The 144,179-nt window shown below is 46.0% G+C and overlaps 1 protein-coding gene across 1 annotated transcript; it reads right to left on the reverse strand.

The window, feature by feature from the left end:
• Positions 1 to 43,551: 43,551 nt before the first annotated feature.
• LOC134980363 (uncharacterized) lies at positions 43,552 to 89,015 on the reverse strand. Its single transcript, XM_063947160.1, has 3 exons — positions 88,883 to 89,015; positions 65,718 to 65,774; positions 43,552 to 43,885 (listed from the first exon to the last, which is right to left on the reverse strand). Exons 1-3 carry the CDS (start codon positions 88,971 to 88,973, stop codon positions 43,683 to 43,685), a joined length of 351 nt encoding a protein of 116 aa, XP_063803230.1. The 5' UTR covers positions 88,974 to 89,015; the 3' UTR covers positions 43,552 to 43,682.
• Positions 89,016 to 144,179: the final 55,164 nt, after the last annotated feature.

Genomic DNA, 144,179 nt, shown 5'->3' on the forward strand with positions numbered 1-144,179 from the left:
ATCTCATCTACATATTTACTTATGGTTTAAAAAAAAAAAAAAGGAAAAGACAACTTTGGTCTAAAATCTAAGGGTCTGTCTTCTGTTTCTGTTGTCACTTTAGTGTTTACATATTATACATCCTAGATGAATGACACTAGGTTTGACCTACTGATTATTATCATCTGCTCATATTAAAGTAGGTCAAACCTAGTGTCATTCATCTAATACCTACATAAAAGCCCTGTATAGGCAAGTATGAATAATCTGTACATCGAATTATGACGAATGATTATTGGGGATATGAAAGAGATCAATACTGCTGAAAATATATAGCACACATAGTGTGGACAGTTGCAGACTACACTATTAGTGACATCAGTACTATTATTAAGAGCTGGAGGTATGACACTTGAAGCATCAATAATGGTTATATAAGCTGAACTATACTGTCAGTCGCTAACACTATCCTAAAAGTGAGATAATCACGGCACTTGATATATTAACAAGTGGCTGAGAAGATATAGACTGGAAATGAATTGCTGATAATTTGACCAAGAATCATACTGGTTTAAAATAAGAACAAAACTATATCTAATTGGGTATTAGAATAAACACACGGACACACATTTTAATCTTTAATCACATCTATATTCTCATTGCACTTTTTGTATGTGTTGTATTCGTCACAATTTTAACCTCTATGTTTCGCTTATACTCGTAATTTGTGTGTTAGTCATTGTCACACTATTTTAATTGAATAACATTAAAAGTTACATTTTATTATTATATAGGTGGATGTGATAATTAGGTCATTTCCCCTTCTGTGCATCGACAATACAGCCTTTTTTCTTCTTCTTCTCTTGTGAATATAAATATACCCAGGCTTACCATACTGGGATGTGTGTTACAAGCTAAGCACATAAATAAATACGGATAAAAGCATTTAAGATATTAGTAATGTGAACTATAAACGATAAGTCATATAAAGCCTACATAAGAACCGTACTGATATTACCTAGCTGCTGACTACTACAATAACAGTTTGTGCCACTGATAAGGAGATGTATATGACAGCTACATAAAAGCCATACTGGGATTACTAAGTAACAGATCATGTTGTCCGCAATCGGCGGTATATAGGACAGCAATATACTATCGTTACTTATACCGATAATTTTGGTCAGAGACTGTGAACAGCAATATTATTGGGCTCCGATATCAAGCAGAAGCACATAATGGCTATATATAAGCCGCACTGAGACTACTAGGTTGCGGATTGCTACTACCAGTAGTCGGAGGCATGTAAGATAGCGGCGTTATTTAAAATAACAGCAGTATACATTACTACTGTTATTAATATTGATACTAGAGGCACATACTGTAAAGGCCATATAAAAGTTGCACTGATATTACTTAGCTGCTAAATGCCGCTGCTGGAATAGCAGTTTGTACCATTAATAAGGAGATATATGTAAACGGCTATATAAAAGCCGTGCTGGGACTATTAAGTCATACATCATGCTGTCAGCAATCCGCGGTATATAGGACAGCATTTTATAATTATCTATACTGACAACTTTGGTCAGGCTATGAGTAACAATAACATTAAGCACATAACGTCTTTAGAAAAGCTGCACCAGCACTACCAGTTTGCAGATCATCGCTGTCGGCAGTCAACAACATTTCAAATAGAAGCCTATTACTGTTACTAGCATTGATAGAATCCGTTTCAAATGTGACTCTGGGAAATATTAATTTGACGTGACAACGGTCTCTGAACATATAAACAAAAGCCATATTATAGAGGTATCCTGTACAGATAGTACAGTACCTCACTCTGAAATAATTAGGACCTAATATTAGTGCTTATGTAAATGTAAGTTGTTCTGATTTTGATTCCATTTATGATATAAATGTAAATAAAAGACTGTTCTGACTAGAGATGAGCGGTTCTGATTCAGTGGAGTCAGAACAGCTTCGAACATGCCTGGCTCGAGAGTTCACAAGCCTAGCACGCAAACATCACAACCAGCTCGGGAGAGCGCAAGAGGCCGAACGTCGTCATCCCGCGTTGGATTTCTTGCGAGACTTTGAGTCTATAAAGGCTCGATGTCGTGCGGCTCGGCGCCATTTTCCTGCACGCTTCCACGCTGCAAGGAGCTCTGCTTTGGGGTTCTATCAGTTTGTCTTTTTCAGAGCAGGCTGTCAGAGTCTCTGGGCTGTGTCAGAAGTGGAACGTCCATCACAGTGCTGTCAGTTAGTGGCCATCAGGGTCAATCAGGCTGTGTTAGTGCGTCCATCACATTGCTATCAGGGTGTGTCCGGTTCAATCAGGGCTGTCAGTCAGTGGCCATCAGGGCTAACAAAAATATTTTTTTTATTTTGCTTTTTTACATTGTTGTGTGCAAAATAAATGCACACTAGTACACCATAGTTACTTATATTTAGTACCATGTGTTAAAGTGGTCTGACTCAACGCAGTGTGGCACAATCTGCATCCCGTACAAAAAAAATAAAACAAAAATAATTTGTTTGCTCGTCTTTACATTGTTTGTTGTGTACACTGCACCCCTGATTTGTGAATTGTGATCTGTGAATTCAAAAATGAATAACAATCAGTTTACAGAACCAAATACCAGTGCTCCAGCTGCTTCCACCAGTCATGATGCCGATTTAATGTAATTTAGTACTAAAGCTGATGCTGAAGGGCATAGACCATTTACACAACTGGTAAAGAAAAAAAGACCTCAAGCAGTAAGAAAAAGTTGGTTCATGCAGAAAAACGTAAAATTGCCAACATGCCATTCACATCACGCAGTGGCAAGGAAAGACTCAGGGCTTGGCCTATATTTATGACTGATGATTCTGCAACTGTTAGCAAGGCATCTTCTGCCTCTTGTGACAATAAAAGATCTTGTCACTAAAACTTAAGAGGTATAAAAAATACTGAAAACCAGGAAGGCAGCAAAACAAACTGCGAACTTCAGAAACAGACATTTCAAATATCCCTGAGGAGAGTCCAATTGCATCTCCAAATCCTATGTGTGATCCTAAACTCTCAGAGAAGCTGCCTTCCACCATTACTGCTACCTCTGTATGTGTGGAGATGAGCAACATAAGTATTGCTGGTGACTTAGCTGTTGAAGATGCCACCGTGGAGATATAAGAGTATGAGTGGGGGATTTGTGTAACAGACGACGGCACTAATGAGGATCGTGAGGATGTTGTGTGTGTATAAGTCAGGCACAAGTGGAAGTTTCTGTTATCCATGATAAGACAGCCATTGTCATGCCTGGGCATAAGTAGAGGTAGGGACGTTAAGCATTTAGGAACCTCCACCCTATTACGTCATCTGCAGCGAGCTCATGGCAGGTGTAGGGTCTCAGAAACTGGTGAAAGAAAATAACAATAAGCAGTCCAGCAGCAAATGTCTCTCTACTAGAACCCAGCACCTACGATCTCCAACACCTTCGTACTCAACCTCAATATCCTCAGTTTTGACCCGAGATGGTCGTGAAACCAATTTGTTAATACTAGGTGAGTCCTCCCCTTTTCAGGATTCCGCAGAAGAATCCTTAAGCGCAAGGCCTGCTGATGCTGGTTCTGCTGCCCCTGGGGTGTAGTTCATCATCCCAGAAGTGGACCAAGATATCTGCTAGTACTAGTAGTATTTCCCAAAAACAATTGACTGTTCAGCAATGCTTGTCAAGGAGAAACAAGTATGTCAGGTCTCACCCAGTCGCATAGCGTATTACAGACGTAATTTCTGCTTGGATAGTAACAGATCTGCGTTCAATATCTGCCATCAATTCAGTGGGCTTTACGCAGTTAAGGGAGGCCACGTGTCCACAGTACCAAATTCCATCTCCGTTCCATTTCACCAGAAATGCCATTCCTTGGCTGTACCAGGACATTAAGAAAAACCTCATTCACGGCCTAAAAAATTCCATTGTAGCCAATGTCCACCTAACCACAGATATGTGGACAGCGGGAGTGAGAAAACTAAAGATTATAGCCCTCATTCCGAGTTGATCGCTCGCTGACGTTTTTCACAGTGCAACAATCAGGTTACTACTGCGCATGTGTATGCACCGCAATGTGCACGCACGTTGTACGGGTACAAACAGCATTGTTGCTGTGCAATGCTTCTAGCGACTAATCCATTTGCACAGCCGATTGCAAGGAGATTGACAGGAAGAGGGCATTTGTGGGTGTCAACTGACCGTTTTCTGGGAGTGGTAGGGAAAACACAGGCGTTTGAAGGGCGGGTGTCCTGACGTCAATTCCAGGCCTGGACAGGCTGAAGTGATCGCAAGGGCTGAGTAAGTTCAATCCTACTCTGAAACTACAAATTTCGTACTGCTCGGCTGCACATGCGATTGCACACTTGCAAAGTGAAAATACACTTCCCTGTGGTCGGTGACTATGCGTTTGCACAGCTGCAAAAAGTAGCTAGCGAGCAATCAACTCAGAATGAGGGCCTATATGAGTGTGAGAACCCACTGGGTGGTTGAATCACCTTTAGCAGCAGCATTACTATCTCTAGCAAACATTGCCAGCTCATTTGAAGGAAGGCTGCTCTGTGTATCACAGGCTTTACTAAGAGGCATACCTCTGACAACCTCATAGAGAAACTAAGGGATGTGATAGCGACATGGTTAAACCCACTTGGACTCTCCTCAGGATTTGTCATTTCAGATAATGCCAATAATATTGTGAAAGCATTACAGCTGGGGGAATTCCAACACATCCCCTGTTTCTGTTACGTCCTAGAGGATGCTGGGGTCCACATTAGTACCATGGGGTATAGATGGGTCCCTTGGGAGCCATGGGCACTTTAAGAGTAGAAGGAGTGGTCCACCAGCGCTGTTTGAATAAGAGTTCAATAATTCAATCAATAAATGATTTGATATAATTCCTGCTTGTCAGATGTACCTTATTAACCGACGTACAGTGAGATTTCCTCGTATAAAGGTATCTTTCTCCTAGTGTACAGACATCATAAGGTCATATGTTATTTCACTCACCAATATTGCGAGCCCTATATTCATATAAAGGTTTCTTTGTGAGTGCACCAGGCTTCTCCACACATATCCGGAGACTGCTCCTCCAAGATAATTATGACTGGACTATTAGATTTCCATAAAAAAACGTTTTATTCCAAAAAGATAAAATACATAAAAAAAACAGGGGTTACACCACTTCACTCCACAAGGACTCCAAACATTAACCAGCAGCTAAATTAGTCCCGGGAAAAAATTGAAAAAATTGGTAATTTTGAGGAAAAAAGATCTTACTCCTTATGTATGTGATAGTGGGGATCCCTGTACCTCCAAACACCAACGCGTTTCGGAAATGTTTGGAAACATTTCCGAAACGCTTTGGTGTTTGGAGGTACAGGGATCCCCACTATCACATACATAAAGAGTAAGATCTTTTTTCCTCAAACTTACCCATTTTTTCAAATTTTTCCCGTGACTAATTTGTCTGCTGGTTAATGTTTGGAGTCCTTGTGGAGTGAAGTGGTGTAACCCCTGTTTTTTTATGTATTTTATCTTTTGGAATAAAACGTTTTTTTATGGAAATCTAATGGTCCAGTCATAATTATCTTGGAGGAGCAGTCTCCGGATATGTGTGGAGAAGCCTGGTGCACTCACAAAGAAACCTTTATATGAATACAGGACTCGCAATATTGGTGAGTGAAATTTCATATGACCTTATGATGTCTGTACACTAGGAGAAAGATACTTTTATAAGAGGAAATCTCACTGTACGTCGGGTACATCTGACAAGCAGGATTTAAATCATTTATTGATTGAATGAATTATTGAACTCTTATTTAAACAGCGCTGGTGGACCATTCCTTCTGTGTTTGTGTCTCTAGAATTTGTCAAGTGTTGGTACGCTTGAGAGTTTGGACCTCAGCTGCAGTTTTTGGTTAAGGCACAAAGGAAACATCAATCTGCTTTTTTTCATTTCACTTTAAGAGTAGTGTGGGCTGGCTCCTCCCTCTATGCCCCTCCTACCAGACTCAGTTTAGAAAATGTGCCCGGTGGAGCCAGTCACAGCTAGGGGAGCTCCTAGGAGTTTCTCTGGTTTTATTGTTTTTTAAAAAAAATAGAGTTAGGTACAGGGAGGCTGCTGGCAACAGCCTCCCTGCTTCGTGGGACTTAAGGGTGGATTGGGATCCAACGCTAGAGGTTAATGGCTCCTATCTCCGCAGCAGGACACTGAGCTCCTGAGGATGACGATCGCAAGCCCACAAGGTGACCGCTCACTCCTGCAGCACGGCCGCCACCCAATAACAGCCAGAAGACAGAGTGGTGAGTATGATCTTAGTTTCCAGGTAAGCGGGTCACCGGCGTGAAATAGCGGCATAAGGGTTGGATTGTAGCCCTGCAAAGCTGCACTCCGGAGGGCTCAGTGGTATGAGGTGCGGCGCCCTGAGCTAATCCCACTGTTAGCAACCACAGTTACCTCAGGCCAGTATAATCTCATCAGCGGGAAGACGTGCCATTACAGCAGGCGAGGCTTCTTCCTCAGAGCGGATCCAGCACCATTTCTCCCTGCAAATCACACCACAGAGACGCTGACAGGGAGCGCTGTCCTTCTCTTCACTCCAAAGATATCCTCTGCGGCACCAGGGTGTATTAGACAAGGGGGGGGGGGGGGGGGTAGTGTTATTTTTCACTATTTGATCTATTTGGGTTATTCAGTCAGCGCCAGTCAATTATCATAATATATTATAAAACTCACACTAATTTCTCTAACGTCCTAAGTGGATGCTGGGGACTCCGTAAGGACCATGGGGAAGAGCGGCTCCGCAGGAGACTGGGCACATCTAAAGAAAGCTTTAGGACTATCTGGTGTGCACTGGCTCCTCCCCCTATGACCCTCCTCCAAGCCTCAGTTAGATCTCTGTGCCCGAACGAGAAGGGTGCACACTAGGGGCTCTCCTGAGCTTCTTAGTGAAAGTTTTAGATTAGGTTTTTTATTTTCAGTGAGACCTGCTGGCAACAGGCTCACTGCATCGAGGGACTAAGGGGAGAAGAAGCGAACTCACCTGCGTGCAGAGTGGATTGGGCTTCTTAGGCTACTGGACATTAGCTCCAGAGGGACGATCACAGGCCCAGCTTGGATGGGTCCCAGAGCCGCGCCGCCGGCCCCCTTACAGAGCCAGAAGGCAGAAGAGGTCCGGAAAATCGGCGGCAGAAGACGTCCTGTCTTCAACAAGGTAGCGCACAGCACTGCAGCTGTGCGCCATTGCTCTCAGCACACTTCACACTTCGGTCACTGAGGGTGCAGGGCGCTGGGGGGGGGCGCCCTGAGACGCAATAAAAACACCTTGGATGGCAAAAAATGCATCACATATAGCTCCTGGGCTATATGGATGCATTTAACCCCTGCCAGAATACATAGAAAAACGGGTGATAAGGCCGCCGATAAGGGGGCGGAGCCTATCTCCTCAGCACACTGGCGCCATTTTCCCTCACAGCTCCGTTGGAGGGAAGCTCCCTGACTCCCCTGCAGTCACTACACTACAGAAAGGGTTAAAAAAGAGAGGGGGGCACTAATTAGGCGCAGTATTAACTATACAGCAGCTATAAGGGGAAAAACACTTATATAAGGTTATCCCTGTATATATATATATAGCGCTCTGGTGTGTGCTGGCAAACTCTCCCTCTGTCTCCCCAAAGGGCTAGTGGGGTCCTGTCCTCTATCAGAGCATTCCCTGTGTGTGTGCTGTATGTCGGTACTTTTGTGTCGACATGTATGAGGAGAAAAATGATGTGGAGACGGAGCAGATTGCCTGTAATAGTGATGTCACCCCCTAGGGGGTCGACACCTGAGTGAATGAACTGTTGGAAGGAATTACGTGACAGTGTCAGCTCTGTATAAAAGACAGTGGTTGACATGAGACAGCCGGCTACTCAGCTTGTTCCTGTCCAGACGTCTCATAGGCCGTCAGGGGCTCTAAAGCGCCCGTTACCTCAGATGGCAGATATAGACGCCGACACGGATACTGACTCCAGTGTCGACGGTGAAGAGACGAATGTGACTTCCAGTAGGGCCACACGTTACATGATTGAGGCAATGAAAAATGTTTTACACATTTCTGATAATACGAGTACCACCAAAAAAGGGGTATTATGTTCGGTGAGGAAAAACTACCTGTAGTTTTCCTGAATCTGAGAAATTAAATGAGGTGTGTGATGATGCGTGGGTTTCCCCCGATAACAACGGATAATTTCTAAAATGTTATTGGCATTATATCCTTTCCCGCCAGAGGTTAGGGTGCGTTGGGAAACACCCCCTAGGGGGGATAAAGCGCTCACACGCTTGTAAGGGCTCTACCTTCGCCTGAGATGGCCGCCCTTAAGGATCCTGCTGGTAGAAAGCAGGAGGGTATCCTAAAAGGTATTTACACACATACTGGTGTTATACTGCGACCAGCAATCGCCTCAGCCTGGATGTGCAGTGCTGGGTTGGCGTGGTCGGATTCCCTGACTGAAAATATTGATACCCGAGATAGGGACAGTATATTTTTGCCTATAGAGCATTTAAAAGATGCATTTTTATATATGCGTGATGCACAGCGGAATATTTGCCGACTGGCATCAAGTCTAAGCGCGTTGTCCATTTCTACCAGTAGAGGGTTATGGACACGTCAGTGGTCAGGTGATGCGTATTCCAAACGGCATTTGGAAGTATTGCTTTATTAAGGGAGGAGTTATTTGGGGTCGGTCTTTCAGACCTCGTGGCCACGGCAACAGCTGGGAAATCCACGTTTGTACCCCAGGTCGCCTCTCAACATGAGAAGACGCCGTATTATCAGGCGCAGTCTTTTCGTGGACAAGCGGGCAAAAGGTTCCTCATTTCTGCCCCGTGACAGAGGGAGAGGAAAAAGGCTGCAGAAATCAGCCAGTTCCCAGAAACAGAAACCCTCTCCCGCCTCTGCCAAGCCCTCAGTATACGCTGGGGCTTTACAAGCAGAATCAGGCATGGTGGGGGGCCCGTCTCAATGAATTTCAGCGCGCAGTGGGCTCACTCGCAAGTAGACCCCTGGATCCTTCAGGTGATATCTCAGGGGTACAAATTAGAATTCGAGACGTCTCCCCCTCGCCGTTTCCTAAAGTCGGCTTTACCGATGTCTCCTTCTGACAGGGAGACAGTTTTGGAAGCCATTCACAAGCTGTATTCCCAGCAGGTGATAATCAAGATACCCCTCCTGCAACAGGGAACGGGGTATTATTCCACACTGTTGTGGTACCGAAGCCGGACGGCTCGGTGAGACCGATTCTAAATCTAAAATCTTTGAACACTTACATACAGAGGTTCAAATTCAAGATAGAGTCACTCAGAGCAGTGATTGCGAACCTGGAAGAAGGGGACTACATGATGTCTCGGGACATCAAGGATGCTTACCTTCATGTCAAAATTTACCCTTCTCACCAAGGGTACCTCAGGTTTATGGTACAGAACTGTCACTATCAGTTCAGACGCTGCCGTATGGATGGTACACGGCACCCCGGGTCTTTACCAAGGTAATGGCCGAAATGATGATATTCCTTCGAAGGAAGTGAATTTTAGTTATCCCTTCCTTGGACAATTCCCTGATAAGGGTAAGATCCAGGGAACAGTTGGAGGTCGGTGTAGCACTATCTCAGGTAGTGTTGCGGCAGCACGATTGGATTCTCAATATTCCAAAATCGCACCTGGTTCCGACGACTTGCCTTCTGTTCCTAGGGATGATCCTGGACACAGTCCAGAAAAAGGTGTTTCTCCCGGAGGAGAAAGCCAGGGAGTTATCCGAGCTAGTCAGGAACCTCCTAAAACCGAGCCAAGTCTCAGTGCATCAATGCACAAGGGTTCTGGGTAAAATGGTGGCTTCCTACGAAGCAATCCCATTCGGCAGATTCCACGCAAGAACTTTCCAGTGGGACCTGCTGGACAAATGGTCCGGATCGCATCTTCAGATGCATCAGCGGATAACCCTGTCACCAAGGACAAGGGTGTCCCTCCTGTGGTGGTTGCAGAGTGCTCATCTTCTAGAGGGCCGCAGATTAGGCATTCAGGACTGGGTCCTGGTGACCACTGATGCCAGCCTGCGAGGCTGGGGAGCAGTCACACAGGGAAGGAATATCCAGGGCTTATGGGCAAGCCTGGAGACATCACTTCACATAAATATCCTGAAGCTAAGGGACATTTACAATGCTCTAAGCTTAGCAAGACCTCTGCTTCAAGGTCAGCCGGTGTTGATCCAGTCGGACAACATCACGGCAGTCACCCACGTAAACAGACAGGGTGGCACAAGAAGTAGGAGGGCAATGGCAGAAACTGCAAGGATTCTTCGCTGGGCGGAAAATCATGTGATAGCACTGTCAGCAGTATTCATTCCGGGAGTGGACAACTGGGAAGCAGACTTCCTCAGCACGACCTCCACCCGGGAGAGTGGGGACTTCACCCAGAAGTCTTCCACATGATTAAAAACTTGACAGGTATTGCGCCAGGTCCAGGGACCCTCAGGCAATAAGCTGTAGACGCTCTGGTAACACCGTGGGTGTACCAGTCAGGGTATGTGTTCCCTCCTCTGCCTCTCATACCCAAGGTACTGAGATTGATAAGATGGAGAGGAGTAAGCACTATATTCGTGGTTCCGGATTGGCCAAGAAGGACTTGGTAACCGGAACTTCAAGAGATGCTCACGGAGGATCCGTGGCCTCTACCTCTAAGAAGGGACCTGCTCCAGCAAGGACCCTGTCTGTTCCAAGACTTACCGCGGCTTCGTTTGACGGCATGGCGGTTGAACGCCGGATCCTGAAGGAAAAAAGGCATTCCGGATGAAGTCATCCCTATCCTGATCAAAGCCAGGAAGGATGTAACCGCAAAAACATTATCATCGCAATTGGCGAAAATATGTTGCGTGGTGCGAGGCCAGTAAGGCCCGACGGAGGAAATTCAACTGGGTCGATTCCTACATTTCCTGCAAACAGGAGTGTCTATGGGCCTGAAATTGGGGTCCATTAAGGTTCAAATTTCGGCCCTGTCAATTTTCTTCCAAAAAGAACTAGCTTCAGTCCCTGAAGTTCAGACGTTTGTAAAAGGGGTACTGCATATACAGCCTCCTTTTGTGCCTCCAGTGGCACTTTGGGATCTCAATGTAGTTTTGGGTTCCAAAAGTCACATTGGTTTGAACCACTTAAATCTGTGGAGTTAAAATATCTCACATGGAAAGTGGTCATGCTGTTGGCCCTGGCCTGGGCCAGGCGCGTGTCAGAATTGGCGGCTTTATCCTGAAAAAGCCCTTATCTGATTTTCCATTCGGACAGGGCGGAATTGAGGACTCGTCCTCAGTTTCTCCCCAAGGTGGTTTCAGCGTCTCACCTGAACCAACCTATTGGTGGTGCCTGCGGCTACTAGGGACTTGGAGGCCTCCAAGTTGCTAGACGTTGTCAGTGCCCTGAAAATATATGTTTCCAGGACGGCTGGAGTCAGGAAATCTGACTCGCTGTTTATCCTGTGTGCACCCAACAAGCTGGGTGCTCCTGCTTCTAAGCAGACTATTGCTCGTTGGATTTGTAGTACAATTCAGCTTGCACATTCTGTGGCAGGCCTGCCACAGCCAAAAATCTGTAAATGCCCACTCCACAAGGAAGGTGGGCTCATCTTGGGCGGCTGCCCGAGGGGTCTCGGCTTTACAACTTTGCCGAGCAGCTACTTGGTCAGGAGCAAATACGTTTGTAAAATTCTACAAAATTGATATCCTGGCTGAGGAGGACCTGGAGTTCTCTCATTTGGTGCTGCAGAGTCATCCGCACTCTCCCGCCCGTTTGGGAGCTTTGGTATAATCCCCATGGTCCTTACGGAGTCTCCAGCATCCACTTAGGACGTTAGAGAAAATAAGAATTTACTTACCGATAATTCTATTTCTCATAGTCCGTAGTGGATGCTGGGCGCCCATCCCAAGTGCGGATTGTCTGCAATACTTGTACATAGTTATTGTTACAAAAATCGGGTTATTATTGTTGTGAGCCATCTTTCAGAGGCTCCTCTGTTATCATGCTGTTAACTGGGTTCAGATCACAGGTTATACGGTGTGATTGGTGTGGCTGGTATGAGTCTTACCCGGGATTCAAAATCCTTCCTTATTGTGTACGCTCGTCCGGGCACAGTATCCTAACTGAGGCTTGGAGGAGGGTCATAGGGGGAGGAGCCAGTGCACACCAGATAGTCCTAAAGCTTTCTTTAGATGTGCCCAGTCTCCTGCGGAGCCGCTATTCCCCATGGTCCTTACGGAGTCCCCAGCATCCACTACGGACTATGAGAAATAGAATTATCGGTAAGTAAATTCTTATTTTTACTTAGAGGCAATCAGGCGCACTTATTACCTACTTTAAATAACCTGGATAAGGAAGATCTACAATGCTGCTCCCAATGAATAATCTGCAATTATTCAAACCGAACAAGAAATAACAATAATGTATACATACATGTGTACACAGGGAGCGCTAAATATTCATAATTATCTCATTTATTTAGACAATAAAAAATAGAATGACGATGCACAATTTAATAATAATAAGATATATCAATAAAAAATTACAAACAATATCAAATGTCCATTTGATATGGTTTGTAATTTTTTAATTGATATATCTTATTATTAAATTGTGCATTGTCATTCTATTCTTTGTGCATTGTCATTCTATTTTTTATTGTCTAAATAAATTAGATAATTATTAATATTTAGCGCTCACTGTGTACACATGTATGTATACATTATTGTTAATTATCATAATAACTGCCTACTGGGACGCTGTGTGTGCTGGCTCCTTATACTCTGATTCTCTCTGAAGGTACTCTGTGGGGAAACTGTGTGTGTGTGTTTATATATCTCACATTACCATGTCCAGAGACTCTGGCTTGTGCTGCAGAGTGTGCATCTTCTCCTGAACAGTCTATTCCATGTACTCAGGAATGTAGTGTTCTGTCCCAGGTTTCTGAATCCGAACCCCCATGGGTGGCTTCTATCCGGGGATTGATATCCCAGATTTCATCTAGGATAGCTCATAATGAGACTGAAACACAGGTTTTAAGACAATCTGTAGAGGTTTTGTCGTATTCAGCTCCCACTGCCTCATCAAAAGCCCCTGGTATGTACCCTGAAAAGCGTGTTCTTGCCCAGATGATGCAAGTTGACAAGGATACCGACTCTGATTCAGGGGACAGTGATGGTGATGTACTGGGGGGAGGCATCCCTTGCTAAGGGGGTGCAACTCATGACTGAGGCTATTATGGATGTTTTACACATTACTGATAAGGTTCCTGAGCAAGTAGAGGAGGTTTATTCTACTGACGATAAGAAAGCCTCCCTTACCTTCCCCTCGTCTAAGGAATTAAACGCATTATTTGAGAAATCCTGGGAATACCCGGAGAAAAAATTCCTGATTCCAAAGAGGGTACTTATTGCTTTTCCTTTCCCTGAGAAGGACAGGAAAAAGTGGGAAAACCCGCCTGTAGTAGAAGCTTCTGTATCTATATTGTCTAAAAAGGTGGTTTTACCTGTCCCTGGTTCAACCGCGCTAAAAGATCCGGCTGACCGCAAGATTGAGAATGCACTCAAATCTTTATACACAGCTAATGGCGTAGCTTTAAGACCCACTATTGCTTGTGCATGGATTTCTAAGGCCATAGTAAAGTGGTCAGGCACCTTAGTAGAGGAATTAGGTTCTATGGATAGAAGTGACATTGAATTGTTTTACGTCACATACAGGATTCTGCAGGTTTCATGGTGGAGGCCATGAAGGACCTTGGACATCTGAATGTGAGGGCTTCTTCCATGGCTGTCTCGGCACGCAGGGGGCTCTGGCTGCGCCAATGGTCTGCGGATGCTGAATCCAAGAAAAGTGTGGAGAATCTACCCTTCACAGGCTCTGGGGAAGCGTTAGATGCATGGATCTCCTCGGCAAGTGTGGGTAAGTCCACTTTTCTTCCCTCTGCACCACCTATGACTAGGAAATCCTGTTCTACGACTAAAATGGAGTCCTTTCATCCCGCAAAAGTTAAAAGATCCAAAGCCCCTTCCACTTTCTTTAGAGGAGGTCGGGGGAAATCCAAGAGACCGGCACCAACAGGTTCCCAGGAACAGAAAGCTGTTTCTGCTTCCTCAAAATCCTCGGCATGATGGTGGACCTCCCAGCCTGGAGATCGGGCAGGTGGGAGCAAGACTAAGAAATTTCAGTCATGTCTGGGCGTCCTCATGTCTGGATCCCTGGGTACAGGATATTGTCACCCAGGGGTACAGACTGGAGTTTCAAGAACTCCCACCTCACAGATTCTTTAAATTGGGCTTACCAGCTTCGCTGTCAGAAAGTGCTGTCCTACAGGAAGCCATTCAAAAATTGCTAAGGTCAAATGTCATTGTTCCAGTTCCACCTCACTTAACAAACAAAGGTTATTACTAAAAACCTGTTTGTGGTACCGAAACCGGATGGTTCGGTCAGGCCAATATTGAACCTAAAGTCATTGAACCCTTATTTGAGGGAATTCAAATTTCTCTGACGTCCTAAGTGGATGCTGGGACTCCGTAAGGACCATGGGGAATAGCGGCTCCGCAGGAGACTGGGCACAACTAAAGAAAGCTTTAGGACTACCTGGTGTGCACTGGCTCCTCCCTCTATGACCCTCCTCCAGACCTCAGTTAGAATTTTGTGCCCGGCTGAGCTGGATGCAAACTAGGGGCTCTCCTGAGCTCTTAGAAAAAGAAAGTTTATTTTAGGTTTTTTATTTTCAGTGAGATCTGCTGGCAACAGACTCACTGCCACGAGGGACTAAGGGGAGAGAAGCAAACCTACCTGCTTGCAGCTAGCTTGGGCTTCTAAGGCTACTGGACACCATTAGCTCCAGAGGGATCGAACACAGGGCCCGACCTCGATCGTCCGTTCCCGGAGCTGTGCCGCCGTCCCCCTTACAGAGCCAGAAGCAAGAAGAGGGTCCTGGAAATCGGCGGCAGAAGACTTCGGTCTTCATCAAGGTAGCGCACAGCACTGCAGCTGTGCGCCATTGCTTCCCATGCACACCTCACACTCCAGTCACTGATGGGTGCAGGGCATGGGGGGGGGGGGGGCGCCCTGGGCTGCAATATTAAGTACCTTGGCTGGCAAATAACACATAATATAGTCATAGAGACTATATATGTGTAAAATACCCCTGCCAGATATACATAGAAAAAAGCGGGAGAAGTCCGCCAAAAAAGGGGCGGGGCTATCTCCCTCAGCACACTGGCGCCATTTTCCCTCACAGCTCCGCTGGAAGGATCGCTCCCAGGCTCTCCCCTGCAGTTTCCAGACTACATAGGGTAAAAAAGAGAGGGGGGGCACTAAATTTAGGCGCAATATTGTGTATACAAGCAGCTATTGGGAAAAATCACTCAGTTATAGTGTTAATCCCTGTGTTATATAGCGCTGTTTGGTGTGTGCTGGCATACTCCCTCTCTGTCTCCCCAAAGGGCTTTGTGGGGTCCTGTCCTCAGTCAGAGCATTCCGTGTGTGTGTGTGTGTGTGTGTGTGTGTGTGTGTGTGTGTGTGTGTGTGTGGTGTGTCGGTACGGCTGTGTCGACATGTTTGATGAGGAGGCTTATGTGGAGGCGGAGCAGGTGCCGATAAATGTGATGTCACCCCTTGTGGGGCCGACACCTGAGTGGATGGACTTGTGGAAGGAATTACGTAAAAGTGTCAACTCCTTACATAAAAGGTTTGACGACATATCAGATGTGGGACAGCCGGCTTCTCAGCTTGTGCCTGCCCAGCTGTCTCAAAAGCCATCAGGGGCTCTAAAACGCCCGCTACCTCAGATGGTGGACACAGATGTCGACACGGATACTGAATCCAGTGTCGACGACGATGAGACTAATGTACATTCCAATAGGGCCACACGTTACATGATTGAGGCAATGAAAAATGTGTTGCACATTTCTGATATTACCCCAGCAACCACAAAAAAGGGTATTATGTTTGGGGAGAAAAAACTACCAGTGGTTTTTCCCCCATCTGAGGAATTAAATGAAGTGTGTGAAGAAGCGTGGGCTTCCCCCGATAAGAAACTGGTAATTTCTAAAAGGTTACTAATGGCGTACCCTTTCCCGCCAGAGGATAGGTCACGTTGGGAAACATCCCCTAGGGTGGATAAAGCGCTCACACGTCTGTCAAAGAAGGTGGCACTACCGTCTCCGGACACGGCCGCCCTATAGGAGCCTGCTGATAGGAAGCAGGAGGCTATCCTGAAGTCTGTATATACACACTCAGGCATTATACTGAGACCAGCTATTGCTTCAGCATGGATGTGCAGTGCTGCAGCTGCGTGGTCAGATTCCCTGTCAGAAAATATTGATACCCTAGACAGGGACACTATATTGCTAACCATAGAGCATATAAAAGACGCAGTCTTATACATGAGAGATGCACAGAGGGATATTTGCCGGCTGGCATCTAAAATAAGTGCAATGTCCATTTCTGCCAGGAGAGGATTATGGACTCGGCAGTGGACGGGGGATGCAGATTCTAAAAGGCACATGGAAGTTTTGCATTATAAGGGTGAGGAGTTGTTTGGGGATGGTCTCTCGGACCTCGTTTCCACAGCGACAGCTGGGAAGTCAGCATTTTTACCCCATGTTCCCTCACAGCCAAAGAAAGCACCGTATTATCAGGTACAGTCCTTTCGGCCTCAGAAAGGCAAGCGGGTTAGAGGCGCGTCCTTTCTGCCCAGAGGTAGAGGAAAAAAGCTGCAGCATACAGCCAATTCCCAGGAACAAAAGTCCTCCCCAGCTTCCTCTAAGTCCACCGCATGACACTGGGGCTCCACAGGCGGAGCCAGGTACGGTGGGGGCCCGTCTCAAGAACTTCAGCAATCAGTGGGCTCGCTCACGGGTGGATCCCTGGATTATTCAAGTGGTATCTCAGGGGTACAAGCTGGAATTCGAGACGTCTCCCCCTCGCCGTTTCCTCAAATCTGCCTTGCCAACAACTCCCTCAGACAGGGAGGCAGTGCTGGAGGCAATTCACAAGCTGTATTCCCAGCAGGTGATAGTCAAGGTGCCCCTCCTTCAACAAGGACAGGGTTACTATTCCACAATGTTTGTGGTACCGAAACCGGACGGTTCGGTGAGACCCATTCTAAATTTGAAATCCTTGAACACTTATATCAAAAGATTCAAGTTCAAGATGGAATCGCTCAGGGCGGTTATTTCAAGCCTGGACGAGGGGGATTACATGGTATCACTGGACATCAAGGATGCTTACCTGCATGTCCCCATTTACCATCCTCACCAGGAGCACCTCAGATTTGTGGTACAGGATTGTCATTACCAATTCCAGACGTTGCCGTTTGGTCTGTCCACGGCACCGAGGGTATTTACCAAGGTAATGGCCGAAATGATGATACTCCTTCGAAAAAAGGGAGTTTTAATTATCCCGTACTTGGACGATCTCCTGATAAAGGCGAGGTCCAGGGAGCAGTTGTTGGTCGGGGTAGCACTATCTCGGGAGGTGCTACAACAGCACGGTTGGATTCTAAATATTCCAAAGTCACAGCTGGTCCCTACGACACGTCTACTGTTCCTGGGGATGGTTCTGGACACAGAACAGAGAAAAGTGTTTCTCCCGGAGGAGAAAGTCAGGGAGCTGTCATCTCTAGTCAGAGGCCTCCTGAAACCAAAACAGGTGTCGGTGCATCACTGCACGCGAGTCCTGGGAAAAATTGTAGCTTTATACGAAGCAATTCCATTCGGCAGGTTCCATGCAAGGACTTTTCAGTGGGACCTGTTGGACAAGTGGTCCGGATCGCATCTTCAGATGCATCGGCTGATAACCCTGTCTCCAAGGACCAGGGTGTCTCTGCAGTGGTGGCTGCAGAGTGCTCATCTTCAAGAGGGCCGCAGATTCGGCATACAGGACTGGGTCCTGGTGACCACGGATGCCAGCCTTCGAGGCTGGGGAGCAGTCACACAGGGAAGAAACTTCCAAGGACTATGGTCAAGTCAGGAGACTTCCCTACACATAAATATTCTGGAACTGAGGGCCATTTACAATGCCCTAAGTCAGGCAAGACCCCTGCTTCAAAACCAGCCGGCACTGATCCAGTCAGACAACATCACGGCAATCGCCCATGTAAACCGACAGGGCGCACAAAAAGCAGGATGGCGATGGCAGAAGCCACAAGGATTCTCCGATGAGCGGAAAATCACGTGTTAGCACTGTCAGCAGTGTTCATTCCGGGAGTGGACAACTGGGAAGCAGACTTCCTCAGCAGGCACGACCTCCACCTGGGAGAGTGGGGACTTCATCCAGAAGTCTTCCAACTGATTGTAAACCGTTGGGAACGGCCACAGGTGGACATGATGGCGTCACGCCTAAACAAAAAGCTAGAAAGATATTGCGCCTGGTCGAGAGACCATCAGGCAATAGCTGTGGACGCTCTAGTGACACCGTGGGTGTACCAGTCGGTTTATGTGTTCCCTCCTCTTCCTCTCATACCCAAGGTACTGAGAATAATAAGGAAAAGAGGAGTAAGAACTATACTCATTGTTCCGGATTGTCCAAGAAGAGCTTGGTACCCGGAACTTCAAGAAATTATCTCAGAGGACCCATGGCCTCTGCCGCTCAGACAGGACCTGCTGCAGCAGGGGCCCTGTCTGTTCCAAGACTTACCGCGGCTGCGTTTGACGGCATGGCGGTTGAACTCCGGATCCTGAAGGAAAAGGGCATTCCGGAGGAAGTCATCCCTACGCTGATAAAAGCTAGGAAAGAAGTGACCGCAAACCATTATCACCGCATGTGGCGAAAATATGTTGCGTGGTGTGAGGCCAAGAAGGCCCCAACGGAGGAATTTCAGCTGGGCCGATTTCTGCACTTCCTACAGTCAGGGGTGACTATGGGCCTAAAATTGGGTTCCATTAAGGTCCAGATTTCGGCTCTATCGATTTTCTTCCAAAAAGAACTGGCTTCCCTACCTGAAGTTCAGACTTTTGTTAAGGGAGTGCTGCATATTCAGCCCCCTTTTGTGCCTCCAGTGGCACCTTGGGATCTCAACATGGTGTTGGATTTCCTAAAGTCACATTGATTTGAGCCACTAAAAACCGTGGAATTAAAATATCTCACGTGGAAAGTGGTCATGCTGTTGGCCTTGGCTTCGGCCAGGCGTGTGTAAGAATTGGCGGCTTTGTCATGTAAAAGCCCTTATCTGATTTTCCATATGGATAGGGCAGAATTGAGGACTCGTCCCCAATTTCTCCCTAAGGTGGTATCAGCCTTTCATTTGAACCAACCTATTGTGGTGCCTGCGGCTACTAAAGACTTGGAGGATTCCAAGTTGTTGGACGTAGTCAGGGCCCTGAAAATTTATGTTTCCAGGACAGCTAGTGTCAGGAAAACTGACTCACTATTTATCCTGTATGCACCCAACAAGCTGGGTGCTCCTGCTTCGAAGCAGACTATTGCTCGCTGGATCTGTAGTACGATTCAGCTTGCACATTCTGCGGCTGGACTGCCGCATCCTAAATCAGTAAAAGCCCATTCCACAAGGAAGTGGGCTCATCTTGGGCGGCTGCCCGAGGGGTCTCGGCTTTACAACTTTGCCGAGCAGCTACTTGGTCGGGGTCAAACACATTTGCTAAATTCTACAAGTTTGATACCCTGGCTAAGGAGGACCTAGAGTTTGCTCATTCGGTGCTGCAGAGTCATCCGCACTCTCCCGCCCGTTTGGGAGCTTTGGTATAATCCCCATGGTCCTTACGGAGTCCCAGCATCCACTTAGGACGTCAGAGAAAATAAGATTTTACTCACCGGTAAATCTATTTCTCGTAGTCCGTAGTGGATGCTGGGCGCCCATCCCAAGTGCGGATTGTCTGCAATACTTGTATATAGTTATTGTTTAACTAAAGGGTTATTGTTGAGCAGAGGCGTATCTAAGGGGGGTCGAGCAGGGCATGTGCCCTGGGCGCCGTGGCACGTCCAGCAGAGGGCATCACTTGCCCCCACTACTTACATCCCGACACTCCCGCCTCTCGTTTCCCCGGAAAGTCTGCCCCAGAAAGTGCCTCCGATCCCCCTGACCCATGTTGAATCCAGGTCCCGGACCGACCTGTCCCCCTCAGCGGCCACAGCAGCAGCGGTCCCCCTCCCCTCTCAGCGGCCACAGCAGCAGCGGTCCCCCCCCCTCCCAGCGGCCACAGCAGCAGCCGTTCCCCCCTTTCCCAGCGGCAGTAGCAGCAGCGGTTCTCCTCCCCCTTCTCAGCGGCCACAGCAGTAGCGGTTCTGCCTCCCTTCCCTGCGGCAGTAGTGGTCCCCCCCCCCCCCCATCTCAGCGGCCACAGCAGCAGCGGTTCGCCCTCCCTTCCCAGCGGCAAGCGGCAGTAGCGATTCTTCTTCCTCTCTCCCCTCCCCTCTCTCAGCGGCTGCAGCAGCAGCGGTTCTCCCATCCCCTCTCTCTCTCAGCGGTAGCAGCGCTTTACTCCCCCCCCCACCCCCTCGGCGGCAGAAGAAGCAGTTCTCCTCTCCCCCTCCCCTCTTCCCGCCCCTGCACATTTGAAGCAGCGGGCACTGAGATATCTGCGAAGGGGGACTCGGGAGTGATAGAAGAACGGGCCAGGCAAAGAAAGCTCTGGCAGGAAGATTGAACTTGGAGGTGGATGGAGGAGGAGTATCTGGTCCCAAGGTGAGTGTGTGTGTGTAACCCTACCTCTCTTGGCGTGCCTCCACCCAAGCTTTTACACCCAGGCTTGCTTGGGAAAACCGTCCCGAAGTTGGGTAGTGGGTGTCGATAGTTATAAATACAAGAGTCTTACTACTGTGGAGGTTGAATGTTAGTATTGGACCCGGGGTTAACCTCCTCACCTTGTTAAACCCAGGATCCTTTGGTTAATGATGTCTTCCTTATTATTTTCCAGGACTCCTGGATATACAGAACCCACTATAACAGGTAAGTAAGTTTATTGGTAACAGACTTTATAAGCAACCTCCTTCCAGCGATTCATGAAATTTATACACATTAAACACTGTCGGAAGTAATACTCAGTTTAAGCCTCTATCACAAGAAATATGCATGCAACACAAAAAAAAAATCATAACCCACAGTCAGTAGGACTATGGACCCGGGGTTTTACAGTTTACCTTATACCTTCTGCACAGTTTACATTTCTATACCACTCTCAGTGATCACTGTTTATAGTTTAGTCAGTAAAGATTACCCCTGGGTTTTTCTTTCTTTCTCCGAGTCTGTGGTATCATTTGGTGACGTCCAACTCGAACAAGAGAGGGAGGGGAGGTGATGTGCAATCTTCTTCCCTCTCTGTGTGAGGATATCCTATCTAGGAGTTGTTGTGCTTCAGCACCCTTTAGCCTCCTGCAATTGCAGGACTTCCATAGGGAATGTATGTCCTTAACTCCAATTGTGACTCTTAGCTGCAATATGTAGCCGTACCGCTTTCAATCAATACCCCTGGGGCCGGAGTTTTGGGTAATTACTAAACTGCCTGTCCAGATATGGTTAAAGCGCTTAACACTGCTTTCTTATACAGTTCAGCTAAGGATAGATAAAGTTTGTGTTAACTAACTTACATTCCATTTGGAGAGAGAGAGATAACATTATTACCACTATGAGCTCATTAATGGTTTATGAAAAGGGGTCATATATTACCCCAAATATGTAGCCAGTTCTTCAAACACTTCGTTCCGAACGGTATGTATTATATACTGATAATATTTATTTCTTGGCAGAAACTATATTTGGATAATGCAGGAGATCCCGGACTTCTTCCAGGTGAGTTGAAAAATCAAGTGTGGAGAATAACATCAGTGGGATAGGAGACACTGTATCAAATCACCCTTGCAAATTTACCAATAAGTCTGAGTAATGCTGACTTCTCGGGATTCCTTCCTATAATAATAGACCTTGCGGGGTGGCTTATCGCATAAATAAGTTCTGCATTTAGTGCACAAACTTGAGTGAATTACTAGTTATAAAAAATTGCATCAGTCTTCCCCTTGCACAGCTTCTCTCCCTCTCTCAGTTATGCCTCGGCTATTATCCGAATTTACTATTCCAGCCCCCTTTTCAATATATTGGTTTATTGCAATTTTGCTGAAGGAGACAGTCAGATGCCTCCCTCTAGGCGGGGTTTCACTCAGCACTACCCCGTTCAGTCCCAAAACTGGTCTTGTCACCTGCACCACCACGCCTCTCTCTCTCTAGTAGCAGCCCTTTATCTCTCCGTCACTCTCAGCTGGAGCCGCCCCACCGGGATGTAGCTGCGACTCATCAGCCGGGCCCAGTCTCCGCCTAGGACCTTCCGCTCCGATCCCCGCCTCCGGGAGTCACTCTCACCGATCGCCGCTCCTGCACTGCCGGGTTCGGCCACGGTACTTGTAATTGGCATCTAGGATTTTTTTACACCGTCCGTCTGCGCTGCTCACACACCTTCCTCCCCCTGCTGTGCCGCGTCTCTCCCTCAGTCCTCCTCCGTCACCTTCAACCCCCCCACTCGCGCGCTCTCTCCAGAACCTTCCTTCATCTAGCGCGGGCCGCTGCCTCCAGCCTCCAGAACAACCTTTCTCCATCTAGTGCGAGCCCTGCGCTCCCCCATGGTCTCTCCTTGACACTCAACAATATAAGCAATGCTATACTATACAATATATATATATATCAAATGATCATTAGTTATTCTATATTTATAATTAATCACATTGTATTATTTCTTTACCACATTACATGGCCCTTACTAGCCCTTTTTTCTTCAAAGGGCTACATGTGCATAGTCTGGAATTTTGCCCCTGTGTAACTGTAGGCTGGCAATCACCCATGTATGTGTGTGTGTATAGGGTGGCCCTGACCTGTGTGTGTGTAGGATGGCGATGGTGTGCTGAGTGATGACACGGGATAGGTCATGGCATGCTGAGTGACTGACGACACAGGGGGTAGGTAATGGTGTGCTGAGTGACGACACAGGATAGGTCATGGTGTGCTGAGTGACGACACGGGATAGGTGAAGGTGTGCTGAGAGACGAGACAGGTCGAGGTGATGGTGTGCTGAATGATGACGCAGGGGGAGGTGATGGTGTGCTGAGTGACGACACTGGGGGTATGTGATGGTGTGCTGAGTGACAACACGGGATAGGTGATCGTGTGCTGAGTGATGACACGGGATAGGTGATGGTGTGCTGAGTGACGACACAGGGGGTATGTGATGGTGTGCTGAGTGACAACACGGGATAGGTGATGGTGTGCTGAGTGACGACACGGGATAGGTGATGGTGTGCTGAGTGATGACACGGGATAGGTGATGGTGTGCTGAGTGACGACACGGGATAGGTGAAGGTGTGCTGAGTGACGACACGGGGTATGTGATGATGTGCTGAGTGACGACACAGGGGGTAGGTGATGGTGTGCTGAGTGACGACACAGGGGGTAGGTGATGATGTGCTGAGTGACGACACGGGATAGGTGATGGTATGCTGAGTGATGACACGGGATAGGTGATGGTGTGCTGAGTGACGACACGGGATAGGTGATGGTGTGCTGAGTGACGACACAGGGGGTAGGTGATGGTGTGCTGAGTGACAACACGAGATTGGTGATGGTGTGGCTGAGAGATGCAGGGGGAAGGATGTGAGTCTTGTTGAACCGCTGTTGTATGATGGTGACCTTGTTAATATTCCTACACAAACAGGCATCTTCTGGACGATGGGATCTCCTACATGAATAGTGAATAACGACTGAAGACGCCGTCTGCCTCACAGAATAAATTTCTTCAGAGGTTCCACATTGCGAGAAACCATCATACAGGTAAAGTGCATGTGCAATTGAAAATAATGTTTCCATTTGTGACGCAAAACAGGTGGCGTGTCATGTCAGCACTCCCCATTTTAAGCGGCCGTGACCACGCCCCCTCTAGTGCGTGATACCACCCACGCGCGCACATTGTTTGCTTTAAGGCTTTTTTTGGGGGGGGGGGGGGGCGCCATCCATAATCTTGCCCTGGGCTCCAAATACCCTTGTTACGCCTTTGTTGTTGAGCCATCCGTTGAGAGGTTCAGTTATATTTCATACTGTTAACTGGGTGTAGTATCACGAGTTATACGGTGTGGCTGGTACGAGTCTTACCCGGGATTCAAAATCCTTCCTTATTGTGTCAGCTCTTCCGGGCACAGTATCCTAACTGAGGTCTGGAGGATGGTCATAGAGGGAGGAGCCAGTGCACACCAGGTAGTCCTAAAGCTTTCTTTAGTTGTGCCCAGTCTCCTGCGGAGCCGCTATTCCCCATGGTCCTTACGGAGTCCCAGCATCCACTACGGACTACGAGAAATAGATTTACCGGTGAGTAAAATCTTATTTTAAGATGGAGTCTCTGAGAGTGGTGATCTCAGGCCTGGAGAAGGGGGAATTTCTGGTATCCCTAGATATCAAGGATGCGTACCTTCACATTCCGATCTGGCCGCCTCATCGGGCTTATCTAAGATTTGCGCTGCTGGACTGTCCCTATCCATTCCAGGTGCTGCCGTTTGGCCTCTCCATGGCACCGTGGGTGTTCACCAAGGTCATGGCGGAAATTATGCTACTCCTCTGCAAGCAGGGTGTGAACATAATTCCTTGTCTGGACGATCTGATAAAAGTGTCGTCCAGGGAAAAGTTGTTACAGAACATTGCTCTCTCGACTCAACTACTACAGGATCATGGATGGATCCTGAATCTTCCAAAGTCGCATTTGGAGCCGACAAGGAGACACTCCTTCCTGGGGATGATCCTCGACATGGAAGTACAGAGGGTGTTTCTACCAGAAGAGAAATCGTTGGTGATTCAAACAATGGTCCGGGATGTCCTGAAGCCTGCCCAGGTGTCGGTTCATCATGGCATTCGCCTACTGGGGAAGATGGTGGCCTCTTATGAGGCACTACAGTATGGAAGATTTCATGCACGATCCTTCCAACTGGATCTCCTGGACAAGTGGGCAGGATCTCATCTTCACATGCACCAGAGGATATGTCTGTCACCGAGAGCCAGAATCTCGCTCCTCTGGTGGCTGCAAACTTCTCATTTGCTGGAGGGCTGCAGGTTCGGGATTCAGAATTGAATACTTTTAACCACAGATGCGAGTCTCCGAGGTTGGGGAGCAGTCACCGAAGGGGAAAACTTCCAAGGAAGGTGGTCGAATCTTCTACAAGTGGCACATTTCCTTAAAGATCAGGCCATTCAGGTTCAGTCGGACAATGTAACGATGTGGCTTACATAAACTGAAAAGACGGAACGAAGAGTAGAGCGGCAATGTTGGAGGTAACAAGGATCATCCTCTGGGCAGAAAAGCGCGTGGTGGCACTGTCAGCAATCTTCATTTCTGGGAGTGGACAACTGGGAAGCGGACTTCCTCAGCAGACACGATCTCCATCCAGGAGAGTGGGGCCTACACCCGGAGGTGTTTGCGGAGGTGACAGGTCTTTGGAGTGTACCTCAAATAGACATGATGGCCTCCCGCCTCAACAAGAAGCTTCGGAGGTACTGTTAGAGGCCGAGAGACCCACAGGCAATGGCGGTGGACGCCCTGGTAACTCCGTCGGTGTTCAAATCAGTGGATGTGTTCCCTCCACTTCCACTCATCCCATGGATTCTCAAACTAATAAAGAGAACAAGAGTTCCAGTGATCATCATTGCTCCAGACTGGCCAAGAAGGGCTTGGTACACGGATCTTATAGAGTTACTGCTGGAAGATTCAAGGCCTCTTCCTCTTCGTGAGGACCTGCTGCAACAGGGGCCATTCGCTTATCAAGACTTACAACGGCTACGTTTGACGGCATGGAGGTTGAATGCCAGATCTTAGCCCAATAGGGCATTTCGGGCAACGTTATTCCTACCCTGATACAGGCTAGGAAGGGAGTAATGTCTAAACATTACTATTGTATTTGGAAAAAGTATGTGTCTTGGTGTGAATCCAAGAAGTTTCCTATGGTGGAGTTTCAACTAGGATGGTTTCTCCTCTTTCTGCAAGCAGGTGTGGATGTGGGCCTGCGTTTGGACTCCATAAAAGTTCAGATTTCGGCCTTGTCCATTTTCTTCCAGAAACAATTGGCTGCCCTCCCTGAGGTTCAGACTTTCTTGAAAGGGGTTTTGCACATCCAGCCTCCCTTTGTGCCTTCTACGGCTCTTTGGGATCTTAATTTGGTGCTGCAGTTCCTGCAGTCGGATTGGTTTGAGCGGTCACACTGTTGGCATTAGCATATGCACGACATGTGTCAGAATTGGGGGCTTTGTCCTGCAAGAGCCCATACTTGATTTTCCATGAAGATAGAGCTGAGCTCAGGACGCGTCAGCAATTTCTTCCGAAGGTTGTGTCTGCTTTTCATATCAACCAACCTATTGTGCCAGTGGCTACTGACTCCTCAATTACCTCAAAGCCCTTGGATGTTGTGAGGGCTTTGAAGATTTATGTGAAGAGAACTTCTCATCACAGAAAGTTGAACGCTGTTTGTCCTTTATGATCCCCACAAAGTTGGGTGGCCTGCTTCTAAGCAGACGATTTCTCGCTGAATCAGGTGTACTATCAAGCATGCTTATTCTACAGCAGGTTTGCCGTGTCCAAAATCTGTTAAGGCCTACTCTACTCGTAAAATGGGTTCTTCCTGGGCGACTGTCCCGGGTGTCTCGGCTTTACAACTTTGTTGAGCAGCAACTTGGTCAGGGTCGAACACGTTTGCTAAGTTCTACAAGTTCAATACTTTTGCCTCCGAGGACCTAAAGTTTGGTCAATCGGTTCTGCAAGAGCCTCCGCACTCTCCCTCCTGTACTGGGAGCTTTGGTACATCCCCATGGTACTAATGTTGACCCCAGAATCCTCTATGACGTAAAAGAGAAAATAGGTTTTTAATTACCTACTGGTAAATCCTTTTCTCGTAGTCCGTAGAGGATGCTGGGCGCCTGCCCAGTGCTTTGTTTTACTCCATTTGTTACTTCGTTAAGTACTGCGGTGTTACTTGGTTAAGTACTGCATTGTTACTTGGTGAAGTACTGTTGTTCAGCCGTTGCTGAATTGTTTCAAACTGGTTAGCTTGGATTTCTGTTATGTGTGAGCTGGTGTGAATCTCACCCATACCTGTGTATTTCCTTCTCTCGAAGTATGTCCGTCTCCTTGGGCACAGTTTCTAGACTGAGTCTGGTAGGAGGGGCATAGAGAAAGGAGCCAGCCCACACTATTAAACTCTTAAAGTGCCCATGGCTCCCAAGGGACCCTATGGTACTGATGTAGACCCCAGCATCCTCTACGGACTACGAGAAAAGGATTTACCGTTGGGTAATTTAAAATCCTATTTTTGCTCACACGATAAACCTGGTGGTTCAGCGTTTTTTTTTTTTAAATGACAGGGCGTGCAAGAGATGCTTGGCCCGAAAGATTTCAATGCATTTTCGGCATTCCGCAACAGCTTGCAGGAGATTGCATCAGCTGCAAGAACAGTTGAATCTGCCCTTCCATCAACTGAAGCAAGAGGTGGTGACAAGGTGGAACTCCACCCTTCATGTGCTTCAGCGGATGGAGGAGCAACAGAAAGCCATTCATAGCTATACAACAAGCCATGACTCGGAGAGGAGGGGGTGGTATGTACCTTAGCCCAGCATACTGGAAATTACTTTCTGTCTTGTGCAAAGTGCTCAAACCCTTCGAAGTAGCCACCGGTGAAGTCCGTTCTGACACTGCTAGTTTAAGCCAGGTGGTTCCCCTAATTAGGCTTTTGGAAAAACTGGAGAAATTGGAGGAGATAAAACAAGGCAAATCTGCAAAATATGCCGGACTTGTAGATCAAGCCCTTTTTTTGCTAAGCAAGGATACAAGGGTTGACAATATCTTGAAATCGGATCACTACATTTTGGCAACCGTGCTTGGGTGGTCATTCCGAGTTCGCTCACTAGCAGTTTTTAGCAGCCGTGCAAACGCTATGCCGCCTCCCACTGGGAGTGTATTTTAGCTTAGCAGAAGTGCAAATGAAAGGATCGCAGAGCGGCTACAACGTTTTTTTTGTGCAGTTTCTGAGTTGCTTCAGACCTACTCAGTACTTGCGATCACTTCAGACTATTCAGTTCCTGTTTTGACATCACAAACACGCCCTGCGTTCGCCCAGCCATGCCTGCGTTTTATCGAACACTCCCTGAAAACGGTCAGTTGACACCCAGAAAACGCCCTCTTCCTGTCAATTACTCTGCGGCCAGCAGTGCGACTGAAAAGCTTCGCTAGACCTTGTGTGAAACTACTTCGTTCGTTGTAATAGTACGACGCGTTTGTGCAGTGCGCCGTATACGCATGCACAGAAGCGCTGTTTTTTTTGCCTGATCGTTGCGCAGCGAAAGAAAGCAGCTAGCGATCAACTCGGAATGACCCCCTTGATCCTAGGTTCAAGTCGTATGCGTTGTCTTTCTTTCCAAATGACACAGATCTTAAGAGATGTAAAGAGCTCCGGGTGAGCAAGTTGGCAGCTGAAGTGATTTCTCCAATTTCTTCTGAAACAGCCAGGAAAAAACTATGTTTTCCCAAAAGACCTAGTGGGGATGCAGAGCAGTCCTAGGGATGAGCGGGTTCGGTTCTCTAAGAACCGAACCCAACTGAACTTTGAGATCCGAGCTCGGTGTTGTGCGCCTAACTGAAAATGAGGCAAAACGTCATCATCCCACTGTCTGATCTTGCTGATTTTGGATCGATGCCATTTTCACTCCGGACTTGGAGAGTGCACAGTAAGGGTGTGGTCCTTCTGTGCTGTAATCGGATAGGCAGGTTAGGGAAGGGGGGCAGGAGCGAACAGAGGGAGAGTTGAGTTAACCAGGGGTGCTGCTTGTGTAGGTGTGCTGTAACTGTCACTGTGTTAGGGCTCTGCATAGTGGACAGTCCACTGCATATTGTATACTGTGGCTGTGTATAAGACCAGGTGTTGTTCTCTGTCTATAAGGGGCTGTGTACTTCCAAACACTACTGCTATATCCTCTCTGTGTAATCCGAAGCAAAAAATATACTGGTGTGTCACTCTGACTACTAGTGCTGCGGTTGCCATGCACTACTGCTATATATCTGTGTGTGATCTAAAGCAAGAAATATATTTCTATTGATGCGTCCCTCAGTGACGACTACTAGTTCTGCCATATACTACTGCTATATATCTATGTGTGATCCAGAGCAAAAAATATATTTCTATTTGTGCATCACTCTGACTACTAGTACTGTGGCTTCTGTACACTACTGCTATATATCCTCTGTGTGTGATCCAGAGCAAAACATATATTTCTATTGGTGCATCACTCAGTGACGTCTACCAGTACTGCCGTACACTACTGCTATATAGCTGTGTGTGATCCAAAGCAACAAATAATAATAATAATCATTTTATTTATATAGCGCTCTTTCTCCAATAGGACTCAAGGCGCTTAACAGATACATAGCATAATATAGTACAGAAAATAATGAAGTACATTTTCATAAAATACAGAAGCATGAAGATACTAAAAGGGACATTATGGAAATGCTTGAGTAAACAGAAAAGTCTTGAGTCTACTTTTGAAGGATTCTATAGTTGGGGCCTCTCGCACTGTGCGGGGAAGTGAGTTCCATAGAGTCGGAGCCGCATGACTAAAAGCTCGACCCCCAGATGAATTACGGTAGATTCTAGGTACTGCTAAAAGTCCTTCATCTACAGATCGCAGTAATCAAGTGGGGCAGTATGGGGTCAGCATTTTTTTCTGGTACATTGGGCCTTGGTCATGTAATGCTTTGGAACTCAGTAAGCCAATCTTGAAGATGATTCGCCATCGTACAGGCAGCCAGTGAAGGGAGTAGAGGATGGGTGTTATGTGGCTAGAACGGGGCTGGTTGGTTAATAGCCTGGCAGCTATGTTTTGCACCAGCTGTAAGCGCTGCAATTCTTTTGCTGGTAGACCAAGGTAGAGGGCATTACAGTAGTCTAAACGAGATGATACAAATGCATGTATGACGTTTGGCATATCATCTGAGGGAATTAAGTGCTTGATTATGGCTATGTTCCTCAGGTGAAAGAATGAGGATTTGATTGTGGCTGATATCTGATGTTTAAGTGTCAAGCCACCATCCAGGACAATGCCAAGATTCCGCACATGATCACTGGTCTGTAATTCTGAATCCCTGAGTGTAAGTCCAGTTGGTTGGCTATGCTGCAGTCTTGTCCTTTGATGTTGCGGTCGTATCATAAGGACCTCTGTTTTATCCGGGTTTAGTCGCAGCCAACTGGCGCTCATCCACTCCTGTAGTTCAGCTAGACAGCCATTTAGGGTTGCTATTGGGTTATCAGTGCCCGGAGCAAAGGACAAGTACAGTTGTGTATCATCTGCATTGCAGTGGTAGACCAGGCCATGGCGCCTGATTATTTCGCCCAATGGAAGCATGTATACTGCAAAAAGCATGGGGGATAGTATAGAACCTTGTGGGACACCACATGGCAATGGCACTAGTGGTGATGAGTATAATCCAGATGATACTCTCTGTGACCTGCCTGTGAGAAATTATTTGAACCAGTTTAGGACTGTGCCATCCAGACCACAGAAATGTATCAGTCGCTCAATCAAAAGCCCATGGTCCACGGTATCAAATGCTGCCGAGAGATCCAGAAGGATTAATATTGAACAGTCACCTCTGTCTTTTGCCATCAGAAGATCATTTAACACACACACCAGGGCTGTTTCAGTGCTATGTCTTCTCCTAAATCCTGATTGAAATGGATCATAAATATCATGGGTTGTCAGGCGGGTTTCCAGTTGATTTGCAATGACTTTCTCAATAACCTTTCCTAGGAAAGGAAGGTTTGATACCGGTCTGTAGTTGGTCATGCAGTCGGGATCTAAATTAGGTTTTTTAAGAAGCGGTCTAACAATTGCTTCCTTTAGGGGTTCAGGAAAAATGCCTGTCTGCAAAGAGCATTGAACAATTTTTGTAAAGTCAGGACCAATTATATCCATACAACCTATTAGAAGCTTGGTTGGGGCTGGGTCCAGATCACAAGTGGTGGGACGCAAAATCCGAGCAATTTCAGCAGTGTCCTTTACATCCACTGGATCAAAGCTGGTCCATGAAGGCATGTAGCTTATATTGGCAGGCTTTGTAGTTTGGCACGCCTTTGATGGCCGTGTGGAGATTCCAGCCCGGATGGTGGATATTTTATCTGCAAAGAAATTTGCAAACTCGTTGCATCTTTCCTGGGAGAGGGTCTTATCAGTCTGCAGGCATGCTGGCTTGCAAAGCATCTCCACTGTGTGGAATAGTTGAGCTGGCCTATTGTTTGCTGCTGTGATCTCATTTGACAGGAACTGTGCTTTCTTACGAGTGATTGTCGATTGATATTCTTCGTTAGTCTTCCTCCATCATCTTTCCAGTCTACGCCCCCTTTTCTTGAGCTCACTAACACTGTTGTCGAACCATGGAGCTTGACGTTGTGGTTTACGAGGTCTTAAACGCACAGGGGCGATAATATCAATTGCAGCCATAACATGCATCACTCTGACTACTAGTACTGTGGCTGCCATACACCAAAGCAAATAATAATAAAATATATTTCTATTGGCGTAGCACTCAGTGACTACTACTACTGCGGCTGCTGTACACTACTGCTATACATGATATATCCTCTGTGTGTGATCCAGAGCAAAAATATATTTCTGACTCATTTGTGCAACACTGTTGCTATACCATATGAAGCATATGTATGCTGTCACCATTCAAAGAATGGTTGCTGATTATTTCAGTGATAACATCCAAATATGCATGTCAGACAGTCCATTTCAATACTGGATGGAAAAAGAGGCAGTTTGGAGGCCCTTGCACAAACTGGCTTTGTTTTATTTAAGTTGCCCACCCTCCAGTGTGTACTCAGAAAGAGTTTTTAGCGCAGTTGGGAATCCTGTCAGCTACTTCCCCAAAGTGTGGAAAAGATGATGTTCATCAAAATGAATTACAAATTAGACGAGGAAGACCTTTACCAGCAATTACCTCCAAAAAATACAGAGGGACCTGTGATGGTGTATTCCAGCGGAGACAAATTAATAGTCTGTGAAGATGAGGATGTGCACACTGATGGGGGTGAGGAATCAGAGGATGATGACGACGACATCTTGCTTCTGTAGGGCCAGTTTGTGCAGGTAGAGATCAATTGCTTCTTTTTTTGTGGGGGCCCAAATAAACCAATGATATGTGTGGCAGTGCCTGTCGCTGAAATGATTGGTTTGTTAAAGTGTGCATGTCTTGTTTATACAACATAAGGGTGGGTGGGAGGGCCCAAGGACAATTCCATCTTGCACCTCTTTTCTTTGCATTATGTGCTCTTTGGAGCCTTTTTTGGGCATAGTCTGTAAAAGTGCTATCCTGTCTGCCACTGCAGTGCCACGTGTTTGTGCCGCCCACTTCTGTCATTTAGCTTACTCATCCAGCTACCTCGTTGCAACCTTTTGACCTAAAAACAATATTGTGAGGTGTTCAAAAATAGACTGGAAATGAATGTTGTTGAGGTTAATAATACTGTAGGAACAAAAACACCCCCAAATTCTGCTGTTTTGGTGATTTTTTTGTATAAATACAGATATACAAAACAACCGCAAGGGTTGTTTTGGTAAAACCAATCCAGATCCAAAACCCGATAAATGGCCCAGTGCACACCCCTAGTATAAATATATACTTGGGTCGTTTTATGGGATTTAAAAAAAAAAAAGTGTAAACAGACTGACTACTCCCACCTGCAAGCTTAAAAACACTTGTACCACTCATAAAGCACCCCAATAAACCTATCCTATACCTTAAACCCCAAATTCCATCACTTTGCACGTTTTCACCCCAAAACTGACATGTATTTATTGGTCAATTAAAAATAATTAAAAACTTCAAAGTGCCTAATTAGTCATTAGGGGGGTGGGGAGTGGGGGGACCCAGGGGTTCTAAACCAAATTCTGCTATTTTTTTTACCTTAAATTAAGGATTTTACCCAAGTTTTTACCTAGGTGTAGGTGAAGTGGAGTCTCTGTAAAATTATTTTGGGAAAAGTTGTCTCTGCTAATTGTATAGGGGTTTTCGCAAATTCGTGGTAAAAGTCCAGTTTTTCAAGTAAAAACGGGTTATCACAGCTAATAGGATACCCCTTATGTCAGTCTGTTTTTACTGTTTTTATTCTATTACTGTTGTTCCAGTTGTAAAACGCAACAGAATATGCTGCTCTATATAAGAAACTGTTAATAAATATTAAATATTTCGGAGAGCTTTCTTAGGAGACTAATACATATCGACACTCACAGCAAATAGATCAATGAGGATTTACTGACATCAGTGCTTTGTAGATGATTACTGCAGACGCTCTTCTTGGCAAGCTGTCCACAAGTTACTAGACAACAGCAGTCGGTATGTTTCGGTAACTTTCTTAAGTACATAACCAACTGCAACACCGAAGTAGGTTGAGCTGGTCTAGAATGCATCCATCGCTCCAATTCATCCCAGAGGTTCTCAATGGGGTTAAGATCTAGACTTTGAGCTGGCCAGTCCATCCGAGTTACCAAATTTTCTGTATACAAGACAGTCCAGCGTTGCCTTGGAAACATGACATTGCGCAGCCTACAATGATCCCATTTTCAAATAGTTAGATCCTTCGGGTAAGCAAATGATCTAATCAGTGCCCCTTTACCCATTTTATACCTTCATGAACATGTGTCTGCTGCAGGAGCACACCATTTTTCTTGTGTGGGGGAGGTGTCCAATCACTTTTGTCTATATAGTGTATTTCTATATCACTCTCCGTACTGGCAGCATAATGCATCCATTACTTGTGTCCAGGGCTGTAACTATGGCCCTCATTCCGAGTTGTTCGCTCGCAAGCTGCTTTTAGCAGCATTGCACACGCGAAGCCGCCGCCTACTGGGAGTGAATCTTAGCTTTGCAGAATTGCAAACGAAAGATTAGCAGAATTGCGAATAGAAATTTCTAAGCAGTTTCTGAGTAGCTCGACACTTACTCTGCCACTGCGATCAGTTCAGTCAGTTTCGTTCCTGGTTTGACGTCCCAAACACACCCAGCGTTCGCCCAGACACTCCCCCATTTCTCCAGCCACTCCCGCGTTTTTCCCGGAAACGGCAGAGTTTTTTCACACACACCCATAAAACGGCCAGTTTCCGCCCAAAAACACCCACTTCCTGTCAATCACACTTCGATCACCAGAACGAAGAATAAACCTCGTAATGCCGTGAGTAAAATACCAAACGTCTTAGCAAATTTACTTGACGCAGCCGCAGTGCGAACATTGCGCATGCGCAGTTTGCGGAAAATCACTGCGATGCGATGAAAAATAACGAGCTAACAACTCGGAATGAGGGCCTATGTGTGTGCCAGCGGTGCGTTGCGCACAGTGCATCTGCACTCTGGGCGCATCCGCTGGCACACACGTGACATACATTGGCATGCACTGCTAGTCCCTCCATCAAAGTACTATCGCGGTCGGCTTCTCCCCCCCCCCCCCCCCCCCCAGTTAGAGGACAATGGAGACGGACTACTCCCCCTCCTTGCTCCTGCCATCAGAGTACTACTGCAGCCGGCTTCTCTCCCCGTCAGAGGACAATGCAGACTGACTTCTCCCCCACCTTGCTCCTGCCATCAGGGTACTACCGCGACCGGCTTCTCACCCCCCCCCCCCCCTGTCAGAGGACAATGGAGAATGACCTCCCCCCGCCTCCTTGCTCCTGCCATCAGAGTACTACCAAAGCCGGCTTCGCTCCTCTCCTTGCTTCCTCTGTCAGTGGACTACGGTGGCTGGCTGTGGATCCCAGTCACCCGGCAGGGGAGGGATGCACAAGCTGTCCAGGGAGGACTCTGATCAGTCATAAGGGGACAACACTGCCTGTCTGACTGCAGCTTTGAATCAAGTTCCTAAACAGCTTGTGTACCTCGAGGCTCCTCCTCCCCTGTAGCCAAGTGACCGGGATCCGCAGCCAGCCACAGAAGTCAGTGACAGGAAACAAGGAGGGGGGAGAAGCCGGCCGCATAGTACTCTGATTAAGGTAGCAAGTAGGGGTAAGAAGCTGGTGCTGGTTCTCGATGTCGTCTGACAGTGTGTAGAAGCCGGCCACTATAGTCCTCTGACAGTGGGTAGAAGCCGGCCAGGATATTCCTCTGATGGGGAAGTGGGGTAGGCGGGAGAAGCCAGCCATTGCAGTCCTGATGGGGGAGGGGACGGGGGAACTGGCTGCTCTGTGGATGGAGGGTTTGTACCGGCTTGCTGCTGTCTACTGTAGGGGAAGGGGAGGTAGGATAAGAATACTGATCACTGAGAGAGTGTGATGGTGGGAGCCGGTGTCTGCACGCTCCCTATACTGCCCATTGCCCTCATAATAAATATATACTATGCCCCAATAGCGGATTTACCGATATGTGACCAAAGTGGTCGCTTAGGACCCAGTCGCTCCCAGGAGCCGGGGCTGTCAACAGAGCTGTTTAATGACATGTATTTTTACATCCAGGTGGCAGACTGTCAGCACATTGATTTAAGTGTGACAGCTGCCAGGTGCCTGCTCCACCATGTTGTGAATTCATGGCTGCGTCTGACTTCTCACATAAGATGCCCGGCACACAGCAAAAGGAGTCAAATAGATGCTGAGGTGCACTGCCCGCTGCTGTCCCACTCTCTAGTCCCGACAGTATACAAGATCCATGGTATGTTGATTTATGAACCCATCGTACACAGGTTGCAGGGACATCTACAACCCATCGCATCTAAAAGAGCTCTGTCGGCAGTTTATAGAGGAGTGAAAAGCGCGAACATGCAAAACCTGCACTTCCACTCTGTATCTCACCAATGGAGACTGGTGGGGAGTGCTGGTATACCCACCTCCCTACAGACACCAAAAGATGGAAGCACCAGCCACAGCATCATACCAGGGGACGGAGTGGGAAGCACCTGCATACCTCTGCAGTGTGCCCGTCCACCACACTGCATGACCTGGAAACCCATTGAGATGACAAACAACAACCATTCAAGGTAGGCCCATAACATGCCTGGAAGCATGGGCAACAAAATGGAGAATGAGATTCAACACAGACAAGTGTAAGGTAATGCACTGTGGGGGCAAAACCAAAAATAACACCTACATACTAAATGGGGTAATATTATGGGATTCTATACTGGAAAAAGACTTAGGGGTTCACATAGATAACAAATTAAGCAGCGGTACCCAAAGTAGGAGTGTGGCAAAGAAGGCTAATAAGATATTAGCATGCATAAAACAGGGAATTGATGCAAGGGACGAGAGTATTATACTCCCATTATATAAATCACTAGTGAGGCCTCATCTTGAATACTGTGTGCAATTTTGGGCACCATATTACAAAAAGGATATCCTGGAGCTAAAAAAGGTTCAGAGGCGGGCGACCAAACTAATCAAGGGCATGAGACGCTGGAATATGAGGAAAAGCTTGTAAGGCTAGGTATGTTTACATTGGAAAAGAGGAGACTAAGAGGGGACATGATCAACATCTATAAATATATAAGGGGTCAATACACAGAGCTTGGGAGGGTCCTGTTTTCTATAAGATCAGCACAGAGAACACGTGGTCACTCGCTTAGGTTAGAGGAGAGGAGTTTCCGCACATTGAGGCGAAAAGGTTTTTTCACAGTAAGGACAATACGTGTTTGGAATTCCCTGCCTGAGATAGTAGTAACTGCGGACTCAGTCAACACCTTTAAGAATGGGTTAGATAAATTCCTACTGGATAAAGATATTCAGGGTTATGGTGCATAGACACTCATTATAGTTTATATAACTAGTCCTAACATAAAAATAACTAGTCCTATAATAAGACTGCATAGGAGACCACAAATAGGTCGAACTCGATGGACAATTGTCTTTTTTCAACCTTAGTTACTATGGAGGTCATTCCGAGTTGTTCGCTCGCAAGCGGATTTTAGCAGATTTGCTCATGCTAAGCCGCCGCCTACTGGGAGTGAATCTAAGCATCTTAAAATTGCGAACGATGTATTCGCAATATTGCGATTACACACCTCGTAGCAGTTTCTGAGTAGCTCCAGACTTACTCGGCATCTGCGATCAGTTCAGTGCTTGTCGTTCCTGGTTTGACGTCACAAACACACCCAGCGTTCGCCCAGACACTCCTCCGTTTCTCCGGCCACTCCTGCGTTTTTTCCGGAAACTGTAGCGTTTTTTCCCACACGCCCATAAAACGGCCTGTTTCCGCCCAGTAACACCCATTTCCTGTCAATCACATTACGATCGCCAGAACGATGAAAAAGCCGTGAGTAAAATTACTAAGTGCATAGCAAATTTACTTGGCGCAGTCGCAGTGCGAACATTGCGCATGCGCATTAAGCGGAAAATCGCTGCGATGCGAAGATTTTTACCGAGCGAACAACTCGGAATGAGGGCCCATGTTACTATATGAAAGGGAGGCTGATGCAGTATGGGGCATTAGCAGTTCTAAGGGGCTCTACCTGACGCAGTGTATCTAAGGGGCTCTACCTAATGTAAAGTGCCTAAGGGGCTCTACCTGGTGCAATGCGTACAAGTGGCACTACTTTGTGGTGTATTGTGAATTGGTATTTTCTCTATCGTCCTAGTGGATGCTGGGGTTCCTGAAAGGACCATGGGGAATAGCGGCTCCGCAGGAGACAGGGCACAAAAGTAAAGCTTTCCGATCAGGTGGTGTGCACTGGCTCCTCCCCCTATGACCCTCCTCCAAGCCAGTTAGATTTTTGTGCCCGGCCGAGAAGGGTGCAATCTAGGTGGCTCTCCTAAAGAGCTGCTTAGAAAAGTTTAGCTTAGGTTTTTTATTTTACAGTGAGTCCTGCTGGCAACAGGATCACTGCAACGAGGGACTTAGGGGAGAAGAAGTGAACTCACCTGCGTGCAGGATGGATTGGCTTCTTGGCTACTGGACATCAGCTCCAGAGGGACGATCACAGGTACAGCCTGGATGGTCACCGGAGCCTTGCCGCCGGCCCCCTTGCAGATGCTGAAGTAAGAAGAGGTCCAGAATCGGCGGCAGAAGACTCCTCAGTCTTCTAAAGGTAGCGCACAGCACTGCAGCTGTGCGCCATTTTCCTCTCAGCACACTTCGCACGGCAGTCACTGAGGGTGCAGGGCGCTGGGAGGGGGGCGCCCTGGGAGGCAAATGAATACCTATTTTGGCTAAAAATACCTCACATATAGCCTCCGGAGGCTATATGGAGATATTTAACCCCTGCCAGAATCCGTTAAGAGCGGGAGACGAGGCCGCCGAAAAAGGGGCGGGGCCTATCTCCTCCGCACACAGCGCCATTTTCCCTCACAGAAAGGCTGGAGGGAAGGCTCCCAGGCTCTCCCCTGCACTGCACTACAGAAACAGGGTTAAAACAGAGAGGGGGGGCACTAATTTGGCGCTAGAAATATATAAAAAAGATGCTATAAGGGAAAACACTTATATAAGGTTGTCCCTATATAATTATAGCGTTTTTGGTGTGTGCTGGCAAACTCTCCCTCTGTCTCTCCAAAGGGCTAGTGGGTCCTGTCCTCTATCAGAGCATTCCCTGTGTGTGTGCTGTGTGTCGGTACGTGTGTGTCGACATGTAGGAGGACGATGTTGGTGAGGAGGCTGAGCAATTGCCTGTAATGGTGATGTCACTCTCTAGGGAGTCGACACCGGAATGGATGGCTTATTTAGGGAATTACGTGATAATGTCAACACGCTGCAAGGTCGGTTGACGACATGAGACGGCCGACAAACAATTAGTACCGGTCCAGACGTCTCAAAAACACCGTCAGGGGTTTTAAAACGCCCGTTTACTTTAGTCGGTCGACACAGACACAGACAGGGACACTGAATCCAGTGTCGACGGTGAATAAACAAACGTATTCCTTATTAGGGCCACACGTTAAAGGCAATGAAGGAGGTGTTACATATTTCTGATACTACAAGTACCACAAAAGAGGGTATTATGTGGGATGTGAAAAAACTACCATAGTTTTTCCTGAATCAGATAAATTAAATAAAGTGTGTGATGATGCGTGGGTTCCCCCCGATAGAAAATTATGGGCGGTATACCCTTTCCCGCCAGAAGTTAGGGCGCGTTGGGAAACACCCCTTAGGGTGGATAAGGCGCTCACACGCTTATCAAAACAAGTGGCGGTACCGTCTATAGATAGGGCCGTCCTCAAGGACCAGCTGACAGGAGGCTGGAAAATATCATAAAATGTATATACACACATACTGGTGTTATACTGCGACCAGCGATCGCCTCAGCCTGGATGTGCAGAGCTGGGGTGGCTTGGTCGGATTCCCTGACTAAAAATATTGATACCCTTGACAGGGACAGTATTTTATTGACTATAGAGCATTTAAAGGATGCATTTCTATATATGCGAGATGCACAGAGGGATATTTGCACTCTGGCATCATGAGTAAATGCGATGTCCATAACTGCCAGAAGATGTTATGGACACGACAGTGGTCAGGTGATGCAGATTCCAAACGGCACAAAGGTGTATTGCCGTATAAAGGAAGAGGAGTTATTTGGGGTCGGTCCATCGGACCTGGTGGCCACGGCAACTGCTGGAAAATCCACCGTTTTTTACCCTAAGTCACATCTCTGCAGAAAAAGACACCGTCTTTTCAGCCTCAGTCTTTTCGTCCCTATAAGATCATATCTGCCCAGGGATAGAGGAAAGGGAAGAAGACTGCAGCAGGCAGCCCATTCCCAGGAACAGAAGCGTTCCACCGCTTCTGACAAGTTCTCAGCATGGCGCTGAGACCGTACAGGACCCCTGGATCCTACAAGTAGTATCCCAGGGGTACAGATTGGAATGTCGAGACGTTTCCCCTTCGCAGGCTCCTGAAGTCTGCTTTACCAAGGTCTCCCTCCGACAAGGAGGCAGTATGGGAAAAAATTCACAAGCTGTATTCCCAGCAGGTGATAATTAAATTACCCCTCCTACTACAAGAAAAGGGGTATTATTCCACACTATATTGTGGTACTGAAGCCAGAAGGCTAGGTGAGACTTATTCTAAAAAAATTTTTTTGAACACTTACAAAGGTTCAAATCAAGATGGAGTCACTCAGAGCAGTGATAACGAACCAGGAAGAAGGGGACTATATAGTGTCCCGGGACATCAGGGATGCTTACCTCTATGTCCCAAATTTGCCCTTCTCACTAAGGGTACCTCAGGTTCGTGGTGCAGAACTGTCACTATCAGTTTCAGACGCTGCCGTTTGGATTGTCCACGGCACCCCGGGTCTTTACCAAGGTAATGGCCGAAATGATGATTCTTCTTCGAAGAAAAGGCGTCTTCATTATCCCTTACTTGGACGATCTCCTGATAAGGGCATAGTCCAGAGAACAGTTGGAGGTCGGAGTAGCACTATCTCGGATACTGCTACAACAGCACGGGTGGATTCTAAATATTCCAAAATCGCAGCTGATCCCGACGACACGTCTGCTGTGCCTAGGGATGATTCTGGACACAGTCCAGAAAAAGGTGTTTCTCCCGGAAGAGAAAGCCAGGGAGTTATCCGAGCTAGTCAGGAACCTCCTAAAAACAGTGCATCATTGCACAAGGGTCCTGGTAAAAATGGTGGCTTCCTACGAAGCAATTCCATTCGGCAGATTTCACGCAAGAACTTTTCAGTGGGATCTGCTGGACAAATGGTCCGGATCGCATCTTCAGATGCATCAGCGGATAACCCTATATCCAAGGACAAGGGTGTCTCTCCTGTGGTGGTTATAGAGTGCTCATCTTCTAGAGGGCCGCAGATTCGGCATTCAGGATTGGATGCTGGTGACCACGGAGCCCAGCCCGAGAGGCTGGGGAGCAGTCACACAAGGAAAAAATTTCCAGGGAGTGTGATCAAGTCTGGAGACTTTTCTCCACATAAATATACTGGAGCTAAGGGTAAATTTATAATGCTCTAAGCTTAGCAAGACCTCTGCTTCAAGGTCAGCCGGTATTGATCCAGTGGGAAAAACATCACGGCAGTCGCCCACGTAAACAGACAGGGCGACACAAGAAGCAGGAGGGCAATGGCAAAAACTGCAAGGACTTTTCGCTGGGCGGAAAATCATGTGATAGCACTGTCAGCAGTGTTTCATCCCGGAAATGGAAACTGGGAAGCAGACTTCCTCAGCAGGCACGACCTCCACCCGGGAGAGTGGAAACTTCATCGGGAAGTTTTTTCCACATGATTGTAAACCGTTGGGAAATACCAAAGGTGGACATGATGGCGTCCCGTCTGAACAAAAAACGGGACAGGTATTGCGCCAGGTCAAGAGACCCTCAGGCAATAGCTGTGGACGTTCTGGTAACACCGTGGGTGTACCAGTCGGTGTATGTGTTCCCTCCTCTGCTTCTCATACCTAAGGTGCTGAGAATTATAAGACGTAGAGGAGTAAGAACTATACTCATGGCTCCGGATTGGCCAAGAAGGACTTGGTACCCGGAACTTCAAGAGATGCTTACAGAGGTCTTATGGCCTCTGCCGCTAAGAAGGGACTTGCTTCAGCAAGTACCATGTCTGTTCCAAGACTTACCGCAGCTGCGTTTGTCGGCATGGCGGTGGAAAGCCGGATCCTAAAGGAAAAAGGCATTCCGGAAGAGGTCATTCCTACCCTGGTCAAAGCCAGAAAGGAGGTGACCGCACAACATTATCACCACATGTGGCGAAAATATGTTGCGTGGTGTGAGGCCAGGAAGGCCCCACAAAGAAATTTCAACTCGGTCGTTTCCTGCATTTCCTGCAAACAGGAGTGTCTATGGGCCTCAAATTGGGGTCCATTAAGGTTCAAATTTCGGCCCTGTCGATTTTCTTCCAGAAAGAATTGGCTTCAGTTCCTGAAGTCCAGAAGTTTGTCAAGGGAGTATTGCATATACAACCCCCTTTTGTGCCTCCAGTGGCACTGTGGGATCTCAACGTAGTTCTGGGATTCCTCAAATCACATTGGTTTAAAACCAGTCAAATCTGTGGATTTGAAGCATCTCACATGAAAAGTGACCATGCTCTTGGCCCTGGCCTGGACCAGGCGAGTGTCAAATTGGTGGTTTTTTCTCAAAAAAGCCCATATCTGTTTGTCCATTCGGACAGGGCAGAGCTGCGGACTCGTCCCCAGTTCTCTCCCTAAGGTGGTGTCAGTGTTTCACCTGAACCAGCTTATTGTGGTGCCTTGCACCTACTAGGGACTTGGAGGACTCCAAGTTGCTAGATGTTGTCAGGGCCCTGAAAATATGTTCCAGGACGGCTGGAGTCAGGAAAACTGACTTGCTGTTATCCTGTATGCACCCAACAAACTGGGTGCTCTTGCTTCTAAGCAGACTATTGCTAGTTGGATGTGTAATACAATTCAGCTTGCACATTCTGTGGCAGGCCTGCCACAGCCAAAATATGTAAATGCCCATTCCACAAGGAAGGTGGGCTCATCTTGGGCGGCTGCCCGAGGGGTCTCGGCTTTACAACTTTGCCGAGCAGCTACTTGGTCAGGGGCAAACACGTTTGCTAAATTCTACAAATTTGATACTCTGGCTAAGGAGGACCTGGAGTTCTCTCATTCGGTGCTGCAGAGTCATCCGCACTCTCCCGCCCGTTTGGGAGCTTTGGTATAATCCCCATGGTCCTTTCAGGAACCCCAGCATCCACTAGGACGATAGAGAAAATAAGAATTTACTTACCGATAATTCTATTTCTCGGAGTCCGTAGTGGATGCTGGGCGCCCATCCCAAGTGCGGATTATCTGCAATACTTGTACATAGTTACAAAAATCGGGTTATTATTGTTGTGAGCCATCTTTTCAGAGGCTCCGCTGTTATCATACTGTTAACTGGGTTTAGATCACAAGTTGTACGGTGTGATTGGTGTGGCTGGTATGAGTCTTACCCGGGATTCAAAATTCCTCCCTTATTGTGTACGCTCGTCCGGGCACAGTACCTAACTGGCTTGGAGGAGGGTCATAGGGGGAGGAGCCAGTGCACACCACCTGATCGGAAAGCTTTACTTTTGTGCCCTGTCTCCTGCGGAGCCGCTATTCCCCATGGTCCTTTCAGGAACCCCAGCATCCACTACGGACTCCGAGAAATAGAATTATCGGTAAGTAAATTCTTATTATTTTGTGGTCACGCCCCTTCCCCATGAAGCCACACTCCTATATTTTGGTGTGCGCCTACGGCGCGCACTGGCTTTGTTTTATATATGGTGGGCGGGGGAGAGCTGATGCTGTTTATTGCACACAGCACTAAAATGTCTAGTTAGTCCGTACTATGACAGTTGTAGTGCAGATTGCGCAAATTCAGTTTGTCTAATCTGCAGAGTAGGCCCCTGATTTTAACTAACTTTGCTGGATTGTACAGTTCATAGCAGGATGAATAGTATTTTACTTCATGAGAAACTTATGCTGTTCTTTCAATAAGCCCTGGTTTAATTCAATTTGCAACAGATGTTTCATAGTAGATAGTGTGTAATGTACACATGCAGAGCAGCAAAATTCTGTTTTTAAGTAAACAAGGAACACAAACAGAAAATGTCAAAGGACACTGTCATTACATTTATTGTCAATTTACAAAGACCTATTTTGACAGTACATATCTTTTTATATTGTTCTTTGGTTTGGTCAACAATATAACAAAATCTTTAAGAAGAAATCCAGAATATATTGTGGGTTTAGTTGAAATAATCTTCTCTACCATAAGCAAAGGGGTTTACATCAGCCATATAATTTAAAGGATCTAAAGGCACAACTGGTATTGGAGGTAAATCAGGTTGAGGAGGGTAATATGGAGGTCTAAAATCAGGATAATCTGGGAAAGGTTTAGCTGGGGGAAGAATTGGTCCAAAGTGCGGAGATTCTTTGACAATAGGACGATCTGGAAAAGAAAAAATCAGACAAGGTCAGTATTTATTGTATATTTTATGGAATACAGCTGTGGTCAGTATAGATTATGGAAGAGTTCTGCAAAATGATTATTACTCCAAAGTTAGGGGAGACATATTCAATTTCTATTCTGCATTAAATGTGTACTAGGCTCCATAACATAACATGTAAAAGTTTAAAAATACCAAGATATGCTAAATATATTTGTACAAGACCTTTAATGTGGCAAATAAAAAAAAACATCCTTATCTTTAGTATATTTTTGAACACACTGAAGATGAGGTATTGTTTGTTCTTTGGTGCTCATGTAGAGTCCGTACTATGACAGTTGTAGTGCAGATTGCGCAAATTCAGTTTGTGTATGCTCAAAACTGTGTGCTGATGTATATGTAGACATGCAACAAATGCTCAGCTTTTACAGATGCTCACAAGCAAATGTCAGATCATGGTGGAAGCATTCTGGCATAGGTTTTGTACGTTAAGGTCATGTAATACACTCACCTGCAGAGCTAAAAAAAAATACGATAACACGCCTGGAACAGATGGATCATTTGCGGGTGCTCAGGGGTTGGTTCAAATACCAGATGACAGTGATCATCTAGTGAATGACTTGTGACTGGCCGCTGGTGAATGCCCAACTCACACTGATTGGAGCTCCCTTCATTTCACAGGAACATTTAATTTTTCTGTTTTCCTCATGTACGTAAAACAGGGGGCTACTTCTCTTGTATGTCAGGGGAGCTTAGCGTGTAAAATGATACTGTATGATACCATAGTAGAAATTAATTTGTTATACGCAAGAGAAGCAGTATGAGACATGGTGGGCATTTTCCTGCCATAAAGTTGGCATGTTTTCTACCCATGCAGAAAGGACTGCACGTTAGTCACAACTGGAACTCAGTATATGTGCGAAAATGCACTCATTATGCATGTGCTTTTAGGTGTAACTTACACCCGTTGAGCATACAGTATCAGCCCCTTTAATGCATTTATTGTAACTCAGAAGTAGAGGAATAATGTGGTGAAGTAAATAAGCAAGAAGTCATAAAGCAATTGCTATGTAAGGAATACATGCCATCCTAAGGCTCAGAGCTGCAACTGAAACCAGAGCTCCAGTATATGAGTCTCTTAATGCATAGTAGTAATAACTTCTGCAGGCAAGTCAGTATGTGGTGCTTTTTTATTGATCAAATATTTATAGGAGGTCTTAAGGTCGGTACACACGGCACGATGTGTCACTATACGACACCATCATGCCCGGCGGGGGGGGGGGGGGGGGGTGGCATCGGCAAGTGCATACACACTTGCCAATACAGACAGCGACGAACAGCAGCGGGGACCATTCCGCAGCACGGCATCGCTAGCGACAGCCTCCTCAGATCTTTTTGAATGTACAAAAAAATCGGAGACTGTCACTAGCGACCCACGGGTGCGAGTTTCGGCATTGTCATTGCTCATACACGTGGACCGATTTGAATGATTGGTCGTTCCCATCGATCGGAAATGCCCACATCGTTTGTCAAATCTATCCATGTGTATGTGTCAGGTCTGTAGTTTTAAAACAAAAAAGAAATAATAGAGGTGGATGGTTGCGCTGTAAGGATTTGTGCAAGCCTGGGGGTAGTCTGGAAGTTCCCTGCAAACTCCAAACAGTAAAAATGCACTAAAAATGGTACAGCCTTGAAAAAGGGACTTTGATGTCCCGAAACGCGTCGGAACCTGCTTTCCAGTACTTTCCTGTGCTTCTGGACATCCTTGACTGTGAAAGGGACCACTGGGGAACACGCCTGATGGAGCCACATGCAGGGTATTGTTCCCGGGAAATACCTTGCATTCATAACACCTGCGGCTCCGATTATCATCTTGGTAGGACTCTACAACTCCAAGAAATGAAGCGCTGTCCAGATCAGTACATTTTTAAAACATACAACATTTATTACACATTACATACAAACATTAATCACACCGGCCGTGTGATTAATGTTTGTATATAATGTGTAATAAATGTTGTATGTTTTAAAAATGTACTGATCTGGACAGCGCTTCATTTCTTGGAGTTGTGGATTTCTTGCTTTTTTGGGGTTGGCAGTGACCTCTTAAGTGAAGCAGCAGCCCTTGATCAGTTTTAATTAATATCCCAGAATATTTTGTTTGTCAGCGCCCAGGTATTTCTCCTTATTCTTGTATTGGTAGGACTCTGTTTCCCATGTTGGGTTCTGTTTTTGTCTCACTTTTAATCATTGTGTAGTATTAAATTTATATTTTATTCACATCAAGCCGGTACATTACATTTTATTGAGAAAATAGAAGTTCCTGCAAAAAGTGTAGCATTGGATTAGCGCCAAAGTGGGAGTAGTCACTTTACCATTTTTAGGTCTGTAGTTTTGTCTGTACCCGGAGGGGGCACTAGTGGGTCAGTGTAGGTGTGATACAGGAAATGGGGAGACTGAAGAAAAGTCTGCGCATGTGCGCTTGATATTTATTATCACACAGGGATAACACAGCAACTGAATAAACTGGTAACTGATGATTGAAAAACAAATGATGATAGACTTGGAAGTCAGCAACAACAGAAATGATGTATGAATAGTAAACTGGTACAACTGATGACAGGAATATTGAGTAATAACTTAATCCAATGAAATTAATATTCAAAAGTCACTGGTAACAAATGAGAAATAACAATGAAGTTGAGGATTGCTATAAACAGTAATAATAATGTTGAAATCAGATGAAGCAAACAAAACTCCGGTATATAATGAAGAGCAAATAAAAAGCACACCGTCTGAGTCTCATACTGATAAAGAGGGCCGCTTTCTTATATTGGTGGGGAAACTAAATAATAAGCTATGTACGTTGGTTAACATATATGCCCCAAATCAATGTCAAGACCAATTTTTCTCCAAACTAGACACTCTCATATCCCGATTTCGACAAGGAGAACTCATTCTCGCGGGGGATTTTAACTCTGTTCTAAATTCCACACTGGACCGCTCGGCCTCTGTACCCTCAACCCCCTCCTCGGACTCCTTCAACTCTAGGTCTCTCCTCCGTCTCATGAAGTCCCAACTCCTCTACGATTCCTGGAGGATGAAGGAGCCGTCTGCTCGAGACTATACGTTTTATTCTTCACCCCACAATTCATACTCCCGCATCGATATGATCCTGCTCAGTCATGAATTTGCTCTGAATCTTCAATCTGCCCATATCCACCCACTTATTTGGTCTGATCATGCTCCTATCTCCTGTGATATTTCAGGCTTACTCTCTCGCCCTCGTCCAATGACTTGGCGCCTTAACGATTCTCTACTCCACAACCCTGAGGCCCTGTCCCATCTTCGCGACCAGCTCTCCGATTATTTTGCCCTCAACGACTCCCCAGATGTTTCTAGATCTACTCTTTGGTTGGCCCATAAGGCGGTTTTGCGGGGGCATCTGATCAGCATGGCTTCCAAGAATAAAAAACAATCCCTCACCCAGATTAACGCACTTTCCCTTAAACTCCATGACCTAGAATCCCAGCATAAAGCGTCTCCTGACCCGACTATTTTATCTGAACTTCGTACAGTCAAGGCGGAACTTGACCTCCTTCTTTCTAGGCAAGTGGCTACACATCTTAAATGGCTTCGCCAAACGTTCTATGAGAAGGGGGACAAGGCAGACAGGATCCTGGCTTCACGACTGCGATCTACTAGGGCACGAAACAATATCATATCGATTAGAGACCCCCACAACCATCTGACTCATGACCCTGTTGCCATTAGAGCGGCTTTTCAAGCCTACTATACTGACCTTTATAACCTCCCCTCTCCTTCCCTCCTCTCCGACCCACGCCGACTTGATCTCTGGCTTCCTTTCCGAAGCTAAGCTCCCCAAAATATCCCACGACGCTTTGGAACATTTGAACGCTGAGATCTCTGCGGAGGAAATTGCTCAGACTATAACGATTCAAAAAACGGGCAAATCTCCTGGTCCAGATGGCTTTACAGCCTTGTACTACAAAAAGTTCTCTACCCTCCTCGTCCCCCACCTCCAGTCCCTTTTTAATCAGGTACTCCATGGAGACCCTTTTCCCTCTGAGATGCTAGAAGCCAGAATTGTGGTGATCCCTAAGGAAGGTAAAGATCCACTTCACTGTGCTAGCTACCGTCCTATTTCCCTCCTGAACCTAGATCTGAAGATATTTGCTAAGATTCTGGCAAACCGTTTGAACCCGTATCTCACATCCCTGATCCACTATGATCAAGTGGGGTTTATTCCAGGTCGCCAAGCGAGGGACAATACCAGACGTGCTGTCGATCTTATTCATATCTCAAACTCCAGGGGATCCCCTACTATTGTCCTCTCTTTAGATGCTGAAAAAGCTTTTGACAGGATCTCCTGGAGTTTCCTCAAATCTGCTCTCGCAGCCTATGGCCTGTCTGGTGACTTCCTCACTGGCCTCCTGGCACTATACTCGACCCCCTCCGCGACAGTATTGATTAATGGCGTCCCATCTGCCCCGGTCCATATCTCTAACGGCACACGACAAGGATGTCCCCTATCTCGTTGATTTTTGCCCTTTTAATTGAACCGCTTGCCTCCCAAATTAGATCCCATCCTGATATACATGGCGTTCAAGTGGGCCATACCGACTCCAAAATCTCTCTTTTCGCGGATGACATTCTCCTCTCCCTGACGCAACCTGCAATATCCCTCCCGAACTTATTCTCGGTCCTCCGATCTTATGGTGTGGTGTCGGGCTATAAGATTAATTACTCCAAGTCGGAGGCCATGCTGCTCCATGTTCCCCCCCGAGAAGCCGACTCCCTCGACAAATTTTACCTTCAAATGGCAAACCAAAAGGATCAAATATCTGGGGATATATCTCACTTCCCATTATGACTCTCTCTTCCGTGAAAATTTCCTACCTCTGTTTTCCAAGATGCAGTCTGACCTCTCATCTTGGAATAGTCTTATTATCTCATGGCTGGGCAGGATTATCGCCGTCAAAATGAATATAGTCCCCAAATGGCTTTATCTCTTTCAGACTCTTCCTGTGGCCGTCCCTGCCTCCTTCCTTCGCAATATTCAGAAAGCCCTTATCCATTTTATTTGGAACCACAGGCCCCCGCGTATTGCTGCAAACACCTTGAAAAGACCAGTCTCTGCCGGTGGCAGGGGTCTTCCTGAAATTAAACTCTACTATCTCGCCTCTCATCTCTCCCATATTATAGCCTCCTATGCTCCCCCTGGATCAGTTTCCTGGCTTGATATTGAATCGGCTTACATCTCCCTCCCGGATCTGACCCCCATATGGGACCTAACTTCCACATCCCGACCCCTTACATCCAAATTACTTCCTACCATCAAATTTAATCTTAAAATCTGGGACGGTTGTCCTGTAAAGCTGAATTTTACTACCCTCCTCTCCCCCCTGACCCCTATTTGGCAGAACCCTCTATTTCCTCCGGGATCCTCGATTCCGAGATTCCGTACATGGACTCAACTGGGGATTCAATTCCCAGCTGATTTTGCCAATCGGGGCCAATGGCTATCCCTGTCTGATCTCCAGCAGAAGAACCCCTCACAAACTTTTAACCCTTTTGAATTCCTACAAATTCGCCACTTTTTATGATCTCTGCCCCCGCTCACGATACTTCGTCCCCTTACCCCCTTTGAAACGTTATGTAAAAACTCCCCCCTTTCCAAAGGATTAATCTCCCAGCTCTATGCCCTCCTATTAGACACCACCCTTCCCCCTTCCAGACCCCATGAAACTGCCTGGGAACGAGATCTTGGACCTCCCCCAACAGCCGAGGAGTGGGACGACATGAGACTGGGGATTGCGAGGAGCTCAATTGCAACCAATATTACAGAAACCTCATACAAGGTTTATTATCGCTGGTATTACACTCCTGACAGACTCAATAAGATCTACCCATCTACTTCTCCTAATTGCTGGAGAGGTTGTGGCTGTAAAGGTACTATGCTCCACATATGGTGGACCTGTCCGATAATAACCCCCTTTTGGGACTTAGTTCATGCTCTCTTCAACTCCCTCCTCGAGACCCCTCTGCTGAAAGACCCTTGGGTCTTTTTACTTTGTTATCCCCCCCCAGCCCTTGATAAATTAAAAAAAAAACTAGCGACACACATCTTAATAGCGGCAAAATCGCTGATAGCTCTTAATTGGAAAAAACCCTCTCCCCCTCCTCTCGCTGCCCTCAAAGCCAAAATCTGGCACATTGCAGCAATGGAGAAGATCACCTACTACCTCCATGACCTAGGATATACTTTTGACCAGGTTTGGGCTCCTTGCAGAAGGTAGGTCGTCTCTTCCCTCTTTGCATTGTTAAGTTTTCCCGCGGGCCCGTGGGCGACGACTGATGTCCACCCCTTCTACTAGCTCTCACTCTCCATCCTTTGCCTGACCTCTTTACGCTCCTATGCTTCTCCCCCCCCCCCCCCCCCCCGTACCCTACATACCATAATGCGATATATACTTGTTGTTGTAAGATTGTATCGTGGTTTCCCTCCTCCCCCCCCTACCACCATTCTTCTTCTCCCCCCCCCGCCCCCCGCCCCCCGCCCCCCTTCCCTCCACTATATTCATTCGATACTGATTTCATTCTGGTTTTTGCTCTATATTACTCTTTAAAATTACTATGGTCATCATTGTAATGCTTTTGGGCTCTGTTTGCCCGTTTACTACTACTATTTGTACTGTTCTACCTTACCTGACCATACAAAATAAAGAATTAAAAAAAAAAAAAAAAAGCACACAGTCTCTGTAGAAGCGCACGTTCATAAAGCCAGCAAGGCCCAAGCAGGAGACGACTCTAACACAGCAAGTTGTAATATTAAGTGCTAAATGCAATGCAAATTTCTGATTGCTAGTAATTAGGTGCACAGGCTGAGTAATGCAGAAACACCTGGAGAAAGTCTCTTACTGCAAGTTGTTTAGTGGCTGACTGTGGCTGGAGTTCGTAGCAAGCTGAAAGACTGAAGACTGGAAACTGCTGGGACCTGTAGTTCCACAGGAATACTGGAACCAGCAAATCCCTTGGTGATGCCAGAAATAGGAGATCGCTGAAAACAGGAGAATGAAGACTGGAGATTGGAACTGGAGATTGGAAACTGCTGGGACCTGTAGTTCCACAGGACTGATACACAAGGGAATCTCTGAAGACTGAAGCCAGGAGACACTTGTTCACAGAATGTGATGCGTTGTTCAAGGCAATGATACTGAGCAGGAACTCTGAGTATACACCCCCTAGTCAGCAGGGATTGGAGAATCAAGTCATGTGAGCGCCCAATGCTCAGGAGGGGATAGCACCAAGTCAGCTGACTGCAGATGTAATGGCGGCGCCCATACTCTGGAGATGGTGGGAATACATCGGGGTACATGCTGTATGGCTAGCGGGGTACACACTGGAGAGAGTCTCTGGGTATTGCAGCCAATCATAGAATACGCTGCCAGGCTGAGGATGTGACCTCCGGAGGCCAGTACATCAGAGCACTGGTAAGTGACGTGATGCAAAATGCAGATTCCTGACAGTACCCCCCCTTTTATGGGTGGGCACCGAACACCCACGCTGGAACTTGGAGGATCCTTGAAGAAGAATTTAGGAATACACAAAAGCAGAGGTCCTCAAAAGTCTTCCCAACTTTCATCTTCAGAAGAAAGACTTTTGTCATCAGAACAAATAGACCATTCATGGTCATTTGAGACCGAATTTACTTCCTGGGAGAAGACATAGCTGGGAAGGATAGAACCTCCCATAACGTAACTTGAGTCATCATCAACAAACTCACTTTCAGAGTCAGATCTAGTGTGGTCATGGGAGACTTTTGTTTAGGAACAACAATATCTGAGTCAACCTGTGGTCCAGTAAGTTTGAAACTATGTGAGACACCAGGAATGGAGTTAACGGAAGCGTAGCCAACTCTTACATCATCAGATGGTAAACTTTGAACTGGTTTTGAAGTTCTCCAATTCCTGTAATTCTTAAAATCTGTGGTGCATTGATTCAACAAAGCCTGATTATGCTTGGAAAGAGGTGGACTGAAGAACTGAGAACTGGAAGACTGATCAGAAGACTGAGTAGATGCTGAACCCGAGGAGTCAATACTCTCATACGTGTTGCTGTAAGATGGAGACACGGAAGTATATGCAACTTTAAAATCCAAAGTCCGAGATGCCTGTTTTAACTTTGCAATGTTACCTTTCTTCGCGGCTTGGAAATCTTTGATAGCTTGGTCTAATGAAGCCTGATCTTGCACAGACAGAGATGCTGGAGAGGACTTAGCAGTAGGCAGACTGTTGACAAATTGGGCAGAATGCCCAGATGGCTTCAAATGGACTAACTTTGGAGCAAACTCCTGGTTTTACTGCTTTGAGGAAAGCGGGAAGATCATTCAGTAGCGGATCTTTAGATTCAATGAGAGGATTTGCCCAATCCAGTGCTTTACCTTTGAAGAACAGTAGAACATATCTGATTGCATTGACTGGAGTAATACTCATTGAAGATCCCGACTCAGTAAAAGCTTGGTATTGGCTTGCTAATGCACGAACTGAGCATAATCACCATCAAAGTAAATTGGAGCTTGAGTATCAAGTGGACACTTGGAAAGCTGAATGTCAATTGAAGTCTCAGAAGACAATGTAGGACACTTGAGAGTAGAAGACTGGAATAAACATACAGAAGTAGAAGTAGAATCAACTTGAGATGCTCTAGGGTAGAGAGAGGACGTCATCTCCAGAACTGACTGACAGAAGTTCCCAGCTGAAGTTGACTGAACACTAGAAGCTTCATCTTGGGGTGAGATGTTTAGAGCCTCCATCTGAGTTGAGGCAACTGCAATATCTGCAAGAACTGTGAACTCTGGACATATTAACAGGAATTCATTACTTGAAACACTAGTGAGAACCGGATCGGGTTCGGAGGAACTGGTATCGGTAGGAACTGAAGGCGACTTTGGACAGACGGATGGAACCGGGATTTGTCCAGGACTACTTGAATGGACTTGAACCGAAGGAGGCTGATCCGGACAGATGGATGGGACCGGATTGGGTCCGGAAGAGCTTGAACCGGCTGGAACCGGAGGAGTCTTTGGATTGACAGATAGGACCGGATTAGATCCGAAGATGCTGGAATCAGCTGGAACCGAAGGAGGCTGATCCGGACAGACGGATGGGACCGGATTTGGTCCGGAAAAGCTTGAACCAGCTGGAACCAGAGGAGTCTTTGGATTGACGGCTAGGACCGGATTAGATCCGAAGAGGCTGGAATCGGCTGGAACCGAAGGAGGTAGCTCATCATTGGAAACAGAGCTACTCGGGCTGGCTGCAACCAATGGAGTCTCTGGACTGACGGCTGGAACCGGGTTAGGTCCATTGATACTTGACTCTTTATAAACAGAATCTGGATGTTCAGATGATCCATCTTGGAGCTGTACAGAGCTGGTAGCTCTCTCAGAAGTTGACAAACAAAAGTCATGTCTGTATCTGTGGCTTTAAGAATTCCTCCTGGTATCTTGGCCCTGGATACTTCTCTTGAGGCTGAAACTCCAAAGACCCCTCCTGGGGTTAATAGATCAGACACACTTCTTTTAGCTGCATGCCCGGATGCCACTTCTGGAATCTGAACATCAGATACCCCTTCTGGGGTCACAACATCAGATGCCCCACCTGGGGCTGTAGAAACAGAAACTTCTTTAGTTATGAGTAATATAACCAGTCTCTTTTGATTTCTGAACTTGTAATTGGGCCTTTTTGTCACAGGACCCCAATCGTAGACTTTTTGGACACTCCTGTCCGGAATAGAGGAACCTGGAACTGTAGACGATACACAGGAAGGTTTGCAGGTGAGAACTCTGCGATGTTGGGACCTGTCACCAACTTTTGACTTGTGGAGAGAACAGTCTCTAATGAGGTGACAAGAACTCCCACAGTAGAAACAGAGGTGAAGCTGCTTGCTATACCGGCGTTCAGCTTCTGTGAGTTTGGAGCGAGGGTGGCTCTGGAATCTTCCCTCTCTTTACACAGGAGACACTTTAGTTTTAAGGAAGTCTGACACCGTGGTTGCATTAGTCTCAATAGGATGAGCAGGACTTCTTACTGTGTTTAAAGCACCTCCTAGGATTTCAGGTATTATTGGAATAATTCTTGATAGAAGACTTTTAAGTTGTTCCAACAGATGACAGAGTCCTCATTGGTTCAAGTTTCACAGCAGAAGAATTAGCTTTAAAGGGAGTGCCATAGGGTTAACTTGAACGATGTCCAACCATAGGAACTGATTGTGCAGGAGAAGCTGGAATTCCTGGAACTGGAGCAGGAGTGACTAGAACAGGAACAAAGGGAGAAATGGAACTTGGAAGGGATTGCTGCAAAGTATCCAAGCTATACCTCCCAACATGACCCTCTCCAGGAGGGACAGAATGCTCTATTCCTGGACTTCCCTCTTAATGTATGCTTGCCATCACCTGTGGTGAAACACCTTTCTTATTCATTAACCTGTTCAGCACATGTGATGGCAATCATAAATTAAGAGAAAAGTCCAGAAGCAGAGCATTTTGTCCCTCCTGGAGAGGGTCATGTTGGGAGGTATGTCCAAGCAGGTAGACATTCCCTGTAGAAACAGGATCACTTGCTGTTGCGCAGCCTCTTGACCAGCGAGTCGCGATGCAAAACCTTGGAGGGCCCCTGACCCCACACTCTGACCACCGTCCGAGTCCATGGGCCTTGAACAAACTGTCAGGTCTGTAGTTTTGTCTGTCCCCGGAGGGGGCACTAGTGGGTCAGTGTAGGCGTGATACAGGAAACGGGGAGACTGAAGAAAAGTCCTGCGCATGTGCGCTTGATATTTATTATCATACAGGGATAACACAGCAACTGAATAAACTGGTAACTGATGATTGAAAAACAAATGATGATAGACTTGGAAGTCAGCAACAACAGAAATGATCTATGAATAGTAAACTGGTACAACTGATGACATGAATATTGAGTAATAACTTAATCCAATTAAATTAATATTCAAAAGTCACTGGTAATAAATGAGAAATAACGATGAACTTGAGGATTGATATAAACGGTAATAATAAATGTTGAAATCAGATGAAGCAAATTAAAGTCTGGTATATAATGAAGAGCAAATAAAAAGCACACAGTCTCTGTAGAAGCACACGTTCATAAAGCCAAGCAAGGCCCAAGCAGGAGACAACTCTAACACAGCAAGTTGTAATATTAAGTGCTAAATGCAATGCAAATTGCTGATTGCTGGTAATTAGGTGCACAGGCTGAGTAATGCAGAAACACCTGGAGAAAGTCTCTTACTGCAAGTTGTTTAGTGGCTGACTGTGGCTGGAGTTCGTAGCAAGCTGAAAGACTGAAGACTGGAAACTGCTGGGACCTGTAGTTCCACAGGAATACTGGAACCAGCAAATCCCTTGGTGATGCCAGAAATAGGAGATCGCTGAAAACAGGAGAATGAAGACTGGAGATTGGAACTGGAGATTGGAAACTGCTGGGACCTGTAGTTCCACAGGACTGATACACAAGGGAATCTCTGAAGACTGAAGCCAGGAGACACTTGTTCACAGAATGTGACGCGTTGTTCAAGGCAATGATACTAAGCAGGGACTCTGAGTATACACCCCCTGGTCAGCAGGGATTGGAGAATCAAGTCATGTGAGCGCCCAATGCTCAGGAGGGGATAGCACCAAGTCAGCTGACTGCAGATGTCATGGCGGCGCCCATACTCTGGAGATGGTGGGAATACATCGGGGTACATGCTGTATGGCAAGCGGAATACACACTGGAGAGAGTCTCTGCGCATTGCAGGGGATCATAGAATATGCTGCCAGGCTGAGGATGTGACCTCAGGAGGCCAGTACATCAGAGCACTGGTAAGTGACGTGATGCAAAATGCAGATTCCTGACTGTATGCACCTATAGAAGCACAATCAAAAACATAAAAGGGCAGCACGGAGGGTGTAATGGTTAGCATTACTGCTTCACAGCACTGAGGTTGTGAGTTCAATTTCCACCACTGCCTGTGTAGAGTTTGCATATTCTTCCTGTACTTGTGTGGCTTTCCTCCGGGTACTCTGGGTTCCTCCCACAATCCAAAAATATACTGGTAGGTTAATTGGCTACCAACATGTGTGCATGTGTTTATGTGGTAGGGAACTTATGCGCCCTACACATTAGGCGATGTGCCGCCGAGGTGCCCGGCGACCAATACGGCCGACAGGCGACCCGGCGGCGGGGGGGGGGGGGGGGGGGGGGCAGTGACGGGGGGAGTGAAGTTTCTTCACTCCCCCTGTCACCCGGCTCCATATTCGTGCAGGCAAATATGGACGATCTCATCCATATTGGCCTGCATGCACAGCCGACATGTCACCAGCGATGAACGAGCGCGGGGCCGCGCATCGTTCATCGCTGGTGACTCCACACTGCACGATATGAACGTTATCTCATTCATTAATGAACGAGATCGTTCATATCGTGCAGTAATATCGGCATGTGTGTAGGGCCCATTAGAGTGTAAGCTCCACTGGAGCAGGGACTGATGTGAATGGCCGGATTCAGTATGATATTCGGAATGACGCGATGATGGAGGTCAGAATACCAACAGTGGCATCAAGGCTATCAGCCACCCAGAAAGTACCCGTTAACGGGCCATTAACAGCAAGTACACTGCCACAGGATATTAAGCTCCCAGATGGCACCGTGTTCCGCCCATCCAGGTGTGGCTTGTGTTCTGATGTATGGCCAGCATTAGTGTGCTAGATTGTGAGGTGCGCAAGGGCTGGATGTGAAAGGAGTTTAAGCAGTGTGAGTTGGAGAAGGGCAGGTGAGAGTGAGCAGTGTAGCTGTGAGGAGGGGAAACTGATAGTGAGCAGGCAGTGTGAAGAGAGCAGTAAGCTCTGAAGAGGGGCTTTGAGTGGGGGCAGTGTTATGAGGCCAGTGTGAGTGGAGAGGGGAATCAGAGTGAGGGTGGGGGAAGTGTGGGCTGAAAGGGGGTTACAGTCATAGCCACTTCTGACTGTATCTTCCTTCAAAGCTGCTGGACCCCTCTTGTCCATGCTAATTACCTTTGAACCATTCCTGTATTGCTGCCTTCTGCTGCTAAAATCAGGGATTAGGTGAAAGCCGTAATGGTCAGGATTCTGGAAAAAGTGGTCCAGATTGGAACAGACCTGCAGTGACCTCCGGTGCCTTGTAGCTCTCTGTGCACGTGTCCCTGCACTGCTTGCTGTGTGAAAGCTGTTACATACACGGGGACAGGCACAGTGAGCCTGGTCTGGTCCGGCGTTCAGGAGTCCGGACCGTTTCAGCCATGCTGCTCCCATCGCCATTATCCAAGTGCAGGTCAGGAGGTACCCCAAGTGCAGGTCAAGATCTCCCTGCATCTGTGTCATGCACAGGGACTCGAACAGAGAGCTCCACAGTGCCACTGGATGCTGCAGGGAGCCAGTCTGTCGTTCCGGCTTTCTTCCAATCCCCTAAAATCATCTCTGGATCCCTGAAATTTGTGATATTGCAGTGACACATGAAAAGATCGGCATTACTTTTTGACAAGTTTTTTTTTACTTTTTCATACATCACCGTTCACGTGGACTACGATTGGGAATAAAAACCTGTGCTGAGTGCAGCAGTAGCGGAGTGAGGCACCTTGCCCACAGCCATGCACTAATTGGGGTTCCTGGTCGTGTTATGCAAAAAACTACACCAAAAACATTTAAAAATCTCATGTCGACCTTTTCATGTGTCGTCTATTTCACTGTGCCAACCTTTTCCCGATGTTGACCATGTTCATGTCGACCAAAGGTATTCGACCTATTGACTGTCGACCTAGTCCAGGTCGACCCATAGCCGTCAATAGGTGTTGTCCTAATATACAGTAGCGATTAATTACTTGGGTACCATGGAGGGGTTTATAATCCACATAGGCACTGCATTGCACTTGCAATTTCCCAATTCTGATCTTGCTCTTCCCAGCCAAAAGGACATCCCTCTTTCAATCTAGCAGGAGACTGCAAGGTTTCCCCAGTAGGAGTAGAGTTGTTTCCATGGGCAAAATGGCTTTTTTATTATTATTATTATTATTATTATTATTATTATTATAGTATCTTTTTTTTATATGGCAAGCAAAATCAAATTGTATAAGACTGAGAAGCCCAGATCTCCCACACTTTGTGTCAATTGGAAAAAAATGAGGTCCCTTAATGCAGTTTATATATTACTTTATTGACTATTAAGCTTTGTTGGCTACCATATTATTAGTACTCATTGTAAGTATTTCAATAAAGGCAGTAAGATTAGCACACAAAATGGCATTAATATCAAGTTTTCCATTTTGTTTGTGCCTTCTGAATAAAACAAGTTATAATTTCTGTGGATGCTGCACAAAAGCATTAGTGATATTGTTAGAATGTGACAAGTGTAAACGTTGTAAAATGTGCTCAGCACAGGGGGAGAAGACACAGCAGCGAAGGGGTTACGTGCACACACAGTAAAAGGCAAAGAACGTAATCATAACATTGTGAATTTCTGAAAATCCATTTTAACAGTACTGTACAGACAATATTATATTGTTCTTTTGATTCTACAATCACATAAATTCTTTAATTTGGCATCCAGAATATATTGTGGATTTAAGGGAGATTATTTTATCTACCAATGAGGACAGAAAATAGTGTTTTATTAGGTAGATAAACTAAACAGAGCCGGCGCTTCCACTAGGCAGCTTTAGGCAGCTGCCTGTGGGTGGTAGGACCTGAGGGGGGCGGCGGCCCGCTGTGGCTGCCTGTGAGGAATGAAGGATGGGGGAATGGCCTGTAAAAATAGCGGACGCAAGTCTCACCATCTCCGCCGGCTTCTGTCCTGATCTGGGGCGCCGAACGGTTGTCCCTCCAGCTGCGGTCCACCCGCCCACCCTCCGTCGCCACCTCTGCCCGCCCGCCCGCCGCCACTTCTGTCCTGTGGGGTAAAGCCTCCTGTTGAGCCCCTGTCAGCGACATCTTCCCCGGTAACGGAGCTCCACTCACCTTTTTCCTGGATGCCGACACCATCTTGGAGTCCCTGCCCGCCTGCTGTCTCCCAGCTGTTTATCCTGCTGCTGACATCAGAGTACTGCGGGGGGGATCATGCTGATCTCCTGGCCTATCCTGGTCTGTTAAGTTTAAGGGACTGCGGGCGGCTACAGTGCAGACTGCGGGCGGCCCTCCTGCTTCACTGGGACTCCATCCTCTGCAGCTATAAAGGTGAGTTTATAATCCAAGAATATATATACACACACACTCAGAAAAGATGTGGCACTCGACTTAAATAAATGGACAACCAAACCACGCTTCAGCGACGTTTCAGTGTAATGAACACTATCATCAGGCTAGCCTGATGATAGTGTTCGTTACACTGAAACGTTGCTGAAGCGTGGTTTGGTTGTCCATTTATTTAAGTCAAGTGCCGCACCTTTTCTGAGCATGTCTTTATCTCTGTGAGGGCACAGGCTGAAGTCTATTTACGGATCATTGGAGTGCCGGACCCTGGAGTCTCTCTCTCTCTCTCTCTCTATATATATCTATACATACATAAACACACACATATGTATGTATATAATATATTGTATACTGTATGTATATATATATATATACCAAACAAATACTCTCCTCCTGCGCTATTTTATAGGTATTAGATAGAGTGAGATAAGAAGTTTCTTAAGAAAGGCAGCCTGTTTCCCTGAGTTCCTTGTTAGACTGAACTAGATATAGAAATATGGAAAAAGAGGGGAAATTGGCGCCCAGGGATTAGTGTAACCCGTAGAATGTACAGAACCCTATGGGTTTCACAAATATTACTGATTTTAAAACAAAAGCATGAACTGTTCCTTCATAAAAGTTTATTAAAATTTACAAAAACAAAATTACATGTCCATCATGTTACATAGACATTATGATGTAATTTCTCTTATAATGATCCATCAATGAAGTTGTGGAGGAATGTAGACAGTTTTAAACAATATCTTAAATCCTTCCTCATAGGATATTCAGAGATCACATCAAGTAAAAAAACCCAACGCGTTTCGTCTAGTGACTAGACTTCATCAGGGGTATGTCTAAAAATCATAAGACAACTAGTCAATATATTATACAGTATTACATAAAATAGAACAATAAAACAATATAATACATGGAACAGTCCAATAACAAAAATGTGCGAGACATGTTGGAACAGAGCTAGAGATGATCAATAGACCATCAACATGATTGAAAACATTCCAAAAATTATAGAAATAATGAAAGTCCATTTGTATCTTAGATGCTTGACATACCTTTTGATATTAACGTCAGTCTAAAAGTACTCAGTCAAGGTGGTCGATCAGAATTGTTCGAAGGGTGACTTCAAAACATCTCTAATAGGTACTGCTGAGGCTTCAAACCGGCCTAATTTTAGAACGTAATTGGTTCTTAATTGTAATTAATAAGTTACTATTATTAATATTATTATTAAGTTATTATTATAAAGTCCATATGTCTAAAGGAACACATACCTCGTGGATTCAGTATTCAGAAGTCATATAATTCCTATATTTAGCCTTCAGAGGAATAGCGGAATCAGCAAATTCATGCCAAAAAGGACCTGGCAAGTTTATCAGTACTAATTAGAATATGCCAGATCTACTTAGGACTAAGAGATAAGAAGAGAGGAGGAGGGAGCTAACCTTAACAGTTTTAACAATTTTCATTGATGTCCCCAATTGGAGGGACGCACATGTATCTAGTACATAAATCACAATGTATCCGCCTAATTGGTTAGTATATACTGACATATTTTAAGTGAGGCATCATGATGTTAGTTCAAAACGATACTATTGGGCATATCATCAAGGACCCCAATGGTAAAGGGCTACTACATACATCAGATTTCACAATCATATAAATATGAATATACTGGGGTTTTTTCAGAGAAGACTCATCAAGTACCATAACATACCTCATGGATCAACTATGGGCGTGAAAAGTGGATACGGATATGTTGTCCTTACAGTTTCACACAGGTAAAGACCTAAAGGGTCAAGTAAATAATGGTAATAGATGACTATAAGTAATATAATAATGTTATACCAATGTGCAAAAGGACTATTTAGATCCCATACCTATGTGTATATATAATATAATACATCAAAGACCTATGGGATTAGACATTGCTCACAGCATAACAGGTATGTAATGAAACATCCACCTGAATGGTGTTGTTTGTCATCATATAGAGAACACACTACAGTTTGTAGATCATAACAAGATATCAAACCAAAATATCTATATATATATATATATATATATATATATATTTATATGTATTTTTAAGCATAATGTTTACCAATATATAGGTTAATTCAAAAGTTAAGCATCTTTTGAGCCTATTGGTGAAAGTACACATACAAAATCATAAGTTAAATGGAGCCTTTTTCTAAAACACATGAAAGATCCTTACTTTCCCAAGAACAGCCAGTTGTGATCCACTATCCATGCAATGCAGCATGGGAGCTGGATTTTAACTTATATAGGGGAAGTGTTATGACATCACTTCCCTAATTGGACTAATAGATACTAAATTAACCTGTGCTTATCTAATATAAAGATATACTTTTATTGTTAGTGCAGTTGATTCTGTGTGTAAACATAAAACTTCTGATATGTTTACATCATTTCATATTATGTGAAAAGTGCTATATAAACCTTAATTAGTCCAATTGTCCCTAATATAACAATAAAGATCGTCTAGTGTGCACCTGAGCTACACCGAGTGACAGTATACCTAACCAATGGGGATAGTGGGGGGCGGGACATACATCGAGCTGGATGTTAAATAAATGAACAGTGGAGGTGGTGTAGATTAAATAGTCTCACCTTCCACCTATACACGCCATATATGGCGCCCCTCCCAGACATACACTTTCAGCGCCACGATCCGAGCACCGCAAAGCGCTAGGGGAGCCGTCCCCGTCAGTCCGTGTCACGTGGGCCAACAACGTGATGCGGAACTAGAGCTGCTTGCGTTCCAGCGCTACGCAAAGCTGACTGTGTGTTCCCTTATTTGCTCCTGCCGCGAGGTGCTGGTGTCCCGGTGGGGAAGCAAAGATATCAATAGTTAGTGAACAGAAGTGTTAGTTTAACAATATAGGGTGAACAATACCTTATTTAAAGGTTTAACCCTATATATTGGTTTGAATACTACGTGTACTATAACAAGCTATCTTAAAAGTGTATGAAAAATAAAATAATTATAAAGATAAGGCCATGGATTTAGTTTGTGTTTACAGTTCTGGTGTTGATCCAGGCTGTTATGTTGTTTTATACAGTGCTTCCTTAATCAAATATTCTAATAACTATCACATTTTAAATCAGTGCTGACAGTAACTTGTGGCTCAATCTAATTCATATTATAAAGAGAAAGGCTCCATTTGTACAGAACTGTAAACACAAACTAAATCCGTGGCCTTATCTTTATAATTATTTTATTTTTCATACACTTTTAAGATAGCTTGTTATAGTACACGTAGTATTCAAACCAATATATAGGGTTAAACCTTTAAATAAGGTATTGTTCACCCTATATTGTTAAACTAACACTTCTGTTCACTAACTATTGATATCTTTGCTTCCCCACCGGGACACCAGCACCTCGCGGCAGGAGCAAATAAGGGAACACACAGTCAGCTTTGCGTAGCGCTGGTCGTCTTAGCGCTGGAACGCAAGCAGCTCTAGTTCCGCATCACGTGGTTGGCCCACGTGACACGGACTGACGAAGATGGCTCCCCTAGCGCTTTGCGGTGCTCGGATCGTGGCGCTGAAAGTGTATGTCTGGGAGGGGCACCATATATGGCGTGTATAGGTGGAAGGTGAGACTATTTAATCTACACCACCTCCACTGTTCATTTATTTAACATCCAGCTCGATGTATGTCCCGCCCCCCACTATCCCCATTGGTTAGGTATACTGTCACTCGGTGTAGCTCAGGTGCATACTAGACGATCTTTATTGTTATATTAGGGACAATTGGACTAATTAAGGTTTATATAGCACTTTTCACATAATATGAAATGATGTAAACATATCAGAAGTTTTATGTTTACACACAGAATCAACTGCACTAACAATAAAAGTATATCTTTATATTAGATAAGCACAGGTTAATTTAGTATCTATTAGTCCAATTAGGGAAGTGATGTCATAACACTTCCCCTATATAAGTTAAAATCCAGCTCCCATGCTGCATTGCATGGATAGTGGATCACAACTGGCTGTTCTTGGGAAAGTAAGGATCTTTCATGTGTTTTAGAAAAAGGCTCCATTTAACTTATGATTTTGTATGTGTACTTTCACCAATAGGCTCAAAAGATGCTTAACTTTTGAATTAACCTATATATTGGTAAACATTATGTTTAAAAATAAATATAAATATATATATATATATATATATATATAGATAGATATATATATAGATAGATATTTTAGTTTGATATCTTGTTATGATCTACAAACTGTAGTGTGTTCTCTATATGATGACAAACAACACCATTCAGGTGGATGTCTCATTACATACCTGTTATGCTGTGAGCAATGTCTAATCCCATAGGTCTTTGATGTATTATATTATATATACACATAGGTATGGGATCTAAATAGTCCTTTTGCACATTGGTATAACATTATTATATTACTTATAGTCATCTATTACCATTATTTACTTGACCCTTTAGGTCTTTACCTGTGTGAAACTGTAAGGACAACATATCCGTATCCACTTTTCACGCCCATAGTTGATCCATGAGGTATGTTATGGTACTTGATGAGTCTTCTCTGAAAAAACCCCAGTATATTCATATTTATATGATTGTGAAATCTGATGTATGTAGTAGCCCTTTACCATTGGGGTCCTTGATGATATGCCCAATAGTATCGTTTTGAACTAACATCATGATGCCTCACTTAAAATATGTCAGTATATACCAGGCCTGGCCAACCTGTGGCTCTCCAGCTGTTGTGAAACTACAAGTCCCTGCATGCCCTTCTACACTTTTGCTATTAGGAAATGCTAAAACTGTTCCGTAGCATGCTGGGATATGTAGTTTCACAACAGCTGGAGAGCCACAGGTTGGCCAGGCCTGGTATATACTAACCAATTAGGCGGATACATTGTGATTTATGTACTAGATACATGTGCGTCCCTCCAATTGGGGACATTAATGAAAATTGTTAAAACTGTTAAGGTTAGCTCCCTCCTCCTCTCTTCTTATCTCTTAGTCCTAAGTAGATCTGGCATATTCTAATTAGTACTGATAAACTTGCCAGGTCCTTTTTGGCATGAATTTGCTGATTCCGCTATTCCTCTGAAGGCTAAATATAGGAATTATATGACTTCTGAATACTGAATCCACGAGGTATGTGTTCCCTTAGACATATGGACTTTATAATAGTTAGTAACTTATTAATTACAATTAAGAACCAATTACGTTCTAAAATTAGGCCGGTTTGAAGCCTCAGCAGTACCTATTAGAGATGTTTTGAAGTCACCCTTCGAACAATTCTGATCGACCACCTTGACTGAGTACTTTTAGACTGACGTTAATATCAAAAGGTATGTCAAGCATCTAAGATACAAATGGACTTTCATTATTTCTATAATTTTTGGAATGTTTTCAATCATGTTGATGGTCTATTGATCATCTCTAGCTCTGTTCCAACATGTCTCGCACATTTTTGTTATTGGACTGTTCCATGTATTATATTGTTTTATTGTTCTATTTTATGTAATACTGTATAATATATTGACTAGTTGTCTTATGATTTTTAGACATACCCCTGATGAAGTCTAGTCACTAGACGAAACGCGTTGGGTTTTTTACTTGATGTGATCTCTGAATATCCTATGAGGAAGGATTTAAGATATTGTTTAAAACTGTCTACATTCCTCCACAACTTCATTGATGGATCATTATAAGAGAAATTACATCATAATGTCTATGTAACATGATGGACATGTAATTTTGTTTTTGTAAATTTTAATAAACTTTTATGAAGGAACAGTTCATGCTTTTGTTTTAAAATCAGTAATATTTGTGAAACCCATAGGGTTCTGTACATTCTACGGGTTACACTAATCCCTGGGCGCCAATTTCCCCTCTTTTTCCACATATATATATATATATATATATATATATATATATATATATATATATATATATATATATATACATACATCACCCCCAGCTACATATATAAATCTGTATATCCGCCCATCCATCCTCCGCCTCTGATCCCTCTTCCCCCCCCCACATTTATTTTTCAGGGGGGTTGCAGTAGGCATTTTGCCTAGGGTGGCAAGAAACCTTGCACCGGCCCTGAAGCTACAGTTATGCATTCAACATTCACGCTTTGGGCCACTGTCCTGCTGTCCCACCCGGACAGGGGGTAGTTGGGAAGCTCCTGTCACTCGCTACTCTGTTTAGCAGAGCAGTGGTGAGCAGACGCTGTACTAATGAAGACCGCGTCTATTCACGGGTGAGGGGGCATGGCCAGCAGCTCTCAGAGTGCTGGGCATGCCCCCACATTGCAGAAAATGGGAGGCGTGGCTCATGATTGTGGTGTTCCACGAAGCCATGCCCTCTTTTGCAGAGGCCATGCCCCTTTTCGGGGCATGTGGCTTCACCGCGCACAGGAGTCCCGAGTTACATAACCAGTATGTTGGGAAGTATGTGTAGGTTCATTGGGTATCAGAAGTAAATCAGGTTGAGAAGGTTCAAATGGAAGTGGTCTATTGTAAAGATTACCTGGGAAAAGAGGATGCAGTGGTTCCAAGTATGTAGGTTTTGCAAAACTAGGAGGACCTGGAAAAGAAGAAGCAGAGAAGCATGATGTCATGCGATTTTGTATATTTCCATAGCATACAGCTGTAGTCTGTGATAGAGGGACCTACTGTAATTCAGAAGGCTAATGCCGGAATACTGACAGCCAGAATCCCAAACGTAAGTATGCTGGGGAGGATTAGATTGAGGCAGCGGGTGTGGAGGTGGTTAGGATTAGACTGTGTGTGGGGGGGAAGGGGGGTTGGGGTTAGGCTGTAGGACGGGAGGGTTAGGGGTAGGGTTAGTTTAGTTGCATGTATGTGTTGGGATTTTGGCAGTCGGTGTCACATACCCAACCCATGATAGGTTATGTTGTTTTGGAGCTTGCTTATCTCTTCCCTATGATCACTGTTCAGTTTCTAATATCTGCATTAAATATTTTCTAGTGTGATTTCATTCTCATATTACATCATCTGTAAAAGTTTAAAAATATAAGTTAAATATATTTTTACAAGACCTGAATATGGCAAATTAAAAAAAACATCCTTCAGCATGGCCGGCAGAGACGGAACTAGATGTGATGCAGCTGGTCCATTGCACCGCTACCAGACGCAGTGAAGGGGCTCACAGCAGCCGACATTGCAATGACTCACACTGACTTATTATATTCTGCCGCCAGTGGTGAGCTGTGCCGCTCACCACCAGTGCCCTAGTGTCTGTATAATAATGCAGCCACTGGCAGAAGGTAAATATTGCGCACACAAGTCAATGGTCGGGTCCCGGCTGTAGGGGGAGGAGGGTCTGCTATCACCCCCCAGACTTAGTAATGCCTGTGGCTAGCTTACCCTCTTATTCTATGTTCCTCTATTGCTAACACGGGCACCAAGATGAAGGAGGGGCCGCTGTCTCAGCACCTTGACTTTCCTGCTTATATTCCTCCTCCCCATTCTGACCATCCCCGGTGCCAAATGTCTATGGAAGGGAAGGAGGCGCAGCAGATTTACTGGCAGCCATTTCCCTGTGTAGCAGCAGCAGCCCCTGATTGTCCATGCAACTGGTACCAGGCCAAGTAGGAAAAAAACACTTGACAAGTGCTGCTCAGACTCTCCCTCCATTTACCCTCTCCTCTCTATCTCCATCCTTACTCCTTCTACATCTCCCTCCTTTTCTTCCCTCTCTTTCTTCCTCTCCTCCTTTCCTCTCTCTCCCTCCCTCCACCCCTTCCCTCACTTTCCACCCTCCCCTCTATTTTGGTCCTTCTGTCTCCCCACTCTCTCTCCGTCTGTCATTGCCCTTTCTCTCACTCTCTCTCCTCTCTCTCTTCACACACCCCTCTCATTCACTCCCTCCACCCCTCCCTCCCTCTTTCCTCCGCCCCCCCCTCTTTGTTACATCGCAGCGCGTCTCGGCAGTGGTTACCAGCTGTTGTCCAGCAGCCAGAACCCTGCGTTGTTTCAGTCATAGGGGCTTCCAGCAGTCATCTAGCACTGGGTGCCACAAAGTGTATGGTCCTAGCTGTTCCTAAACAGCTGGGACACTTCCTGTCTGATACGTGCAGCTGCACAGCTGTACTGGATTATTTTGAGGAGGCTGGGCTGGATGGAAGCTGCTGATTGGGTCCCTGCTCCTGTTATTAGTCAGACAGCCCAGCACCTCAATGTCAGTGATAGTTTTGTGCTATATGTCTGTTGCTATGATGTACGCTCCCTAGCCCTGCTCTGTGTCTTTAAGCTCTGGTCTGAGGCTTGGGTGGAAGCTCCATAACAACTTTCTTGTGTTTGCCCTGCCTGTGCTTGTCTCCGTACTTCAGCTCCATGTTGGGAACTTTGGTTATTCTTGTATTACCTCCAGTCCCCATTACCTGAACATAGTAACCACATTGTCCATTTCAAACTTTGTTCTCTCCAGTGGCTGTTGTATCTTATCCAACAGGGTGACCCCTTTCTCATCCAGGCACCTTAGTCCCATCTTCATACATTCCTATTACCTAGTGATCGCGCAATGACTGTATAAGCCCCAACTGTTCCAAATGCAAGATCAGGCATCATCATAGATACCGGTGAGTGTATCGTACTCTAAGGGAACAATGGGTAGCTGTTATTGGCAGCAGACCTTATTGGTGTAACACTAAGGGTCTTATATAATTGTTAAGGTGTTTAATAACACTCTCTTTATTTCTCTCCCTACCCCTTTCCCCCCTCCTCCTCTCTTCTTCCGTCTCCCACCTCTCTATCCTTTCCTCTGTTCCCCTCTGTCGCTCTCTCCCTACCTCTTTCCCTCCCTCTCTCATTTTCTCCCTCTCTCCCTTCTTTTCTCTCTCTAGCTCCTTTTGGCTCTCTCCCTCCCTCTCTTCTTATTTCCCTTTGACTCTGTTCCCCTCTTCTCTCTAAATTCCTCTCCATATCTCTCACTCTCTTCCTCCATCTCTCTCCCCCCTTCCTTGACATAATTCCTCTTCTATCCCTTTACGAAATTCTTTTACTAGCACTGTGTTTGCTCAGCTATAGTGTTAAAGCTGCTTGTTGTTTTATGACTGTCTACCCCAGGGCCGTCTTTTTGTATGGGCTCAATGGGCTCTTGCCCAAGGGCCCCATGAGTATAGGCTGATAGCTGAGGGTCCCCTCTTTCCAGTGGTACCAGATTTGTGAAAATCGGCCCTGGGGAACAGGAGATATCTTACTTGAAAGCAGTGGTCCCCATCCAAGCCTGTTATTTGCTCTTCCCAGCCAGATATCTTGGGTTATGTCTGATTTAGAGTTTTTCTGAGAGTATAATCCAAAAGCTGTGACTCTCCCCTTTTGGTAGACACTGGCGCTTGTCTCTACTATGCCCAGAACCAGAGATATCAGCCTTCAAGCACCTGGTCCTTGCTCCAACACACCTGGTATGCAGTTTTATATTTTCATTGGTGGATTGTTCTGGCTCCTGAACTCTGATCCCCAAGTCCCCAGCACCTCCTGAAAGGTGGCACTCTCTAGATTTAATCCCTTTGAATGCTAAGAAATATATTTTCAGGAATTTGAGATATCTGCAGTCAAGCAAGCTTCCCTCCCACCGGAAAATTATAAATATTAAGCCTACTGCAGTATCCACCCCACCCCTACGTATTAAACACCCCCTGCCCCCTTCTACAGTTAAGTGTTCTCCCTCCTGCTTCATCTGTGCAGTAAAGGAGTAATTAGCAGAAATTACTGCTCCAGGTCCTACATGCTGAGCGGAAGAGAGAACACCCCCTACCGTCCGTGGGACATCAAAGCTGCCGCTGATAGCACCACCCACCCCTACCACTGGAGGATGGGTAGGGGGCCCAGTGCATTGCTGTACCCAGGGGCCTACACTGCTGTTTAGATGGCCCTGGTCTACCTGACTGATTCTTTCCCTTCATGCCCCAGTAAACCCTTTCAACACAATTTACTCCTTCCTACAGAGACCTCACACACCCTCTGCCTCTCTCTTTTAGCTTCTCCCAGTCACCCTCTCTCTATCACCCTCTCCCTGTCACCCTCTCTGTCCCCCAATACCTCTCCGTCACCCATTGCTTCTCCTTCTCAACCTCTCCCCATCACCTTTTTCCTGTGACCCATTGATTCTCCCTTTCACCAACTCTCCATCACCCTCTGCCTCATACCCGTCGCCTAATAACTCATCCCCATCTCCCCGTACTTCTCCTTTTTACCCACTGCCATGTGGCATATTGTGAACTTTTGGTAGGATGAAGGAGGGGGCCCAAAGCATAGTTTTGCACCTGGTCCCACCACTCACAAGTTTTGCCACTGAAGGCATGATATTATAAAATGGGGAAGATAAGGTACTGTTTGGTATTTTTGAGGCTGATGCAGAGTGAGTAACATGAAAGTACTGCAGATTGCACAGATTTGCTCTGCACATTGGGGGTCATTCCGAGTTGATCGCACCAAGCAACTTTTTGCTGCTGGTACGATCAACGAATTCCCGCCTATGGGGGAGTGTATTTTAGCAAAGCAGGGCTGTGATCGCTTGTGCAGCCCTGCTATGCTAAAAAAGTTTCACGTTAAATAAGAGCACCCCTGGACATACTTACCCCGTGCGACGATCTCAGCGATGATGGAGCCAGCTTTGACGTCAGACATCCACCCTCCGTTCTCATGGACACGCCTGCGTTTTACTTACCACTCCCCGAAAACGGCCACCAACGGACAGCTGATGCCCTGGAACGCCTTCCTTCTGTCAATCTTCTTGCGGTCGCCGCTACGACCGCTTTCTTTGTTTCCAGCATCGTAGCCCGTCGACCGCAATGATGCGTGTGCACAATGCGTACACCGCGCATGCGCAGTTCCAACCCGATTGCACCGCTGCGAGGAAGTGCAGCGTGCGATCGGGTCGGAATGACCCCCATTGTCAGGACTATGGGCCTGCTTCATGTAAAGCAAAAAAAAGCAAGCAACTGGGCAAAACCATGTTGCATGTGGAGCAGATATAACATGTGGACAGATCTAAATTTGGGTGGGGTGTGTTTAAAATGAAATCTAAATTGCAGTCTAAAGCTAACATTTGTGGGCTACATGCAAAAGCAGCCAGTATTTATCTGTCACAAAAAAAAATATAAATGTATTCACTCCCCTTGCATGGCTACATGGTTTGTAACAAAGAAAAGAGAAAGTAAGACTCTTTTTGTTGGGGCCAGCTTGATAAAAGATGACAAATATAGTATTATATATATATATAGTATAAAATAAGTTAAAGTTAAAGTTTATTGGTATACGTTACAGAGTGTACTTTAACAGAGGCACATAGGGAAATCACATATAACAGCAAAACATATATGGCTTATAATTCACACTGGAATAGATGACATACAGGTTTTTTCAATTGTTATTTAAAAAAAATATGTGGTGTGTTACACCCAGTATTGTAGGTGACTTTCAATGGTAAGTGTTAGTCACTTTTTGCCATACTGTAGCTGTACTTATACATGTGTGAAGAAAAAACACAATGGACAAAATTACATATACAGGTTGAGTCTCCCTTATCCAAAATGCTTGGGACCAGAGGTATTTTGGATATCGGATTTTTCCGTATTTTGGAATAATTGCATACCATAATGAGATATCATGGCGATGGGACCCAAGTCTAAGCACAGAATGCATTTATGTTTCATATACACCTTATACAAACAGCCTGAAGGTCATTTTAGCCAATATTTTTTATAACTTTGTACATTAAACAAAGTGTGTGTACATTCACACAATTCATTTATGTTTCATATACACCTTATACACACAGCCTGAAGGTCATTTAATACAATATTTTCAATAACTTTGTGTATTAAACAAAGTTTGTGTACATTGAGTCATCAAAAAACAAAGGTTTCACTAACTCACTCTCACTCAAAAAAGTCCGTATTTCGGAATATTCTGTATTTCGGAATATTTGGATATGGGATACTCAACCTGTAATAGTAAAATCTGGCTAAATAACTTTGGTGTCGGATATCAAGATTATATAACCCTATAATGGTACCGGTGTTGGTCATTAATATGTGATATCCAAAAAGTTTGCACAACCGTACAAGTCTTGAATGGGTGTTTATAAATATATATAAAAATTTTATTAATTTCTATTCAGATTTTCATAAGATATACTTATGTATCATCAATAGTGGATAATTGTGGTATGACTGATGCATTGTGCACTGGGTTAGTTTTTACAAGGACGTGGACCTCCTGATGTGTATATTGCCCCAACTGTAATAAGTAGATTTAGAATAAAGGCTCACTTAGGGGGTCACTCTGAGTTGTTCACTCGCTAGCTATTTTTTGCAGCACTGCGATCAGATAGTAGCCGCCTATGGGGGAGTGTATATTCGCTTTGCAAGTGTGCGAATGCTTGTGCAACCAAGTGGTGCAAAAGAGTTTTGTGCAGTTTCTGAGTAGGTCTGAACTTACTCAGCTGCTGCGATCACTTCAGCCTGTCCGGGGCCAGAATTGACGTCAGACACCCGCCCTGCAAACGCTTGGACATGCCTGCATTTTTCCAACCACTCCCTGAAAATGGTCAGTTAACACCCACAAATGCCTTCTTCCTGTCAATCTCTTCTCGATCGGCTGTGCGAATGGATTCTTTGTTAAATCCATCGCTCGCCACCGATCCGCTTGCACAGTTTGGCTAAGTTTTGACCTGATCACAGCGCTGCAAAAAATAGCTAGCGAGCGATCAACTCGGAATGACCCCCTTAGTCCCTGTACTGCCCGCTCGTGTGTTGCTAAAAGTAGTGAACAAGTGGGTGAGATTACAGAGAGCCAGGTCTAGAGTGAGTGAAATAAGAGATAAGATACAGGGGATCTACTGTTGTGCCTTGGCCAGTGACCTCCCCTGGTGGGAGTACCAGTGCAGAGAGTTTGTCCTGGTTCAGGTCCAATGAGAGTCCCCCAGAAAGTATATGCAGGAATGCAAAGATACAATAAAATGGAATGACATAAATTAGTGCACACAAGATATGGATCAGACAATTGATAGAAATGTAATGAATGATAGAGGTATAATAACTTTGAATACTTATCAAAGGACTTGTGTTGTGTGATGTTCTGGTCCTGTACACAGGACCTTGAACCTCCAAACCTGGACGCGCGTTTCACTGGATTTGCTTGTTTACCAAGTGTGATTGAGGTGTGCCAGTGGCTTGTTTAATACCTTAAGATATTGACACTAATTAGGGGGAGTGGACAGGAAAATTGTCTGCGAGTGGATGCGCGTTTCGCCGGATTGGCTTGTTTACCAAGTGTGATTGAGGTGTGCCCAGTGGCTTCTTTTATATCTTAAGATATTGACACTAATTGGGGGGAGTGGACAGGAAAATTGTCCAATCCCACCTCCAAGCAGGAAGTGCTGGTAAGTAACTCATTTTGTGGATGGCAGAGTATGTCATCCAATTGCATGGATACATACCTGACTGATACGGTAAGCCGGCCAATAGGACATATCATATAGATTGATTGCTCTTTGAGCCAATCAGGGCCGGAGGGCTGACGTGCCCAGGAGGATTAGTATATACATTGATGTATCTTTCTACATACATTTTTTTTTATTAAAATTAAAACTGATCAGGGGATCCCTTTGTTGTGGTGCAAAGGCACTGCTGTGTCAGTGTAAAAAACTAGTAGGTTACACTGACAAAAGAAACATCCAGGCAGGTGCCTTGGCATTATGGGTACTATAGTTCTATAATGGAGTGCTATGCAAGAGGGATCTGATTGGACAGGGTTAACACATGATAAAGTTGCCGGGCAGCTAACGTGGTTTGTTCCAGACACAAACTTACTTGGTTTATTTGCTTTACTTACAAAAATGAATCGGGCCCAATATATAGACAGATATGCACCCATGCAGACTTACGACTTCTCGCTAGTTACTCAAGACCAAATGGGCATATAAGGATAGGAGCATTCTGGTGAAGATAATGTACAGTAAGGACATGTGTACACAATGCATTTGCATATAAACCTGGAGAAAGATGGAAATAAGTGTTAGGTTCCTGGTGCTCAGAACAGGGGACATGTAGCGTAGTGAGTCCTGAGCACCAGAATGTGACGCTGAGACTAGGTGTGGTGTGGAAATGGAACGGGAATAACCCCTGGCACCCTATCTCCATTGTCTCGCCCGTGCTGTCAGTACACTCTTGCGAGACTATGGTTGCTTGAGCCCATGGCAGCCGCGTTTGAAGGGCGGATTACGTCTGCCCAACTTCGATGCCCCCTCAGGTCTTAATGAGAGACAAAGAGTGAACCGAGACAGGGTGATAACAAGGGGCCCTCTAACTAAACAACAAGGCCAGGGGCTACTAACAAACCTAAAACCAAAGTATGTGCGGCTTGCCGCCAAAGGAAAATGAACAACAAAGGAAATGCTGACCACACGTCGATACAATACTTTTGTGTACCGGCGGTGACAGCATAAGCAGAACCCTCTGCAAAACACCAGTGACAGAAATAATAACTGAATACAGCGGCCTAGGCCGACGGACGCGGCAGAGCCGCTACTCACGGAACCGGTACAAATACTGGCAAACGAACAGAAACCCCCAATGCTGCCGACACGGACTCTCAGAACTGGAGGACAGGCAGAATCCCAAACGACAGACCGGTGGACACCAAGAAGCCAGAAACTCGACCAGGCATAGGCAAAGCCACAGGACAGGAACGCTTCACGGCAGGACACGGGATCAGACACAGGAATCGACACAGGAACCGACACTCTGGAAGCAGCTAGACTGACACTGCTAAACAGGAGCTCAGGAACTGGCAGGAACAAGCTCAGAACACAAGCACTCTGGGAGACTGGAAACCTAGAAATATCACCAGCCTCTGTGAATTGCAGTCAGCCAGCATATAACAGAGAGGCCTAATTAATTATCTCGTGCAGCTGCCCTGTTGCATGACTCCAAACTGACAAGATGCAATTAGCCGACAGGTGAGGCCAACCACATGGACACGGGCTGCAATTGCACAGACTCACCACTGACAGCAAACAATAATCCTCTAAACCAGAGCAATGGGAAATCCTGGCCTGCAAGAGAATAATAAACATAAAATAGGAATGAACCACTACCTGTGTTTCATAACAGTATCCTCTCCTAAAGGGTGAGCTCCGAGCACCCCATGACACCCACGGGGAACATAAACAGAAGTATAACATAAAATACCTAACCGAAATGCAAAACAGGAATGAGCCACAGCCGTGGCTCATAACAATAAGCCCTTAACAGACATATGCGGGTGCTCAGATGGTGGTGCAAATTTCAGATTTTAAAACGCATGGTCGCAATATCTAGTGATGCTCATGTGATTGTCGGCTGACAAATGTCTCACTCAAAGGGATTAGTGTTCTTTTCATTATCCCAGAATATGCTTCTGCAAACATTGTTGTGTGTTGTTGTTTTTTTGTGTACATAAGATATGAGAGAGGTTTTAAACATTGGTGAAGCTGAAATTAATTCTTCATACATTAATGTATGTGGGACATGGGAGCATTTTAGTTGTAGGGGTCTGTGACATCTACCTGTCGGTAAACGTAGCGCACTTGCTACACAAAAGCAAAGAGGACTGCATCTTGGCCAGAGCTGGAATTCAGCACAAGCTTGAAATTACTCTGCATGCACTTTTTAAGGCCTGCTTATGCCTATTTTTGTAGCTCACTCAGAATCAGCCACTTCAAGTACATTTATTGGAAATCTGTTTCTAGCCACAGTAGTATAGGAGTAATGTGGTGTATTAAATAATCATTAAGAAAAAGCTGTTCAAGGTGGCTGATTTTACCTAGTGGCTTTACTCAGTTACATCTCCCACTGCACACCATACCCAGTGAGCCCCAATCCTGGAAACATTTGCAGTGCATGAGTGCAGATGGTCCCGGACTCTGCAATAGATAGCATACCTCCCAACGTGTGGTATTCATGTGACCGCCGGTCAGCTGACCGACAGTCACATGACCTCCTCCACCAGCCCGACGGGTTACTATCCCGATACTATTTCCACTCGTGGGTGTCCACAACACCCATAGAGTGGGAGTAGAACCCGTGGCGACCGTAGGTCGCCACCGAGCCCGCAGCGTGGCGAGCGCAGCGAGCCCACAAGGAGCTTGCTGCACTCGCCCCTCCCCGCCGGGATCCCGGCGTCGGTATGCTGCCGGGATCCCGGCATCGGTAAGCTGACCGGCGGTCTCCTGACTGCCCCAATTTTCGTGGGAGAGATCCATTTTTTTGGGACTGTTCCGCTGTCCCACACGCGGACCGCAGTGTCCCGCTCTGGGGGGATAGGCAGTTAGGAGGCTCCTGTCAATCAGTACTCTGCTTATTATTTGCATCCAGTTTAAGCCAAAAGGTTGCACCGAGGTAGCTGGATGGAGCAGCAGCAGCCCTTGGATGTATATGCTGGGAGGACAAATATTTTTAAAAAAGCATGTATTTTTTTTTTAAATTTCAGATCACAAAAATGTGACTAAAGCAAAGAAGAATAAAAAATAAGACAATATTTTGGATTTAATTAATTTAATTTAATTTAAATTTATTTTAATTTAATATATTTAATTTAATTTCTTTATGATCAAATTCTTCGATATGCAGAAAGTTCACTATATAAGTGTGGAGAGTTTATTTATATTCATTTACCGGTAATTTAAATTTAGCTAATTTACGATTATTATTATTATTAAGAATAATAATAATAATATTAATTTGAATTAATCACAATGTGGGGACAGGAAGAATTATAAAAATAGGACAATAAGTTATAAAATAAGAATATGAGCCTTTTAAAACCTTTGAGATTGACATCACCTGGTCTTTCCAGACGATGATTGAGAACAATCCATGACACTGCCAGGTCTCAGCTGTCCAAAGGGGGCAGTACAAGGTATTAACTCTGCAGGGTGCCCAAACTTTTGCAGACGCCATTTTTTTGTTTTCTGTTCTTTTGAAAGTGTAAATGATGGAAATAAAATCAAACTTTTTTTTGACATGTTATAAGATTGTCTAATCTGTAATTTGATTCCTTTTGGAGATTTTTCCATCTTTCCTTGGCTTCATTTTGCACATTAAAATTATTTTTTGCCTGGGGTGCCCAAACTTTCAATTCCCACTGTGTCTGTATATATATATATATATATATATGTGTTATTTTGGGTGGACTGACAGAGCACCCCTAGATGGACAGAGCAGCTACAGTCCCTGGAAGTATACTGGGATAACATAGCACAAAATATTAATTTAAATAAAAATATATACTGTTGTGACGACATGTGATGACACAGCTGGCGCGTCGTGTCGCTCAGTGGTAAAAGACACGTGGTTACTTTCCTAGCCCTGGTCCTACACATGGACTTCACCAATTGCCAATATGTTATTAGTTATATGTTAGGCAATATTGTATTATATTGTATGATATTATTGTTACAAGGGTACAGTTATGTTTTCAATGTATATATATGAATGTATTGGTTATTCTGCTATAGTTTGTAAAATAATGTTTCCCCATGTGACGATCAGATAACCTATGTATTTGCTCTGTCTGGGAAGATACAGCCAGTCTCAGATGTCAGGCCATACACCCCCCTCATTCTTCCCCACACAATGGATTCCAGGCCACACAATCAGATTAAGTAAGGTTACTTTAGTTAACATCTATTGTGGCCTAGGGGACATGCCTGGGCATGTGAAAATAGGGTTGCTCTGAAACTGTCTGGGGGTGTCGCCTTATTGTAGAAAAGACAAAGGTTTGATAATAGCAAAGAGGGGACGTGAGACAGAAGTAGAGAGAGAGGCAGGAGACTGACTAAGAAGTAATGTTCTGTCAGGAGCTCCAGGAGGGAATTGTCGTGTAGAATTGGATCACAGAAGTGTGCTGAACTGTGTTATAACCTATTCTGTCAATTAACCACTGTTGGTTTTTCATCTACCACCGTGACTGAGTGATTTTGAACCCAATATCTTCACATTTGGCGGCAGCGGTGGGATCACTCAAGACACCAGCAGAAAGGTATAAACCACAGCAGGCAATGGATTCCGCCCCGCTATGCTACCGTTACAGCAAGAAGGATCAACTACAGGACCTCTGTCGAGCAAGACGGATTGAGTTTAATACAGTGGATACCAAGGAATCCCTAATTGGAAAACTGGCTCAATGGGACGTTGAGCACCCTTGTGATAAGGAGGAAGAGGAGGATATGGTCGAGGCCTCAGCGGAGGAGACCAGTAATGGAACCAGGGCAGTGGAGCTTGTGGTTGGAAGTTTGTCAGCATATCGGCAGGCTGAGAAGCCGGATCTTTTATTTATAGTTTCCAAAATGCAGTACATTTGGGAGTACTGGAATGAAGCTCAGTGGGAAATCAGCAGGTGGAGAGTATCCAGCATACAGGACAAGTTGTGTCATCTGGGGAATGCGTTCATGCACTGCAGAAGTGAAGCAGCCACATGGAATCTGCTGGGGGAGCCAGAGTTTGAGGAATTCAGGGAGGAAGTGATCGCCACAGTGGCCCAAATGACACAAAGGATACAATATACAGAGACGGAAGGGCAAGTGCAGAGTAAATTGCCTTCCCGGACAGAGCCAGAGGAAGTGGCATTGGATCGGGGGCCCCTGGATACCCCAGCATGGCGAGGCCAGTGTTACAGGGTGGATGCGGAAAGGCACCACCTGCAACAGCTTCTCCCATACCCAAGGGAAGAAGTTGCCCAGTGGTCTATACGGAAGGAAGCACACTAAGTGAAGACAGCAGTGAGCGCAATCCAGGCACCCCAGGAGGAACTGCACTACAACTTCCCTTTTGCTGAGATGGAGGATGAGGACTTAAGGTGCATACACACGGAGAGATTTTGGCTATGAGAGATTTTGACTAACTTTTCCCTTGAACTGGCAGTAGGAGATTTTGACTAACTTTACCAGAGATTTTGTCTAACTATGCAAGAGATTTTGGCTATGGGAGATTTTGGCTATGGGAGATTTTGACTATCTCATTTAAATAAGGGGATGAGTGTCATATATAGGACGATTTTACAGGGTGGCTGGTATTTAAATAGCTGAAAGTTAAAAAAAAAATTTGCGTGGGGTCCCCCCCCCTATGTAAAACCAGCCTCGGGCTCTTTGAGCCAGTCCTGGTTGTTAAAATACAGAGGAAAAAATGAGTAGGGTTCCCCCATATTTAGACAACCAGCACCGGGCTCTGCGTCCGGTCCTGGTTTAAAAAATACGGGGGACAAAAGACATAGGGGTCCCCCGTATTTTCCAAACCAGCACCGGGCTCCACTAGCCAGGGAGATAATGCCACAGCCGGGGGACACTTTTATATTGGTCCCTGCGGCCGTGCCATTACCCCCCCAACTAGTCACCCCTGACCGGGGTACACTGGAGGAGTGAGGACCCCTTAAATCAAGGAGTCCCCCCCTCCAGCCACCCAAGGGCCAGGGGTGAAGCCCGAGGCTGTCCCCCCCATCCGTGGCCCGGTGGATGGGAGGCTGATAGCCTTTCAATAGTAATATTGTTCTTTACAGGAGGCCTACAGGTCCCAGCAAGCCTGCCCCAGCATGTTGGCACTTGGAGAACCACAAGTGCCAGCATGCCCGGACATAAAGGGCCCGCTGGCACCTGTAGTCCACCTGTAAAGAAAATATAAAAAAAAAAACACAACACATTCTTTTAAAAATCCTTTATTAAACTGGGTCTTCACCTGGGGGCGGCGGCCTTTAAGCTCTTTTGCATGGCCGCCGCCTTCCCAGGGCTTCCGGCGTCTTCACCTGGGGGGGCGCCACCTCCCCAGGGCTTCTGGGGTCTTGCTCCGGCGTCTTCACCTGGTGGGCGGCGGCTGCTAAGCTCTTTTGCATAGCCGCCGCCCATCCAGGACTTCCACGACGTCTTCACCTGGGAGGCGGCGGCCTTTAAGCTCTTTTGCATGGCCGCCGCCTTCCCAGGACTTCCAGCATCTTCACCTGGTGGGCGGCGGCTGCTAAGCTCTTTTGCATAGCCGCCGCCCATCCCGGACTTCCACGGCGTCTTCAGGAGCTCTTCTCCGCTCCTCCTCCGCCGTCGGACTGACAGCCGCTGCCTCGCGCTGACTTATATAAGTCAGCGGGAGGGGGCGGGGCGATGATGCGGCGAGCCGTGATTGGCTCGCGGCGGCCATCTTGAATTTCAAAAATGACGCTGAGGCGCCATTTTTGAAACTGGTACCGCTCCGCTGCCAAACTCTGCAATAGAAAGGTAAATTTCCCCCGCCCGCACCGCTGCCGCAACCCGCCGCCGCCCACACCACCACCGCCGCAACCCGCCGTCGCCCACACCGCCACCGCAACCCGCCGCCGCCCGCACCACCGCCGCCTGCACATCGCTATCGCTGGGAAAAATCGCTGGCCTCTTAAAGTGTTAGCGATTTTGACTAACTTTTGCAGCGACATAGCCAAAATTGACTTGCCTGCACTGACTATTTTTCCCAGCGATAGCGACCTAGCGGGGACGCGCATCGCTATCGCTGGCTGTGTACACACGGAGCGATCTGCACTAACTTTCTGAGCGATTTTGACTATATAGTCAAAATCGCTCAGTTATATCGCTCCGTGTGTATGCACCTTTAGTGAGAGAGTGTCAAGAACTGTCTGCCCAGTATGTTACACTGAAAAAGAACGACCTTGACCAGGTGGATGCAAGGAAGCACTGTCTGCAACCCGTTCTCTTGTCCCTGGTGGAATGTCACAGTGAAACACTCAGTGACCGGCCTGAGCTGTGTTACAACTGGCCATTTGCAGGCTTGGAGGATATAGAAACCATCCCAGAGTGCCAGCGAGACATTGAGGAAGAAGTTGCCACTATCACCCGACCACCACTTCAGCAACAGAGCCTCCAAGGGAATCCTTCAGGTGAGCACCAACCAGTCCTGGCTATTGAGCCATTTACAGTGTTGTGTTTGGGGGAGGCTACTGAAAATGAGAAGGAAGTGGGGTCTGTCATCCAAACACCCCAGGAGAAGATGCACTATGCCTTCCTATTGGCAGAGGTGGAAGAGGAGACCTCTGCGAGGGCAGCAGTAGGTGGCAATGTCCCAACTATAAGCATGGCTAGTGCAGACAGGGTCTCACTTCAGGCTGATCAGCATATTCGGCTGAGGGAGGCCTATTGTGAAGCTATGTTCATGGCTGCCCCAGTTATTTTATCAGAAAAGGATGTTCAGGAAGGGCCCAGTGTATCTCCAGCAATTGCATCTCTCCCAGAAGATTCTGGAGGTCTGTTCTCATTCAGTGAACTTGATGGTAAGGAGCTGCAGTCTGAATGCAAGAATCTTCCCTGTGACTCAGAGAAAATCCAGGTATCAGACCTGGTGAAAATAGCATCAGCTCAGGAACTGGAAGGGAACATGTTGCTCTACTCTAGGGCACCTGAATGTGTTTTGGACTGGCATTGTGTGCAAGGTGAAATGACTGACTCTAACCAGGACAATGGTGGTCAGCCAGTACATGTAGCAGTGAATGGAGAAGGTAATGCCACTGTCCCGGTGAACCTACATCCATGTTCCAGTACAACGATGGTCGAGTTGGTGGATACACACAAGGAAGCTGAGCAGATTGTACTCCAGGCCAAAGCATACAAGACTCAGAGTAGGATCCCACAAGTTACCCAGCTAGCCAGGCTGGAGGAAGCATTTACCCAGGATAGCACAGAAGAAACTTCTGGCATGAAGGAATCCCCATTGTGCCCTGACAATTACCATACCCGTGGTTCATGTTTGGGGGAGGGAAGCCACTGTCCTGATGCACCAGAGGTGATGAAAGTGGGGTTCCCAGGGAATACATGGTTGGGGAGGGAGAGTGAGGGCCCCAGAGATCAGATTTTGTTTATGGAGGAAAATTGTGACTATTTGAAATGTGAGGTTACCCAGTTGGGTGTAGGGGAATTATTAAGTCCCCAGGTGCAGTTATTGGACTTACTGAATTATACTGTTGCACATGCTGTTACCCCAACCCAGCGGCTCTGTACAAAGGGGACTTTGATTAATGTATTTGGATGGGACACCGGGGGGAAATACAAGAACTATGTACTGCTGATCACGTTTCCACCAGACCCTGGTAAGACTGTATTGAGTTATGTACTGTGGGCCACACACCCACCAGACCGGGGAAAGAAATTCCCACACAAGCCTCATGACAATTACCACAGACTTTGGACCTGGGACGCTGGTGGGCTCCGTACAAACTGTAAAGTGCTATTCCCAAAAACCACCAGACCCACATGAGAAACCAGCCAGTCATTGTTATGATGGGGCACAGACTGTCTGATGTAGAAGAGCATCACTGCGCTCAGCAAGCTTAAGCTACTTAGGACACAGGGCGAGAAAGTAGGGGAAGGTAATGTGACGACATGTGATGACACAGCTGGCGCGTCGTGTCGCTCAGTGGTAAAAGACACGTGGTTACTTTCCTAGCCCTGGTCCTACACATGGACTTCACCAATTGCCAATATGTTATTAGTTATATGTTAGGCAATATAGTATTATATTGTATGATATTATTGTTACAAGGGTACAGTTATGTTTTCAATGTATATATATGAATGTATTGGTTATTCTGCTATAGTTTGTAAAATAATGTTTCCCCATGTGACGATCAGATAACCTATGTATTTGCTCTGTCTGGGAAGATACAGCCAGTCTCAGATGTCAGGCCATACACCCCCCTCATTCTTCCCCACACAATGGATTCCAGGCCACACAATCAGATTAAGTAAGGTTACTTTAGTTAACATCTATTGTGGCCTAGGGGACATGCCTGGGCATGTGAAAATAGGGTTGCTCTGAAACTGTCTGGGGGTGTCGCCTTATTGTAGAAAAGACAAAGGTTTGATAATAGCAAAGAGGGGACGTGAGACAGAAGTAGAGAGAGAGGCAGGAGACTGACTAAGAAGTAATGTTCTGTCAGGAGCTCCAGGAGGGAATTGTCGTGTAGAATTGGATCACAGAAGTGTGCTGAACTGTGTTATAACCTATTCTGTCAATTAACCACTGTTGGTTTTTCATCTACCACCGTGACTGAGTGATTTTGAACCCAATATCTTCACAACTGTATATTATTTTTTATATCACACACCAGCGGATACAGTGTCGCACAAATGAATCAGAAATATATATAATTACACACTGCGGTTGACTACACCGACAGCGTTGCACAATGCATTTATGAGTAGGAAACAATATACTGCGGTCTGACTGGCAATGTCACAGTACCTATGAAAATAAAATAAAAATTGGATAGTACACTTGGGTACAGTGCAAACAAAAAAGATATATTTTTTTATAATTATAATTTTAGACTTTTAGCTTTTATTATTTTAATTTTACACTTGAGCAGAGCTCCTGGATGGATGGACAGAGCACCCCTTAATGGACAGAGCAGCCCCTTGATGGACCAACAGCAGTAGCCTTTGGATTGGGGTACAGCACAAAATAGAATTAAATATATATATAGAGAGAGAGAGAGAGAGAGAGAGAGAGAACATTTTTAAACACTGGGGCAGAGCTCCTGAATAAACGGACAGAGCACCCCTTAATGGATGGAGCAGCCCCTTGATGTATACTGGGGTACAGCTCAAAATATAAATGTATATATTTTTTTACACTGGGGCAGAGCCCCTGATGGACGAATGTAATGGCCCCTCTATGGGGTACAGCACAAAATAGAATTAAATACTGTATATATAGGTTGAGTATCCCTTATCCAAAATTCAAAATACCACATTTTTGGATCCCCCACTGAGATAATGACATAATATTATATATTTATATATATATATATATATATATATATATATATAGATATATTATTTAGATATATAATATAATATATATGTATATGTTTCATTATCTCAGTAGGGGAACCAAAAATGTGTGATTTTTTATTTTGAATAAGGGATACTCAACCTGTATTTTTATTATTTTTTTTAACACTGGGGCAAAGCCTCTGGATGGACAATCAGAGAGCACCCCCTTGACAGACAGAGCAGCCCCTGGAGGACACAGCAGCCCTTGTATGAAGACACAACAGCCCCTTAGATGACACAGCAGCCCTTAAATATGAGCCCACAGGCGCCCCTTAGATGTCACAGCAGCCTCTAAATGTGAGCCCACAGCAGCAGACAGCACGGACACGTCCATGCTGTGCAACATTCAAAGCCGGAGTGAAGATGGCCCCAATAACCATGTCTTATATAGAATTCAAAACCCACAAGAATCCGACAGCAGGATGATAACGTTTTGCCTCGTTTTGGGATCCTTGGAAAGTGGGAAGTCCCAAGCCGGACTCGGATCCCGGCTCGGATAGGGAAGTTCAGGGGGGGGGGGGGGGTCATCTCTACTGTTAATACAATCCTACTGCAGATTTGGTTGCAGATTCTGCAATCCACGCTGCACACTTTTTTCAGCAGACCTCCAATCTGCATCTGCTGAAACAATCTAATGAAAATATAAATTTCTATGTGGGGGAAAGGGGATTTATTAATGATAATGTGGTGGTGGGGGAAGGGGGGTATAGTAAATTAATATTGTGGCTGGGGTATGGGGACAGGGGATTTTATTAATGGTTGTGTCCAATATTAAAAAAAATATAAAAACTGGGGTCCCATAAAAACAATAACCAGCCCTTGGGATCCCCCAAAAATCCCTGAATGTTTGAGCCTGATCTTGAGCCTGAGTTCGGCTGACGTGCTGGATTCCAGCCAAACTCTAACTTTTTTTGACCATGCCTTCTAAGTGATTGCCCCTTTAAAAAAAAAGTATGAGTTCTGCCGGAATCCCACACGTCTGCCGAACTCGGGCAGCATTACATCCCACCCTTGGCATGGGATCCCCTTGCCATCACATTAATCAGCCCCAAAACTGATCAGCCCAGGGCTGGAATTCCTCAGAAAGTAGTTGTTTTGTTCATATGTTTGTAAATCCAGTCATAAGGATACAGAGACATGTGAGTTCACTGCTGTGCTGTGTATTCCATCACCAACTCCCGACACACTGCACACTGGACCACCCACTTCCCAGCATCCCCCTGGTCCTAGGGACCATCACTGAAGATTCAGGCTTACACATGTTAGTAAGGGAGTGTCTACAAATATTAAGCATTCTAATACACTAACATCATAGTAGTAGTGGCATCCTCTTCCTCAATCTGTTCCTGGGGTGTGGCGGCCTGTAAATCTTTTGAATGACAACCCCCTCCACAGGCCTTGCAGCATCTTCATTTATGTTCTTCACCTGGAGGGCAGCAGCCTGTGAGCTCTTTTGCATGGCCACCACCCACCAAGACTTCCTCCAGCATCTTCTATATTTGGGAGCTCTTTTTTACTCCTCCGGCATTGGACTGACACCTGCTGCCTCGCATTAGCTAGTATTAGCTGGCACAAGGGGAGGGGCGTAGACTCAGTGAGCCATGACTGGCTTGGAAAGGAAAACCGCAGCCATTGTGCACACCATCTGCTGCTGAATTCTGCAGCTAAAGTCTCCATTCCCGCTGCCATGCACTACGCCGCCTCCCACCTCCATAACATATGCCGCCCATGCCCTCTTCCTCCATGCATGCCATCACCATTGCATCCCACAGTAGCATCAGGCAGTGTCAGAATCCCTCCGGATCTTGCACTGTCACCTCGCTGATGGTATGCTGGGCTGCTGCACTGATCTCAGAAACCTACACACTACAATAATGGTTGGCGGTTGAGCTTTCTAGTTTTTAAGCATGTTAAAACCTGAAGAAGACCTGACAGGCACCCAGGATCAGGTGGAATGGGTCGGTCAGCGGAGAGTATATTCTTGTCCAAAGTCAGACAAGTTGGTCAGTTGGGACTCGGGAGTTGGATCTCCCAAGGACTGAACAAGTGTGTACCCAGCTTAAGAGTTTGCAGCAGAAAGCACACACTGCTATATGTCGGGCTTACATTGTTTCTAGGGGCTGCGGACTATGCAGTCCCTAGAAGTTGTTTTAGTGCGACTATACATGCACAAAAATTAAAAGACATGCTGGTGGCGGCTAAAACCCGATGTCACTCTGAGTGACATCATGAAAAATCCCAGTGGCAGCCATCCGTAAATCTGAAGGTAGGAGCTGCGACTGCATACCATTAACGTTCTAGTGTATGCAGATAATCAGTGTATAACAGGAATAACTTCTGCAGATATGCGGTCTGCATGTAAATATTTATTTCCATGTATGTAATATGTGTGTGTGTGTGTGTGTGTGTGTGTGTGTGTGTGTGTGTGTGTGAGAGTGAGATAAAGGTGCCTAATTCAGAGTTGCACGCAATACCGATATTCAAGGAGTTCAGTAATTTTTTGCTACTGCGGTTGTGCAAAAATCCCTAAAAACTCCTATGACACACGCATTTATGAAAAGCCCACTGACTAAGTGTCTTTAGTAGGGACGTGCGCCGGCCCAATTCTCAGATTTTGGGTTCTTGTTTTGGATCTGTATCTCCTTCGTGTTTTTGGATATGTATTTAAAAAAAAAATTAACAGCTAAAATCACAGAAATTGGGCCTGTTTCGTTCCTACAATATTATTAACCTCAATGACACTCATTTCCAGTCAATTCTGACCACCTCACAGCTCACAATATTGTTTTCATCCAGTTTAGGCCAAAAGGTTGCATCGTGGTAGGTGACATTTAAACTTCCAATGTGTCATATCTAGGAAACAGAAAGGCACTGCAGTGGCAGACAGGGTGGTAGTTTAATAAACTATGCAAATGTTTGTCATCGGTCAGCAATGCTCCATACAGCACATAATGCAAAGAAAAGAGGTGCAAGATGGAATTGTCCTTGGTCCCTCCCACCCACCCTTATGTTGTATATATTATATTAAATAGGACATGCAGAGTTTAACAAACCAATCACTTCAGCGACAGGGACTTTTACTTGTGGCTGAAATTATTGCTTTGTTTGGGTCACAACAAAATCATTTTTTAGAAGGACTACCTCCGATAAGTAATGATGTTGATGATGAGTTGTTAATTACATTATAATCTTGTACAATAAATTTAATGTATTCAACGCAAATTACGTAACATGGAGGAGGTGTCTAGATGGCTAACGTGCAGTATGTTATGCCGGCACTTGGGATCCCGACCGCAGGAATACAGGCCGCAGGGTGAGCACAAAAGAGCGCTAAGGTACTATTTATTTTCCCTACAGGGGTGTCATGGACAAGAGGGAGAATAGTTGTCGGTATGCCGGCTGTCAGGATTCCAGCGTCGGTATGGTGAGTGCTGGGATTCCGACAGCCGGCATATCAAATGCCTCCCGTTCTTACAGTACTTCTACTAACTATGGTCTCACAAATGGAGCAGATGCTTTCACAAACACTGTCAGGATTGGGGTAAAAATAATTCCTCACCCAAGAGGTGACTGTTTTGGTCCTATGCTCAGGCATTGCAATGGCTTTCTTTTTATCATAGTCAACAACTGCAGCCACCGGTGGCTGACTTACACAAACAACATCATCATCATCATCCTCCTCAGTGTCAGATAGTAGTAGTACACACCTATTCCCTTCATCCTGTTCCACTTTGAATCCTCAATTTCTATTGTTTTCCTCATCATCACCATGTTTTCCTTATCATCACTATCTGTACTTGTACTGCTTCCCACATGTGCAGATGGTTCAGAAATGGTGGAAGGAGGTGAAAGAGGTTTTTTTATGAGGACAGTGTGAGATATGTCACACTCACACATAGCTGACGTGGACACCCCTAAACGTTCCTGAAGAATGTCTGATGGTTCTGATTCTGAATAAACAGTTTGTCTTATTGCCTCTGCAGCTAACTTTCCTTTTGATGGTTATTTCTTTACCACTGTAAAATTAAATGATTTTACATGCCCTGACTTAAGCCCTCTATGCCCCTGGGCATCTGCCTTAGTAGATGATGCCGATGGACTTGTATTATCATGACTGGTGGCAGCACCTGCACTACTAGTATGCGCTTCCTGCTCTCCTCTCAGTTGTTTGTCCTCCATATCTATCCACAAAAACGAATGAAGTGGGGTTCAGCACACACCACAATTTATACAAAAAATGTACCACTAGTGTCCAACAATACATGTATGAGTCAGAAATAGTAATCAAACACTGTGGTTTCATTTCACCAACAGTGTCGCAAAAATATGTGTATGAGTACGAAATAATAATCAAACACTGTGGTTTAATTTCACCGTCCGTGTCGCACAATACTTGTCTGAGTAGGAAATAAAATATATTACTCTGGGACCACCTTCACCTACAGCATCACACAATGTGTGTGTCAGAAATAGTAATCAAACACTGCGGTTGACCTTCACCAACAGTGTTGCAAAATATGTGTATGAGTACGAAATAATAATATACTGTGGTCTGACCAGCAGTGTCACAGTACTTATGAAAATAAAATAACATTTTTATAGCACACTGGGGTACAGCACAAACAAAAAGAAAAATTATAATAATATTTTTAGGCTTTTTGTTTTTAGTTATTTTCATTTTACACTGGGGCGAAGCCCCTGGATGGATGCACAGATCACCCCTTTCAGATACAGCAGATAGAGCACCCCATGACTGATACAGCACCTGCCCCACACCAGACAACACAGTACTGAGACAGACACGTCTGTCCAGTACACTCTCCACAGCTACAGTGAAGATGGAGCCGATCACCAGTGGCGGATCTTGCCACGGGCAAGCAGGACTTTTGCCCAGGGCGCCGCCTTCCGGAGGGCGCTGGCGCCATCCGGAGTGCGCCGCACCATGGCAAGATCCGCCACCGTGCAGTGTGCCCCCCAGCAGTGCCCACCCACTGTGCCCCCCCGCTGTGCGAAGGGAACCAGACGCTACTGTCTAGTTTCCCTTCGTGGCGCCGGTCCCCCCCCCCTCCCCCGCTGTGAAGGGAATCAGACGCTAAGCGTATAGTTTCCCTTCATGGAGAGGACCATTGCTGTGCAGTGCGCGATGACGTCATCGCACACCGCACAGCATTGTGGCACAGACGCTAGCGGTCATAATTGACCTCTAGTGCCTATGCTGTGCTATGAGAGAGACGTCATGACTGACGTCTCTCCCATAGATCCAAGGAGAAGAGCGGCGCCGGCAGAGGTCTGCAGGTCTGGAATCAGGAGCGGGGTATAGTAAGTATACTTTGTTTTGTTTTTTTTATTTCCTTTTAGCAGCGCTACAAATGGGGGCGTGACTGACCACGCCCTGTATTAAGCCACGCCCCTATCTTTTGCCCGGGGCGCCACAAGGGCAAGAACCGGCCCTGCCGATCACCTGGGACCTTTATAGAATCCAAAACACTGCGAGAATCCGACACCGGGATGATGACGTTTGGCCTCAATTTTGGATCCGAGTAAGGCGGGAAGTCACGAGTCGGACTCAGATCCCACCCTGGATTCAAAAGTTTGGATGGGTCCGGTTATCGGAGAATCGGATCCACTCATCTCTAGTCTTTAGTTTAGACCCTTAAATTTACAATGGTAGATCATAAAAAAATGTAAGAGTACAGCGGAAATTTGAACTGTGGATTGGGCAAAACTAAATGAAAATAAATCTAGATTTAATCTAGAACAATGTCAGAAAAGATTAAGTGACATGGTATATGTGTAAATGGAATTGCAATTAGTACTCTTACCTGCTGGAACTCTCATGCACAGTTTCTGACAACCATTAGAACAGCACATCTCAAGCCATTCGCAGTCACTATTACTATGACATAGGTCCATAGGATTATTCAGGCACCGAACACCTGGTAAAACTGCAGGACATTTGCCTATGGAGACAAATTGGTTTTGATTAGCCACTAAAAGAACAGATTATTATGGTTCGGTTGTTATATTTTCTGATTAGATTTTATAGTTACAGTATGTCTTTGGTTTAGTAAAAATACCTCTTGTTTGACTCTTCTATTGCCTAGATTCAGTATGCTGTACTGCTCATTGCTGTAAAACGTACTCTTGTTGATCTTGGCTTTAGGAGATTATCATGAGTTTTCCTAAATTCAATATACTGTACAACTAGAATGAGGATAACTAAAAATTAATAAAAGGCTTAGCATTGAGCTTGCAGGGTCCTGGTGAGTGCACTCACTTTTATGTCTCACTTTGAGCATGTCCTTATAGCAGTGATAATGTTAGCTATTTCTTCTATTATAAGTTACCATTGCAAATCTGCTCTTATATATCTGTGATGTCACAATAAAAATATAAGCCCTTTGTTTCTTACCAAGTACAATCAAACGCTCCAACAACTAGACTCTCTAATCTCTCAATTCTCTGTGAAAAAATGCTCTCTTTTGAAGTTGTGTCATAAGCAATAAAATCAGTAATACACAATGCTACTCTATTGGAACATTCATTAAGTACATACTACAATGACATGATTCTATGGGAATTCTGAAATGTTTGCCTATTAGCTAGTATTTGTGCTACAGTCTAGTGCATCTGTAGTTTTCACCAGGGACCCTCACAATGAAGTTTAGTCTTAATTGCACCAGGTATGAAAAAAGTCAGCAAGTCAAGATCTGGCACACTTGAGGTCATGAATATGCAACAGGGTTAATGCAGAGATGGTTCATGATCAAGTCAAGGGTCATACACTGGAAAGCACACAATCAGAATCACAAGAAAACTAGAGCAAGGTTGTTGGCCTAATACTCTAGGCCAGTGTTTTTCAACCACTGTGCCGTGGCACACTAGTATGCCCTGAGCAGTCTCCAAGTGTGCCGCCATAGAAGTACAGCCAGGCCCGTCACTGTTTTGCCACTACTGAGGCCCTGGAACGATCAATACTGGTGGGTTTAGTGGTTGCAGAGATAGTTCTAATTTTGAACCCGGGCAGTGTTGGGCTCTTCTGGCTTTCTCAGCTGTGGCTCAGGCGTTACCTATGGAGAAGCTGCAACATGACATCCTAGGACACGCAACTGCACCGTGCATCACCACTATATTTGAATGTGCCTTGTCAATATTTAAAACTTGTTCCGTGTGCCGCGAGTTGTAAAAGGTTGAAAATCTCTGCTCTAGGCTAACAGCTTTCAACAGCCATACTGAGTGAGATTTATCAAAACTTGGAGCGAGATAAAGTATTAACCAATCAGCTTCTGTCATTTTGCAGACTGGGAAAGATTTAAATATTTTTGTCACTCGTTTCAAATGTTGAATGGTGCTCCAGCCAATTGTGGCACCCCATCAGAGTTGCCATGGATGGGCTGACCTGGACTAAGCAGTGTAAATGTGGATACCCAGTTCCTGGTATACTGGAAACTGATAACTTCTAGCCTCCAACTAGTGAGGGTATCCGGACTCTTAGTCAACACCCATTAGGTCAACACCCATTGGTCGACAGTCAACAGGTCAACACTAAAAATAGGCCGACATGTCCATTATGTTGACCTGAACAAGGTCGACATGCAAAAAGGGCGGCATGAGAATTTTTATTTTAAATTTGGGCGAGTTTTTCATACTTTATGATCCATGTGGACTATGATTGGGAACGGTAACCTGTGCCGAGCACAGCAGTAGCAGAGCGAGGCACCTTGCACACTGCAAGGGGACACGGTGCAGTAAATGGGGCTCACGGTCACTTGATGGAGAAAACGACACCCAAAAAACTTAAAAAATTAATGTTGACCTTTTCTCATGTTGACCATGTTCATTTCAACCTAATGGCCGTGTTGACCTGTTCACTGTCGACCAATGGGTGTCGACCTAATTGGTGTCAACCCTGTGTCCCATACCCCTAGGGAGCATTGTCAGGATACAATTGTCAAAATCTTCAGTCAGCTAAATCTCCAGTAAAGACGCTGAGTTTAGAGACCCTCTGATACACAGTAGAAACAGAAACTTTGTTGCCAATTTACTAAGGAAACTAGAACGTCTCAATTGAGAGAGGATTACAGAGAGGACAACTACTTCTACTCAGAAGGGAGCAACATTAGCTTCAGCCTAGGGGAAAGCTTAGTAGTTCCCAAAATGACCCATTTGATATTCATCTTGGAGATACATATACTGGAAATAAAATCAGAATGAACGTTAATTCCGGGATGTAAACCACTAACAGTATTTTCACCGATATGTGTTACCATATGTTACGGGGCCCCAAAGTTAAAGTAACTAGAAGTAATTGTACCGTTTCTTAAAAAATATTGCTGATACTGTAAACCACGTTTTTTTTTCTTGTTTTTGGGTATTGTGTCAAATTGGTCATATGTATAAGTAATGTGTTCTCCTTAAGAGTGTTTTTTTTTTTTTTTTTTTTTATAAGAATAGTGTAATATTACCAAGCCTTTATTGTAAAGTATAATTGTGCATGCCAACTAACCAGAGGTTCTTCCAGCCAATGAAGACTACCCATTTGAGCTTCCAGTGAAAAAAACATAATTCTGGTTGTCTTACATACATATTTGTAATACAAATTGTATTCTTTTTATTGGACTTTGTAACTGTTGCAAATAGATATACACGGTCAAATCACATTATAGACAACCTCCCACATTTGCCATGGGCAAGCGCGTAGCCCATGAATTATGTCACGTGTCGTGTGGTGGCTTGGTGGGTATATAAGGTGTGCGATAGGCCATCTGCACACATATCACTTGTTGCTGTCATGGGTAAAAATAAGATTTTACTTACCGATAAATCTATTTCTCGTAGTCCGTAGTGGATGCTGGGGACTTCGTCAGGACCATGGGGATTAGCGGCTCCGCAGGAGACAGGGCACAAAAATAAAGCTTTAGGATCAGGTGGTGTGCACTGGCTCCTCCCCCTATGACCCTCCTCCAAGCCTCAGTTAGGATACTGTGCCCGGACGAGCGTACACAATAAGGAAGGATTTTGAATCCCGGGTAAGACTCATACCAGCCACACCAATCACACCGTACAACTTGTGATCTGAACCCAGTTAACAGTATGACAAACGTAGGAGCCTCTGAACAGACGGCTCACAACAATAACAACCCGATTTTTTTGTAACAATAACTATGTACAAGTATTGCAGACAATCCGCACTTGGGATGGGCGCCCAGCATCCACTACGGACTACGAGAAATAGATTTATCGGTAAGTAAAATCTTATTTTCTCTGACGTCCTAGTGGATGCTGGGGACTCCGTCAGGACCATGGGGATTATACCAAAGCTCCCAAACGGGCGGGAGAGTGCGGATGACTCTGCAGCACCGAATGAGAGAACTCCAGGTCCTCTTTAGCCAGGGTATCAAATTTGTAGAATTTTACAAACGTGTTCTCCCCCGACCACGTAGCTGCTCGGCAGAGTTGTAATGCCGAGACCCCTCGGGCAGCCGCCCAGGATGAGCCCACCTTCCTTGTGGAATGGGCCTTGACAGATTTAGGCTGTGGCAGGCCTGCCACAGAATGTGCAAGTTGAATTGTGCTACAAATCCAACGAGCAATCGTCTGCTTAGAAGCAGGAGCACCCAGCTTGTTGGGTGCATACAGTATAAACAGCGAGTCAGATTTTCTGACTCCAGCCGTCCTTGAAATATATATTTTCAATGCCCTGACAACGTCCAGCAACTTGGAATCCTCCAAATCGCTAGTAGCCGCAGGCACCACAATAGGCTGGTTCAGGTGAAACGCTGACACCACCTTAGGCAGAAACTGAAGACGCGTCCGCAGTTCTGCCCTGTCCAAATGGAAAATCAGATATGGGCTTTTATACGATAAAGCCGCCAATTCTGACACTCTCCTGGCTGAAGCCAGGGCCAGTAGCATGGTTACTTTCCATGTAAGATATTTCAAATCCACCGATTTGAGTGGCTCAAACCAATGGGATTTGAGAAAATCCAAAACTACATTAAGGTCCCACGGAGCCACTGGGGGCACAACCGGGGGCTGTATATGTAGTACTCCTTTTACAAAAGTCTGGACTTCAGGAACTGAAGCCAATTCTTTCTGGAAGAAAATCAACAATCCTGTTTGCAGGAAATGTAGGAATCGACCCAATTGAAATTCCTCCGTGGGGGCCTTCCTGGCCTCACACCACGCAACATATTTTCTCCAAATGCGGTGATAATGTTGTGCAGTCACCTCCTTCCTGGCTTTTACCAGTGTAGGAATGACCTCTTCCGGAATGCCCTTTTTCCCTTAGAATTCGGCGTTCAACCGCCATGCCGTCAAACGCCGCCGCGGTAAGTCTTGGAATAGACACGGTCCCTGCTGAAGCAGGTCCCGTCTTAGAGGTAGAAGCCACGGATCTTCCGTGAGCATCTCCTGAAGTTCCGGGTACCAAGTTCTTCTTGGCCAATCCGGAGCCACGAGTATCGTTCTTACTCCCCTTTGCCGTATAATTCTCAGTACTTTTGGTATGAGAGGCAGAGGAGGAAACACATACACTGACTGGAACACCCACGGTGTTACCAGAGCGTCCACAGCTATTGACTGAGGGTCTCTTGACCTGGCGCAATACCTGTCCAGTTTTTTGTTGAGGCGAGACGCCATCATATCCACCTTTGGTTTTTCCCAACGGTTCACAATCATGTGGAAGACTTCTGGATGAAGTCCCCACTCTCCCGGGTGGAGGTCGTGCCTGCTGAGGAAGTCTGCTTCCCAGTTGTCCACTCCCGGAATGAACACTGCTGACAGTGCTATCACATGATTTTTCGCCCAGCGAAGAATCCTTGCAGTTTCTGCCATTGCCCTCCTGCTTCTTGTGCCGCCCTGTCTGTTTACGTGGGCGACTGCCGTGATGTTGTCCCACTGGATCAATACCGGCTGACCTTGAAGCAGAGGTCTTGCTAAGCTTAGAACATTGTAAATTGCCCTTAGCTCCAGTATATTTATGTGGAGAGAAGTCTCCAGACTTGATCACACTCCCTGGAAATTTTTTCCCTGTGTGACTGCTCCCCAGCCTCTCAGGCTGGCATCCATGGTCACCAGGACCCAGTCCTGAATGCCGAATCTGCGGCCCTTTAGTAGATGAGCACTCTGCAGCCACCGCAGAAGAAACACCCTTGTCCTTGGAGACAGGGTTATCCGCTGATGCATCTGAAGATGCGATCCGGACCATTTTTCCAGCAGATCCCACTGAAAAGTTCTTGTGTGAAATCTGCCGAATGGAATCGCTTCGTAAGAAGCCACCATTTTTCCCAGGACCCTTGTGCAATGATGCACTGACACTTTTCCTGGTTTTAGGAGGTTCCTGACTAGCTCGGATAACTCCCTGGCTTTCTTCTCCGGGAGAAACACCTTTTTCTGGACTGTGTCCAGAATCATCCCTAGGAACAGCAGACGTGTCGTCGGAAACAGCTGCGGTTTTGGAATATTTAGAATCCACCCGTGCTGTCGTAGAATTACTTGAGATAGTGCTACTCCGACCTCCAACTGTTCTCTGGACCTTGCCCTTATCAGGAGATCGTCCATTTTCTTTGAAGAAGAATCATCATTTCGGCCATTACCTTGGTAAGGACCCGGGGTGCCGTGGACAATCCAACCGGCAGCGTCTGAAACTGATAGTGACAGTTCTGTACCACGAACCTGAGGTACCCTTGGTGAGAAGGGCAAATTTGGACATGGAGGTAAGCATCCCTGATGTCCCGGGACACCATATAGTCCCCTTCTTCCTGGTTCGCTATCACTGCTCTGAGTGACTCCATCTTGATTTGAACCTTTGTATGTAAGTGTTCAAATATTTCAGATTTAGAATAGGTCTCACCGAGCCGTCTGGCTTCAGTACCACAATATAGTGTGGAATAATACCCCTTTCCTTGTTGTAGGAGGGGTACTTTGATTATCACCTGCTGGGAATACAGCTTGTGAATTGTTTCCACTACTGCCTCCCTGTCGGAGGGAGACGTTGGTAAAGCAGACTTCAGGAACCTGCGAGGGGGAGACGTCTCGAATCTCCAATCTGTACCCCTGGGATACTACTTGAAGGATCCAGGGGTCCACTTGCGAGTGAGCCCACTGCGTGCCGAAACTCTTGAGACGACCCCCCACCGCACCTGAGTCCGCTTGTACGGCCCCAGCGTCATGCTGAGGACTTGGCAGAAGCGGTGGAGGGCTTCTGTTCCTGGGAATGGGCTGCCTGCTGCAGTCTTCTTCCCTTTCCTCTATCCCATGGCAGATATGACTGGCCTTTTGCCCGCTTGCCCTTATGGGGACGAAAGGACTGAGGCTGAAAAGACGTTGTCTTTTTCTCCTTTATACGGCAATACTTCCATGTGCCGTTTGGAATCTGCATCACCTGACCACTGTCGTGTCCATAAACAACTTCTGGCAGATATGGACATCGCACTTACTCTTGATGCCAGAGTGCAAATATCCCTCTGTGCATCTCGCATATATAGAAATGCATCCTTTAAATGCTCTATAGTCAATAAAATACTGTCCCTGTCAAGGGTATCAATATTTTCAGTCAGGGAATCCGACCAAGCCACCCCAGCGCTGCACATCCAGGCTGAGGCGATCGCTGGTCGCAGTATAACACCAGTATGTGTGTATATACTTTTTAGGATATTTTCCAGCCTCCTATCAGCTGGCTCCTTGAGGGCGGCCCTATCTGGAGACGGTACCGCCACTTGTTTTGATAAGCGTGTGAGCGCCTTATCCACCCTAAGGGGTGTTTCCCAACGCGCCCTAACTTCTGGCGGGAAAGGGTATACCGCCAATAATTTTCTATCGGGGGAAACCCACGCATCATCACACACTTCATTTAATTTATCTGATTCAGGAAAAACTACAGGTAGTTTTTTCACACTCCACATAATACCCTTTTTTGTGGTACTTGTAGTATCAGAAATATGTAACACCTCCTTCATTGCCCTTAACAAGTAACGTGTGGCCCTAAAGGAAAATACGTTTGTTTCTTCACCGTCGACACTGGAGTCAGTGTCCGTGTCTGTGTCGACCGACTGAGGTAAAAGGACGTTTTAACGCCCCTGACGGTGTTTGAGACGCCTGGACAGGTACTAATTGGTTTGCCGGCCGTCTCATGTCGTCAACCGACCTTGCAGCGTGTTGACATTTTCACGTAATTCCTTAAATAAGCCATCCATTCCGGTGTCGACTCCCTAGAGAGTGACATCACCATTACAGGCAATTGCTCCGCCTCCTCACCAACATCGTCCTCATACATGTCGACACACACGTACCGACACACAGCACACACACAGGGAATGCTCTGATAGAGGACAGGACCCCACTAGCCCTTTGGAGAGACAGAGGGAGAGTTTGCCAGCACACACCAAAACGCTATAATTATACAGGGACAACCTTTATATAAGTGTTTTTCCCTTATAGCATCTTAATATATATAATCATATCGCCAAATAAGTGCCCCCCCCTCTCTGTTTTAACCCTGTTTCTGTAGTGCAGTGCAGGGGAGAGCCTGGGAGCCTTCCCACCAGCATTTCTGTGAGGGAAAATGGCGCTGTGTGCTGAGGAGAATAGGCCCCGCCCCCTTTTCGGCGGGCTTCTTCTCCTGTTTTTCTGAGACCTGGCAGGGGTTAAATACATCCATATAGCCCCAGGGGCTATATGTGATGTATCTTTTAGCCAGTATAGGTATTTCATTGCTGCCCAGGGCGCCCCCCGCAGCGCCCTGCACCCTCCGTGACCGTTGGTGTGAAGTGTGTGACAACAATGGCGCACAGCTGCAGTGCTGTGCGCTACCTCATGAAGACTGAAAAGTCTTCTGCCGCCGGTTTCTGGACCTCTTCACTTTTCGGCATCTGCAAGGGGGTCGGCGGCGCGGCTCCGGGACCGGACTCCGTGGCTGGGCCTGTGTTCGATCCCTCTGGAGCTAATGGTGTCCAGTAGCCTAAGAAGCCAATCCATCCTGCACGCAGGTGAGTTCACTTCTTCTCCCCTAAGTCCCTCGTAGCAGTGAGCCTGTTGCCAGCAGGACTCACTGTAAAATAAAAAACCTAAAAACTTTTTCTAAGCAGCTCTTTAGGAGAGCCACCTAGATTGCACCCTGCTCGGACGGGCACAAAAACCTAACTGAGGCTTGGAGGAGGGTCATAGGGGGAGGAGCCAGTGCACACCACCTGATCCTAAAGCTTTATTTTTGTGCCCTGTCTCCTGCGGAGCCGCTAATCCCCATGGTCCTGACGGAGTCCCCAGCATCCACTAGGACGTCAGAGAAAGGGGCGATTTATCAGAGTTGCAAAAAAGGATGATTATCGTCTTTCAGGCCAAGGGTGGCAGTATTTCTGAAACAGTGCAGTTTGCGAACTGTTCACGTGCTGCTGTGGTGAAGGTGTATCGTGACTGGACACAGGGCCGGCGCTACCCGCTCAGCAAGATCCTGCAAAGCAGGGAGGCGCTGGGTCAGAGAGGCGCTCTCCCCGCTCTGCGACCTTGCTGTGATGTGCGCTGTTGATGCCGGCTGCCAGCGCCTGTCACTCTGACAGACGACAGCAGCGGCACCTTACTGATGGGGCCGCCCCTCTCCCTGCCTCTTCACTTATGAAATCGCCCAGCGCTGTGTAGGAGCCCGCAGCCGGCAGCAGTGTAGTGAGTCACACTGACTCATTACACGCTGCCGCCACTGAGCTGCATGTTCTAACAGAAAAAACCTCACTGGCGCTGGTCCCCGACGCCAGTGAGAGGGTGATCAGTCACATCACCCTTCTTCTCTGCTCCGCACTGCTACTGCAGCTCTCTGCTTCCTGGACTCTGTGTTGGCCCTCACTGCATGCTGGGACATACGGGGGAGGGAGGAGGGGGAGTCTCGGCAGCAGTCTGTGGTGTGTGTACAGAAGAGTGATGTACTCAGCCCCTGCAGTGAAGAGCCTTGATGGAGCCAGAGCCAGGAGGTGCACAGTGTGGAACTTGTGGAAAAAGAAAACACATGTAAAGTAAAGTGTGTGTGTTTAGCTATGGCTGTGTGTGTTTCTGCATATACTGTATATGTATTTTCCTATGTCTGTTTAGCTATGTGTATTTTTTGTGTATACTGTATATGTATTTTGCTAGGTGTTTAGCTGTATGTATGTACAGTATGTATGTGTTTGTTTGTGTGTGTGTCTTTTCTGTGGATGTGTCTGTGTATATATGTTTTGCTGTGTGTGTTTTACTATATGTGTGTATATCAATATCTACAGATGTAGCCACACTTATCCATCCCATGATGCGTACGCATCGCGGCATGGATGACGCCACTGGTGTGCCCATGTCTATGAGTCGCGCATGTGTACTTCTATGGAGTGAACGGAGGCTGCGAATAGCCACAGCACGGCGTTCACTGTCTGCTTGCCATGATGCGTATGCCGGTTCCTACACATTGCAGCAACAATGAGGCTGGACACATCTCTATCTATCTATCTATCTATCTATCTATCTATCTATCTATCTATCTATCTATCTCTCACATTCCCGGTAGTAAATGTTGACGTGTGCATCTCTATACTGTGTGTTATACCGTGTATAAGCGTCTGTACTGTGCGGCGTACCGTGTATAAGCTTCTGTACTGTGCGGAGTACCGCGTATAAGCGTCTGTACTGTGTGGCGTACCGTGTATAAGCTTCTGTACTGTGTGGCATACCGTGTATAAACTTCTCAACTGTGTGGCGTAACGTGTATAAGCTTCTCTACTATAGGGGGTATTCAATTATGTGCCAAATTTGACCATGGGTATTCAATTTCGGGCGTTTTGAGCCAGATTTTAAATCTCTTTTCACCCATGAATTTTCCCCCTTTTTATGTCGAATCGGCATGGGCGAAAACGCCCCCAAATTCGACAACTCATAGATCGGCTGCAAATTTGCAGATTCACGTGATTTTTGCCAGTGCCGGACTTTTTAACAAGTCAGAAAAATGGCACAGGCATTGAATAGGGTGAATCTAATTCGCCCTAAAAACAGACGATAATTTGCCGATTTTTCGACTGGTCGAAAAATCAGGCAATAATTGAATACCCCCTATGTGTTAACATGTATAATCTTCTCTATTGTGTGGCGTACTCTGTATAGGGCTCTAAACTGTGGCGCAACATGTATAAGTCTCTCTGCTGTGTGGTGTACCATGTATAAGCTTCTCTGCTGTCTGGCATACCCTGTATAAGGCTCTCTACTGTATGGCGCTACGTGTATAAGGCTCTCTACTGTGTGGCGTACCGTGTTCAAGCTTCTCTACTGTTGTGGCATACGGTGTATAAGGCTCTCTACTGTGTAGTGTAACGTGAATTGGGAGTACTATTGTGTGGCGACACCCCTTATTAGTGAGACAAACAATATTTTGGGGGATGCTATTTCCCTATTTTTAATATGGGATGGGGCCCAATGCATATTGTTGCACCTGGACCCACTATTTCTAGTTCCGCCACTGCGCCTGTCTGCCCAGGAAGACCACCGCATGCATCCCTGCCCTCACCCTCTCTAACTCCCCCTCAACGTCCCTGCCCTCACCCTCCCTGTAACTCCCCCTCAACGTCCCTGCTCTCACCCTCCCTGTAACTCCCCCTCAGCATCCCTGCCCTAACCCTCCCTGTAACTCTCCCTCAGCGTCCCTGCCCTCACCCTCCCTGTAACTCTCCCTCAGCGTCCCTGCCCTCACCCTCCCTGTAACTCTCCCTCAGCGTCCCTGCCCTCACCCTCCCTGTAACTCCCTGTCACTGCCCTCACACTCCCTGTAACCACCCTTCCGCGTCCCTGCCCTCACCCTCCCTGTAACTCCCTGTCACTGCCCCTGCATTCACTCTCCCGGTAAATCCCCCTCATTTGTGACGCACACTGACCCTTTATGAGTTAAGAGAGGGAGGGCGCAATTTTATAGTTTGCAGGAGGGCGCCGAACACCCTAGCACCGGCCCTGACTGGACAAATGGCACAACTGTCAATAACCGACGTAGAAACCGCAGAGCACCACGTGCTATTGTTGTGAGAGGAGAACGTCGGCTACGAAGGTGGTGAGGGCCATCTGACACGCTACAGTGAAGCAGCTCACCATCAAAATGTACCTGTGACAACCTACCTGCTCCTTATTGAGTCACTCTCAGCCCGTCTAGCTGCTGTCCGTGCTACATGGTGGTTACTCTGGCTATTAGCTGGTCACGGTGGTCATAATAATTTGACTTGACCGTTTACATGTTAGTTGTAATATTTAGGAACTTTTCTTCATTTCACTCAGAAGTGATACTCAGCCAGTAAATCGATATATTACTTCAGTCCAGCTGCAACTATAGATATTTGCTCCTAGTGGCTTTGTATAATGTTATCCTCCTAATGCTGTATTAATGTCTGTCCTAATCTGTCAGTCGCGCTGCGTTCCAAAGTCTTTGGAGCGCAGCGCTTACTTCCTGCCTCCATGCTTGTGCTCCATTGAGCGCACGATATTTCCGGGGCTGTGAGCCGTATAACACTCTGGGATCCCGTCTGCGGGGTCACGTGATCGGGACTGGTTGCGTGATCCCGGGCGGGATCTGAGGGGATGTGACATAACTGTTCCCATTGGTGCACAAGGGTCATGTGGTCGGGGGACGATCACGTGACATAAGGTTTTGATTGTTTCTATACACTTTTTATCCTCATTTAAGACTCGTTTTTACAAATAAAGAGGAATTTGGTATGTATTTCTATATGGATTGCCTTCTACTGTTGTTTATTTGATTTGTGAAATATTTATTAATGAGTGATAGTAGGATCAACAGATGCTCCCTATTGCCACTTGATTACAAGGGTATATATAGCCTACTAGCTGGACATTAAACATATGCTCCTGAGGAAGCTGGCACCCATCAGACCAGCGAAACGCGTTGGTCTTTTCCTGCAGAACCACAAGTACCAGAACCCTCATCCACCTCCTGGCGATATTTGGACCTGCTAGCCTCCACTGGATCAAATTCCTACACAAGTTTTTCACAGACTCGGACTCGTCCCCACTTGCCATTTTGTTTCTATTTGCACAGGATACCTAGGGGACCTTATCCGGAAACAAGTCTGGTAAAATATATTTACACCCTATTGAACTTGTGGGCAATTGTGGATTAGTGTCCTAGCCAGGGACCGTGGACATTGTGTTTGGAAGGGTACTTGTGGCATTTTAAACCTTCACTGTGCTATAGCAATTGTTTTTATTCTTGAGGAGTAGGATAATCTCCTTTTATGAATGTATATTAAAAGTAATTATTTACATTTTATCTATTGATCCAGTTGTCTGATGTATCTTTGAATCACAGCCGGCGCCAGTACCTATTTCTTTTCTTTTTTACATAACTAAGGGAATTGACCTTCCCTGTACAGGCTGCCGTTGACAGCGCACTCTATTTGGATCTTTATTCTTCAGCTGCAACTAAAGTCTTCTTTCTATAAATACACCTCTTCACTACTCTGTGAGACAACAGTGGAGCCTGTATGGGGCACAGCATCCATATACCAAGTTCTAGTAAGAAGTGAAATCCATGTTATATGTCATACTTACCTGGGTGTCACACAATTAGCTCCTGTCATTTGTTTGTAAAATGACAGGTGCCAGCTGGCTGGAGAACCATTTAACATTTGCAACAAGTGATAACAAGAATATCACTCATTGTTAAATCTGCCCGTGTTTGAAAAATTATGGTTAGGACAGGAGATGATTGATTCATAGCTTATACTTTATCTCTTCCAAAGCTTTGATAAATCTCCCCTAGAGTGAGGTTTAAATAAGGGATGGTTGTTTAATATACTACCCGTATGATGTCAGCAGTCACATTACTGCAAGTCCACATCTGAGAATTTCCCTATAGGAAAAAGAGGGTGGTGTCATCATATGTATCAGCATGGGGCATGTGCAGGGAGCAGAGATAGACCAGGGGACAGCCAGGGTACGCATGCGGAGTCTTTTGACATACACTATGCTGCAAGGTTCGTGAAGCATTAATGAATGTGCTTTACTACAGTACCCCTTCTGTTTAGACAGATTCCGTACACTATTTTTGTGGTTTCTAGAAGGAATTTCTCAACAGTAAAGTCTTCTTCCCCATTGTCAATGACTGGTGGTGCCAGAGACAAATATCTGGCTGGAAAACGGTTAAAAGGTTTCTGTGAAATGGCTTAAGCAGACAACTATAGAAAACAAATGTATTTAATAGATGCTGGAAGCTGTATTGACAAATAAACTTTGTTAAATTGATCATATGAGGTCTATTTATCAATCAATATTTGCAGGATAGTCACTGAGGAAAGTAAGAACACAGCACTAACCACTCCTTTAAAAGTGCATACAAATATGTCCTCCCTCTTCTTTACCGCAATCCATTTGCCTAGCATCCAGCTGCGGATTGTCGCAGGGTGCGTACGCACAATGCATTTCTATGGAAGTGGTGTGTACTTACATGCCCGTGCACACTATTCATGGCAAACAAGTCTCATTTGCCACGAATATCCACACAGATGAGCCAGGACTCATTTGCATTGTATAGACAAGGGTATATATTTACTAAACAACGGGTTTGCTTGCAGGACTTAAAATGGTAATCATATTCAATATTGAAGCGTGTCTACACTTAGTAAATATTCCCCAATGACCATAACTGATGCATCACTAAAATGTGTCTCTTGACATCTTATTGAGTCAAATTTTTGTTTGCTTTGTTTTGAAATATAACATTTGGAACCCTTATCTGGAAATCCTGTGCTTGCCCTGGGCAGCAGTGGAGCCTGAAAGCATTCCAAATCAGACATACATCTAGATTGCAGCCTTGACAGCCAGCAAGAAGGAGATTACCATTGGTATTATTATTACTTTTTTATTTATTTTTTACAAAATTCAAGTGTATGATGAGCTGGCAAATGTGCATTGGAGGTGGGAGAGCAGTAGAGTGAAGCTTTGCCCAGTGCACAGAGAAACCTTATATCGGTACAGCCACAATATGTTTTTAGACTCTGACTATGAAGGTGTGACTTCCTCCAACCATAGGTAAAATGATTTTGTGGAGATGATCACATGACCTGCTCACCTGTACATGTCAGAAATTAATATATCAAAAATGCCCCCACATCTGGGATCTAGGTGGGGACCTGTATTGCATAGTAGGTAATATGACACTGCTTTTAGCATAATGAGTTTAAAAGGCAAATGTCTAAAGGGCAGTACACACGGAGAGATCAGTGCTTCAATTCTAAGCAATCTGATTAGATTGCTTAGAAGTTAAGCACGGATCTCTCCGTGTGTATGCCACACAGCGATGCACAGCCCCGCGCACCGCTATCGCCCATGCTAGATTGACCTGCATGCAGGCACAATCTAGCAGGTCGCTCATTTCACCGCTGGGTGAAATTAGCAGCCCCCCCGCCCACTCCTTCCTCGCTCAGCACACATCGCGCTGTGCTGAGCAGGGGGGTGGGGGGAGAGATGTGTGCTGAGCGGTCACTGATCAATCACTCAGCACACATCTCTGGGGAAATCTCCCCATCAGTACTGGCCTTAACTACACATTCACAATATATGTGCTGTATATGTTAGAGATATATGCATTTCTTTATATTTAAAAATAAATAAATGACACTTGTCCTAAATACAAGTATGCGTAGACAGAGATCACTATATTGTACCTTACAATTTCTCTCTATATAACATGTAGAAACATATAAATGGTGATAATAAGGTGTGGCACTCGATATACCCACTGAAAATAAGATATTATGCACTTCATGCCCAACCTATCTGGCTTCTGTAATTATGTGCTGTGCCCAAATCATTGTTACAGATCCAAATGAGTCATTTTGTTTCATATACAATTGTCTTTTCTAACCACTGATGACTTAGACTTGCCTTACAGCAGTGGTCTACTGTATTTATTTAATACACTGCTCAAGCAATAAACTTTTATAATACATAAAATACTAGCTATATTTTAATGTCACAGATGTGCCCTTTTAAGTCTGACTCTAAATATTTGCATTACACAAAACATTGTGAGGGGCCAAGGTGGATTTAGGGGTGAGGGTGCCCCTAGGCACAGCAGAACCCCCCCCCCCCCCTCCCCCCTTCCTGCCCCCCACCCCCTTCCACACACACCTAATTTTATTATTTTTATTGATTGGTTAAAAGTCCTCATTTGATGAGAGCCAAATAGAATAATAAAAAAAGCCATTAACTAAGACAATATTGAATTTTTTATTATGTATAACATATTTTCTAAGTAGGACAGCTTACAGCGGCAGCATATGCATGTCCTACCTGTATACACTCCATTGAAGATGGCATATGGTACAGTACAGTAGAAATATTTTGGAGTTGCTTGTACTTTTTGGGCTGACAGTACCAGCACAAGCACCCACGTGCCACCCCTAAGCACGTGCCTCACATACCTAATGGGAAATTCACCACTGGTGAGGGGGTATGTCTGCGGACAACCTTCTGCTGAACCATATTTCAGAACATTGCTTGAATACTAATACCATGAGAAATGGGAATATGAAGTGGGGACAATAAAATGTTGTCTTTAAATATATAATAATAATAATAATAATAATAATAATAATAATAATAATAATAGTGTAGAAATGAAATACACATTGAAAACTCACTTAATATTTTCACCAGTTCCTGTATGTTTGATATGAAAAATTAAAGAATGCAAAGATACTGTATATTTATTTATGCAATGAAATATAATCCAAAATATAAAAAGTTGCCATCCATACTGGATTTAAATTATATTAAGCATCAGTAAATAATATACCCCCAATAAAAATAGTTTGTTTGGATTTTGCAAAATGTATTTTGTGTCATGTAGGGGTACTACCATAAATAGTCCCCAATAGCATGAACATTGATTTCAGATATATCTGCTGCCCTGTCTCCATTGCTATATACTGTGGATCCAATATTTTCCAGATATAATTGTTGAGTGTTGTGTAGGTAAGTAAATCATAACGTGAGTGAGCAGAGTGTTTTAATAAATGTATAACTCTAATCTCTGGCTTTGGTAGATTATTACATACACTTGTCATCATATGATTACTATACATATAGACAACTATACAGTATTTTTATTGATATACAGTAAGTATATAGTTAGAAAAGTATTGTTCTGCAATTACAGATTATCTCCAATTTGCATTATATATAGAGTTTTACTCACTTTGCAGTTGAAATTGATATTTTAGTAAATCTTATGTCGTGTGCTTACCCTCCGGCTTTCTAATAGCAGCTCCTGAGGTTTGAAGTATCTCTCTTAGGAAGGTGCAAAGTAACAGAAGGAAAATCTGACTTGCAGGTAGCATCTTGTTACTGGGATTTTACATAAATGGCCTCAGCAACTTTGTTAAATAGCTCCCAACAATGGGAGTTTTCTAAGTATCCTTATTAATTCCTGACAAAGACATTTTTCTTCTCACACCCTCTGTGTATTATGCAATAGGTTTAAAAACAAAGATAAACCAGATTAGCAAGAATTTGATGAGGGGCAGATTCTTTGTTGATAAACTGATGTTGCGCAAATAAATCTTGCAAGCATTGAAATCAGTGTTAATGAAATGCTTAGCTCTGCCTTTTATTATCAAGCATATAAATACAGTATGATGTGGCAATACAGTGACAGCCGCATCATGGCACCCAGAGCCGGCCTTAGCTATAGGCAGGCTAGGCATTTGCCTAGGGCATTCAAGCATGTCTAGGGGCATCCAAGCATGTCCCTGCAGCATCTCATGCTGAGAGGGACAGTCCGCAAACTAACTGTTACTTTCCAAATGTATTCAATCAGTACTTGTATACACTGCTGTTTACATTTGTCAAAAAAAAAAATGCACACTGTGCCTTAAACTTCCTCTGACATGCTTGAATGCCCCTGACTTGTGAGACCTCAGACAGACAGCAGAAGCCCAGTAAATGCAATTCCTGGACCTGTGACATTTTTACTGACTATATAAGGTTATTACTGGATGGCTTCTTATGATAACACATGTGTATTTTGGAAGACTGCTTCACAGAAACCTGACATCACCTATACTGCTTGTGCACATGGGGGAGGGGGACCCTGCCATCCTGTGTGTGTCCCTTATCCCTGTACAAACCCCAGGTGTCTGCAGGGACATAACATGGGCAGTGTTCTCCCCACACTTTATTTCCTAGTCAGTCCATACCGTAAAATTCCCCTGCCATCTAGCACTGTAACGTGGTCAGTAAGTTGCGTTGTGCTATTTCTATATGAAACATCAGTGCAGCGTGACTTTTGGACACATCAGACTGGAGGGCAGAGCATTTAGCTCCCACAGTATAAAGTAAAGTGCATGCAGTTAACGGGAGTAACAGACACCAGCAAACACACTGAATAGTGAAGAGAATGGACAGTTTCTACATGTTTGATACTGATCTTTTTGTATAACCAGCAAGTGTGGCAGTATCTGTGGCAGTATATGTGTATTATGGGCATTACTAATGTGGGGCATATGTGTAAGGTGCATTACTGTGTGGCATTATGTGTATTATGGGCATTACTAATGTGGGGCATATGTGTAAGGTTCCTTTACTGTGTGGAATTATATGTATTATGGTCATTACTGTGTGGCATTGTGCAGAGTTGAACTGGCCCACAGGATAACCCCCCGGTGGGCCCCACTACCTGAGCGTTGCAGGTACAGATGCAGAACTAGCGGCGGAGCTAGGGGACACCAGACAAAATTTTGCCTAGGGCATCAAATTGGCTAGGGCCGGCTCTGATGGCACCTTCTGTACCTGACAATGCACTTAATCTGTAGTATGTCTGCATGCTGCATGTCATTCTCAGTATATGCTGAGAATCTAAGGATGATGCAGAGTTTGCAGAGCATTTATTGACTGATCAAAAAATGAGCGCAAGTTAGCACGGACAATGCAGAGTTTTTGCAATCTGGACACATCTACACTTAACGGATGGAGTGGTGGAACTGGGATGGGAACAGGTGTCCGCACACAGGCAAAGGGGATTATATATCTATATTATTTTTACGAAAATAACGTGAAAATTGTGTTTTTCCACCGTTTTCTAATTATTTCAGTATCACAGGAATGTACTAATGGGCAATTAGAGGAATTTTCATAAAAACTCCTCCAAGCAGTCTGCGTCAATATAAATATTTTTTTTAGGAAGCATACTGTATCTCATTTCCCATACTTGTAATGGGAAATGTAATTTGTTCAAATTTACTAAAGTGAACTGTAAAATAATAGCAGGGGAAGCCTTGTGATAATCATCTACTCTTGCTCTGCTCTCTCTCATGCTTACAGGGAAAGCAGAGCACATGAGTAGGTTTCTGTGATCATCCATGTGCAGGCCTGTCTTAACAGCAGTGTAGACCCCTGGGCAAAGCAATGCACTGGGGCCCCTACCCACCCATTCATGGGGATAAAAATGTAATCTGCAGAGCCATTAGACATTTTGGTGCCCTGTGCCAGAAAGAGCTATGGTGTCCCCCCCACTGAACATAACTGTAATAGAGACTGGGGCGTGGTTTTGTGTAGTCGCAAAATAGTATCCCCAAGTCAAAATAAGAATTTACTCACCGGTAATTCTATTTCTCGTAGTCCGTAGTGGATGCTGGGTACTCCGTAAGGACCATGGGGTATAGACGGGCTCCGCAGGAGACTGGGCACTCTTAAAAGAAAGATTAGGTACTATATCTGGTGTGCACTGGCTCCTCCCTCTATGCCCCTCCTCCAGACCTCAGTTAGGGAAACTGTGCCCGGAAGAGCTGACATTACTAGGAAAGGATTTGGAATCCAGGGTAAGACTCATACCAGCCACACCAATCACACCGTACAACTCGTGATAACTATACCCAGTTAACAGTATGAACAATAACTGAGCCTCTCTCAACAGATGGCTCATACAATAACCCTTTAGTTAAGCAATAACTATATACATGTATTACAGAGAGTCCGCACTTGGGACGGGCTCCCAGCATCCACTACGGACTACGAGAAATAGAATTACCGGTGAGTAAATTCTTATTTTCTCTGACGTCCTAGTGGATGCTGGGTACTCCGTAAGGACCATGGGGATTATACCAAAGCTCCCAAACGGGCGGGACAGTGCGGATGACTCTGCAGCACCGAATGAGCAAACTCAAGGTCCTCCTCAGCCAGGGTATCAAACTTGTAGAATTTTGCAAAAGTGTTTGAACCCGACCAAGTAGCAGCTCGGCAAAGTTGTAAAGCCGAGACCCCTCAGGCAGCCGCCCAAGAAGAGCCCACCTTCCTCGTGGAATGGGCTTTTACTAATTTAGGATGCGGCAGTCCAGCCGCAGAATGTGCAAGCTGAATCGTGCTACAGATCCAGCGAGCAATAGTCTGCTTTGAAGCAGGAGCACCCAGCTTGTTGGGTGCATGCAGGATAAATAGCGAGTCAGTTTTTCTGACTCTAGCCGTCCTGGAAACATAAAGTTTCAGGGCCCGGACTACGTCCAGCAACTTGGAATCCTCCAAGTCCCTAGTAGCCGCAGGCACCACAATAGGTTGGTTCAAATGAAACGATGATACCACCTTAGGGAGAAATTGGGGACGAGTCCTCCATTCTGCCCTTTCCATATGGAAGATCAGATATGGGCTTTTACATGACAAAGCCGCCAATTCTGACACACGCCTAGTCCAAGCTAAGGCCAAAAGCATGACCACTTTCCACATGAGATATTTTAGCTCCACGGTCTTAAGTGGCTCAAACCAGTGGGATTTTAGGAATCCAACACACGTTAAGATCCCAAGGTACCACTGGAGGCACAAAAGGGGCTGAATATGCAGCACTCCTGTAACAACGTCCGAACTTCAGGCAGTGAAGCCAGTTCTTTTTGAGAGAAAAAGGGATAGGGCCGAAATCTTGGCCTTTATGGATCCTAATTTTAGGCCCATAGTCACTCCTGACTGTAGGAAGTGCAGGAATCGACCCCCCTGGAATTCCTCTGTAGGGCCTTCCCGGCCACACACCAAGCAACCTATTTTCGCCATATACAGTGAAAAAGTCTTGCTGTCACATCTTTCCTAGCCTATATCAGCGTAGGAATAACTGCATCCGGAATGCCCTTTTCCGCTAGGATCCGGCGTTCAACCGCCATGCCGTCCAACGCAGCCGCGGTAAGTCTTGGATCAGACAGGGTCCCTGTTGCAACATGTCCTGACTGAGAGGCAGAGGCCATGGGTCCTCTGAGAGCATTTCTTGCAGTTCCGGGTACCGAGTCCTTCCTGGCCAATCCGGAGCAAAGAATATTGTTCACACTCCTCCGTTTATTACAATTCTCAGCCCTTGGGTCTGAGAGGAAGAGAAGGGAATATATAGACCGACTGGAACACCCACGGTGTTACTAGTGCGACCACAGCTATCGCCTGAGAGTCCCTTGACCCAGCGTAAAACCTTTTTTATCTTTTTATTGAGGTGGGACGCCATGTAGTCCACCTGAGGCAGTTTCCATCAATTTGCAAAACTGCGTGAAGACTTCCTGATGAAGTCACCCCTTTCCCGGGTGGAGGTCGTGTCCACTCCCGGAATGAACACTGCTGACAGTGCGCTTACTTGATTCTCCGCCCAGCGAAGAATTCTGGTGGCTTCTACCCTCGCCACCCTGCTCCTTGTGCCGCCCTGGCGGTTTACATGAGCCCCTGCGGTCTGACTGGATCAGAACCGGTTGGTCGTGAAGCAGGAACTCCGCTTGACTTAGGGCGTTGTATATGGCCCTTAGTTCCAGGATATTGATGTGAAGGCAAATCTGTTGGCCTGACCACAAACCTTGGAATTTTCTTCCCTGTGTAACTGCCCCCCACCCTCGGAGGCTTGCATCCGTGGTCACCAGGACCCAGTCCTGAATGCTGAATCTGCGGCCCTCGAGAAGGTGAGCACTCCGCAGCCACCACAGGAGAGACACCCTGGCCCTGGGGGATAGGGTGATTAACCGATGCATCTGAAGATGTGATCCGGACCACTTGTCCAGTAAGTTCCATTGTCCTTGCATGGAACCAGCCGAAGGGGATGGCCTCGTATGATGCCATCATCCTTCCCAGGACTCGAGTGCAGTGATGCACTGACACCTGTTTTGGTTTTAATAGATTCCTGACCAGTGTCATGAGCTCCTGAGCTCTCTCTATCGGGAGATAAACCCTCTTCTGGTCTGTATCTAGGATCATGCCTAGGCGAGGCAGATGAGCTGTAGGAACCAACTGCGACTTCGGAATATATAGAATCCAGTCGTGTTGCCGTTTCACTTCCAGAGAAGGTGATACGCTGTCCAGCAACTGCTCTCTTGATCTCGCTTTTATGAGGAGATCATCCAAGTATGTGATAATAGTGACACCTTGCTTCCGCAGGAGCACCATCATATCCGCCATTACCTTGGTGAAATTGGTAATGACAATCCCGTACCGCTATTCTGAGGTACGCCTAATGAGGTGGATAAATGGGGACACGAAGGTATGCATCCCTTATGTCCCGATTCATTTCAGGCTTGCAATGACCGCTCTTAGCGATTCCATCTTGAACCTGAACCTTTTCAGGTATATGTTCAGGGATTTTAATACAATATGGGTCTAACCGAACCGTCTGGTTTCGGGATTATAACATGGTCGAATAATAACACCCTCTTGTTGAAGGAGGGGACCCTTGACCACCACCTGTTGAAGATACAATTTACGAATTGCAGTTAACACTGGCTCCCTCTCTTGGGGGGAAGCCCGCCGGGTCCTCGGTGAGGGGGCATCTTCTCACAGTCCAGCCTGTATCCCTGTGATAATTTCTATTGCCCAGGGATCTAACAGGGAGTGAACCCACTTGTGGCTGAACTTACGAAGGCGTGTCTCCACCGGGCCTAGCTCCGCCTGTGGAGCCCCAGCGACATGCGGTGGATTTTTGTAGAGGCCGGGGAGGACTTCTGTTCCTGGGGACTAGCTGTGTTGTACAGCTTCTTTCCTCTGCCCCCGGCTCTGACAAGAAAGGACGCACCTCAGACTTTCTTGTTTCTTTATTCGAAAAGCTGCATTTAATAATGTCGTGCTTTCCTAGGCTGTGCAGGAATATAAGGCAAAATATCAGAATTACCAGCTATAGCTGTGGAGACCAGGCCCGAGAACCTTTCTCCACACAATCCTCAGCCTTCCATATGCCTCTTAAGTCGGCATCATCTGTCCAATGTATATTCTGCAGGACACGTCAAGCAGAAATCGACATAGCTTTTGTCTCTAGGACCCAGTATACTCATGTCCCTTTGGGCATGCTTTATAATTATATATCTATCACTTAAGACAGCATCTTAAATATTTATATGCATACTAGGGTCTCAATCTCTGCTGATAAGGTACCTGTCCACGCTGCCACAGCGCTATAAACCCATGCCGACACAATCGCCGGTCTGGGTAGTATACTAGAATGTGCACACTATCTGCAGGATCCCTGAGAATAGCTAGTGCAAACAGGAAGATTCTCAACACATCCTGGCCCTAGTGGGGAAAGAATACAGCCTGAGAATTCTCTTGTGGGAAGCTGTCGTCTCTTGTCTGGAGATTCCCGCTCTTTTTCCTCATGAGAGGAGGGAAATTTACCTCAGCATTCTTCCCCTTAACATGTGTACTCTCGTGTCAGGGACAGATGAGTCATCAGTGATATGCAAATCATCTTTTATTCCAATAATCATATATTGAATATCTTTTAGCCCTCTTGGCTGTAACTTTGCATTATCGTAGTCGACAGTGGAGTTAAACTCCGTGTCGATACTTTGTTATTTTGGATAGTGAACATAGAGAGACTCTGAAGGACTCTGTGACATAGGGACAGACCAGGGTAGATTTCCTTTCTGTTCCCTAACCTTTTGTGCAATAATTTTACCTCAGCACTTACACATATCCAAACAGGTGTCGGCGTTGTCGACGGAGACACCCTCCTACACACATATCCGCTCTATCACCTCCTTAGAGGAGCCTTTTACCTCAGACATGTCGACACACACGTACCGACACACCACACACACAGGGGATGCTCTATTTGAAGACAGTTCCCCCACCAGGCCCTTTGGAGAGACAGAGAGAGAGTATGCCAGCACACACCACAGCGCTATATAATACAGGGATGTACACTATACTGGGTGATTTTTTCCCTATAGCAGCTTATATACACAGTTTTGAGCATAAATTTATGTGCCCCCCCCCTCTCTTTTTTACCCTTTGTGTACCAGGATACTGCAGGGGAGAGCCTGGGGAGCTTCCTTCCAGCTGAGCTGTGAAGAGAAAATGGCGCCGGTGTGCTGAGGAAGAAGGCCCGGCCCCCTCAGCGGCGGGCTTCTGTCCTTTTATGTACTTTAATGGCGGGGGTTAATGCACATATACAGTTTATCAGACTGTATTATGTGCTTTTCGCCAAGTAAGGTAATCTAATTGCTGCCCAGGGCGCCCCCCCCCAGCGCCCTGCACCCATCAGTGACCGGAGTGTGTGGTGTGCTAAGGGAGCAATGGCGCACAGCTGCAGTGCTGTGCGCTACCTTAATGAAGACCGGAGTCTTCAGCCGCCGATTTTCAACTTCTCTTCGTTCTTCTGGCTCTGCAAGGGGGACGGCGGCGCGGCTCCGGGACCGGACGACCGAGGACTGGGCCTGTGTTCGATCCCTCTGGAGCTAATGGTGTCCAGTAGCCTTAGAAGCCCAAGCTAGCTGCAAGCAGGTAGGTTCGCTTCTCTCCCCTCAGTCCCACGTAGCAGTGAGTCTGTTGCCAGCAGATCTCACTGAAAATAAAAAACCTAACAAATACTTTCTTTTCTAGAAAGCTCAGGAGAGCCCCTAGGGTGCATCCAGCTCAGGCCGGGCACAGATACTAACTGAGGTCTGGAGGAGGGGCATAGAGGGAGGAGCCAGTGCACACCAGATATAGTACCTAATCTTTCTTTTAAGAGTGCCCAGTCTCCTGCGGAGCCCGTCTATACCCCATGGTCCTTACGGAGTACCCAGCATCCACTAGGACGTCAGAGAAATTAAACCTTATTTACATTACACAGCATAGCAGAGTTCCTTATTGACATTACATCACAAAGTAGTGTCCCTTATTAAAAATTTTGCAACACAGTAATGTGCCTTATACAAGTTACACCACACAGTAGAGCTCTTTATTCATGTTATGCCACACAGTAGAACCCCTTATTACATTCTGTGCAGGAGCTGGAAAGGCAGAACACTGGAGTGAGCCCTGGACAGTGCTGACAGCCTTGGCTGCCATCAGAAATTTTTGGGCTGGGACTAACAAAATAGGCAGGGCCAACACAGCTCCCAGTAACCTCCCCATGTGTTCCGCCAGCAATCTTGCCCCTCCCCATGTGTCCTTCCAGAAGCCCCTCACCTCCCTCTGTGACCAACTCCCTCCAGCAGCCTTGCACCTCCCTGTTTACCACTCCCTCCAGCTGCCTCTCATCTCCCCGGTGACCCACTAGCTCCAGCTGTGCTTATCTCCCCCTGTGACCCACTCCCTCCAGCAGCCTCCCACCTCTTTGTGATCCATTCCCTCCAGCTGTCTCACCTCCCTGTGTGACCCATTCCCTCCAGCAGCCTTGCACCTCCCTGTGGCTCACTCTCTACAGCAGCCTTACACCTCCCTGTATCTCACCCCCTTCAGCTGCCTCTCACCTCCCCCTGTGACCCTCTCCCTCCAGCAGCCTTGCACCTCCCTTTGACCCACTACCCCAACCTGCCTCTCACCTCCTTGTGACTCACTCTCTCCAGCATTATAAAAACACACAATGACCATGCTAAAAAGTGCATATAGTCAAGAGAGATGGAATGGTTAAATGTTCTAAAAAACAATTTAATGAAATAAATAAGATAATGCATACAAAAATTGTGAAATAAAAATCAGCATATACCTTTATAGTATCGGTAATAGAAATACATTAATCTGTATATGGTGAAAAAAGGTTTGTGATAATGTCTTATCTACAGTAATAATGTAAAATACGGTAACCTGTTCCTAGTATGGTCCATGGGAAATCCCCACGTAGTGCTGATGGGGTAAATAGTCGGTATGGAAGCACAGGAATGTTCAGCAGTATATAATTACCACAGACAGTTATGGGGTTCCTTATTAGCAGGTAGATATCATGCACAAAGTAAAGGTTCCTTAACTTTAGAGGCAGTTTATGCTGTAATAATCCAAAAGGGAGTGGGTGAATCCCATAGATGGGTAGCTTGCAAAATCCCAAGGACTTGGTTCAGGTATTCAAATTCCAACGGTAGATCCTATAGTGATGGAGGACAGATGAGTTGTGCTGCCACTGATGGGTTTCGCTGTGGGTCCCACAGCTTTATCAAAGGTGATTCATATTTGTCATTGTAGGGGTTTAAATATCCTAGCTAATATGGCTGCTGATTGCCACCTGTGAAGCATTAATCATCCCATCTCTTATGTAGAAGCTAAAACCATAATTACAAATATATGAAGAAAGCATACAACTTAACCTTAATTAAACCTTGTTATTAAATGCTATTTTGAAAACCTTATGGGCGGTTCATTAAATAGTTGCTGCCTTCTAGCCTCACTGTTGAACCTACCCCGAGTGGTCCGAATTGGAATGAAGTGAAGAAGTGAATCGTGAGGAAGCTGGCGCTACTAAAATGGGAGGTGGGTTGAAGAAAACCAAGTTGATGATACTTAGATACTGCTAATAGATACGCAAAGGGTTCTTAGTCCCCCGATGGTATACTCCAATTCATTCGTGGATGTATGGATAAAAAAAGCAGAATAGACCACAATGTGTAGCACTGTCTTTTTCAAATAATACATATTTCTTTATGACTAGAACAGACAGATATCTCTAGTATTTGAGGTGTTAAGATAATCTGTGGGTGTACCTTGCTTACAAAGTGAGTGTGTGAACTGTTCATCTAAGGGTTATTTTTAAATTAATTGAATACGATATAAATGAACAGCTAGAAACACCATTAAACACACCTAACTCACAAGAGAAAAGGTGTGTGAATACACATCAAGGTATATTTCAAACTTTGTGGAATCGTACCAAGGACTCATAGTAGAAGATGTTAGTATCCGCTAGAGATGAGTGGGTTCGGTTCTCGGAGAACCGAACCCTACTGGACTTCACGCCATGAGCCCGGATCCGAGTGATAGAGTCAAATTAATTTTTAATAAATATTCAAAATGCCAGCGCTAATATAAGTTGCGGACGCAAGGCGCATTTTATTACCATATGCGATAAAAGTGCGCTGTACATTGCAAACACTACATCCCTTAAGAGAAAACAAGTATTCACACACATTGTCTGATTGAGGTCCAACGCTCATTGTATATATTTGATATTTAAAAGGATATGTATACAATATAACACATGTACATTATATATATGGTTACAGAGTACATTTTCATAGGAAGCAATTGTTACAAAATAAATCATACAGTCACGGCTAGCATACAATTACCATCTCCCTGTCTCATGCTCACTACGCTCCATCTCCTCCATCTTTGGATCTCCATCCATACCAGCTAACAGCAACTGAACAGCATCTCGATCAGCACCCAGCAGAAAAACAGGAAGCTCTTGTGTGTGGGATCAGCTATACACTGTATCTGTTGGGGGTGTACAGGTCTTCTGTTATTGGTCCAGGGGAGGGAATTTTCTCATTCATGATGAGTCATTGGTCAGTGTGAGGGCTTTTGTTCAAGGTTGCTGGCCTCTGGTTTCCTGGCCACACATGCTATCTTTTGTTCTCAGTTGAATTGTGGCTTCATATTCATACATTCAATCATAACTGCTCATTGCAATGTGCTACAACCTAATCACAGGCATCAAATGAATCCACTCATTAATCTGATTACTTTGACACCAAGCACGACATGTCCATCTTGCTCTGCTCCAACAATACACATACATGACTTTATACTCCATTATATAATTTAAAACCTTATGTCTAGTGCTTGATATGTATAATTTTATGTGCTGTATGAAATATGTGTTGAATATATCTTTGTGGCATGTCTGTGTAAATGCGTATGTTACCATATATTGCTGTGCTCGCTGCACGTATTCGCAAGCATAGCGACTCATCAGTGAGGAGTTTGGATGTTCTCTCTATGTAATATTTTTGACTTCGACACAAGTCAGGCTTGGGTTTTCCCACCTGACTCGGAAACCAGAACGAGGCAAAATGTCATCATCCCGCTGTCGGATTCTAGCGGGGTATGGATTCCATATAAGGACCCGCGCGTCGCCGGCATTTTCACTCCAGTCTCGGAGAGTGTAGTGAGAAGACGTGTCCTCAGTGTCTGTGTGGTCAGGAAAGTGGGGTGGCAATTCCAGTGCTGTCTTGTGCTGCTCAGTCCAGTGTAGTGTCTTATGCTGCATCAGTCCAGCCAGTCACAGTGGTGGTGTCCTCTGCTGCTATATGTCCCTAGTGTTGCTGTATACTGTAAGTCCCTTTCAGTGGTGCTGTGTTGTCCTGCATCAGACCAGGGGTAGTGTCTTGTGCAGCATCAGTCCAGTGACCAGTCACAGTGGTGGTGTTCTCTGCTGCCATATATCCTGTGATACTGGCGTATAATTCCCTTGATACTGGCGTATAATTCCCGTGATACTGGCGTATAATTCCAGTGATATTGCCGTATAATTCCAGTGATATTGGCGTATAATTCCAGTGATATTGGCGTATAATTCCAGTGATGTTACCGTATAATTCCTGTTATACTGGCGTATAATTCCAGTGATATTGCCGTATAATTCTAGTGATACTGGCGTATCCTGGGGGTGGCTCCCGGGTAAGTAGGCTCTCTTTCTGGAAGTGTTTTAGTAATCGTGTCAACATGGGTCAGTGTGCGATGTGAAAGCACTTTGCCAGAATTAGCTGGTGTTTGCAAACACATGTTTAGCTGCTGGCCACTTCACGGCTTCTCTGATACAGCAGTCCTAACCTACATAATAGCAGTGCCCTCATAGGGCCATGTAATTTGTCACAGTAGGCCTCATGATAAAGGCTATTACTAAAACACTTCCAGACAGAGAGCTAACTTACCCAGGAGCCACCCCCAGGATCTCCCATTGGCACTACAAGGAACAGCATGCCTTCCAAATACTGCTCCCATTCAATGCCTCTTGCACACAAGCAGACAAACAATTTGGCAGCTGCTCAATCATACCTGGAGATAATTATATATCATATATATATATATATATATATATATATATATATACCCTGTTACAAAGCGGATTACTGAGGCCATAACAACTATGCTGGTGTTAGACGTGCATCCGGTATCCACCATTAGTGCAGTGGTGCTGCAGTGCCAACCCTAGATGGGCCAGGTGTTTGTGCTGCTTAGTTTAGTTAGCTACCTCATTGCCCTCTTTTACTTCTTGGCATGATGTGCTGTTTGGGTACTATTTTTTTTTTTAAGTGCCCTCCTGTTTGACACTGCAATGCCACTCCTAGATGGGCCAATTGTTTGTGTCGCTTAGCTTAGTCATACAGCTACCTCATTGCACCTCTTTTTCATCTTTGCATGATGTGCTATTTGGGGCCTTTTTTTTTTTTTATATATCTGCCCTCCTGTCTGCCACTGCAGTGCCACTTCTAGATGGGCCAAGTGTTTGTGCTGCCCACTTGTGTCGCTTAGCTTAGTCATACCGCCACCTCGGTGCAACCTTTTGGCCTAAAAACAATATTGTGAGGTGTTCAGAATAGATTGGAAATGAGTGGAAATTAATGTTATTGAGGTTAATAATACCGTAGGATCAAAATTACCCCCAAATTCTGTGATTTTAGCCGTTTTTATGATTTTTCAAAAATCATCCAGATCCAAAACCATAACACGAAAGGGTGGTTTTGGCAAAACCAACCCAAATCCAAAACACGAGCGGGGAATTAGAACCAAAACACAAAACATAAAAAGCGCCCGCCGCACATCTCTAGTATCCGCACATAAAGATATCTTTACTTGTATTCCAACAAATCCAAGAATATCCGATCTGCAAAGCATGTAGTAAATCACTAATGTATATATGAAAAACATGAAAACAGTGGACCCCAATTTGTAGTTGTTTTATGAATAACCAACACACTAGATGTTAACGTGTTTAAGGTCTAAGTAAGTAGGCCAATCAGCATACCCAATACCCCTTTCACATCGCACAAATAACCCAGTATCGACACGGCATATTGGTGTGTCGACACGGGTCAGTGTGCGATGTGAAAGCACTTTGCCAGAATTAGCGGGTAGCCTGACCCAGTAATTCAACCCGGTATAAAAGAAGGGTTATTACCAGGTCAGGCGCAGTGTGAATGGGAGCCGTGTCGATGCGACACGGCTCCCATTCACAGTATAGGGAGAGGCGGCGCAGGAGATGAACTCATCTCCCAGCGCCGCCTCCACCCCCGCCCCTGCTGCTATGGCAACCGACCCGGTATATTGCCGGGTCGGAAAGCCAGCAAAGCGGAGCAAATGCTGGATCCTACCCGGTAAGGACACGTTTCTCTTCCCGGGTGGGAACCGGCATTTGCGATCTGAAAGCGGTACTACTTACAATCAAAGTATGCACGCTGCCCATGTAAAGGTATCTTTATACAAGATGTTTATCAAATAAACAGATAGATGGTTCAATGTTTACAACAAATTGACACAACTGACTTGCAAGAGTATGGGTGTGTAGCCTCTAATTATGAGTAATAGGTATGATTTCATCGGCTTATAAAGATACCTTTATACGTGGCTACACACCTATACTTTTGTTAGTACAAACCTTTTTGTACTTGTAAGTTTCAAACCTTTATATTATTTTATTTAAATACTAATAAGAAACTAGAGGCCTTATTCAGCTTCATTTGCAGTTTTGCTATTTTAGCAAAACTGCAACTGTTTGCGATCGCATGCTGGGGGAAAGGTCGTCTAGCATGCAAATGCCCGGCAGCGATGTTATCGCCACCTATTGGTGGTGTGCCAGTCAAATTACTAAATTTTGCCAATGGTATTCCTAATACATTATGCGTTAGTCACGTGCATGGCATGCCCTTGCCCACGTACATCATGTGACGTAGTCAAGTGTATGGAGGTGCTCTAGTTGTACAGATTTTGATAGAATAGATTTTCTGGGTTGTGTACTGGTCATGTGATCACCCCTGTCAAGTAATGTTAACTAGACCCATGGGGGAACTAAAAAATTTCGCTTCTCGGCTACCAAGGAAACTAACACAAATGGAATGAGGTATATATAAATTAAGTTATAATACCAAATATTAAACCATAAAGAAGTTTGTGGTTAAAAAGTGCATTTTATTTTATACATTGGATTTCACACTTGGAATTAAACAAGGTATTTGATACATACTGTAGTAACCATATGTCTGATAGCTATTAAAACATAATAAAAAAATAAAAAAACAGAGTATAATCAGTCCTATGTGAATACAGCACCTTGCTATGCCTACATTGGTTTATTTCTAAAGTACACTTATAGCATATCGAAAGTGTCAACGCTTTAGACCACTGCATTTCGTTCTACTGCTTCATTTAACCCATTCGGGTAAATGGTATTGAGTCTGAACATCCAGTAAACTTTTTGTTTACAATAGTTTATGAAATGATCCCCAACCTCTTCTATATGGTCGATATATGTTAAATTCCTATTAGTTTAAGTGATTCTGGATCTCCATAGTGGTTGTTAAAATGTTTAGACACACTATGGGTAAGTACCCTGTTTAAAATATTACTGCTCTGTTCCATAAATCTTAGTTTGATCATTCTAGTAGTTCTCCCCACATAATGTCAGTTGCACCCACAGGTCAATAGATAGATTACAAAAAATGAATTACAATTATTAAAAAATTTTTTAATCTCATATGGTTGATCTCCATTCACCCCCAAAACGTGTGTGGTTTTCCTGTCCCTGTGATTACATATAGTGTATTTATTTCCTCCACATTTATGGAACCCTTTTGGTTTTGTTTGTACCCATAGTAATTCATGTTTTGACTTAGCAGTAAATGCTTTATATTTTACATTACTACAGTAGGAGCTAAAACATTGAGGGATTTGTGTTTTCTTAATATAAAGATAGGTTTATCAGGTAAATGGCCACTTGATAAATTTCAAAAATGGCATAATTTTGTACAATTTTCTTGATTTCTGTACAGTGGCTATTATATGTAGCTATGAATGCCCGGTCTCTTCCAGCCTCATTCTTTTCATAATGACATTTCTTAGATGGTTCTAAAAGGCTAGCCCTATCAACTGCCTTGACCTCAGCTAACACGTTCTGCACCATTGCTTCAGGATAGCCTCTGGTGGAGAAAGCTTCTATCATTCTGCACGCTTGTCCTTCGAACTTGTCCAGTTCAGTACAGTTGTGCCTAAGGCGGAGAAGTTGTCCCTTGGGGATATTTATTTTCCAAGGAGAATAATGTAAATAAGCATTGGTGTAGTTAGAAGTAAAATTCCTCCCATTTCTAGCTTTAAGGGTTATGGGGGTCATTCCGAGTTGATCGCTAGCTGCTGTTGTTCGCAGCATAGCGATCAGGCTAAAAATCTGCATTTCTGCGCATGCGTATGCACCGCAATGCGCAGGTGCGTCATATGTGTACAATGAGCATTGTGGGTTTGCACAGAGTGTAACGAACATTCCAGTCGCACGGCCGAATGCAGGAAGATTGACATGAAGTGGGCGTTTCTGAGTGTCAACTAACCTTTTTCAGGGAGTGCTTAGAAAAACGCAGGCGTGGCTGGGCGCAGGTCCGGTTCGAGCCCTCTCTGCGGCCCGGGCAGGAAATGGGGGTGTGGCTTAATACATGGGGCGTGGTCAGTTACGCCCCCTGTACAGTAGTAGCATTGCTGAAATGCTGAGCGGTGCGCAATGACGCCATTGCGCACCGCACAGCAAAAGGTCCTCTCCACGAAGGGAAACTAGAGGCGTAGCGTCTAGTTCCCTTCGTGGAGAGGACCTTTGCTGTGCGGTGCGCGATGACGTCATCGCGCACCGCACAGCAAAGGTCCTCTCTACGAAGGGAAACTAGACGCTACGCGTCTTGTTCCCTTCACAAGGGGACACAGCCGGGGGACACAGCGGGCAGCGGAGGGCACAGCAGTAGCGGATCTTGTCATGGTGCGGCGCCCTCCAGAAGGCGCCAGCGCCCTCCGGAAGGCGGCGCCCCGGGCAAAAGTCCTGCTTGCCCGTGGCAAGATCCGCTACTGGCTGGGCATTCGCTGGGCGGGTGTGTGACATCAAAACCCGTCCTACTGTCATTAGAATCAACGCACACGAAGAGTAACTACAGGGCTGGTCTTGTTTTGCAAAAAAAGATTTTGCAGGTGCTCTGCTGCACAAGCGTTTGCACTTCTGCAAAGTTAAAATACACCCCCCAGTGGGCGGCAACAATGCGTTTGCACGGCTGCTAAAACCTGCTAGCGAGCTATCAACTCGGAATGACCCCCTATTTCCAAGAAGCTCCTCAGTGTGGGGTGAAAAGAGTGAGTGCAAATTAAAAGAATTAAAATTGAGAGAAGAAACAAAAGCTTGTGCTGTGAGGGAATGCGCATCCCAAATAATAAAAAGATCATCTATGTACCGACCATAGAAAACCATGCACCCACCGTATCTTGAGTCCCCCACTCCACATGCTGGTCCTCAAAAGGACCAATGCAGAGGTCGGCATAGCTCAGCACAAACCTGGTTCCCATGGCCATTTCCATCACCTGTAAATAGAACGTGTCATGAAAATAATTGTGCTGAAGAATAAAGGATATAGGGGCCTATTTATTAACATTATTTCTACTAAAATAATGTGACACACCCATGTCACATTATTTTAGTATCACCTGAATGTATTAAAGGGCATTTGGAGCAGTTTTCATAAAAAAAAAAAAAAACTGCTCCAAAACCCTTTAATAGTATTTTTTTTGTAATCCACATCGCATTCCCCATACTTAAAATGCGAAATGCAATGTGACCGAATTTACAAAAAAATAATAAAAAATAAAATAATAATATGTAAAAGAATACCGCAGTGTGCCCGGTGATAATTTCGCCAGCTCAGGCTGGCAAATTCACAGGGCAGCACTGCGATGTACACCCTTTGCCCAGCTTTCTCTGCCCCCTGGAGAAAGCTATGCAGGACCCAGCTCTAGAGATCAGCAATGTGCGTCTCTGCAGCTAACTTTACTTTTGATGAGTTTTATTTACCACTGTAATATTATATTTAGTGCTGGGCAAGTTAACGCGTTATTAACGCATTAATTCCATAAGACAATAACGGCGATTAATATTTTTAACGGAGTTAACGCTGCTGCTGCGCCCTGGAAGCAGTAATTCAGCCGACCCCCTGGATGGAGAAGCCGCTGGATGCCGCCAGAGAAGAGGAAGCCACAGCCGCCAAAACCTCTTGAGACTGAGACTCTGGTAAGCTTGTCCACAACACACATAGCTAAATGAAAAAACAGGATTTTGATACCTACCGGTAAATCCTTTTCTCCTAGTCCGTAGAGGAAGCTGGGGTCCACTTCATGACCATGGGGTATAGACGGTTCCGCAGGAGCCATGGGCACTCTTAAGACTTTTTAATGGGTGTGAACTGGCTCCTCCCTCTATGCCCCTCCTCCAGACCTCAGTTATAGGAACTGTGCCCAGGGAGACGGACATTTCGAGGAAAATAGGATTTTAATACCTACCGGTAAATCCTTTTCTCTTAGTCCGTAGAGGATGCTGGGGACTCCAAAAGGACCATGGGGTATAGACGGGATCCGCAGGAGACATGGGCACTTTAAGACTTTGAATGGGTGTGAACTGGCTCCTCCCTCTATGCCCCTCCTACAGACTCCAGTTATAGAACTGTGCCCAGGGAGACGGACATTTCGAGGAAATAATTTATTGCTTAAACACGGTGAGCGCCATACCAGCTCACACCTCAAACATGCCGCAGAACACCAGCCGACGGCATGAAAAATATACAGCAATATGCTGAACCGAAAATGTAACACAACCTGTGTGTAAACACAACCAATAATAGCATACCGCATGCCATGGCATGAATAACATCAGCAACAGACTGACTGAAAAGAAACACAACATGAGTGTAACCATAACCAATAACTGCAGATACAGTACGCACTGGGACGGGCGCCCAGCATCCTCTACGGACTAAGAGAAAAGGATTTACCAGTAGGTATTAAAATCCTATTTTCTCACACGTCCTAGAGGATGCTGGGGACTCCAAAAGGACCATGGGGTCTATACCAAAGCTCTAGAATGGGCGGGAGAGTGCGGATGACTCTGCAGCACTGATTGACCAAACAAGAGGTCCTCATCAGCCAGGGTATCAAACTTGTTTGAACCCGACTAAGTAGCTGCCCTGCAATGCTACAAAATCGAGACCCCTCGGGCAGCCGCCCAGGATGAGCCCACCTTCCTGGCAAAATGGGCCTTCACCGATTTCGGTAACGGCAATCCAGCCGTAAAATGAGCAAGCTTAATCATATTACAGATCCAGCGTGCAATAGTCTGCTTGGAAGCAGGAACCCCAATCTTGTTGGGAGCCTATAGGATAAACAGATCCTCCGTTTTCCTGATCTGAGCCAATCTGGCAACACAAAATTTCAAAATTCAGACCACATCGAGATACTTCGATGTCGCCCAGGCTTCAGTAGCCACCAGCACCACAATAGGTTGGTTCAAGTGAAACCGATGAAACCACATTTGGCAGAAACTGCTGCCGAGTTCTCAACTCTCTGCTCTATCTTCATGGAAGAGTAAACAGGGCTCTTGTGAGACCAAGCCGCCAACTCAGATACCCGCCTTGCGGATGCCAAGGTCAACCGCACGACCACTTTCCAAGTGCGGAATTTCAACTGAACCCTACTGAAAGTTCAACCAAAGAAATTGCAGGAACTGCAACACCACGTAAAGATCCCATGGTGCCACAGAGGCACAAAGGGAGGATTGATGTGTAAGACTCCTTTAACGAAAGTTTGAAACTCTGGAAAGGAGGCCAATTGTTTTTGGAAGAAAACTGATAAAGCTGAAATCTGAACCTTAATCGAGCCCAATCTAAGATTGCATCCACACGATCTTGTAACAAAAGAATGGAGAAAACGATCCAACTGGAATTCTTCCATAGGAACCTTCTTGGATTCACACCAAGACACATAATTTCCTCCAAATATGGTGGTAATGTTTTGACGTTACTTTTTTTCTGCCTGAAGAAGAGTAGGGATGACTTCACTGGCAATACCCTTTCGGGCTGGGATCCGACGTTCAATCTCCAAGTCGTCAATGGAAATCGCGGTAAGTCTTGGAACACACACGGCCTCTGCTATAACAGATCCTCTCGCAGAGGAAGAGGTCAGGGATCTCCTATGAGTAATTGCTGAAGATCCGGACACCAGCCCTTCTCGACCAGTCCGGAACAATGAGGATCACCTGAACCTTTGTTCTTCTTATAATCTTCAACATCATTGGAAAGAGTTGAAGTGGAGGGAACACATAGACCGACCGAAACACCCACGGCGTCACTAGGGCGTCCACCGCTATCGCTTGAGGGACCCTCGACCTGGAACAATATCTCTGAAGTTTCTTGTCGAGGTGAGACGCCATCTTGTCTATTTGCGGAATTCTCCACAGACTTGTCACTTCTGTGAAAACCGCTTGATGAAGGCTCAACCCTCCTGGACGGAGAACGTGTCCACCGAGGAAGTCTGCTTCCCAGTTGTCCACTCTTGGAACGAACACCGCTGATAGAGCGCGTGAATATTTTTGTCGCCCAGCGGGAAATCTTTCTAGCTTGTGCCATTTCTTCTTCGGTTTTTGTCTGTGGAAAAAACGTTATAACGGCCCTTAACTTTAGACCGTTAAAGAGGCAACAAGTATCCTAACATGACACTTGTCATCGGTGAGACTTGCGCCCCTACCACAGGAGCGAGATACTGGTCTTGAAACCATGATTATCCCAGGTGGGAACCGGACCACTTGTCCAATAGGTCCCGCTAAACACTCAGGCCTGCAACCTGCTCACTGAATGGCCTCGTAGACCGCAACCATCTTTTTCAGCAACTGAATGTATTGACGGATTGACACCGTTGCAGGTCTGCCAGACTCTGAATTCTCAGAGCTTCCCTTTTTTTTTTTTTGGAAGCAAATAAACTCTCCTCAGTACTGCATCTAACAATATTGCCCAAGCCGATCACCACGTCGTTGGGACCAACAGGGATTCTGGCAGGTCCTGTTGTTGAAGAACTGTCAAGGAGAAAACAACGTTTTGTACCATTTGACTTCTTGATCCCTCCGTAATCCGGAGAGTGATCCAGTACAGAATAATTATGACTCCTTACTATCTAAGGAAACCCATCATGCCGCCATCACCCTGGTGAAATAGTAACAACAATCCTCAGGGAAGCCTAATGCGGAAGAAACCGTAATTAGAGGGGTCTGAGGGAAATATATATATTATTAATATTACGCCCCCACAAATATTACTACGTTTGTGCTCGAGCCACAGATCAATGCAACCGTACCATACATATTATATATATATACATATATATATATATATATATATACACACACACACACACACACACACACACACACACACACACACACACACACACACACACACACACACACACACGTATAGCTGTTTGAAATGCATCACATTATCATGTTAATTTAAACCCAGTCAGATTAGTTGGTGCTGACAGGGTCACCCACACACGCCTGTGTCTCCCATAGAGTTTTTTCTTTTGGAAAAGCATACAACTACTGACACATTGACACTTAATTTCATGAATCAAGTACCATCAGGAGTCGGCGGTGCCAACAGAGGGATTCCCATAGCCGTTTGTGGCAGAGCACTCAGACATGTTGACACACGTGTACTAAACACCCACTGACATTACACTGACTATAAGGGGTAGATCCCAGTATCTGACAGGGAAAATACAGAAAACGTTTACCAGCTCATGTGCCACACGCTCATTATATATAGTGCTTTATTTTATTTTTTTACCTATATTGCACTAAACAACTGTGCCCCCCCCCCCCCCCCCGTTTTACACTGTGAGCTGTTCATCCGTGTTTTGGCAGGGCCAGCTGTGAGGAGAAAATGGCGCTGGATAGAGCAGTGAGGGCTAAGCCACGCCCCCTTATCGGCGCGCTTCAGTCCCGCTACTTTTTCAAATATTTATACTGGCGGGGGTCTGTATACAGTGCCTATGCACTGTATACCTCTTTGCCAGGCTTATACATGAGGTATATTGCTGCCCGGGGCGCCCCCCCTGCGCGCTGCACCCTTGTAGTGCCGCTTGTGTGTGGGAGCAATGGAGCGCAGCGCGACCGCTGTGCGGTACCTCAGAGACACTCAAGTCTTCTGCCATCTGTAGTGAAGTCTTCTGTACTTCGGTTACTCACCCGGCTTCTTTCTTTTGGCTCTGTGCGGGGGGGGACGGCGCGGCTCCGGGAACGAGCAGCTAGGCTATACCAAGTGATGAGACCCTCTGGAGCTAATGGTGTTCAGTAGCATAAGACGCAGAGCCTTTAACTCACAGAAGTAGGTCTGCTTCTCTCCCCTCAGTCTCACGAAGCAGGGAGCCTGTCGCCAGCAGTGCTCCATGAAAATAATAAACCTAAATAAAGTATTTTTCAGAGAAACTCAGGAGAGCTTCCCTGGTGTGTGTCCAGTTTCTCTGGGCACAGAATCTAACGGAGTCTGGAGGAGGGGCATAGAGGGAGGAGCCAGTTCACACCCATTCAAAGTCTTAAAGTGCCCATGTCTCCTGCGGTTCCCGTCTATACCCCATGGGTCCTTTTGGAGTCCCCAGCATCCTCTAGGACGTGTGAGAAAGGATTTACTTTAATACTAATGGTGAGTTACATACCAGCTCACACCTCAACCATGCCGCACAACATGGCATTCAACATAACACACGCCAACAGGCATGAACCAATTACAGCAAACATGCTGAAACTAATAAAACACAACATGTTTAACTCTAATAAACAAAACTGCAGGTAAAGTACGCACTGGGATGGGCGCCCAGCATCCTCTACGGACTAGGAGAAAAGGATTTACCAGTAGGTATCAAAATCCTGTTTTCTCATACGTCCTAGAGGATGCTGGGGTCCACTTCATGACCATGGGGTTTATACCAAAGCTCCAGTACGGGCGGTACAGTGCGGATGACCCTGCAGCACCGATTGACCAAACTTGAGGTCTTCATCGGCCAAGGTGTCAAACTTGTAGAATTTTGCAAATGTGTTTGACCCCGACAAAGTAGCTGCTCGGCAAAGTTGCAATGCCGAGACCCCCCGGGCAGCCGCTTAGGATGAGCCCACCTTCCTAGTGGAATGGGCCTTCACCGACGTCGGTAACGGCAATCCAGCCGTAGTATGAGCATGCTGAATCGTACTTCTGATCCAACGCGCAATAGTCTGCTCGGAAGCAGGACACTCAATCTTGTTGGGAGCATACAGGACAAACAAAGACTCTGTTTTCCGTATTCGAGCTGTTCTAGTGACATACATCTTCAAAGCTCTAACCACATTTAGAGACTTTGACTCAGTGAATGTGTCAGTAACTACTGGCACCACAATAGGTTGGTTTATGTGGAAAGATGAAACCACCTTTGGAAGAAAATGTTGACGAGTTCTCAACTCTGCCCTATCTTCATGGAAGATCAGGTAAGGCTCTTGTGAGACAAGGCCCCCAACTCAAACACCCGCCGTGCGGATGCCAATGCCAAAAGCATCACCACTTTCCAAGTAAGAAACTTCAACTTTATCTCTTGTAGAGGCTCAAACCAATCCGATTGAAGAAACTGCAACACCACATTAAGGTCCCATGGTGCCACTGGAGGCACAAATGGAGGCTGGATGTGCAGAACCCCTTTCACGAAGGTCTGAACCTCTGGAAGAGAGGCCAATTGTTTTTGGAAGAACACTGACAAGGCCGAAATCTGGACCTTGATTGACCCCAATCGGAGGCCCGCCTCCACACCAGCCTGCAGAAAATGGAGAAAACGTCCCAACTGAAACTCTTCCGTAGGAGCCTTCTTGGATTCACACCAAGACACATATTTTCTCCAAATACGGTGGTAATGTTTCGACGTTACTCCTTTCCTGGCCTGAATAAGGGTGGGGATGACTTCCTTGGGAATACCCTTATGAGCTAGGATCAAGCGCTCAACAGCCATGCCGGCAAACGTAGCCGCGGTAAGTCTTGACACACGCACGGCCCCTGCTGCAGCAGGTCCTCGCGAAGAGGAAGAGGCCGAGGATCTTCTATGAGCAACTCCTGAAGATCTGGGTACCAAGCCCTCCTTGGCCAGTCTGGAGCAATGAAGATTGCTCGAACTCTTGTTCTCCTTATGATCTTGAGCACCTTTGGGATCAGCGGATGTGGAGGGAAGACATGCACCGACCGGAACACCCACTGGGCAACTAGCGCATCCACTGCTATTGCTTGAGGGTCTCTTGACCTGGAACAATATTTCTGAAGCTTCTTGTTGAGACGAGATGCCATCATGTCTACTTGAGGAACTCCCCAAAGACTTGTCACCTGTGCGAAGACTTCTTGGTGGAGGCCCCACTCTCCTGGATGGAGATCGTGTCTGCTGAGGAAGTCTGCATCTCAGTTGTCTACTCCCGGAATGAAAATTGCCGACAAAGCCTTTACATGTCTTTCTGCCCAGAGGAGGATCTTCGTCACCTCTGCCATTGCCACTCTGCTTTTCGTTCCGCCCTGCCTGTTTATGTACGCGACTGCTGTTACATTGTCCGACTGGATCTGCACGGAATGATCTTGAAGAAGATGTACTGCTTGTTGAAGGCCATTGTAAATGGCTCTCAATCCCGCACGTTTATGTGAAGGCAGGCTTCCTGACTTGACCATTTTCCTTGGAAGCTTTCCCCCTGAGTGACAGCTCCCCAGCCTCGGAGACTTGCATCCGTGGTTACCAGGACCCAGTCCTGAATCTCGAACCTGCGTCCCTCTAGTAGGCGAGAACTGTGTAGCCACCATAGGAGCGAAATCCTGGCTTTTGATGACAGGATTATCTTCCGGTGCATGTGTAGGTGGGATCCCGACCACTTGTCCAACAGGTCCCACTGGAATACCCTTGCATGGAACCTGCCAAACTGTATGGCCTCGTAGGCCTCCACCATCTTCCCCATCAACCGAATGCACTGATGGATCGACACACTCGATGGTTTCAATATCTGTTTTACCATTTTCTGGATTTCCAGAGCCTTTTCCACCGGAAGCCTCTGAACTTTTGTGTCCAGAATCATCCCGAGAAAAGACAATCTTGTCGTCGGTTCCAACTGTGACTTTGGATAATTTATGATCCAACCGTGTTGTTGAAGTATTGACAGGGAGAGTGTGATGTTTTGTAACAACTGCTCCCTGGATCTCACCTTTATCAGGAGATCGTCTAGATAAGGAATTATATTGACTCCTTTTTGACGCAGGAGAACCATCATCTCCGCCATCACCTTGGTGAATACCCTCGGCGCCGTGGAGAGACTGAAAGGTAACGTCTGGAATTGGTAATGGCAATCCTGAACCGCGAATCTCAGATAAGCCTGGTGAGGAGGATAAATGGGAACATGCAGGTAAGCATCTTTTATGTCTACAGACACCATGTAGTCCCCTCCTCCAGACTGGAAATCACTGCCCTCAGTGATTCCATTTTGAACTTGAATCGTTTCAAGTAGAGATTCAGATTTTTCAGGTCTAGGATCGGTCTGACCGAGCTGTCCGGCTTCGGAACTACAAAAAGGCTTGAATAAAACCCCTCCCCTTGTTGTGACAAAGGTACCAGGACTATGACCTGATCCTGACATAATTTTTGGATTGCCGCTGTTACTGCTTCCCTTTCTGGAAGAGAAGCTGGCAAGGTCGATTTGAAAAATCGGCATGGGGGAACGTATTGAAACTCCAGCTTGTATCCCTGGGACACTATTTGCAATACCCAGGGATCCAGGCCAGACAGAATCCAACCTTGGCTAAACAGTTTGAGACGTGCCCCCACCCGAGCGGCCTCCCGCAAAGGAGCCCCAGCGTCATGCTGAAGATTTGGCAGAAGTAGGGGTAGACTTCTGCTTCTGGGAACCTGAAGCTGCTGTGGACTTCTTTCCCTTTCCCCTTCCCCTACCCACAAAGAAGGGGGAACCTCTCGCTTTTTTGTATTTATTGGGCCGAAAGGACTGCATGTGCGGGTGATATGTCTTTTTTGCCGGTGCAGGCGCAGAGGGCAAAAATGTCGACTTACCTGCGGTAGCCGCCGAGACTAACGCATCCAGTTCATCACCAAATAAGGCCTCACCTTTATATGGGAGAGCCTCCATATTTCTTTTGGAATCTGCATCCGCGTTCCACTGGCAAATCCACAACGCCCGCCGAGCCGATACTGCCATGGTAGCGGCTTGTGAACTCAAGAGTCCAATATCTTTCATCGCTTCTAGCATGTATGCGGCAGCGTCTTTGATATTCCCTAACTTAAGGAGTATCTCATCTTTATCAATCGTGTCAATTTCTGATGACACGCTTTCTGACCATTTTTCAATTGCGCGACTCACCCACGCGCAAGCAATTGTGGGCCTGAGTAGCGTACCATTGGCAACATAAATGGATTTCAATGTAGTTTCCATCTTTTGGTCTGCCGGCTCTTTTAGTGAAGCCGTGCCAGGTGCAGGGAGAATTACCTTCTTTGTCAACCTGGACAGTGCACTGTCTAACACAGGGGGTGACTCCCATTTTTTCCTGTCCTCCATCGGGAAAGGATAAGCTATCTGAATTCTCTTGAGAATACGAAATTTCTTTTCGGGATTCACCCACATCCCTTCAAAGAGTGTATTAAGCTCTTGGGAAGGAGGGAAAGTGACCTTAGATTTCTTTTCTTTATAGAAATAAGCCTTCTCCTGAGGTACAGGAGTGGCTTCCGTGACTTCCAGAACTTCCCTTATAGCCACAATCATATATTGTATATTTTTTGCCAATTTATGATCTATTTCTCTGGAGTCACTATCGTCGAACACAAGAATCAGTGTCCGTGTCGGTATCAGTATTCACAATATTCGCAAATGGTCTCTTATGTGACCCAGAGGGGTCGCCTGCGGATGGAAGAACAGAGCCCTGAAAAATCACATCCTCCACAGATTTTCTCCAGCACTCAGCATGAGATTCAGACTTATCTAATCTCCTATTGATATGATGCATACTATCACGTATTTCTTTCACCCATGCAGGCTCTTGGTGTGCCGGCAGCGCCACCACATAACACTTCTGTGTCTCTAAAATGGTTTCTTCCGGGGAGGAACTCCCTGCCTCTGACATGTCTTACACACGTCTACAACACACACAGACACACTGGGATTTATAGGGGACAGACCCACAGTAAAATCTGTCAGAGGGACACAGTTTAGGAGCAGCCAGTTGGAAACCCCAGCACCAGTATCTAATGTCTGTGAACACAGAATGCCCACTGACATGCAGCGCTTTTTACACAGTAAAACACACTTGTAAAGCACCAAATTCGCTTGTGCCCTCCCCTATTTTGCACCCTGATACTTGTAGTCAGAAGTGAAGGAGGACCAGCGATGTCTCTGCAGCCTGAGGAGAGAGAAAATGGCACTGAGCAGTGTGCTGGCTGCCTGAGGAAGAAGCTCCGCCCTCTTTACCTCAGAAACTTTTCATAATATTTATACTGGTGGGGTAGGGCTGTGCCTGGGCATCTTATGCCCCCTTTTTGCCAGTTTCTAGAGGTGTTTTTGCTGCCCAGGGCACCCCCCCCCCCCCCGCACCCTGCAGTGCCTGTGTGTGTGGGCAGCAATGGTGCGCTGCGCTCCTGCCAGCCGCCCTGTACCTCAGCCGTCACTTTTCTTGATAGAAGATCTGTCTTCTTCTAATCACCTGTCTTCTGACTTCTGGCTCTGTGAGGGGGGTGACGGTGTGCTGTGGGAGTGAGCATCTAGACACGGCTAGCGTTCAGTACCCTTCAGGAACTAATGGTGTTCTGTCAGCCAGAAGCAGAGCCATGAAACTCTTCAGGAAGTTGGTTCCTACTTCTGCCCCCTCAGTCCCACAAAGCAGGGAGACTGTTGCCAGCAGTTCTCCCTGAAAACAAAAAACCTAACATAAGTCTTTTCAGAGAAGCTCAGTAGAGCTCCCCTAGAGTGCATCCAGTCTGCCTGGGCACATTTCTAAAACTGAGGTCTGGAGGAGGGGCATAGAGGGAGGAGCCAGTTCACACCCATTGATAAGTCTTAAGAGTGCCCATGGCTCCTGCGGAACCGTCTATACCCCACGGTCATGAAGTGGACCCCAGCATCCTCTAGGACGTATGAGAAAAAAAAATTGCATGGGGTCCCCCCTCCTAAGCATAACCAGCCTCCGGCTCCTTGAGCAAGTCCTGGTTGTAAAAATACCGGGGGAAAGTTGCGTAGGGTTCCCCCATATTTAAACAAACTCCGAGCCTGGTCCTGGTTCCAAAAATACGGGGGACAATAGTTGTAGGGGTCCCCCGTATTTTTAAAACCAGCACCGGGCTCCACTAGCCAGAGAGATAATGCCACAGCCGGTGGACACTTTTATATAGGTCCCTGCGGCCGTGGCATTACCCCCCCAACTAGTCACAACTGGCCGGGGTTCCCTGGAGGACTATAAAATCCAAAATCTGTGAGAATCCAACAGTGGGAGGATAACGGTTTGCCTCGTTTTGGAATCAGAGTCAGGCAGGAAAACCCGAGCCAGATTTCGATCTCTGCCCGGATCACGAAATTCAGGTGGCTCCTGGTGGGACTCGCTAATCTCTTAATTTTTTCAGTAGCAGATTTTGCTGTTTAGCAGAATCTGCTACTGATACTGAATGAGGGCCATAGTCCACAACATATAGTGGGTTCTTTTTTGTGTATTTCTTTTAATTTCACTATAAAATATATTATATATATATATATATATATATATATATATACATACACACACACACACACACACACACACACACAGTCCAAGAAAATACAGACCTGCAATATCCCCCCTGAATATAGGAGATAGCATAGAGATCAATGAGCACTCCTACTGGACACTAAAACACTAATATATTGTGCTCAAGGTTACCCTACTCTCACAGATTGCCTGACGCACCCTATAAGGTGCTGGTGCAGGAAAAGACTTCAATGCATAGTAAATATTGGAAAATAGATCTTAACAACTAACAATTTCCCAACAACAATTCCCCACCCCGTACACCACCCCAAACACTGGCATACTTGTATCCTAAACAAAACCCTAACCCTTAAAAACTAAATTCCCAAGAGAAACCTGTAAATAAGGCTAGTCGGTGAAGTCCAGAGCCACCAAAGCAAGGGGGGCTCCCTGGACGTATACTTGCATATCCAGTGTACAGAAATATGGCAGTATCAGTACAAGAGATCAGTCTGGAGCCAGCCGACAGGCGCCCAGCGCATAACTGTCCAACCAGGCGGCCGCTTCTCTAGGAAGAATTTAAACTCGCCCTCCGCCACCACCCGGAGCCTGGACAGAAATAACATGGAGTAGGAAAGATTAAGGTCCCTGAGACGCTTGATAGGCATAAATTGGGCCCTTCTGAACATCCGCAGCGAAGTCTGGGAACGCTGACACCCTGACGCCATTCCTGAGAAACGGGCCATTTGTACGGCCCAAACGAAGGACTGAGTCATGATCTTTACAGTGTAGGAATTTTGCGATAAAGGTACGTGGAGGGGCACCAGGAGGTAAAGGCCGGGAGGGTATGCGGTGTGCACGTTCCACCGCAAACTGTGAAGTAAAGGAATTAGCACCATAATTCACCTTTGAGCCATAATTCAAGAAAGTCCGCAGGGTGAGATCCCTCCTCTTTCTCAGGCAGGACCACGAATCTTATATTATTTCTGCGTAGGCAACCCTCCATATCCAGGAGCTTGTTTTGAAGTGAGGAAACCTAATGGGACAAAGTGGAAACGGTTTGCTTTAAGGGACCACAAAAATCTTCCAAATTGGAGACACACGTCTCGGCCTCTCCCACTCTCTCTTGGACACGTTGAACATCTTGCTGCAACAAGGAAAGGTCACATTGTACTTTCTCCATTTTATCGGACAAACGTTGTTCACTGCCCGCTATAGCTTCCAGCACTTTTTGAATAGAGGAAGCAGAGGGTGACGTAGAGGTACCTGAGGCGGCACCAGAAGGGGGATCAGGATGAGCAGGAGAAGAAGACGGGGAGGCTTCTGCTAGGCCTGACTGGCAGATTGTCCAGCGAAATTTAGCCGCAGCCACGCGCTGCCCGTCCTTTACCATGGTGACCAAGTATGAACCGGCATGCAAACAGAGAGAGGAGCTCAGGCAGTGTCACAGAGTAGAAGTGTACACCGTTGCAGGCAGCAATGAGGTCACAAATATTCAGTATCAATAAAGGCAGCCTGTGTCCGAGTAGCAGGAGATATAAGCAGTATTCGCAGAAGCATAAAGTCCCAAAAGCAGCTCACCCAGCCAGGCAGTCTCCGCAGGCACATAGATCAGTGTGATGCAGACTGAGGAAGCTTCTACCAAAACGGCCGCTGGACCCACAGCCCCCACTAATATGCAACCACCAGACGCTGGGCCACGGAGGAACAAGGTAAGGGTACCTGGGGGCAGCAGGGGTGTCTGTCCTCACTCAAGGCAGACACCTTGAGGGTTGGCAGATGTAGCTACCCGGGACCGCGCGGCCAGAAGCCCAAAATTGAGACCGGGGATCCAGAGGAGGTCTAGGTCGCAGTACCGGAGAACAGCCGCCACGACCAGGAAGCCGGCAGAGAGGAACGGAATGGGCGCCCGCCGCTGCACAGAGGGATGAGGGAGGGTGTACAGTGCAAATGTGCCACTGGAGAGGCTCAGGATTGGTAGCAGGATTAATGGCCCGGGGTGCTCCTGGAATCTGCTGCCTACTCCCTTGCTGCCGTGGCCACGCCCGAGAAATCTCTGATTTAATAAATTGAGAAAGAGAAAAGCCTTTTCCCCAAAGAAAATAAAAGGGGTTTTCTCAACATAATAAATTAATCCCTTAAAGCAGGAGGCAAATGGCAGTCAGTGACAGCACTCAGAGGTTGATTCAGATCTGGTTCGGAGATAAGGAAAGAATGCAATAAACAGATATACAGTACATTGCGTAGGACCCATATTGTGCACGTGCAGTATGGGTTCTGCGTTGTTAGATGTAGTAAAGCTGCAAATATCAGTTGATACACAGTCTTCAGCCATTTGGGGGCAGCGATGATCTCTGAACTCCAAAACTGAGGCAGAGTTCAGGGTCTCTGTCTTCCAACTGAGACTTCCTAGCCTCGGCGATGGAGCTACGTCAGCCGGTCTGAATAACGCATTCAGTACCTCCCAACTGTCCCAATTTTTCACGGGACAGTGCCATTTTTCTGGGACTGTCACACTCGCAGGCCTCAGTTGGGGGATTTGGGAGGGCCCCTGTCACTCGCTCCTCTGCTTAGCATGCGCACACCGCCTATTCACGGGAGACAGAGGGGCTGGGTGCATGGCTAGCAGCTCACAGAAAACGGGAAGCGTAGCTCACGATCACGGCATTCCCGTGAAGCCAAGCCCCTTTTTTACAAGGCCACACCCTCTTTCCAGACGCACGCACCTCCAGCGCATGGCGTCCCAACTTCGACCTATACAATATTGGGAACTATGGTAACTTGAGGGTAAATGATGCGATGGTTGTCTCGATATCCCTTGAACTCCCGGACAAAAGATATAGGGGGTCATTCCGAGTTGATCGCTCGCTAGCAGTTTTTAACAGCCGTGGAAACGCATAGTCGACGCCCACGGGGGAGTGTATTTTCGCTTTGCAGGAGTGCGAACGCCTGTGCAGCAGAGCGCCTACAAACACATTTTGTGCAAAACAAGACCAGCCCTGTAGTTACTTATCCTGTGCGATGATTGCTGTGACGAGTGACACGGAAATGACATACCCACCCTGCAAACGCCTGGCCACGCCTGCGTTTTTCCAAACACTCCCAGAAAACGGTCAGTTGACACCCAGAAACGCCCTCTTCCTGTCAACCTCCTTGCGTTCGGCTGTGCGATTGGAATCGTCGCTAGAACCAGTGCAAAACCACAAAATACTTTGTACCAGTACGATTAGCCGTTTTTTTCACTGATCGCTACGCAGCAAACAACGGCAGCTAGAGATCAACTCGGAATGACCCCCATAGTGCATACACACTGTGCAATTTTACAAATGCCCTAACGATACAATGTGCATCATTAGGTTGTTTGGTTTTTAATGAGATATGTATATATCAGGTAGGGCGTATACACCGAACAATTTGCTCAACATCATTCACAATATCATAAGATTAACCTGCATCATACCTCCCAACATGAAACTCTCCAGGAGGGACAGAATGCTCTGCTCCTGGACTTCCTTCTTAATTTATGATTGCTATCACCTGTGGTGAAACATCTTTCTTATATCTCAACCTGTTCAAAACAAGTGCCAGCAATTATAACTTGAGAAAAAAGTCCAGGAGCAGAGCATTTTATCCCTCCTGGAGAGGGTCATGTTGGGAGGTATGCTGCATGCACGGCCATCCTGAAGATGCGGCGAACGACTCATGGGAGAGCACAGTAGTGAGTACACACTGGTCGATGTGAGCGATTTGTTGTTCCGATCCATTGGAAAAAGGAGAGTTATGGTAAACTTACCATTGCTAACTCTCTTTCTGCGAGGTACCTAGGGTTCCACAGGGAAACATCGGGGTGTAGAGTGGATCTTGATCCAGAGGCACCAACAGGCTAAAGCTTTAGACTGTCCCAGGATGCATTGGGACCTCCTCTATAACTCCGCCTCCAGGCACTGTGAGATCAGTTTCGTTAACCAGTCCAATGCAGAAGCAGGTAAGAGAGAAGGTAGATGTTAGTCACATAGAACCACATTCTCACGTCAGGCGAAGGGACCAGCGGCTAATGCCATACAAACCCATAGAAGCTAGGTGCGTCAGGGTGGGCGCCCTCAGCCGCCCTGTGGAACCCAATGTATCTCGCAGAAAGAGAGTTAACAATGGTAAGTCTACCATAACTCTCCTTTTCTGCATCAGGTTACATTGGTTTCCACAGGGAAACATCAGGGATGTCCTAAAGCAGTTTCTCAAGGGAGGGGACGCGCCTTAGCGGGTATGAGAACACGGCGTCCAAAGGGAGCATCCTGGGGGGCGGAAGTATCAAAGGCATAGAACCTAATAAACGTGTTCACTGAGGACCATGTGGCTGCCTTGCACAATTGTTCTGCGGACGCACCACGGTGGGCCGTCCAAGAAGGTCCAACAGACTGAGTAGAATGGGCATTAATAGCAACAGGAGCTGGGAGACCAGCCTGCGCATAAGCTTGTGCAATCACCACTCTAATCCATCTGGCCAAGGTTTACTTATTCGTAGGCCAGCCACGTTTGTGAATACCAAACAAAACAAAAAGAGAATCTGACCTCCTGATAGAGGCAGTCCTCTACACATATATACGGAGAGCCCGTACTACATACAAAGACCGCTCTTTGGAGGACAAATCAGAAGAGATAATGGCCGGAACCACAATCTCTTGGTTAAGGTGAAAAGATTACACCACCTTAGGTAAATAACCTGGGCGAGATCTAAGAACTGCCCGGTCACGATGAAATATCAGAAAGGGTGGATCACAGGACAATGCGCCTAGGTCCAACACCCTTCTTGCAGAGGCATTAGCCAGTAAAAACAAGACATTGGCCGTGAGCCATTTAAGGTTCACCGTCTCAAGAGGTTCAAATGGAGACTCTTGCATGGCATTCAGGACAACAGACAGATCCCATGGAGTCACAGGAGGGACATAGGGAGGCTGAATCTGTAAGACACCCTGAGTGAATTTATGAACGTCAGGTATAGATGCAATTTTTCTCTGAAACCATACCGACAGGGCAGATATGTTGTCACGCTCGGCTGGTTCTGAGGATCCGGCAGCTGAGACTTGCCCAAGGAAGTAGTTGTCTGCGGATGAAGAAGACGTGGGGGCTGGATATAGTTCCTTCTCCTGGGACAAGGATCAATGGAGAACGTAGGCGGAGCAATGAGTCAGTGGGTAGTAGTTCTTGAGAACGTAACTGAGGGAAAAGAACTGTGGTTCGTGAACGTTGACTTGAAGACGAGGTTTGAAGACAAAGAACTGCGGATTGTGACTCGAAAAGACGAGGCTGTGGATAAGGAACTGCGGACTGGGAATGGTGGTTTAAAGACGTGGCTGGAGGCAAAGAACTGCGGACTGTGGCTTGGAAGATGAGACTGTAGATAATGAACTGTGGATGGTGGTTTAAAGACGTGGCTGGAGACAAAGAACTGCGGACTATGGCTTGGAAGATGAGACTGTAGATAATGTACTGTGGACTGTGGCTTGAAAGTCGAGGCAGAAAACCAGGACCGTCTGTGCCCTAAGGCTCTTACTGGACCGGGGTTTCCAGGAGCGTTTCCACAGGCAGCAGTAGGCTAGGAACGGCAGGGCTGCAGCAGCAACTGAGACACGGCTAAGCGGAGTTAAGAGTAACCAGAACGTGGCAAGAATCCTGGGAGCACAGGGCTAAAGCACCTACAACAGGGTTGTAACTTGAAGCACTGGCAAAGTTTATGCCGGGAGGGTCATAAACCAGCCCCCTTTTATAAGGAGAACTCACTCTGGATTGGCTGGAAGAAACAGGAAGCCTGCACTATGCTTCCAAACTTGGTCTCCAACATGGCGGCACTCAGTAAGGCAGACCTCCCTGCATAGCCACACAGCTCACTGCCCCTGGTCTCCTAGCAACCGCCCAGGCAAGAGAGACCCGCTGCAGCTGCGTCCCGCTGCCACGATCGGACCCACCACTGCCACTTACCGCTGCACATGGACCCGGTGTGGCAGCCCTCCTCCGCCGCTGCCCACACGCCGCCTGTACAGCAAGCCCCGCGGCCCCGGCGTATCGGTAAGACCCCGGACGCTGACAGTACCCCCCTTTGCGGGTGGACTCCGGACACCTATATGGTTTGACTGGAAATTTGGCATGAAATGCCCGAAGAAGTCTTGGAGCATGGACATCTTCTGCTCCTACCCAAGACCTTTCCTCAGGTCCATATCCTTTCTAATCAACGAGGTACTGGAGGCGACCATAACGTCTGCGGGAGTCGAGGCTCTTGTGAATCTCAAATTCGTCCCCTTGTGCTGATTGGAGATTTGGGCAGAGCAGCTCTGAATCGATTAAGTACCAACGGTTTTAAAAGAGAGATATGAAATGCATTAGGGATTCTAAAATGCTGAGGTAATTTCACCTTGTAAGCCACAGGATTCAATACTTTCTCAATTGGGTAAGGCCCAATAAATCTGGGAGCAAACTTTTTAGTAGGTACCTTCAACGTAAGGTTACGTGTGGAAACCCGAACCCGATCTCCCACCTTAAGGCTTGGTACAGCTTTCCGCTTCAGATCTCCATAGATCTTATACTTCTTGGATGTCTTAAGCAAGGCTTCGTGAACTTGTCTCCAAGTTTTAGTAAATTGTCGAAGTGCTGATTCTGTGGCAGGAACCTCGAGCGTAGGTAGAAGTTGGAAGTCAGGAACTTTTGGATGATAACCATAGTTTATGAAAAATGGAGAAGATTTTGTAGCAGAATGGTAGAGATTGTTATGGGCAAATTCTGCAGATGGGAGAAAGTCCAACCAATCGTCCTGAGAGGAGGACATGAATAAATGTAGGAATGTCTCCAGGTCCTGGTTCACTCTCTCCGTTTGACCATCTGTTTGGGGATGATATCCTGAGGAGAAATTCAGTTTCACCCCGAGAGCAGAACATAGGGATCTCCAAAACTTGGCTACAAACTGAGGACCTCAATCCGATACAATCTCCTGCGGTAGACCATGGAGTCGGAAGATTTCTGCTATGAACAATTTTGCCAACTGGGATGCTGATGGAAGACCAGCCAGAGGAACGAAGTGTACCATTTTAGAGAACCGGTCAACTATGACCCACATGGTATCTCGTCCGCCAGAAGCAGGTAAATCGGTAATAAAGTCCATAGAGATATGCGTCCATGGTCTTTGCGGTATAGGTAATGGGTGGTGTAAACCGGCTGGAAGACTCTTGGGGCTTTTATGTTGGGCACACTTTGGACAAGCAGCCACGAATTCCTGAACATCAGTCTCGAGATGAGGCCACCAGTAGGAACGCTGAATGAACTTGAATGTCTTATGACCACCCGCATGGCCCATGAAGGAGGAGGAGTGATCCCATGTAAGAAGTTTCTTGCAAAGATTCGGGGCAACGAAAATTTTCCCAGGAGGAGGAAGTGGGGAAGTAATAGTTGCTGAGAAAGAGGTGGACTCCAAGATAAACTGTTTGTCACTAACCTAGGTTGGGGGTGTTGTGAACTCGGGGGTTCTCCCGATGGTAGGGGAGAGGAACCACAGTTGGGTCGGAACAGGGATGGCCTGATATAGGTCTTCCTCATACAGGACTCTGACAGTAAAGCTTGGTGAAAATATTAAAGAACTTTATTGCAGGAAGGGAGCAACACAATGTCACATAGCAGAGAAGGAACATATGGGGGAAATGTCCAGGCTTATAGGAGAGCTTGTAAGCAATGTTAAAGATTCCAGAGAAAGAAGTACTTCTGAGTGTTGGTACTAGATAATAGTGACTGAAGAACTTGTGAGTGATGTTTTTAAAGATACTGATGATTTGAAGAACTTGTGAACGGTGATTAAGGACACTGGTGATTTGCGGAACTTGAGAGCGGTGGTTAAAGACACTGATGATTTGTATGACTTGAGAGCGGTGATTAAAGACACTGATGATTTGTAGAACTTGAGAGCAGTGGTTAAAGATACTGATGACTTGTAGAACTTGAGAGCGGTGGTTAGCCCGCAGCCCACGCTGACTCCAAGAAGCACTGGTGACTGGATTGCAGAGGAACACACCAGCCGCTGGATACGCTGGAACTGTGCAGCAACTGACACCTGAAAGTGCCGAAGACACTGGGGTACGACTACAGAGAGATTAGCCAGGAACAAGAGCACTGGCATCCACTTCAGGGGAAAAGACGATACTCGGGCGCCGAGGCTCTGCCCAGCATCTGACTTTGAATCTCCCGCCTCCGCTGGATTGGTGGAACAGTCTGATGACGTCACCTGCTCCCCGCCCACGTGATGCCGGATGTCATGGCGGCGCCCCTGCCCCGGGGAACCGCCGGGAGCCGCGCCAGCCAGACGCCGGAGCCCGTGGACCACCGAAGGCCGCAACACAGACCAGCAGGCACGCAGGGGTAAGCGCGGTGAACGCCGCCTATGGCGTGTGACACTGTTCTTTTGAATGATCAGAGGGTTCTTCAGAACTTAGCGAACGAGATAGTGCATCTGCCTTTTTTTTGAGGGAACTTGGACGGTAACTGAGTTTAAAGTTAAAACGGGTAAAGAAGAGGGCCCATCTTGCTTGGTGAGGGTTTAGACATCGGGCTGATTGTAAGTATAGAAGGTTCTTGTGATCCGTGATTACAGATATTGGATGTTTGGCTCCCTCCAGCAGATACCTCCACTCCGCAAATGCTAACTTAATCGCCAATAGTTCTTGCTCTCCAATAGCGTAATTCTGTTCAGTGGGAGAAAATCTTCGTGAAAAGAACGCACAGGGATGGACCTTCTTGTCCTCAAAGAGCTGAGACAATACTGCTCCTACGGTGGAGGCATCAACCTCAACCTGGAATGGTCGATTGAGATCGGGTTGTCACAAGACAGGGGCGGTCATGAAGGCTTCCTTTAGAGTGGAAAAGGCTTCTAAAGCCTCCGGGGACCACTTGGCAGGATCTGCTCCTTTTCTGGTTAATGCGGTAATGGGAGCTATGACAGATGAGTCATTTTTAACAAATCTCCGGTAGAAGTTGGCGAATCCCAGGAAACGCTGAACCCCCTTAAGGGTAGCAGGAAGTGACCAATCCTGGATCGCCTGGACTTTAGCGGGATACATCTGTAACATCTGCTCCGAGAGGATGTAACCAAGAAATGGAATTGAGGATACTTCGAAGGTACATTTCTCTAGTTTGCAGAATAACTGATTCCTTCTTAAACAGGTTAAAACTTCTTTGACCTGTTCATGATGGGTCTTCAGATCCCTGGAAAAGATGAGGATGTCATCCAAATACACCACCAAGCAAACATAAAGGAGATCTCTGAAAATTTTGTTGACGAATTCCTGAAAGACAGCTGGGGCATTACATAGGCCGAAGGGCATTACCAGGTATTCGTAATGCCCGTCTCGAGTATTAAACGCTGTCTTCCACTCGTCTCCTGGACGGATGCATATTAGATTGTAGGCCCCTCGCAAGTCCAACTTGGAAAAAAACGTAACCCCCTTAACTCGATCAAATAGTTCTGGGATCAGGGGCAACGGATACCGGTTCTTAATAGTTATCTCATTGAGACCTCTGTAGTCAATGAAGGGCCGCAACCCCCCATCCTTCTTCTTGACAAAAAAAAAATCCTGCCCCAGCCGGAGAGGTGGAGGCCCGGATGAAGCCTTTATCCAAATTCTCCCGGATATACTCCGACATTGCTTGTGTCTCAGGGAGCGAGAGAGGGTAAGTTCGACCCCGGGGAGGAGTTTTGCCTGGTACCAGTCCCAAGTTCGATGTGGAGGCAAAGTGTCTGCTCCGTGTTTGCTGAAGACCTCTTGGTAGGCCTGGTATTCTGCAGGAAGACTAGAGGAGCTGGAAGAACAGAGGGATCTTACGGTGAGTAAACAATTCCGAAAGCAGTTTCTTCCCCAAGAGAGAACATCCATAGTTTGCCAGTCTATGTGGGGATTGTGTTTAGTCAGCCACGGGAATCCTAGAATCAGTTCGTGAGAGGCTTTAGGAATTACAAGGAAAGAGATGTTTTCTGAATGAAGAACTCCGACCTTCATCTTGAGAGGAATAGTACGAAAAGATATAATTCCCTCGGGAATGTAACTTCCATCCACTGCAGTAATAGAAATAGTATGATCCAAACAAACCGTTTGAATTCCGGACCGTTTAACCAGAGCTGAGGTAATGACATTTTCGGTGGCTCCGGAATCAAGCAGTGCAGGGATGAGAAGAGTGGAAGAAGGGAGCTCCAGATGGGTTAACAAAACAGACTCTTTCTTGGCAGGTAATTCTAAGGATTCTCCTAACTTAACCTCTCCAGCATAAGTTAGGGGCAGGCGTTTCCCGGACACTGACTACAGGATCTAACAAAATGATCAGATGCACCGCAATACATGCATAAGTACCCTTGTCGCCGCCTCTGGCGTTCTTCGTTGGAGAGATGAGAACGATTGATCTGCATAGGTTCTTCGGTAGTCGGGGATGACTGTCTAGGGGATGGGACAACTCGAGGCTTGGGTCGATCTGACCGTGATCTCTCCAGACAACGTTCTCTATACCTCAGGTCTAATTTATTACACACGGAGATTAGCTTGTCTTGTTTGTCTGGTACATCCTGCGTTGCTAGATCGTCCTTGATCTTCTCAGAGAGGCCATTCCAGAAAGCCGCAATAAGGGCCTCTTCATTCCAGTTTAATTCTGAGGAGAGAGTCCGGAACTGGATTACGTACTGGATAACCGTACGTGCGCCCTGACGTAGGCGCATGATCTCCAAAGAAGCGGCAGAGGTCCTGCCCGGTTCGTTGAAAATTCTTCGAAAAGTGGCCATGAAGTCTGAATAATTAGAAAGGATGGGATCTGCTCTTTCCCACAAAGGTGAAGCCCATTCCAGTGCTTGCCCACAGAGCAGAGAAATTATATAGGCTATTTTGGTTCATGCTGAAGGGAAATTGGCCGACTGGAGTTCAAACTGAATTTCGCACTGGTTAAGAAACCCGCAACATAGTTTTGGATTTCCATCGAATTTACTGGGTGATGGCAAATGCAAGCGTGGAAGTGGTGATAAAGCTAAATATTTATCGTATATAATACCCTTTATGAGGTCTAAGAACACTGTACGCTATTTACGTATGAAGTACCGTAAGGGTACGCTAGTTGCGTAACAATCGCTTTGCCGTGATCG

This window comes from Pseudophryne corroboree, chromosome 12 (genome assembly GCF_028390025.1).
Source record: "Pseudophryne corroboree isolate aPseCor3 chromosome 12, aPseCor3.hap2, whole genome shotgun sequence".
NCBI lineage: Eukaryota > Metazoa > Chordata > Amphibia > Anura > Myobatrachidae > Pseudophryne > Pseudophryne corroboree.

What these genes read in the sequence shown, in the direction of transcription:
- LOC134980363 (XM_063947160.1), bottom strand. Translation starts at nt 88,973, where the DNA reads ATGGACCTATGTCATAGTAATAGTGACTGCGAATGGCTTGAGATGTGC. An exon ending in GTGCATGAGAGTTCCAGCAG is followed by an intron (nt 65,775 to 88,882) that starts GTAAGAGTACTA and finishes CTTCTTTTCCAG; the next exon opens with GTCCTCCTAGTTTTGCAAAA. An exon ending in ACTGCATCCTCTTTTCCCAG is followed by an intron (nt 43,886 to 65,717) that starts GTAATCTTTACA and finishes TTTCTTTTCCAG; the next exon opens with ATCGTCCTATTGTCAAAGAA.